Source organism: Odontesthes bonariensis, chromosome 7 (assembly GCF_027942865.1).
Source record: "Odontesthes bonariensis isolate fOdoBon6 chromosome 7, fOdoBon6.hap1, whole genome shotgun sequence".
Taxonomy (NCBI): Eukaryota; Metazoa; Chordata; class Actinopteri; order Atheriniformes; family Atherinopsidae; genus Odontesthes; species Odontesthes bonariensis.
The window spans coordinates 6,898,858-7,043,036 of NC_134512.1; the positions used below are offsets into that span (position 1 = coordinate 6,898,858).

The window sequence follows — 144,179 nt, forward strand, 5'->3', positions numbered from 1 at the left end:
AATTGGTATTTTTGTTATAAAATGAATTCCTTAAGTCAAAACAAGTTGAAACTCCTATGTCCTTCATATATATCCATTCTAAGAAGGTTCCATGCATAAACCTCTTTAAATGACCTTGTTTGAGAAAGAAAAACAGGAATAGCCTTACTTTTGCGAGTTAAAGCCAAATTGGCATTTTTGCTATAAAATGAATTCCTTCAGTCAAAACAAGTTCAAACTCATTTGTCCTTCATATATATAAATTCTAAGAAGGTTCCATGCATAAACCTCTTTAAATGACCTTGTTTGAGAAAGAAAAACAGGAATAGCCTTACTTTTGCGAGTTAAAGCCAAATTGGTATTTTTGCTATAAAATGAATTGCTTCAGTCAAAACAAGTTCAAACTCCTATGTCCTTCATATATATAAATTTTAAGTGGGTTCGATGCATAAAACTCTTTAAATGACCTTGTTTGAGAAAGAAAAACAGGAATAGCCTTACTTTTGCGAGTTAAAGCCAAATTGGTATTTTTGCTATAAAATGAATTCCTTCAGTCAAAACAAGTTCAAACTCATTTGTCCTTCATATATATCCATTCTAAGAAGGTTCCATGCATAAACCTCTTTAAATGACCTTGTTTGAGAAAGAAAAACAGGAATAGCCTTACTTTTGCGAGTTAAAGCCAATTTGGTATTTTTGTTATAAAATGAATTCCTTAAGTCAAAACAAGTTGAAACTCATTTGTCCTTCATATATATCAATTCTATAAAGGTTCCATGCATAAAACTCTTTAAATGACCTTGTTTGAGAAAGAAAAACAGGAATAGCCTTACTTTTGCGAGTTAAAGCCAAATTAGTACTTTTGCTATAAAATGAATTCCTTCAGTCAAAACAAGTTTAAACTCCTATGTCCTTCATATATATCCATTCTAAGAAGGTTCCATGCATAAAACTCTTTAAATGACCTTGTTTGAGAAAGAAAAACAGGAATAGCCTTCTTTTGCGGAATTAAGACGAAATTCGGATTTTTGCTTATAAACACCAATTCCTTCAGTCAAAACAAGTTCAAACTCCTACGTCCTTCATATATATCCATTCTAAGAAGGTTCCATGCATAAAACTCTTTAAATGACCTTGTTTGAGAAAGAAAAACAGAAATAGCCTTACTTTTGCGAGTTAAAGCCAAATTGGTATTTTTGCTATAAAATGAATTCCTTCAGTCAAAACAAGTTCAAACTCATTTGTCCTTCATATATATCAATTTTAAGTAGGTTCCATGCATAAAACTCTTTAAATGACCTTGTTTGAGAAAGAAAAACAGGAATAGCCTTACTTATGCGAGTTAAAGCCAAATTGGTATTTTTGCTATAAAATGAATTCCTTCAGTCAAAACAAGTTCAAACTCCTATGTCCTTCATATATATCCATTCTAAGAAGGTTCCATGCATAAAACTCTTTAAATTACCTTGTTTGAGAAAGAAAAACAGGAATAGCCTTACTTTTGCGAGTTAAAGCCAAATTGGTATTTTTGCTATAAAATGAATTCCTTCAGTCAAAACAAGTTTAAACTCCTATGTCCTTCATATATATCCATTCTAAGAAGGTTCCATGCATAAAACTCTTTAAATGACCTTGTTTGAGGAAGAAAAACAGGAATAGCCTTACTTTTGCGAGTTAAAGCCAAATTGGTAGTTTTGTTATAAAATGAATTCCTTCAGTCAAAACAAGTTCAAACTAATTTGGCCTTCATATATATCAATTCTAAGAAGGTTCCATGCATAAACCACTTTAAATGACCTTGTATGAGAAAGAAAAACAGGAATAGTCTTCTTTTGCGGAATTAAGACGAAATTCGGATTTTTGCTTATAAACACCAATTCCTTCAGTCAAAACAAGTTCAAACTCCTATGTCCTTCATATATATCCATTCTAAGAAGGTTCCATGCATAAACCTCTTTAAATGACCTTGTTTGAGAAAGAAAAACAGGAATAGCCTTACTTTTGCGAGTTAAAGCCAAATTGGTATTTTTGTTATAAAATGAATTCCTTAAGTCAAAACAAGTTGAAACTCCTATGTCCTTCATATATATCCATTCTAAGAAGGTTCCATGCATAAACCTCTTTAAATGACCTTGTTTGAGAAAGAAAAACAGGAATAGCCTTACTTTTGCGAGTTAAAGCCAAATTGGCATTTTTGCTATAAAATGAATTCCTTCAGTCAAAACAAGTTCAAACTCATTTGTCCTTCATATATATAAATTCTAAGAAGGTTCCATGCATAAACCTCTTTAAATGACCTTGTTTGAGAAAGAAAAACAGGAATAGCCTTACTTTTGCGAGTTAAAGCCAAATTGGTATTTTTGCTATAAAATGAATTGCTTCAGTCAAAACAAGTTCAAACTCCTATGTCCTTCATATATATAAATTTTAAGTGGGTTCGATGCATAAAACTCTTTAAATGACCTTGTTTGAGAAAGAAAAACAGGAATAGCCTTACTTTTGCGAGTTAAAGCCAAATTGGTATTTTTGCTATAAAATGAATTCCTTCAGTCAAAACAAGTTCAAACTCATTTGTCCTTCATATATATCCATTCTAAGAAGGTTCCATGCATAAACCTCTTTAAATGACCTTGTTTGAGAAAGAAAAACAGGAATAGCCTTACTTTTGCGAGTTAAAGCCAATTTGGTATTTTTGTTATAAAATGAATTCCTTAAGTCAAAACAAGTTGAAACTCATTTGTCCTTCATATATATCAATTCTATAAAGGTTCCATGCATAAAACTCTTTAAATGACCTTGTTTGAGAAAGAAAAACAGGAATAGCCTTACTTTTGCGAGTTAAAGCCAAATTAGTACTTTTGCTATAAAATGAATTCCTTCAGTCAAAACAAGTTTAAACTCCTATGTCCTTCATATATATCCATTCTAAGAAGGTTCCATGCATAAAACTCTTTAAATGACCTTGTTTGAGAAAGAAAAACAGGAATAGCCTTCTTTTGCGGAATTAAGACGAAATTCGGATTTTTCTTATAAACACCAATTCCTTCAGTCAAAACAAGTTCAAACTCCTATGTCCTTCATATATATCCATTCTAAGAAGGTTCCATGCATAAACCTCTTTAAATGACCTTGTTTGAGAAAGAAAAACAGGAATAGCCTTACTTTTGCGAGTTAAAGCCAAATTGGTATTTTTGCTATAAAATGAATTCCTTCAGTCAAAACAAGTTCAAACTCATTTGTCCTTCATATATTTCAATTCTAAGTAGGTTCCATGCATAAACCTCTTTAAATGACCTTGTATGAGAAAGAAAAACAGGAATAGCCTTCTTTTGCGGAATTAAGAGGAAATTCGGATTTTTGCTTATAAACACCAATTCCTTCAGTCAAAACAAGTTCAAACTCCTACGTCCTTCATATATATCCATTCTAAGAAGGTTCCATGCATAAAATTCTTTAAATGACCTTGTTTGAGAAAGAAAAACAGAAATAGCCTTACTTTTGCGAGTTAAAGCCAAATTGGTATTTTTGCTATAAAATGAATTCCTTCAGTCAAAACAAGTTCAAACTCATTTGTCCTTCATATATATCAATTTTAAGTAGGTTCCATGCATAAAACTCTTTAAATGACCTTGTTTGAGAAAGAAAAACAGGAATAGCCTTACTTTTGCGAGTTAAAGCCAAATTGGTATTTTTGCTATAAAATGAATTCCTTCAGTCAAAACAAGTTCAAACTCCTATGTCCTTCATATATATCCATTCTAAGAAGGTTCCATGCATAAAACTCTTTAAATTACCTTGTTTGAGAAAGAAAAACAGGAATAGCCTTACTTTTGCGAGTTAAAGCCAAATTGGTATTTTTGCTATAAAATGAATTCCTTCAGTCAAAACAAGTTTAAACTCCTATGTCCTTCATATATATCCATTCTAAGAAGGTTCCATGCATAAAACTCTTTAAATGACCTTGTTTGAGGAAGAAAAACAGGAATAGCCTTACTTTTGCGAGTTAAAGCCAAATTGGTAGTTTTGTTATAAAATGAATTCCTTCAGTCAAAACAAGTTCAAACTAATTTGGCCTTCATATATATCAATTCTAAGAAGGTTCCATGCATAAACCACTTTAAATGACCTTGTATGAGAAAGAAAAACAGGAATAGTCTTCTTTTGCGGAATTAAGACGAAATTCGGATTTTTGCTTATAAACACCAATTCCTTCAGTCAAAACAAGTTCAAACTCCTATGTCCTTCATATATATCCATTCTAAGAAGGTTCCATGCATAAACCTCTTTAAATGACCTTGTTTGAGAAAGAAAAACAGGAATAGCCTTACTTTTGCGAGTTAAAGCCAAATTGGTATTTTTGTTATAAAATGAATTCCTTAAGTCAAAACAAGTTGAAACTCCTATGTCCTTCATATATATCCATTCTAAGAAGGTTCCATGCATAAACCTCTTTAAATGACCTTGTTTGAGAAAGAAAAACAGGAATAGCCTTACTTTTGCGAGTTAAAGCCAAATTGGCATTTTTGCTATAAAATGAATTCCTTCAGTCAAAACAAGTTCAAACTCATTTGTCCTTCATATATATAAATTCTAAGAAGGTTCCATGCATAAACCTCTTTAAATGACCTTGTTTGAGAAAGAAAAACAGGAATAGCCTTACTTTTGCGAGTTAAAGCCAAATTGGTATTTTTGCTATAAAATGAATTGCTTCAGTCAAAACAAGTTCAAACTCCTATGTCCTTCATATATATAAATTTTAAGTGGGTTCGATGCATAAAACTCTTTAAATGACCTTGTTTGAGAAAGAAAAACAGGAATAGCCTTACTTTTGCGAGTTAAAGCCAAATTGGTATTTTTGCTATAAAATGAATTCCTTCAGTCAAAACAAGTTCAAACTCATTTGTCCTTCATATATATCCATTCTAAGAAGGTTCCATGCATAAACCTCTTTAAATGACCTTGTTTGAGAAAGAAAAACAGGAATAGCCTTACTTTTGCGAGTTAAAGCCAATTTGGTATTTTTGTTATAAAATGAATTCCTTAAGTCAAAACAAGTTGAAACTCATTTGTCCTTCATATATATCAATTCTATAAAGGTTCCATGCATAAAACTCTTTAAATGACCTTGTTTGAGAAAGAAAAACAGGAATAGCCTTACTTTTGCGAGTTAAAGCCAAATTAGTACTTTTGCTATAAAATGAATTCCTTCAGTCAAAACAAGTTTAAACTCCTATGTCCTTCATATATATCCATTCTAAGAAGGTTCCATGCATAAAACTCTTTAAATGACCTTGTTTGAGAAAGAAAAACAGGAATAGCCTTCTTTTGCGGAATTAAGACGAAATTCGGATTTTTCTTATAAACACCAATTCCTTCAGTCAAAACAAGTTCAAACTCCTATATCCTTCATATATATCCATTCTAAGAAGGTTCCATGCATAAACCTCTTTAAATGACCTTGTTTGAGAAAGAAAAACAGGAATAGCCTTACTTTTGCGAGTTAAAGCCAAATTGGTATTTTTGCTATAAAATGAATTCCTTCAGTCAAAACAAGTTGAAACTCATTTGTCCTTCATATATATCAATTCTATAAAGGTTCCATGCATAAAACTCTTTAAATGACCTTGTTTGAGAAAGAAAAACAGGAATAGCCTTACTTTTGCGAGTTAAAGCCAAATTAGTACTTTTGCTATAAAATGAATTCCTTCAGTCAAAACAAGTTTAAACTCCTATGTCCTTCATATATATCCATTCTAAGAAGGTTCCATGCATAAAACTCTTTAAATGACCTTGTTTGAGAAAGAAAAACAGGAATAGCCTTCTTTTGCGGAATTAAGACGAAATTCGGATTTTTCTTATAAACACCAATTCCTTCAGTCAAAACAAGTTCAAACTCCTATATCCTTCATATATATCCATTCTAAGAAGGTTCCATGCATAAACCTCTTTAAATGACCTTGTTTGAGAAAGAAAAACAGGAATAGCCTTACTTTTGCGAGTTTAAAGCCAAATTGGTATTTTTGTTATAAAATGAATTCCTTAAGTCAAAACAAGTTGAAACTCCTATGTCCTTCATATATATCCATTCTAAGAAGGTTCCATGCATAAACCTCTTTAAATGACCTTGTTTGAGAAAGAAAAACAGGAATAGCCTTACTTTTGCGAGTTAAAGCCAAATTGGTATTTTTGCTATAAAATGAATTCCTTCAGTCAAAACAAGTTGAAACTCATTTGTCCTTCATATATATCAATTCTAAGAAGGTTCCATGCATAAAACTCTTTAAATGACCTTGTTTGAGAAAGAAAAACAGGAATAGCCTTACTTTTGCGAGTTAAAGCCAAATTGGTATTTTTGCTATAAAATGAATTCCTTCAGTCAAAACAAGTTTAAACTCCTATGTCCTTCATATATATCCATTCTAAGAAGGTTCCATGCATAAAACTCTTTAAATGACCTTGTTTGAGGAAGAAAAACAGGAATAGCCTTACTTTTGCGAGTTAAAGCCAAATTGGTAGTTTTGTTATAAAATGAATTCCTTCAGTCAAAACAAGTTCAAACTAATTTGGCCTTCATATATATCAATTCTAAGAAGGTTCCATGCATAAACCACTTTAAATGACCTTGTATGAGAAAGAAAAACAGGAATAGCCTTCTTTTGCGGAATTAAGACGAAATTCGGATTTTTGCTTATAAACACCAATTCCTTCAGTCAAAACAAGTTCAAACTCCTATGTCCTTCATATATATCCATTCTAAGAAGGTTCCATGCATAAACCTCTTTAAATGACCTTGTTTGAGAAAGAAAAACAGGAATAGCCTTACTTTTGCGAGTTAAAGCCAAATTGGTATTTTTGCTATTAATGAATTCCTTCAGTCAAAACAAGTTCAAACTCATTTGTCCTTCATATATTTCAATTCTAAGTAGGTTCCATGCATAAACCTCTTTAAATGACCTTGCATGAGAAAGAAAAACAGGAATAGCCTTCTTTTGCGGAATTAAGAGGAAATTCGGATTTTTGCTTATAAACACCAATTCCTTCAGTCAAAACAAGTTCAAACTCCTACGTCCTTCATATATATCCATTCTAAGAAGGTTCCATGCATAAAACTCTTTAAATGACCTTGTTTGAGAAAGAAAAACAGAAATAGCCTTACTTTTGCGAGTTAAAGCCAAATTGGTATTTTTGCTATAAAATGAATTCCTTCAGTCAAAACAAGTTCAAACTCATTTGTCCTTCATATATATCAATTTTAAGTAGGTTCCATGCATAAAACTCTTTAAATGACCTTGTTTGAGAAAGAAAAACAGGAATAGCCTTACTTTTGCGAGTTAAAGCCAAATTGGTATTTTTGCTATAAAATGAATTCCTTCAGTCAAAACAAGTTCAAACTCCTATGTCCTTCATATATATCCATTCTAAGAAGGTTCCATGCATAAAACTCTTTAAATTACCTTGTTTGAGAAAGAAAAACAGGAATAGCCTTACTTTTGCGAGTTAAAGCCAAATTGGTATTTTTGCTATAAAATGAATTCCTTCAGTCAAAACAAGTTCAAACTCCTATGTCCTTCATATATATAAATTTTAAGTGGGTTCGATGCATAAAACTCTTTAAATGACCTTGTTTGAGAAAGAAAAACAGGAATAGCCTTACTTTTGCGAGTTAAAGCCAAATTGGTATTTTTGCTATAAAATGAATTCCTTCAGTCAAAACAAGTTCAAACTCATTTGTCCTTCATATATATCCATTCTAAGAAGGTTCCATGCATAAACCTCTTTAAATGACCTTGTTTGAGAAAGAAAAACAGGAATAGCCTTACTTTTGCGAGTTAAAGCCAATTTGGTATTTTTGTTATAAAATGAATTCCTTAAGTCAAAACAAGTTGAAACTCATTTGTCCTTCATATATATCAATTCTATAAAGGTTCCATGCATAAAACTCTTTAAATGACCTTGTTTGAGAAAGAAAAACAGGAATAGCCTTACTTTTGCGAGTTAAAGCCAAATTAGTACTTTTGCTATAAAATGAATTCCTTCAGTCAAAACAAGTTTAAACTCCTATGTCCTTCATATATATCCATTCTAAGAAGATTCCATGCATAAAACTCTTTAAATGACCTTGTTTGAGAAAGAAAAACAGGAATAGCCTTCTTTTGCGGAATTAAGACGAAATTCGGATTTTTCTTATAAACACCAATTCCTTCAGTCAAAACAAGTTCAAACTCCTTGTCCTTCATATATATCCATTTTAAGAAGGTTCCATGCATAAACCTCTTTAAATGACGTTGTTTGAGAAAGAAAAACAGGAATAGCCTTACTTTTGCGAGTTAAAGCCAAATTGGTATTTTTGCTATAAAATGAATTCCTTCAGTCAAAACAAGTTCAAACTCATTTGTCCTTCATATATATCAATTCTAAGTAGGTTCCATGCATAAACCTCTTTAAATGACCTTGTTTGACAAGGAAAAACAGGAATAGCCTTACTTTTGCGAGTTAAAGCCAAATTGGTATTTTTGCTATAAAATGAATTCCTACAGTCAAAACAAGTTCAAACTAATTTGTCCTTCATATATTTCAATTCTAAGTAGGTTCCATGCATAAACCTCTTTAAATGACCTTGTATGAGAAAGAAAAACAGGAATAGCCTTCTTTTGCGGAATTAAGAGGAAATTCGGATTTTTGCTTATAAACACCAATTCCTTCAGTCAAAACAAGTTCAAACTCCTACGTCCTTCATATATATCCATTCTAAGAAGGTTCCATGCATAAAACTCTTTAAATGACCTTGTTTGAGAAAGAAAAACAGAAATAGCCTTACTTTTGCGAGTTAAAGCCAAATTGGTATTTTTGCTATAAAATGAATTCCTTCAGTCAAAACAAGTTCAAACTCATTTGTCCTTCATATATATCAATTTTAAGTAGGTTCCATGCATAAAACTCTTTAAATGACCTTGTTTGAGAAAGAAAAACAGGAATAGCCTTACTTTTGCGAGTTAAAGCCAAATTGGTATTTTTGCTATAAAATGAATTCCTTCAGTCAAAACAAGTTCAAACTCCTATGTCCTTCATATATATCCATTCTAAGAAGGTTCCATGCATAAAACTCTTTAAATTACCTTGTTTGAGAAAGAAAAACAGGAATAGCCTTACTTTTGCGAGTTAAAGCCAAATTGGTATTTTTGCTATAAAATGAATTCCTTCAGTCAAAACAAGTTCAAACTCCTATGTCCTTCATATATATAAATTTTAAGTGGGTTCGATGCATAAAACTCTTTAAATGACCTTGTTTGAGAAAGAAAAACAGGAATAGCCTTACTTTTGCGAGTTAAAGCCAAATTGGTATTTTTGCTATAAAATGAATTCCTTCAGTCAAAACAAGTTCAAACTCATTTGTCCTTCATATATATCCATTCTAAGAAGGTTCCATGCATAAACCTCTTTAAATGACCTTGTTTGAGAAAGAAAAACAGGAATAGCCTTACTTTTGCGAGTTAAAGCCAATTTGGTATTTTTGTTATAAAATGAATTCCTTAAGTCAAAACAAGTTGAAACTCATTTGTCCTTCATATATATCAATTCTATAAAGGTTCCATGCATAAAACTCTTTAAATGACCTTGTTTGAGAAAGAAAAACAGGAATAGCCTTACTTTTGCGAGTTAAAGCCAAATTAGTACTTTTGCTATAAAATGAATTCCTTCAGTCAAAACAAGTTTAAACTCCTATGTCCTTCATATATATCCATTCTAAGAAGATTCCATGCATAAAACTCTTTAAATGACCTTGTTTGAGAAAGAAAAACAGGAATAGCCTTCTTTTGCGGAATTAAGACGAAATTCGGATTTTTCTTATAAACACCAATTCCTTCAGTCAAAACAAGTTCAAACTCCTTGTCCTTCATATATATCCATTTTAAGAAGGTTCCATGCATAAACCTCTTTAAATGACGTTGTTTGAGAAAGAAAAACAGGAATAGCCTTACTTTTGCGAGTTAAAGCCAAATTGGTATTTTTGCTATAAAATGAATTCCTTCAGTCAAAACAAGTTCAAACTCATTTGTCCTTCATATATATCAATTCTAAGTAGGTTCCATGCATAAACCTCTTTAAATGACCTTGTTTGACAAGGAAAAACAGGAATAGCCTTACTTTTGCGAGTTAAAGCCAAATTGGTATTTTTGCTATAAAATGAATTCCTTCAGTCAAAACAAGTTCAAACTAATTTGTCCTTCATATATTTCAATTCTAAGTAGGTTCCATGCATAAACCTCTTTAAATGACCTTGTATGAGAAAGAAAAACAGGAATAGCCTTCTTTTGCGGAATTAAGAGGAAATTCGGATTTTTGCTTATAAACACCAATTCCTTCAGTCAAAACAAGTTCAAACTCCTACGTCCTTCATATATATCCATTCTAAGAAGGTTCCATGCATAAAACTCTTTAAATGACCTTGTTTGAGAAAGAAAAACTGAAATAGCCTTACTTTTGCGAGTTAAAGCCAAATTGGTATTTTTGCTATAAAATGAATTCCTTCAGTCAAAACAAGTTCAAACTCATTTGTCCTTCATATATATCAATTTTAAGTAGGTTCCATGCATAAAACTCTTTAAATGACCTTGTTTGAGAAAGAAAAACAGGAATAGCCTTACTTTTGCGAGTTAAAGCCAAATTGGTATTTTTGCTATAAAATGAATTCCTTCAGTCAAAACAAGTTCAAACTCCTATGTCCTTCATATATATCCATTCTAAGAAGGTTCCATGCATAAAACTCTTTAAATTACCTTGTTTGAGAAAGAAAAACAGGAATAGCCTTACTTTTGCGAGTTAAAGCCAAATTGGTATTTTTGCTATAAAATGAATTCCTTCAGTCAAAACAAGTTCAAACTCCTATGTCCTTCATATATATAAATTTTAAGTGGGTTCGATGCATAAAACTCTTTAAATGACCTTGTTTGAGAAAGAAAAACAGGAATAGCCTTACTTTTGCGAGTTAAAGCCAAATTGGTATTTTTGCTATAAAATGAATTCCTTCAGTCAAAACAAGTTCAAACTCATTTGTCCTTCATATATATCCATTCTAAGAAGGTTCCATGCATAAACCTCTTTAAATGACCTTGTTTGAGAAAGAAAAACAGGAATAGCCTTACTTTTGCGAGTTAAAGCCAATTTGGTATTTTTGTTATAAAATGAATTCCTTAAGTCAAAACAAGTTGAAACTCATTTGTCCTTCATATATATCAATTCTATAAAGGTTCCATGCATAAAACTCTTTAAATGACCTTGTTTGAGAAAGAAAAACAGGAATAGCCTTACTTTTGCGAGTTAAAGCCAAATTAGTACTTTTGCTATAAAATGAATTCCTTCAGTCAAAACAAGTTTAAACTCCTATGTCCTTCATATATATCCATTCTAAGAAGATTCCATGCATAAAACTCTTTAAATGACCTTGTTTGAGAAAGAAAAACAGGAATAGCCTTCTTTTGCGGAATTAAGACGAAATTCGGATTTTTCTTATAAACACCAATTCCTTCAGTCAAAACAAGTTCAAACTCCTTGTCCTTCATATATATCCATTTTAAGAAGGTTCCATGCATAAACCTCTTTAAATGACGTTGTTTGAGAAAGAAAAACAGGAATAGCCTTACTTTTGCGAGTTAAAGCCAAATTGGTATTTTTGCTATAAAATGAATTCCTTCAGTCAAAACAAGTTCAAACTCATTTGTCCTTCATATATATCAATTCTAAGTAGGTTCCATGCATAAACCTCTTTAAATGACCTTGTTTGACAAGGAAAAACAGGAATAGCCTTACTTTTGCGAGTTAAAGCCAAATTGGTATTTTTGCTATAAAATGAATTCCTTCAGTCAAAACAAGTTCAAACTAATTTGTCCTTCATATATTTCAATTCTAAGTAGGTTCCATGCATAAACCTCTTTAAATGACCTTGTATGAGAAAGAAAAACAGGAATAGCCTTCTTTTGCGGAATTAAGAGGAAATTCGGATTTTTGCTTATAAACACCAATTCCTTCAGTCAAAACAAGTTCAAACTCCTACGTCCTTCATATATATCCATTCTAAGAAGGTTCCATGCATAAAACTCTTTAAATGACCTTGTTTGAGAAAGAAAAACTGAAATAGCCTTACTTTTGCGAGTTAAAGCCAAATTGGTATTTTTGCTATAAAATGAATTCCTTCAGTCAAAACAAGTTCAAACTCATTTGTCCTTCATATATATCAATTTTAAGTAGGTTCCATGCATAAAACTCTTTAAATGACCTTGTTTGAGAAAGAAAAACAGGAATAGCCTTACTTTTGCGAGTTAAAGCCAAATTGGTATTTTTGCTATAAAATGAATTCCTTCAGTCAAAACAAGTTCAAACTCCTATGTCCTTCATATATATCCATTCTAAGAAGGTTCCATGCATAAAACTCTTTAAATTACCTTGTTTGAGAAAGAAAAACAGGAATAGCCTTACTTTTGCGAGTTAAAGCCAAATTGGTATTTTTGCTATAAAATGAATTCCTTCAGTCAAAACAAGTTCAAACTCCTATGTCCTTCATATATATAAATTTTAAGTGGGTTCGATGCATAAAACTCTTTAAATGACCTTGTTTGAGAAAGAAAAACAGGAATAGCCTTACTTTTGCGAGTTAAAGCCAATTTGGTATTTTTGTTATAAAATGAATTCCTTAAGTCAAAACAAGTTGAAACTCATTTGTCCTTCATATATATCAATTCTATAAAGGTTCCATGCATAAAACTCTTTAAATGACCTTGTTTGAGAAAGAAAAACAGGAATAGCCTTACTTTTGCGAGTTAAAGCCAAATTAGTACTTTTGCTATAAAATGAATTCCTTCAGTCAAAACAAGTTTAAACTCCTATGTCCTTCATATATATCCATTCTAAGAAGGTTCCATGCATAAAACTCTTTAAATGACCTTGTTTGAGAAAGAAAAACAGGAATAGCCTTCTTTTGCGGAATTAAGACGAAATTCGGATTTTTCTTATAAACACCAATTCCTTCAGTCAAAACAAGTTCAAACTCCTATATCCTTCATATATATCCATTCTAAGAAGGTTCCATGCATAAACCTCTTTAAATGACCTTGTTTGAGAAAGAAAAACAGGAATAGCCTTACTTTTGCGAGTTAAAGCCAAATTGGTATTTTTGCTATAAAATGAATTCCTTCAGTCAAAACAAGTTGAAACTCATTTGTCCTTCATATATATCAATTCTAAGAAGGTTCCATGCATAAAACTCTTTAAATGACCTTGTTTGAGAAAGAAAAACAGGAATAGCCTTACTTTTGCGAGTTAAAGCCAAATTGGTATTTTTGCTATAAAATGAATTCCTTCAGTCAAAACAAGTTTAAACTCCTATGTCCTTCATATATATCCATTCTAAGAAGGTTCCATGCATAAAACTCTTTAAATGACCTTGTTTGAGGAAGAAAAACAGGAATAGCCTTACTTTTGCGAGTTAAAGCCAAATTGGTAGTTTTGTTATAAAATGAATTCCTTCAGTCAAAACAAGTTCAAACTAATTTGGCCTTCATATATATCAATTCTAAGAAGGTTCCATGCATAAACCACTTTAAATGACCTTGTATGAGAAAGAAAAACAGGAATAGCCTTCTTTTGCGGAATTAAGACGAAATTCGGATTTTTGCTTATAAACACCAATTCCTTCAGTCAAAACAAGTTCAAACTCCTATGTCCTTCATATATATCCATTCTAAGAAGGTTCCATGCATAAACCTCTTTAAATGACCTTGTTTGAGAAAGAAAAACAGGAATAGCCTTACTTTTGCGAGTTAAAGCCAAATTGGTATTTTTGCTATAAAATGAATTCCTTCAGTCAAAACAAGTTCAAACTCATTTGTCCTTCATATATATCCATTCTAAGAAGGTTCCATGCATAAACCTCTTTAAATGACCTTGTTTGAGAAAGAAAAACAGGAATAGCCTTACTTTTGCGAGTTAAAGCCAAATTGGTATTTTTGTTATAAAATGAATTCCTTAAGTCAAAACAAGTTGAAACTCCTATGTCCTTCATATATATCCATTCTAAGAAGGTTCCATGCATAAACCTCTTTAAATGACCTTGTTTGAGAAAGAAAAACAGGAATAGCCTTACTTTTGCGAGTTAAAGCCAAATTGGCATTTTTGCTATAAAATGAATTCCTTCAGTCAAAACAAGTTCAAACTCATTTGTCCTTCATATATATAAATTCTAAGAAGGTTCCATGCATAAACCTCTTTAAATGACCTTGTTTGAGAAAGAAAAACAGGAATAGCCTTACTTTTGCGAGTTAAAGCCAAATTGGTATTTTTGCTATAAAATGAATTCCTTCAGTCAAAACAAGTTCAAACTCCTATGTCCTTCATATATATAAATTTTAAGTGGGTTCGATGCATAAAACTCTTTAAATGACCTTGTTTGAGAAAGAAAAACAGGAATAGCCTTACTTTTGCGAGTTAAAGCCAAATTGGTATTTTTGCTATAAAATGAATTCCTTCAGTCAAAACAAGTTCAAACTCATTTGTCCTTCATATATATCCATTCTAAGAAGGTTCCATGCATAAACCTCTTTAAATGACCTTGTTTGAGAAAGAAAAACAGGAATAGCCTTACTTTTGCGAGTTAAAGCCAATTTGGTATTTTTGTTATAAAATGAATTCCTTAAGTCAAAACAAGTTGAAACTCATTTGTCCTTCATATATATCAATTCTATAAAGGTTCCATGCATAAAACTCTTTAAATGACCTTGTTTGAGAAAGAAAAACAGGAATAGCCTTACTTTTGCGAGTTAAAGCCAAATTAGTACTTTTGCTATAAAATGAATTCCTTCAGTCAAAACAAGTTTAAACTCCTATGTCCTTCATATATATCCATTCTAAGAAGGTTCCATGCATAAAACTCTTTAAATGACCTTGTTTGAGAAAGAAAAACAGGAATAGCCTTCTTTTGCGGAATTAAGACGAAATTCGGATTTTTCTTATAAACACCAATTCCTTCAGTCAAAACAAGTTCAAACTCCTATATCCTTCATATATATCCATTCTAAGAAGGTTCCATGCATAAACCTCTTTAAATGACCTTGTTTGAGAAAGAAAAACAGGAATAGCCTTACTTTTGCGAGTTAAAGCCAAATTGGTATTTTTGTTATAAAATGATTTCCTTCAGTCAAAACAAGTTCAAACTAATTTTGCCTTCATATATATCAATTTCAAGAAGGTTCCATGCATAAACCTCTTTAAATGACCTTGTATGAGAAAGAAAAACAGGAATAGCCTTACTTTTGCGAGTTAAAGCCAAATTGGTATTTTTGCTATAAAATGAATTCCTTCAGTCAAAACAAGTTGAAACTCATTTGTCCTTCATATATATCAATTCTAAGAAGGTTCCATGCATAAAACTCTTTAAATGACCTTGTTTGAGAAAGAAAAACAGGAATAGCCTTACTTTTGCGAGTTAAAGCCAAATTGGTATTTTTGCTATAAAATGAATTCCTTCAGTCAAAACAAGTTTAAACTCCTATGTCCTTCATATATATCCATTCTAAGAAGGTTCCATGCATAAAACTCTTTAAATGACCTTGTTTGAGGAAGAAAAACAGGAATAGCCTTACTTTTGCGAGTTAAAGCCAAATTGGTAGTTTTGTTATAAAATGAATTCCTTCAGTCAAAACAAGTTCAAACTAATTTGGCCTTCATATATATCAATTCTAAGAAGGTTCCATGCATAAACCACTTTAAATGACCTTGTATGAGAAAGAAAAACAGGAATAGCCTTCTTTTGCGGAATTAAGACGAAATTCGGATTTTTGCTTATAAACACCAATTCCTTCAGTCAAAACAAGTTCAAACTCCTATGTCCTTCATATATATCCATTCTAAGAAGGTTCCATGCATAAACCTCTTTAAATGACCTTGTTTGAGAAAGAAAAACAGGAATAGCCTTACTTTTGCGAGTTAAAGCCAAATTGGTATTTTTGCTATAAAATGAATTCCTTCAGTCAAAACAAGTTCAAACTCATTTGTCCTTCATATATATCCATTCTAAGAAGGTTCCATGCATAAACCTCTTTAAATGACCTTGTTTGAGAAAGAAAAACAGGAATAGCCTTACTTTTGCGAGTTAAAGCCAAATTGGTATTTTTGTTATAAAATGAATTCCTTAAGTCAAAACAAGTTGAAACTAATTTGTCCTTCATATATTTCAATTCTAAGTAGGTTCCATGCATAAACCTCTTTAAATGACCTTGTATGAGAAAGAAAAACAGGAATAGCCTTACTTTTGCGAGTTAAAGCCAAATTGGCATTTTTGCTATAAAATGAATTCCTTCAGTCAAAACAAGTTCAAACTCATTTGTCCTTCATATATATAAATTCTAAGAAGGTTCCATGCATAAACCTCTTTAAATGACCTTGTTTGAGAAAGAAAAACAGGAATAGCCTTACTTTTGCGAGTTAAAGCCAAATTGGTATTTTTGCTATAAAATGAATTCCTTCAGTCAAAACAAGTTCAAACTCCTATGTCCTTCATATATATCCATTCTAAGAAGGTTCCATGCATAAAACTCTTTAAATGACCTTGTTTGAGAAAGAAAAACAGGAATAGCCTTACTTTTGCGAGTTAAAGCCAAATTGGTATTTTTGCTATAAAATGAATTCCTTCAGTCAAAACAAGTTCAAACTCATTTGTCCTTCATATATATCCATTCTAAGAAGGTTCCATGCATAAACCTCTTTAAATGACCTTGTTTGAGAAAGAAAAACAGGAATAGCCTTACTTTTGCGAGTTAAAGCCAATTTGGTATTTTTGTTATAAAATGAATTCCTTAAGTCAAAACAAGTTGAAACTCATTTGTCCTTCATATATATCAATTCTATAAAGGTTCCATGCATAAAACTCTTTAAATGACCTTGTTTGAGAAAGAAAAACAGGAATAGCCTTACTTTTGCGAGTTAAAGCCAAATTAGTACTTTTGCTATAAAATGAATTCCTTCAGTCAAAACAAGTTTAAACTCCTATGTCCTTCATATATATCCATTCTAAGAAGGTTCCATGCATAAAACTCTTTAAATGACCTTGTTTGAGAAAGAAAAACAGGAATAGCCTTCTTTTGCGGAATTAAGACGAAATTCGGATTTTTCTTATAAACACCAATTCCTTCAGTCAAAACAAGTTCAAACTCCTATATCCTTCATATATATCCATTCTAAGAAGGTTCCATGCATAAACCTCTTTAAATGACCTTGTTTGAGAAAGAAAAACAGGAATAGCCTTACTTTTGCGAGTTAAAGCCAAATTGGTATTTTTGTTATAAAATGAATTCTTTCAGTCAAAACAAGTTCAAACTAATTTTGCCTTCATATATATCAATTCTAAGAAGGTTCCATGCATAAACCTCTTTAAATGACCTTGTATGAGAAAGAAAAACAGGAATAGCCTTACTTTTGCGAGTTAAAGCCAAATTGGTATTTTTGCTATAAAATGAATTCCTTCAGTCAAAACAAGTTGAAACTCATTTGTCCTTCATATATATCAATTCTAAGAAGGTTCCATGCATAAAACTCTTTAAATGACCTTGTTTGAGAAAGAAAAACAGGAATAGCCTTACTTTTGCGAGTTAAAGCCAAATTGGTATTTTTGCTATAAAATGAATTCCTTCAGTCAAAACAAGTTTAAACTCCTATGTCCTTCATATATATCCATTCTAAGAAGGTTCCATGCATAAAACTCTTTAAATGACCTTGTTTGAGGAAGAAAAACAGGAATAGCCTTACTTTTGCGAGTTAAAGCCAAATTGGTAGTTTTGTTATAAAATGAATTCCTTCAGTCAAAACAAGTTCAAACTAATTTGGCCTTCATATATATCAATTCTAAGAAGGTTCCATGCATAAACCACTTTAAATGACCTTGTATGAGAAAGAAAAACAGGAATAGCCTTCTTTTGCGGAATTAAGACGAAATTCGGATTTTTGCTTATAAACACCAATTCCTTCAGTCAAAACAAGTTCAAACTCCTATGTCCTTCATATATATCCATTCTAAGAAGGTTCCATGCATAAACCTCTTTAAATGACCTTGTTTGAGAAAGAAAAACAGGAATAGCCTTACTTTTGCGAGTTAAAGCCAAATTGGTATTTTTGCTATAAAATGAATTCCTTCAGTCAAAACAAGTTCAAACTCATTTGTCCTTCATATATATCCATTCTAAGAAGGTTCCATGCATAAACCTCTTTAAATGACCTTGTTTGAGAAAGAAAAACAGGAATAGCCTTACTTTTGCGAGTTAAAGCCAAATTGGTATTTTTGTTATAAAATGAATTCCTTAAGTCAAAACAAGTTGAAACTCCTATGTCCTTCATATATATCCATTCTAAGAAGGTTCCATGCATAAACCTCTTTAAATGACCTTGTTTGAGAAAGAAAAACAGGAATAGCCTTACTTTTGCAAGTTAAAGCCAAATTGGTATTTTTGCTATAAAATGAATTCCTTCAGTCAAAACAAGTTCAAACTCATTTGTCCTTCATATATATCCATTCTAAGAAGGTTCCATGCATAAACCTCTTTAAATGACCTTGTTTGAGAAAGAAAAACAGGAATAGCCTTACTTTTGCGAGTTAAAGCCAAATTGGTATTTTTGTTATAAAATGAATTCCTTAAGTCTAAACAAGTTGAAACTCATTTGTCCTTCATATATATCAATTCTATGAAGGTTCCATGCATAAAACTCTTTAAATGACCTTGTTTGAGAAAGAAAAACAGGAATAGCCTTACTTTTGCGAGTTAAAGCCAAATTGGTACTTTTGCTATAAAATGAATTCCTTCAGTCAAAACAAGTTCAAACTAATTTGTCCTTCATATATTTCAATTCTAAGTAGGTTCCATGCATAAACCTCTTTAAATGACCTTGTATGAGAAAGAAAAACAGGAATAGCCTTCTTTTGCGGAATTAAGACGAAATTCGGATTTTTGCTTATAAACACCAATTACTTCAGTCAAAACAAGTTCAAACTCCTATATCCTTCATATATATCCATTCTAAGAAGGTTCCATGCATAAACCTCTTTAAATGACCTTGTTTGAGAAAGAAAAACAGGAATAGCCTTACTTTTGCGAGTTAAAGCCAAATTGGTATTTTTGTTATAAAATGAATTCCTTCAGTCAAAACAAGTTCAAACTAATTTGGCCTTCATATATATCAATTCTAAGAAGGTTCCATGCATAAACCTCTTTAAATGACCTTGTATGAGAAAGAAAAACAGGAATAGCCTTACTTTTGCGAGTTAAAGCCAAATTGGTATTTTTGCTATAAAATGAATTCCTTCAGTCAAAACAAGTTCAAACTCCTATGTCCTTCATATATATCCATTCTAAGAAGGTTCCATGCATAAAACTCTTTAAATGACCTTGTTTGAGGAAGAAAAACAGGAATAGCCTTACTTTTGCGAGTTAAAGCCAAATTGGTAGTTTTGTTATAAAATGAATTCCTTCAGTCAAAACAAGTTCAAACTAATTTGGCCTTCATATATATCAATTCTAAGAAGGTTCCATGCATAAACCACTTTAAATGACCTTGTATGAGAAAGAAAAACAGGAATAGCCTTCTTTTGCGGAATTAAGACGAAATTCGGATTTTTGCTTATAAACACCAATTCCTTCAGTCAAAACAAGTTCAAACTCCTATGTCCTTCATATATATCCATTCTAAGAAGGTTCCATGCATAAACCTCTTTAAATGACCTTGTTTGAGAAAGAAAAACAGGAATAGCCTTACTTTTGCGAGTTAAAGCCAAATTGGTATTTTTGCTATAAAATGAATTCCTTCAGTCAAAACAAGTTCAAACTCATTTGTCCTTCATATATATCCATTCTAAGAAGGTTCCATGCATAAACCTCTTTAAATGACCTTGTTTGAGAAAGAAAAACAGGAATAGCCTTACTTTTGCGAGTTAAAGCCAAATTGGTATTTTTGTTATAAAATGAATTCCTTAAGTCAAAACAAGTTGAAACTCCTATGTCCTTCATATATATCCATTCTAAGAAGGTTCCATGCATAAACCTCTTTAAATGACCTTGTTTGAGAAAGAAAAACAGGAATAGCCTTACTTTTGCGAGTTAAAGCCAAATTGGTATTTTTGCTATAAAATGAATTCCTTCAGTCAAAACAAGTTCAAACTCATTTGTCCTTCATATATATCCATTCTAAGAAGGTTCCATGCATAAACCTCTTTAAATGACCTTATTTGAGAAAGAAAAACAGGAATAGCCTTACTTTTGCGAGTTAAAGCCAAATTGGTATTTTTGTTATAAAATGAATTCCTTAAGTCTAAACAAGTTGAAACTCATTTGTCCTTCATATATATCAATTCTATGAAGGTTCCATGAATAAAACTCTTTAAATGACCTTGTTTGAGAAAGAAAAACAGGAATAGCCTTACTTTTGCGAGTTTAAGCCAAATTGGTACTTTTGCTATAAAATGAATTCCTTCAGTCAAAACAAGTTCAAACTAATTTGTCCTTCATATATTTCAATTCTAAGTAGGTTCCATGCATAAACCTCTTTAAATGACCTTGTATGAGAAAGAAAAACAGGAATAGCCTTCTTTTGCGGAATTAAGACGAAATTCGGATTTTTGCTTATAAACACCAATTCCTTCAGTCAAAACAAGTTCAAACTCCTATATCCTTCATATATATCCATTCTAAGAAGGTTCCATGCATAAACCTCTTTAAATGACCTTGTTTGAGAAACAAAAACAGGAATAGCCTTACTTTTGCGAGTTAAAGCCAAATTGGTATTTTTGTTATAAAATGAATTCCTTCAGTCAAAACAAGTTCAAACTAATTTGGCCTTCATATATATCAATTCTAAGAAGGTTCCATGCATAAACCTCATTAAATGACCTTGTATGAGAAAGAAAAACAGGAATAGCCTTACTTTTGCGAGTTAAAGCCAAATTGGTATTTTTGCTATAAAATGAATTCCTTCAGTCAAAACAAGTTCAAACTCCTATGTCCTTCATATATATCCATTCTAAGAAGGTTCCATGCATAAACCTCTTTAAATGACCTTGTTTGAGAAAGAAAAACAGGAATAGCCTTACTTTTGCGAGTTAAAGCCAAATTGGTATTTTTGCTATAAAATGAATTCCTTCAGTCAAAACAAATTCAAACTCATTTGTCCTTCATATATATCCATTCTAAGAAGGTTCCATGCATAAATCTCTTTAAATGACCTTGATTGAGAAAGAAAAACAGGAATAGCCTTACTTTTGCGAGTTAAAGCCAAATTGGTATTTTTGTTATAAAATGAATTCCTTAAGTCAAAACAAGTTGAAACTCATTTGTCCTTCATATATATCAATTCTATTAAGGTTCCATGCATAAAACTCTTTAAATGACCTTGTTTGAGAAAGAAAAACAGGAATAGCGTTACTTTTGCGACTTAAAGCCAAATTGGTATTTTTGCTATAAAATGAATTCCTTCAGTCAAAACAAGTTCAAACTCCTATGTCCTTCATATATATCCATTCTAAGAAGGTTCCATGCATAAACCTCTTTAAATGACCTTATTTGAGAAAGAAAAACAGGAATAGCCTTACTTTTGCGAGTTAAAGCCAAATTAGTACTTTTGCTATAAAATGAATTCCTTCAGTCAAAACAAGTTTAAACTCCTATGTCCTTCATATATATCCATTCTAAGAAGGTTCCATGCATAAAACTCTTTAAATGACCTTGTTTGAGAAAGAAAAACAGGAATAGCCTTCTTTTGCGGAATTAAGACGAAATTCGGATTTTTCTTATAAACACCAATTCCTTCAGTCAAAACAAGTTCAAACTCCTTGTCCTTCATATATATCCATTTTAAGAAGGTTCCATGCATAAACCTCTTTAAATGACGTTGTTTGAGAAAGAAAAACAGGAATAGCCTTACTTTTGCGAGTTAAAGCCAAATTGGTATTTTTGCTATAAAATGAATTCCTTCAGTCAAAACAAGTTCAAACTCATTTGTCCTTCATATATATCAATTCTAAGTAGGTTCCATGCATAAACCTCTTTAAATGACCTTGTTTGACAAAGAAAAACAGGAATAGCCTTACTTTTGCGAGTTAAAGCCAAATTGGTATTTTTGCTATAAAATGAATTCCTTCAGTAAAAACAAGTTCAAACTCCTATGTCCTTCATATATATCCATTCTAAGAAGGTTCCATGCATAAACCTCTTTAAATGACCTTGTTTGAGAAAGAAAAACAGGAATAGCCTTACTTTTGCGAGTTAAAGCCAAATTGGTATTTTTGCTATAAAATGAATTCCTTCAGTCAAAACAAGTTCAAACTAATTTGTCCTTCATATATTTCAATTCTAAGTAGGTTCCATGCATAAACCTCTTTAAATGACCTTGTATGAGAAAGAAAAACAGGAATAGCCTTCTTTTGCGGAATTAAGAGGAAATTCGGATTTTTGCTTATAAACACCAATTCCTTCAGTCAAAACAAGTTCAAACTCCTACGTCCTTCATATATATCCATTCTAAGAAGGTTCCATGCATAAAACTCTTTAAATGACCTTGTTTGAGAAAGAAAAACAGAAATAGCCTTACTTTTGCGAGTTAAAGCCAAATTGGTATTTTTGCTATAAAATGAATTCCTTCAGTCAAAACAAGTTCAAACTCATTTGTCCTTCATATATATCAATTTTAAGTAGGTTCCATGCATAAAACTCTTTAAATGACCTTGTTTGAGAAAGAAAAACAGGAATAGCCTTACTTTTGCGAGTTAAAGCCAAATTGGTATTTTTGCTATAAAATGAATTCCTTCAGTCAAAACAAGTTCAAACTCCTATGTCCTTCATATATATCCATTCTAAGAAGGTTCCATGCATAAAACTCTTTAAATTACCTTGTTTGAGAAAGAAAAACAGGAATAGCCTTACTTTTGCGAGTTAAAGCCAAATTGGTATTTTTGCTATAAAATGAATTCCTTCAGTCAAAACAAGTTCAAACTCCTATGTCCTTCATATATATAAATTTTAAGTGGGTTCGATGCATAAAACTCTTTAAATGACCTTGTTTGAGAAAGAAAAACAGGAATAGCCTTACTTTTGCGAGTTAAAGCCAAATTGGTATTTTTGCTATAAAATGAATTCCTTCAGTCAAAACAAGTTCAAACTCATTTGTCCTTCATATATATCCATTCTAAGAAGGTTCCATGCATAAACCTCTTTAAATGACCTTGTTTGAGAAAGAAAAACAGGAATAGCCTTACTTTTGCGAGTTAAAGCCAATTTGGTATTTTTGTTATAAAATGAATTCCTTAAGTCAAAACAAGTTGAAACTCATTTGTCCTTCATATATATCAATTCTATAAAGGTTCCATGCATAAAACTCTTTAAATGACCTTGTTTGAGAAAGAAAAACAGGAATAGCCTTACTTTTGCGAGTTAAAGCCAAATTAGTACTTTTGCTATAAAATGAATTCCTTCAGTCAAAACAAGTTTAAACTCCTATGTCCTTCATATATATCCATTCTAAGAAGGTTCCATGCATAAAACTCTTTAAATGACCTTGTTTGAGAAAGAAAAACAGGAATAGCCTTCTTTTGCGGAATTAAGACGAAATTCGGATTTTTCTTATAAACACCAATTCCTTCAGTCAAAACAAGTTCAAACTCCTATATCCTTCATATATATCCATTCTAAGAAGGTTCCATGCATAAACCTCTTTAAATGACCTTGTTTGAGAAAGAAAAACAGGAATAGCCTTACTTTTGCGAGTTAAAGCCAAATTGGTATTTTTGTTATAAAATGATTTCCTTCAGTCAAAACAAGTTCAAACTAATTTTGCCTTCATATATATCAATTCTAAGAAGGTTCCATGCATAAACCTCTTTAAATGACCTTGTATGAGAAAGAAAAACAGGAATAGCCTTACTTTTGCGAGTTAAAGCCAAATTGGTATTTTTGCTATAAAATGAATTCCTTCAGTCAAAACAAGTTGAAACTCATTTGTCCTTCATATATATCAATTCTAAGAAGGTTCCATGCATAAAACTCTTTAAATGACCTTGTTTGAGAAAGAAAAACAGGAATAGCCTTACTTTTGCGAGTTAAAGCCAAATTGGTATTTTTGCTATAAAATGAATTCCTTCAGTCAAAACAAGTTTAAACTCCTATGTCCTTCATATATATCCATTCTAAGAAGGTTCCATGCATAAAACTCTTTAAATGACCTTGTTTGAGGAAGAAAAACAGGAATAGCCTTACTTTTGCGAGTTAAAGCCAAATTGGTAGTTTTGTTATAAAATGAATTCCTTCAGTCAAAACAAGTTCAAACTAATTTGGCCTTCATATATATCAATTCTAAGAAGGTTCCATGCATAAACCACTTTAAATGACCTTGTATGAGAAAGAAAAACAGGAATAGCCTTCTTTTGCGGAATTAAGACGAAATTCGGATTTTTGCTTATAAACACCAATTCCTTCAGTCAAAACAAGTTCAAACTCCTATGTCCTTCATATATATCCATTCTAAGAAGGTTCCATGCATAAACCTCTTTAAATGACCTTGTTTGAGAAAGAAAAACAGGAATAGCCTTACTTTTGCGAGTTAAAGCCAAATTGGTATTTTTGCTATAAAATGAATTCCTTCAGTCAAAACAAGTTCAAACTCATTTGTCCTTCATATATATCCATTCTAAGAAGGTTCCATGCATAAACCTCTTTAAATGACCTTGTTTGAGAAAGAAAAACAGGAATAGCCTTACTTTTGCGAGTTAAAGCCAAATTGGTATTTTTGTTATAAAATGAATTCCTTAAGTCAAAACAAGTTCAAACTCCTATGTCCTTCATATATATCCATTCTAAGAAGGTTCCATGCATAAACCTCTTTAAATGACCTTGTTTGAGAAAGAAAAACAGGAATAGCCTTACTTTTGCGAGTTAAAGCCAAATTGGCATTTTTGCTATAAAATGAATTCCTTCAGTCAAAACAAGTTCAAACTCATTTGTCCTTCATATATATAAATTCTAAGAAGGTTCCATGCATAAACCTCTTTAAATGACCTTGTTTGAGAAAGAAAAACAGGAATAGCCTTACTTTTGCGAGTTAAACCCAAATTGGTATTTTTGCTATAAAATGAATTCCTTCAGTCAAAACAAGTTCAAACTCCTATGTCCTTCATATATATAAATTTTAAGTGGGTTCGATGCATAAAACTCTTTAAATGACCTTGTTTGAGAAAGAAAAACAGGAATAGCCTTACTTTTGCGAGTTAAAGCCAAATTGGTATTTTTGCTATAAAATGAATTCCTTCAGTCAAAACAAGTTCAAACTCATTTGTCCTTCATATATATCCATTCTAAGAAGGTTCCATGCATAAACCTCTTTAAATGACCTTGTTTGAGAAAGAAAAACAGGAATAGCCTTACTTTTGCGAGTTAAAGCCAATTTGGTATTTTTGTTATAAAATGAATTCCTTAAGTCAAAACAAGTTGAAACTCATTTGTCCTTCATATATATCAATTCTATAAAGGTTCCATGCATAAAACTCTTTAAATGACCTTGTTTGAGAAAGAAAAACAGGAATAGCCTTACTTTTGCGAGTTAAAGCCAAATTAGTACTTTTGCTATAAAATGAATTCCTTCAGTCAAAACAAGTTTAAACTCCTATGTCCTTCATATATATCCATTCTAAGAAGGTTCCATGCATAAAACTCTTTAAATGACCTTGTTTGAGAAAGAAAAACAGGAATAGCCTTCTTTTGCGGAATTAAGACGAAATTCGGATTTTTCTTATAAACACCAATTCCTTCAGTCAAAACAAGTTCAAACTCCTATATCCTTCATATATATCCATTCTAAGAAGGTTCCATGCATAAACCTCTTTAAATGACCTTGTTTGAGAAAGAAAAACAGGAATAGCCTTACTTTTGCGAGTTAAAGCCAAATTGGTATTTTTGTTATAAAATGAATTCTTTCAGTCAAAACAAGTTCAAACTAATTTTGCCTTCATATATATCAATTCTAAGAAGGTTCCATGCATAAACCTCTTTAAATGACCTTGTATGAGAAAGAAAAACAGGAATAGCCTTACTTTTGCGAGTTAAAGCCAAATTGGTATTTTTGCTATAAAATGAATTCCTTCAGTCAAAACAAGTTGAAACTCATTTGTCCTTCATATATATCAATTCTAAGAAGGTTCCATGCATAAAACTCTTTAAATGACCTTGTTTGAGAAAGAAAAACAGGAATAGCCTTACTTTTGCGAGTTAAAGCCAAATTGGTATTTTTGCTATAAAATGAATTCCTTCAGTCAAAACAAGTTTAAACTCCTATGTCCTTCATATATATCCATTCTAAGAAGGTTCCATGCATAAAACTCTTTAAATGACCTTGTTTGAGGAAGAAAAACAGGAATAGCCTTACTTTTGCGAGTTAAAGCCAAATTGGTAGTTTTGTTATAAAATGAATTCCTTCAGTCAAAACAAGTTCAAACTAATTTGGCCTTCATATATATCAATTCTAAGAAGGTTCCATGCATAAACCACTTTAAATGACCTTGTATGAGAAAGAAAAACAGGAATAGCCTTCTTTTGCGGAATTAAGACGAAATTCGGATTTTTGCTTATAAACACCAATTCCTTCAGTCAAAACAAGTTCAAACTCCTATGTCCTTCATATATATCCATTCTAAGAAGGTTCCATGCATAAACCTCTTTAAATGACCTTGTTTGAGAAAGAAAAACAGGAATAGCCTTACTTTTGCGAGTTAAAGCCAAATTGGTATTTTTGCTATAAAATGAATTCCTTCAGTCAAAACAAGTTCAAACTCATTTGTCCTTCATATATATCCATTCTAAGAAGGTTCCATGCATAAACCTCTTTAAATGACCTTGTTTGAGAAAGAAAAACAGGAATAGCCTTACTTTTGCGAGTTAAAGCCAAATTGGTAGTTTTGTTATAAAATGAATTCCTTAAGTCAAAACAAGTTGAAACTCCTATGTCCTTCATATATATCCATTCTAAGAAGGTTCCATGCATAAACCTCTTTAAATGACCTTGTTTGAGAAAGAAAAACAGGAATAGCCTTACTTTTGCAAGTTAAAGCCAAATTGGTATTTTTGCTATAAAATGAATTCCTTCAGTCAAAACAAGTTCAAACTCATTTGTCCTTCATATATATCCATTCTAAGAAGGTTCCATGCATAAACCTCTTTAAATGACCTTGTTTGAGAAAGAAAAACAGGAATAGCCTTACTTTTGCGAGTTAAAGCCAAATTGGTATTTTTGTTATAAAATGAATTCCTTAAGTCTAAACAAGTTGAAACTCATTTGTCCTTCATATATATCAATTCTATGAAGGTTCCATGCATAAAACTCTTTAAATGACCTTGTTTGAGAAAGAAAAACAGGAATAGCCTTACTTTTGCGAGTTAAAGCCAAATTGGTACTTTTGCTATAAAATGAATTCCTTCAGTCAAAACAAGTTCAAACTAATTTGTCCTTCATATATTTCAATTCTAAGTAGGTTCCATGCATAAACCTCTTTAAATGACCTTGTATGAGAAAGAAAAACAGGAATAGCCTTCTTTTGCGGAATTAAGACGAAATTCGGATTTTTGCTTATAAACACCAATTCCTTCAGTCAAAACAAGTTCAAACTCCTATATCCTTCATATATATCCATTCTAAGAAGGTTCCATGCATAAACCTCTTTAAATGACCTTATTTGAGAAAGAAAAACAGGAATAGCCTTACTTTTGCGAGTTAAAGCCAAATTGGTACTTTTGCTATAAAATGAATTCCTTCAGTCAAAACAAGTTCAAACTAATTTGTCCTTCATATATTTCAATTCTAAGTAGGTTCCATGCATAAACCTCTTTAAATGACCTTGTTTGAGGAAGAAAAACAGGAATAGCCTTACTTTTGCGAGTTAAAGCCAAATTGGTAGTTTTGTTATAAAATGAATTCCTTCAGTCAAAACAAGTTCAAACTAATTTGGCCTTCATATATATCAATTCTAAGAAGGTTCCATGCATAAACCACTTTAAATGACCTTGTATGAGAAAGAAAAACAGGAATAGCCTTCTTTTGCGGAATTAAGACGAAATTCGGATTTTTGCTTATAAACACCAATTCCTTCAGTCAAAACAAGTTCAAACTCCTATGTCCTTCATATATATCCATTCTAAGAAGGTTCCATGCATAAACCTCTTTAAATGACCTTGTTTGAGAAAGAAAAACAGGAATAGCCTTACTTTTGCGAGTTAAAGCCAAATTGGTATTTTTGCTATAAAATGAATTCCTTCAGTCAAAACAAGTTCAAACTCATTTGTCCTTCATATATATCCATTCTAAGAAGGTTCCATGCATAAACCTCTTTAAATGACCTTGTTTGAGAAAGAAAAACAGGAATAGCCTTACTTTTGCGAGTTAAAGCCAAATTGGTAGTTTTGTTATAAAATGAATTCCTTAAGTCAAAACAAGTTGAAACTCCTATGTCCTTCATATATATCCATTCTAAGAAGGTTCCATGCATAAACCTCTTTAAATGACCTTGTTTGAGAAAGAAAAACAGGAATAGCCTTACTTTTGCAAGTTAAAGCCAAATTGGTATTTTTGCTATAAAATGAATTCCTTCAGTCAAAACAAGTTCAAACTCATTTGTCCTTCATATATATCCATTCTAAGAAGGTTCCATGCATAAACCTCTTTAAATGACCTTGTTTGAGAAAGAAAAACAGGAATAGCCTTACTTTTGCGAGTTAAAGCCAAATTGGTATTTTTGTTATAAAATGAATTCCTTAAGTCTAAACAAGTTGAAACTCATTTGTCCTTCATATATATCAATTCTATGAAGGTTCCATGCATAAACCTCTTTAAATGACCTTGTTTGAGAAAGAAAAACAGGAATAGCCTTACTTTTGCGAGTTAAAGCCAAATTGGTATTTTTGCTATAAAATGAATTCCTTCAGTCAAAACAAGTTCAAACTCATTTGTCCTTCATATATATCCATTCTAAGAAGGTTCCATGCATAAACCTCTTTAAATGACCTTATTTGAGAAAGAAAAACAGGAATAGCCTTACTTTTGCGAGTTAAAGCCAAATTGGTATTTTTGTTATAAAATGAATTCCTTAAGTCTAAACAAGTTGAAACTCATTTGTCCTTCATATATATCAATTCTATGAAGGTTCCATGCATAAAACTCTTTAAATGACCTTGTTTGAGAAAGAAAAACAGGAATAGCCTTACTTTTGCGAGTTAAAGCCAAATTGGTACTTTTGCTATAAAATGAATTCCTTCAGTCAAAACAAGTTCAAACTAATTTGTCCTTCATATATTTCAATTCTAAGTAGGTTCCATGCATAAACCTCTTTAAATGACCTTGTTTGAGGAAGAAAAACAGGAATAGCCTTACTTTTGCGAGTTAAAGCCAAATTGGTATTTTTGCTATAAAATGAATTCCTTCAGTCAAAACAAGTTCAAACTCCTATGTCCTTCATATATATAAATTTTAAGTGGGTTCGATGCATAAAACTCTTTAAATGACCTTGTTTGAGAAAGAAAAACAGGAATAGCCTTACTTTTGCGAGTTAAAGCCAAATTGGTATTTTTGCTATAAAATGAATTCCTTCAGTCAAAACAAGTTCAAACTCATTTGTCCTTCATATATATCCATTCTAAGAAGGTTCCATGCATAAACCTCTTTAAATGACCTTGTTTGAGAAAGAAAAACAGGAATAGCCTTACTTTTGCGAGTTAAAGCCAATTTGGTATTTTTGTTATAAAATGAATTCCTTAAGTCAAAACAAGTTGAAACTCATTTGTCCTTCATATATATCAATTCTATAAAGGTTCCATGCATAAAACTCTTTAAATGACCTTGTTTGAGAAAGAAAAACAGGAATAGCCTTACTTTTGCGAGTTAAAGCCAAATTAGTACTTTTGCTATAAAATGAATTCCTTCAGTCAAAACAAGTTTAAACTCCTATGTCCTTCATATATATCCATTCTAAGAAGGTTCCATGCATAAAACTCTTTAAATGACCTTGTTTGAGAAAGAAAAACAGGAATAGCCTTCTTTTGCGGAATTAAGACGAAATTCGGATTTTTCTTATAAACACCAATTCCTTCAGTCAAAACAAGTTCAAACTCCTATATCCTTCATATATATCCATTCTAAGAAGGTTCCATGCATAAACCTCTTTAAATGACCTTGTTTGAGAAAGAAAAACAGGAATAGCCTTACTTTTGCGAGTTAAAGCCAAATTGGTATTTTTGTTATAAAATGATTTCCTTCAGTCAAAACAAGTTCAAACTAATTTTGCCTTCATATATATCAATTCTAAGAAGGTTCCATGCATAAACCTCTTTAAATGACCTTGTATGAGAAAGAAAAACAGGAATAGCCTTACTTTTGCGAGTTAAAGCCAAATTGGTATTTTTGCTATAAAATGAATTCCTTCAGTCAAAACAAGTTGAAACTCATTTGTCCTTCATATATATCAATTCTAAGAAGGTTCCATGCATAAAACTCTTTAAATGACCTTGTTTGAGAAAGAAAAACAGGAATAGCCTTACTTTTGCGAGTTAAAGCCAAATTGGTATTTTTGCTATAAAATGAATTCCTTCAGTCAAAACAAGTTTAAACTCCTATGTCCTTCATATATATCCATTCTAAGAAGGTTCCATGCATAAAACTCTTTAAATGACCTTGTTTGAGAAAGAAAAACAGGAATAGCCTTACTTTTGCGAGTTAAAGCCAAATTGGTAGTTTTGTTATAAAATGAATTCCTTCAGTCAAAACAAGTTCAAACTAATTTGGCCTTCATATATATCAATTCTAAGAAGGTTCCATGCATAAACCACTTTAAATGACCTTGTATGAGAAAGAAAAACAGGAATAGCCTTCTTTTGCGGAATTAAGACGAAATTCGGATTTTTGCTTATAAACACCAATTCCTTCAGTCAAAACAAGTTCAAACTCCTATGTCCTTCATATATATCCATTCTAAGAAGGTTCCATGCATAAACCTCTTTAAATGACCTTGTTTGAGAAAGAAAAACAGGAATAGCCTTACTTTTGCGAGTTAAAGCCAAATTGGTATTTTTGCTATAAAATGAATTCCTTCAGTCAAAACAAGTTCAAACTCATTTGTCCTTCATATATATCCATTCTAAGAAGGTTCCATGCATAAACCTCTTTAAATGACCTTGTTTGAGAAAGAAAAACAGGAATAGCCTTACTTTTGCGAGTTAAAGCCAAATTGGTAGTTTTGTTATAAAATGAATTCCTTAAGTCAAAACAAGTTGAAACTCCTATGTCCTTCATATATATCCATTCTAAGAAGGTTCCATGCATAAACCTCTTTAAATGACCTTGTTTGAGAAAGAAAAACAGGAATAGCCTTACTTTTGCAAGTTAAAGCCAAATTGGTATTTTTGCTATAAAATGAATTCCTTCAGTCAAAACAAGTTCAAACTCATTTGTCCTTCATATATATCCATTCTAAGAAGGTTCCATGCATAAACCTCTTTAAATGACCTTGTTTGAGAAAGAAAAACAGGAATAGCCTTACTTTTGCGAGTTAAAGCCAAATTGGTATTTTTGTTATAAAATGAATTCCTTAAGTCTAAACAAGTTGAAACTCATTTGTCCTTCATATATATCAATTCTATGAAGGTTCCATGCATAAAACTCTTTAAATGACCTTGTTTGAGAAAGAAAAACAGGAATAGCCTTACTTTTGCGAGTTAAAGCCAAATTGGTACTTTTGCTATAAAATGAATTCCTTCAGTCAAAACAAGTTCAAACTAATTTGTCCTTCATATATTTCAATTCTAAGTAGGTTCCATGCATAAACCTCTTTAAATGACCTTGTATGAGAAAGAAAAACAGGAATAGCCTTCTTTTGCGGAATTAAGACGAAATTCGGATTTTTGCTTATAAACACCAATTCCTTCAGTCAAAACAAGTTCAAACTCCTATATCCTTCATATATATCCATTCTAAGAAGGTTCCATGCATAAACCTCTTTAAATGACCTTGTTTGAGAAAGAAAAACAGGAATAGCCTTACTTTTGCGAGTTAAAGCCAAATTGGTATTTTTGTTATAAAATGAATTCCTTCAGTCAAAACAAGTTCAAACTAATTTGGCCTTCATATATATCAATTCTAAGAAGGTTCCATGCATAAACCTCTTTAAATGACCTTGTATGAGAAAGAAAAACAGGAATAGCCTTACTTTTGCGAGTTAAAGCCAAATTGGTATTTTTGCTATAAAATGAATTCCTTCAGTCAAAACAAGTTCAAACTCCTATGTCCTTCATATATATCCATTCTAAGAAGGTTCCATGCATAAAACTCTTTAAATGACCTTGTTTGAGGAAGAAAAACAGGAATAGCCTTACTTTTGCGAGTTAAAGCCAAATTGGTAGTTTTGTTATAAAATGAATTCCTTCAGTCAAAACAAGTTCAAACTAATTTGGCCTTCATATATATCAATTCTAAGAAGGTTCCATGCATAAACCACTTTAAATGACCTTGTTTGAGAAAGAAAAACAGGAATAGCCTTCTTTTGCGGAATTAAGACGAAATTCGGATTTTTGCTTATAAACACCAATTCCTTCAGTCAAAACAAGTTCAAACTCCTATGTCCTTCATATATATCCATTCTAAGAAGGTTCCATGCATAAACCTCTTTAAATGACCTTGTTTGAGAAAGAAAAACAGGAATAGCCTTACTTTTGCGAGTTAAAGCCAAATTGGTATTTTTGCTATAAAATGAATTCCTTCAGTCAAAACAAGTTCAAACTCCTATGTCCTTCATATATATCCATTCTAAGAAGGTTCCATGCATAAACCTCTTTAAATGACCTTGTTTGAGAAAGAAAAACAGGAATAGCGTTACTTTTGCGACTTAAAGCCAAATTGGTATTTTTGCTATAAAATGAATTCCTTCAGTCAAAACAAGTTCAAACTCCTATGTCCTTCATATATATCCATTCTAAGAAGGTTCCATGCATAAACCTCTTTAAATGACCTTATTTGAGAAAGAAAAACAGGAATAGCCTTACTTTTGCGAGTTAAAGCCAAATTGGTACTTTTGCTATAAAATGAATTCCTTCAGTCAAAACAAGTTCAAACTAATTTGTCCTTCATATATTTCAATTCTAAGTAGGTTCCATGCATAAACCTCTTTAAATGACCTTGTATGAGAAAGAAAAACAGGAACAGCCTTCTTTTGCGGAATTAAGACGAAATTCGGATTTTTGCTTATAAACACCAATTCCTTCAGTCAAAACAAGTTCAAACTCCTATATCCTTCATATATATCCATTCTAAGAAGGTTCCATGCATAAACCTCTTTAAATGACCTTGTTTGAGAAAGAAAAACAGGAATAGCCTTACTTTTGCGAGTTAAAGCCAAATTGGTATTTTTGTTATAAAATGAATTCCTTCAGTCAAAACAAGTTCAAACTAATTTGGCCTTCATATATATCAATTCTAAGAAGGTTCCATGCATAAACCTCTTTAAATGACCTTGTATGAGAAAGAAAAACAGGAATAGCCTTACTTTTGCGAGTTAAAGCCAAATTGGTATTTTTGCTATAAAATGAATTCCTTCAGTCAAAACAAGTTCAAACTCCTATGTCCTTCATATATATCCATTCTAAGAAGGTTCCATGCATAAACCTCTTTAAATGACCTTGTTTGAGAAAGAAAAACAGGAATAGCCTTACTTTTGCGAGTTAAAGCCAAATTGGTATTTTTGCTATAAAATGAATTCCTTCAGTCAAAACAAATTCAAACTCATTTGTCCTTCATATATATCCATTCTAAGAAGGTTCCATGCATAAATCTCTTTAAATGACCTTGATTGAGAAAGAAAAACAGGAATAGCCTTACTTTTGCGAGTTAAAGCCAAATTGGTATTTTTGTTATAAAATGAATTCCTTAAGTCAAAACAAGTTGAAACTCATTTGTCCTTCATATATATCAATTCTATTAAGGTTCCATGCATAAAACTCTTTAAATGACCTTGTTTGAGAAAGAAAAACAGGAATAGCCTTACTTTTGCGAGTTAAAGCCAAATTGGTATTTTTGCTATAAAATTAATTCTTTCAGTCAAAACAAGTTCAAACTCTTTTGTCCGTCATATATATCAATTCTAAGTAGGTTCCATGCATAAACATCTTTAAATTACCTTGTTTGAGAAAGAAACACAGGAATAGCCATACTTTTGCGAGTTAAGGCCAAATTGGTATTTTTGCTATAAAAGGAATTCCTTCAGTCAAAACAAGCTCAAACTCTTTTGGCCTTCATATATAGCCATTCTAAGTAGTTTCCATGCATAAACCTCTTTAAATGACCTTGTTTGAGAAAGAAACACAGCAAAAGCTTTCCTTTGCGGAGATAAGGCCAAATTGGTATTTTTGCTATTAAAGGAATTCCTTCAGTCAAAACAAGTTCAATCTCTTTTGTCCTTCATATATAGCCATTCTAAGTAGGTTCCAACCAAAAACTTCTTTAAATGATCTTGTATGAGAAAGAAACACAGGACTAGCCTTCCTTTGCGGAGTTAAGACAAAATTTGGATTTTTGCTTATAAAAGGAATTCCTTCAGTCAAAACAAGTTCAATCTCTTTTGTCCTTCATATATAGCCATTCTAAGTAGGTTCCAACCAAAAACTTCTTTAAATGACCTTGTATGAGAAAGAAACACAGGACTAGCCTTCCTTTGCGGAGTTAAGACAAAATTTGGATTTTTGCTTATAAAAGGAATTCCTTCAGTCAAAACAAGTTCAAACTCTTTTGTACTTCATATATAGCCATTCTAAGTAGGTTCCAACCAAAAACCTCTTTAAATGACCTTGTATGAGAAAGAAACACAGCAAAAGCTTTCCTTTGCGGAGATAAGGCGAAATTGGTATTTTTGCTATAAAATTAATTCTTTCAATCAAAACAAGTTCAAACTCTTTTGTCCGTCATATATATCAATTCTAAGTAGGTTCCATGCATAAACATCTTTAAATTACCTTGTCTGAGAAAGAAACACAGGAATAGCCATACTTTTGCGAGTTAAGGCCAAATTGGTATTTTTGCTTTAAAAGGAATTCCTTCTGTCAAAACAAGTTCAAACTCTTATGTCCGTCATATATAACCATTCTAAGTAGGTTCCATGCATAAACATCTTTAAATTACCTTGTTTGAGAAAGAAACACAGCAATAGCCTTCCTTTGCGGAGTTAAGACGAAAAAGGTATTTTTGCTATAAAATGAATTCCTTCAGTCAAAACAAGTTCAAAACAGGTTCAGGGGGGAATATGAGGTGTCTGAGACTTAAGAGAACTTTTGAAAAGGAGCATCACTAAGGTCACAGAATGCATGTGTCCCAAGCAAGAGGTGCATAGAGGCAAATATGGACATTTCGAGGAAAACACATTCCAAAGGCGTGAAGCCGTACATACATAATTTTCTAGCTATTTGTCAGGAGACAGGGACACGGAGCATCTTAAGGGCTACCAGATAGGGGAAAGTTATCCCACATAAAAAGGAGCTGCAAACGCAGAGGCAGAGACTGCGTTAAAACATTTAAGGCATGGATAATCTCTCCAGACTTGATGCATTATTGTGTCATTCTGAGACAGAGCTGGTTGGCAATAAAGGTTTCTGTGTTCGACTAAGTCCGTGTCAGCAGAGTTTTTCATTACATTCATCTACACATTTGCTGATTGATAGCGACCATCCCCGATTCACCACGAGAGGACACTGGTGACCACAGACTGATAAAACAGCCCAGGAGCTTCCTGCAAATGTTAAAAGATTGCAGTCTCCTCTGGAAATACAGTCTGCTCTGGGCCTTCTTATACAGCTGTCTTGTGTTTCTTGCATGACATCATGTGAATTCCCTCTAAACCAGAGAGTGACATCATGGTGGCTGTAAATCTTCTAACATCCCAAATTTAAACAACTTGGTAAGCAGCACATGTTTAAGGAGCCTCAGTGACTGCATCTGAAATGGATGTGTGCAGATCTGAAGCTCTGCACTTTCTCCGCAGAATATTGAATCAATATTCTCAGTAACTGGGTTACCCAGTGTGATCATTACATAAAAACAAATTTTTCACATTACACAAAATATAACTAAATATAATAAATAAGCTTCCTTAGTTTTTGTTCATTAACAGCAGACAATTCATACCTCTTGTAAATTGTGTCTTTGTAGGATATGAAACTAAAATACTTGAAGAGCAATTATTCTTTGGATAGCTCTGAACACCTCTGACACAGAACTCAAGACAAACTTTTCAGTAAATATTAACATTTATTTAGGTATACAACTCAGTACTGATCTGTCTCGACCCTTTTCACAGATTCTATGTCAGTATTTCGGCCTCTTGATGCAGCATTAAACCTCACTACAAGATTGTAAAAACCTTTAAGAAAAGACAGCAAAAACAAGCATTAGTTATTTTCTTTACACCATTTACAGATGAAAGATCACAGGCATTGCTAAACCCAGAAGCTGCTTTAAAATGTCACATTTGGTTAGTTATTTTCTTTTCCTATTTTCCATAAGGAGGCTTTTATCTTTGCATTGCATAAAATCAGAAAATGGAGGGACAGAAAAAGATGAATGATATTTCTAGGTTGTTTTTCTTTTGCTGTAAGGAGACACTGGTGATGCTTCCTTCTGCAGGCAATGAATAATCAAATGGGAAAAAAAACAACCAGACATGAGAACGAAGGTCTTATCATACCACAAATACCCATTAAGTTTGAGTTCACATGTATAAAACTTAAAAAAAAGTCAGTAACAATTCACGAACAAGTCATTGAAAGTCATGTTTGAAATCACATCTAAAAGCTGTGAAACCATTAAAGACTTCATTGCCAATGCATCCTGCGTGATATAAAATAACAACAATCACTGACAAATGTACTCCCAACCAAAAAAGAAAAAAAAAGAAAAAAAAGACAACCCCCACAACCAAACTATTACAGAAACCATGTGCAAATAAACAACTTTAATTACACAAAAATAAAAGTTGCAGATCCATGTGAGGGGATCAAGCCACCACATTTTGGTCATTGAGCATGTTTATGTAAAAATAACATTACTAAACTAAGCTTTAATAAGAAATCCAGGGGTTAGAAAAGAAGTGTGGTAAGAAAATAGTGTAATTTTGCATTTAAACTAACAACTGCTAAACACAAAGAGGAACCTGCCCATTTGGTTGCACAAGTCTCCCTTTTAAAATTTCACAAACAAGCAATGAAGAAGTGAACACAAAAATATTCCCCAAGAAGCATAAAAGTTCCCTTACTGCTCTCAGTGGAGTGTTTAATACTCTTGATTAGGAATCGTGAAATACAGCTGGATGAGAGATTTAAGGGCTTTCTAAAGACACAAGGGAAGTGGAGGAACTGTTCCCACAAGGGAGTGTGATAAACAGAACACTTAACAGATGAGGTATTGCACAGATTAATTAGAATAGTCATAAAAAAAAAAAGCAAAAATAAATATAAAACAAATTCATACAACATTTACATAACAATTGTTATCAGATTCTGGAAGATTTTTTTAGGAGATTTTTTAGTCTAAACAGTAGATGCTGTGGTAGGGGGATTGGACGGGAGATGTTGAGAAGGGACATTTTCACTAGTCATCCCACTCGTCGTCATCCTCAAAGTCCTCATCTTCATCTTCATCCTGATCTTCATCTGGGAAAAAAACATGACAGTGAAGAGTGTGATGACTGGAGACTTTCATATTACTAAGACAGAAGCTACAAGCTGAACAAGGAACTATTCTGAAGGAAAGGTTGAGTTAGATGAGAAGACTGACACCTTTTTTATTAGGCAGTTTTCACACAGGACTTTCGAAACAGGACTAACATGCCTTCTTTGTGCATGAATGTCATGTGTAAATGTACAGAAGGTCTAAGTTAAACCAGCAAGGTAGGTACAGAGGACACACAGGCTATTGGCGGAACATACCACTCAATTCAGTTCAATTCAATTAATAAATACTATTAAGTTAAGTAACATGGACGCGATAGTGTTAATACTCAGCTGTTTGTGCGACCAAGGATTGAGGTGTATAGGCCCCCACCCATACGAGGCTGAGCTTCCTCTGGAACATGTTAATTATCGAAGATCAATAGCAGCACGTTAACAAGGACGACTTTTAATTTGCTGATAAGCGGCAACTAGTATGTGAAGAGGGCAATTGGATGGCTGTAATATACAGGTACTGAATAGAAGAAAAAATATGCTGTAATAATTTATGTCTAGAGAGAAATTTCAACAGTTTATAAATAGTAATTTGGGTTTGTTGTAATGCTTCACATTACAAATGGAGTAAGACTACTCAACTTATTAATCGTTTTGTGTTCAGCATTCTTTGGTAGGTCAGAAGTCCAAGGAGTCATAAAAACTAGAGGCAACAATGTCATATAGTAAATGTAAAATGTATTACATTTACTGGATTTTTACACCAGCCCACTTTGGCATCACATGGTTGTTTTTTTTTGGCATATTTGGCAGGTCAGTTTCCCAAAAATGTCAAGCTTTTGTTTGGTTATTTTTGTATTTTTTGACAAGGTCTAAGTTCAGCTGAAATCCTCGATTGTGGTCAGACAGCTTCTGTTTCCCAGGTAATACAAGAACTTTTCATGACTCACCTGAAGAATGGATGGCTTTGCTCCTCTTCTGCATTACTTCCATGAGAGCACCAACGATGCCTGCTGCTGGAGCTGGTGTTGGGGGGCCAGACTCTTGATCTGATACCTGCGAACCCACAAATACGGTTTGTTACAGTTATTATATATATATATATATACTGTATATATACGCTATATACGCTGAAAATTTAAAAAAACCCAGCTCTCTTATTTGTCAAATTAAATAATTTTCTATCACAATTTTTTACTTCCACATTGAGATAAAAGTCAGTCATAGAATGGTAATTTCTCTTGTTCCACTTCAATTGTTGAATAAAGAAAACATGAATTTAAGTTAAATGAGAAGTTTGTTTCTTTTAAACCTGGACCTTATTTCTGGCATAAAATACGTTCATCTGCTCACCGACAACAGTTTGGTGAAAGTCGGCGTCCTTCGGAAGAGATTTAGATCACTCGAGATCCGCGTGTATCCATAAAACGGGAGAGAACAGGGCATAGACAATACATCCTCTAAACAAGGCATTATCTGTCTTTATTTCACCAATACTTTAAGCCGTATGAATGAATGATCGTGTAACTATTGCACTGTTAGTTCAGAGCTGACCGTGTTGTTGTGATTGTGGGCTCTCGGGGGCTTTCTACACATGCATCTACTTGGATGATGTCATGGACGCGCCCAGCACAGCTTATTTACTCGGTGTTCTGTGACAGTCGGCTAACTTTACACAGAGTTTGCTACGGATAGTTTTGTGCAACATGGCAGGATATTTATCAGATTTTAATGACGTGGAAGAAAACTTTGAGTACGGTAGACGTCCTTACCGGAGTGAATGAGCTGTGCTGCAGCGGTGCACGCCGATGACGTTATTAGGGATCAGGTTCAGAGTCAGAGTCCGAGTCATTTGATTTTGAGTATCTACCAACACCAAGTCCCAATCAGATACTTCTACAGTTCATTAAAAAAATGAAGAACGACGAAGAAACAGATCCAGGATGTCCCTGAATTTTTTATTTTCTTCTCTTATTTTATCATTTAACACTCATAAACAGAGCACTACTGTGAGGTAGCTTCAACAACAAAACTAATCAAGTAATAAAGAAATTCTTCACATTGTAGTTTAGTGCAACAATGTCTAATATAAAAATGAGCAGCAGCTCAACTTGAAATGCCTGGCAGGCATGTAAAGAAGTAAGTGAATAAAAGTGCCACAGTGTTATAAAGTAAGGCCAGTAATATGCTTTTAGGAACTGCACTCCTAATTCTTACTGTCCTCCTCTGGCTTCACAGAAGGAAATGTACGTTTTTCTTGATGAAAACCAACATCTCTACCATGTCAGGTTTGAGCCTGTTCCTCATCAACGATGTTAGCGATGTCCTAGCCACCTCTTGAAATCCCAAGTTTGCATATCTCACAGTTTGCAATCGCAACTTTTTTGTCATCCACTTTAAAACACCTCCACACCGCAGACATTCGCGCCCAGCTTCCCAGCTTCAAGCTGCTGCTGTTCTGCTTCACTGTACGGCACACAGCAAAGTGACGTCATGCCGCATGCGTTGTTTCTATTGTGTAGTTGAGACCATACACATAAAAACTCGGGGAGTTATGATTATTGTCATTGGGGATATACACCTTCCTCAGTCCAAATAAATGCGTCAGCTCCAATAGGCAGCGTCAGTCTATAAGGCGTTTACGTATATTATGTCTATGGTTGAGTCGGTCTGACTCTGTACCACCAACAGTAAATACTAAGCTGTTATTTTTTCCCATTTGTTTTGAAATATTATAGTTCTGATAAAAAAAAAATAATGACAATAAATATACATATATAGCCATATATCCGATGCCTAATCGGGATGAAACATCCGATTCCGATCCTGTCTGAAACCACGTGATCGGAAATCGGGGAAATCGATCACGTGGTTTCAGACAGGATCGGATCAGGACATCCCTAGACGTTATCCCACTAAACGCGTGTGTAGAAAGACTCCATAAGCCCCCCGATACCCCCAATAACAACAACATAGGCAGCTCTGAACTAACAGCACAATTGTACGCGTTCATTCAATCATTCGGCTTAAAGTATTGGTGAAATAAAGACAGATAATGCCTTATTCATAGGCTCTATCGTCAGTGCCCTGTTCTCTCCCGTTATATCGATGTACGCGGAAGGGATCTAAATATTTTCCGAAGGACGCCGACTTTCACCAAACTTTTATCGTGAGTAGATGAACGTATTTTTTGCCAGAAATAAGGTCCAGGTTTAAAAAAAACGAACTTCTCCTTTAAGCATGTTGCTTCATTGTATTACTAGCTGAACCTAACTAACCTCTTTGAGGGAGGGTGTGTTGTTCCGTGAGAGTTAAGCATAAAATATATGAAGTGGGAATATCTTCAAAATGCTCACAATCTTTAGCTGGATTCCCTGACGGATCTGGTCCAGCAGTGCATCTCGTCCTGTGCCGGAGGGCAGCACTCTATGATTATGCTCCACTTTCTTCAGCTGAGTTCCTCCTCTGATCTGCTCCAGCAGTGCAGACTTCCCGCCCAGGCTTGGAGAATGAGGCAAGACCCCACATCCGCTGATCCCATCCAATTCTGGAGGAGGAGGTGGACCGGGTGGGGGAGGGGGAGGAGTCGGTCCGGGAGCACTGCTTGCAGGGGAAGGCTGAGCCAGTGGGGGAGGGGGAGGAGCTTGGGGGGCACCAGGGGATGATGGAGGAGGAGGAGGTGGCTGGTTGTGGTGGTGGGGAGGAGGAGGGGGCTGATGGCCTCCTCTGGTGGGTGGAGGAGGGGGAGGTGGAGCCCCCAGAGTTCCTGGTCTGGAGGGAGGTGGGGGAGGAGGAGCTGAAGCTGGTGCTCGGGATGGAGGAGGAGGGGGGGCTCCTCTACCCCCTCTGGATGGCGGAGGTGGGGGTGGAGCAGAGCAGTGGGGGGGTGGAGGAGGGGGGCCACCACGAGACGGAGGTGGAGGTGGTGCTGAGGGGGAGGGGGAGGAGGGGGGGAAGGGGGGGTGAGGCATGACATCAGGGTAAGTACCATCACTCGGACACACCTGTTAGTTTCATTGCACTGGTAAACAACATTCAAACACAGACGGTTACAAAGGATTGACCACAGTCATCCCCTGTCAGATATGAAACCAATGCAGATAGTCTGGTTAACAATACTGCACTAACTCTTTTTGATCACAAGGTTTAAAATGCGACATTGAGATTTAGCTCAATGTAGCATTGAATGCACTGCTGAATAAAAATCACAAGGCTATCCATGGCAACACACAAGCCACTGGGTGATGTCACTACAGCCAAGTCCATCTTTTATATACAGTGTATAGTATCGTAGCTCATTAGTTCTCTTTACTTGAACGCACATCTTCTGCTCATATTTTGTTCTGAGATAATTGCAACTTTAAAGCCCTTCTCCCTTGGGTTTTTCAGAAAAACACAGTGGGCCTCATTCACCAAGTTGTTTTTAAGAATTTCTTAAGAAAACTTTACATCAGATTCATGATCGTGCTCATAGACCACAAAATTGTTCATATCTTGCGATGCTTGGTGGTCGAGTGGTTAGAGCACATACCCTGTTGGAAATGCCAATAGCAGTGATGACCAGTTTGAATTTCAACCATGTTGATCTTTCCTGCACGTCATTACCCCGGTCTGGTACCCCGGTCTGGTTCTGGGAGTCACAAATGAGATATATATGGAATGATATTGCTTGCAGTTGAGGTATGGGAATGGATCTGGTGAGGGGCTTTAATGCGCATGTGTGTGCAATCTATTGCACAGCTGGTGTTAGGAAGACCAGCAATAGAATTAAATCTCCTCTTGACTGCGACTTGTTCTTCCGCTGTATGTGGAAACTTTGTGTATTGCGTGACCAGTTGATTCAATGATTATTGATTATTTACTTTTCCAGCTCCTGCTAAAATGTTCAAGTGGCCAAAAAGCATGGTTGAGAGAAGCTGCAAATGTGGTGGAACAGAGTTGAACCATTGTGTATTGCTCCACAGTGCTGGCTCCAAACGTTTGCAAAGGTCCAAGAGACAGCTCTTTGTACCCTAATGTGTCAAGATAGGTACTCATCACTCTGCAAATAAATCTGCAAGGTCAGGAAAGATTTGTTCCCTTTGCAATATCTTGCAGCAACAGTAAATATGCCATTTTGTGAGCAGGCCAGGGATGAAGAAAGGCAATTTTGGCATATAAAAAGGGTGGAACCACTAATTGATGGCAAGGTTTCTAACTAACAATGTTATTAAAGTGTTGGTGTACTTCGTTTATTTTAAACTAACAAAATGCTTTGTAAATTATTGAAAGTTATTAGGAAAATCTGACAAAAATATTTATACTGTAATTTTGTTAAAACATGTCAGCGCTCAAATGTGCGTAAGAGTATCCCTGAGTGTTTGTGGAAAACATACAGATGAGAAAACATTGGTGAATGTCACAATCGTCTCAAAAAATTTGCTTGACAAATTTGTTCTAAAGAACTGTTGGTGAATGAAGTCCAGTGTCTCTTTAACATGAACAGGATCAGTGGTTTACCACTGTAGTATGAACTGCAATGACTTAACTTCATCTTATTCTCCTTGCACACACTGAATTTCTCAGCTTTCTCAAACTCCTCCTACATATTTCATGCTAAAATCTTCAAACTTGGCCAGGTTACTCTTAAGCTAGGGGGGAAGAAAACTTTTGACAAACTTTTCCAAACTCTGAACGGTGTGGGCGTGGCCAGGCGGTGAAAATCGTGTGGTGGCGTTTGTGGTTTGAAAGCCTTATCATAATCGCAAAGTCATGAAACTTGGCACACACGTCCACCCTGACAACCTCGTACGTATATAAAGGGTATCGTGTGGGCGGAGCAAAATGGCTCAGTGACGCCCCCTACAAATGTTCAAAAACCCCTCCGTATTGGAGTTATTATGTGCTCATACATACGTAGAGGGTATCGTGCGTGTGTGTAGAGCTGCGGCTCCAACGTCCAGCGCATGCCCCAACGTACGCACATCCCAACGTACGCACACCTCGGTCCCGCTCACAGCTGCTTGCAGCTTTCTAGTTATTATTCCGTCCGTCCGATTATTTGCAAAAGGTATGCGAAAACTCAGGAAATTTTGCGAGCGCCACCTGCCAGTCGACGACATGAAAGAATCTAAACTATGTGTGCCAAGTTTCATGACCTTGAGATGATGATAAGGCTTTGAAATCACAAACGCCATCACAAGATTTTCACCGCCTGGCCACGCCCACACAGTTCAGAGTTTGGAAAAGTTTCTCCATGAATTTTTGCCCCCATGTCTTAAGAGTAACCTGGTCAAGTTTGAAGCTTGTAGCATTAAATCTGTATGAGGAGTTTGAGGTGTGGAAAAAAAAGACGTTTCCGACCACCAGCAGGTGGCGCTGTAGGTGGATGTCACTATTTTATATGTGCGCGTTCAGGCTGGGTCAAGCAATGACCGTATGAAGTTTGGGACAGATTGGATAATGTATGTGGGAGTTATAAGCGACTTAATGTTTCATGGCGAGTCATAAATTTGAGGCGTCGCCAAGGCCACGCCCTTTGAGGTTTGAAAAAGTTTCTCCATGAAATTTCCCCCCCATGTCTTAAGAGCAACCTGGCCAAGTTTGAAGGTTTTTGCATTAAATATGTAGGAGGAGTTTGATAAATTGCGAGGTGTGGATAAAAAAAGATGCGGGACCGAGGTGTGCGTACGTCGGAATGTACGTATGTTGGGGCTGGAGCTGGACTCCATAGTCGCGCAGCTCTGCCCACACGCACGATACCCTCTGAGTACGTACGAGCACATAATAACCCCAATGCAGAGGGGTTTTTGAAAATTTCTAGGGGGCGCCACTGAGCCATTTTGCTCCACCCATACATGTTACCCTTTACATAAGTACGAGGTTGAGAGACTAGACGTGTGTGCCAAGTTTCATGACTTTGCGATGATGATAAGGCTTTCAAATCACAAACGCCATCACACGATTTTAATCGCCTGGCCACGCCCACACCATTCAGAGTTCGGAAAAGTTTCTCAAGATTATTATTCCCCCATGTCTTAAGAGTAACCTGGCCAAGTTTGAAGCTTGTAGCATTAAATCTGTAGGAGGAGTTCAATCAAATGCGAGTTGTGGAAAAAAAAGATGTTTCCAACCACCAGCAGGTGGCGCTATAGGTGGATGTCACTATGATAATATGTACGCGTTCAGGCTGGGTCCAGCATTCACCGTATGGAGTTTGGGACAGATTGGATAATGTATGTGGGAGTTATAAGCAACTTAATTTGTTGTGGCGAGTGATGGCGAGTCATCAAACTTTGAGGCGTCGCCACGCCCACGCCCTTTGAGGTTTGAAAAAGTTTCTCCATGAATTTTTCCCCCCATGTCTTAAGAGTAACCTGGCCAAGTTTGAAGTCTATAGCATTAAATCTATAGGACAAGTTCGATCTTATACAAGGTGTGGAATGGCACAAAAACGCACTTTCCATCCAAAATGGCCGACTTCCTGTGGACGTGGGACCATGGCGGCATGAGACTTTTTTGTGCGTCTTGGCATGATGAATGAGTGTACCGAATTTCGTCGTCCCACGCGAAACTAATCCTATTGCGGGGGCAATTTTTAAGCATCGTAGGGGGCGCTACAGAGTCAATGAGCGACTCCCAAAAATATAAAGTTTAGATTCTTTCATGTCGTCGACTGGCAGGTGGCGCTCGCAAAATTTCCTGAGTTTTCGCATACCGTTTGCAAAGAATAAGAAAGAAAGAATAATAATAACTAGAAAGCTGCAAGCAGCTGTGAGCGGGACCGAGGTGTGCGTACGTTGGATGTGCGCACGTTGGGCATGCGCTGAACACCGTAGACGCGCAGCTCTGCCCACACGCACGATACCCTCTGCGTACGTATGAGCACATAACCCCAATGCGGAGGGTTTTTTGAAAATTTCTAGGGGGCGCCACTGAGCCATTTTTTTCCGCCCACACACAATACCCTTTACATACGTACGAGGTCGTCAGGGTGGACGTGAGTACCAAGTTTCATGACTTTGCGATGATGATAAGGCTTTCATATTGCAAACGCCATCACACGATTTTCACCTCTGGCCACGCCCACACCGTTCAGAGTTTGGAAAAGTTTCTCCATGAAGTTTTGCCCTCATATCTTAAGAGTAACCTGGCCAAGTTTGAAGGGTGTAGCATTAAATCTGTAGGAGAAGTTTGATAAAATGCGAGGTGTGGGGAAAAAAAGACGCTTCCAAAAACCAGCAGGTGGCGCTATAGGTGGATGTCACTATTTTATATGTGCGCGTTCAGGCTGGGTCCAGCATTCACCGTATGAAGTTTGGGACAGATTGGATAATGTATGTGGGAGTTATAAGCGACTTAATTTTTTATGGCGCGTCATAAATTTGAGGCGTCGCCACGGCCACGCCCTTTGAGGTTTGAAAAAGTTGGCCAATGATTTTTTCCCCCCATGTCTTAAGAGTAACCTGGCCAAGTTTGAAGCTTGTAGCATGAAATCTGTAGGAGGAGTTTGATCAAATAAGAGGTGTGGAAAAAAAAAGAAATTTCCAACCACCAGCAGGTGGCGCTGTAGGTGGATATCACTTTTTTGTATGTACACATTCAGGCTGGGTCCAGCAGTCACCGTATGAAGTTTGGGACAGATTGGATAATGTTTGTGGGAGTTATAAGCGACTTGATTTTTTATGGCGAGTCATAAATTTGAGGTGTCGCCACGGCCACGCCCTTTAAGTTTTGAAAAAGTTGGCCAATGATTTTTTCGGCCCATGTCTTAAGAGCAACCTGGCCAAGTTTGAAGGTTTTTGCATTAAATATGTAGGAGGAGTTCGATCAAATGCGAGGTGTGGAAAAAAAAAGACATTTCCATCCACCAGCAGGTGGCGCTATAGGTGGATGTCACTATTTTATATGTGAGCTTTCAGTCTGGTTCCAGCATTCACCGTATGAAGTTTGGGAGAGATTGGATAATGTATGTGGGAGTTATAAGCGACTTCATTTTTCGTGGCGAGTGATGGCGAGTCATCAAACTTTGAGGCGTCGCCACGGCCACGCCCTTTAAGTTTTGAAAAAGTTGGCCAATGAATTTTTCCCTCCATGTCTTAAGAGTAACCTGGCCAAGTTTGAAGTCTGTAGCATTAAATCTGTAGGACAAGTTCGATCTTATACAAGGTGTGGAATCGGTCAAAAATGGCACGAAAACGCACTTTCCATCCAAAATGGCCGACTTCCTGTGGACGTGGCACACTGGCGGCATGAGACTTTTTTGTGCGTCTGGGCATGATGAATGAGTGTACCGAATTTCATCGTCCCACTCAAAACTAATCCTATTAAGGGGACCATTTTAAAGCATTGTAGGGGGCGCTACAGAGTCAATGAGCGACTCCCAAAAATATAAAGTTTAGATTCTTTCATGTCGTCGACTGGCAGGTGGCGCTCGCAAAATTTCCTGAGTTTTCGCATACCTTTTGCAAAGAATAAGAATAACGGAGGAGAAAAATAATAACTAGAAAGCTGCAAGCAGCTGTGAGCGGGACCGAGGTGTGCGTACGTTGGGATGTGCGTACGTTGGGCATGCGCTGGACGCTGGAGCCGCAGCTCTTCCCACACGCACGATACCCGCTGTGTACTTACGAGCACAGCATAACCCCAATGCGGAGGGGTTTTTGAAAATTTCTAGGGGGCGCCACTGAGCCATTTTTCTCCGCCCACACACGATACCCTTTACATACGTACGAGGTCGTCAGGGTGGACGTGTGTACCAAGTTTCATTACCTTGAGATGATGATAAGGCTTTCAAATCACAAACGTCATCACACGATTTTCACCGCATGGCCACGCCCACACCGTTCAGAGTTTGGAAAAGTTTCTCCATGAATTGTTGCCTCCATGTCTTAAGAGTAACTTGGCTAAGTTAGAAGTTTGTAGCATTAAATCTGTGGGAGGAGTTTGATAAAATGTGAGGTATGGAAAAAAAAGACGTTTCTGACCACCAGCAGGTGGCGCTGTTGGTGGATGTCACTATTTTATCTATGCGCGTTCAGGCTGGGTCCAGATATCACCGTATGAAGTTTGGGACAGATTGGATAATGTATGTGGAAGTTATAAGCGACTTAATTTTTCATGGCGAGTCATAACTTTGAGGCGTCGCCACGGCCACGCCCTTTGAGGTTTGAAAAAGTTTCTCCATGACTCTTTCCCCCCATGTCTTAAGAGTAACTTGGCCAAGTTTGAAGTCTGTAGCATTAAATCTGTAGGACGAGTTCGATCAAATGCGAGATGTGGAAAAAAAGAGATGTTTCCGACCACCAGCAGGTGGCGCTATAGGTGGATGTCGTTATGATAATATGTACGCGTTCAGGCTGGGTCCAGCATTCACCGTATGAAGTTTGGGACAGATTGGATAATGTATGTGGGAGTTATAAGCGACTTCATTTGTTGTGGCGAGTGATGGCGAGTCATCGAACTTTGAGGAGTTGCCACGCCCACGCCCTTTAAGTTTTGAAAAAATTTCTCCATGAATTTCCCCCCCCATGTCTTAAGAGTAACCTGGCCAACTTTGAAGTCTGTAGGATGAAATCTGTAGGACAAGTTCGATCTTATGCAAGGCGTGGAATCGGCCAAAAATGGCACGAAAACGCACTTTCCATCCAAAATGGCCGCCTTCCTGTGTACGTGGCACCGTGATGGCATGAGACTTTTTGGTGCGTCTGGGCATGATGAATGAGTGTACCGAATTTCGTCGTCCCACGTGAAACTAATCCTATTAAGGGGACCATTTTTATGCACCGTAGGGGGCGCTACAGAGCCAATGAGCGACTCCTAAAAATATAAAGTTTAGATTCTTTCATGTCGTCGACTGGCAGGTGGCGCTCGCAAAATTTCGTGAGTTTTCGCATACCTTTTGCAAAGAATCGGAAATAATAATAACTAGAAAGCTGCAAGCAGCTGTGAGCGGGACCGAGTGTGCGTACGTTGGGATGTGCCCACGTTGGGCATGCGCTGGACGCCGTAGTCGCGCAGCTCTGCCCACACGCACGATTCCCATTGCGTACATACGAGCACACAATAACCCCAATGCATAGGGGTTTTTGAAAATTTCTAGGGGGCGCCACTGAGCCATTTTGCTCCGCCCACACACAATACCCTTTACATACGTACGAGGTCGTCAGGGTGGACGTGTGTACCAAGTTTCATGACTTTGCGATGATGATAAGGCTTTCATATTACAAACGGCATCACACGATTTTCACCTCTGGCCACGCCCACACCGTTCAGAGTTTGGAAAAGTTTCTCCATGAAGTTTTGCCCCCATGTCTTAAGAGTAACCTGGCCAAGTTTGAAGATTTTAGCATGAAATATGTAGGAGGAGTTTGATAAAATGCGAGGTGTGGAAAAAAAAAGAAATTTCCAACCACCAGCAGGTGGCGCTATAGGTGGATGTCACTATTTTATATGTGCACGTTCAGGCTGGGTCCAGCAATCACCGGTTGAACTTTGGGAAAGATTGGATTATGTATGTGGAAGTTATAAGCAACTTAATTTTTTGTGGCGAGTGATGGCGAGTCATCAAACTTTGAGGCGTCGCCACGGCCACGCCCTTTAAGTTTTGAAAAAGTTGGCCAATGAATTTTTCCCTCCATGTCTTAAGAGTAACCTGGCCAAGTTTGAAGTCTGTAGCATTAAATCTGTGGGACAAGTTCGATCTTATACAAGGTGTGGAATCGGTCAAAAATGGCACGAAAACGCACTTTCCATCCAAAATGGCCGACTTCCTGTGGACGTGGGACCATGGCGGCTTGAGACTTTTTTGTGCGTCTTGGCATGATGAATGAGTGTACCGAGTTTCGTCGTCCCACGCGAAACTAATCCTATTGCGGGGACAATTTTTAAGCATCGTAGGGGGCGCTACAGAGTCAATGAGCGACTCCCAAAAATATAAAGTTTAGATTCTTTCATGTCGTCGACCGGCACATGGCGCTCGCAAAATTTCCTGAGTTTTCGCATACCTTTTGTAAAGAATAAGAAAGAAAGAAAGAAAGAAAGAAAGAATAATAATAATAATAAACCTTACAGATACAATAGGGTCCTTGCAGTTTCACTGCTCGGTCCCTAATAAACCTTACAGATACAATAGGGTCCTTGCAGTTTCACTGCTCGGTCCCTAATAAACCTTACAGATACAATAGGGTCCTTGCAGTTTCACTGCTCGGTCCCTAATAAACCTTACAGATACAATAGGGTCCTTGCAGTTTCACTGCTCGGTCCCTAATAATCCTTACAGATACAATAGGGTCCTTGCAGTTTCACTGCTCGGTCCCTAATTAATATGTTTGTATTTTGTCGTTTCGTTGAGGCTCTCATCAAACATAAGAACGAACTGTGATTTTATTACCTTGGACACCAGTTCCTTTTTAATATACACAGCTAAACCAACTTGGCTATGTACGCCGTTTTGTCGGGACCACAAGTAATTGTGGCAGCGATGTCGGAATCGGGGAACATGCATTTAAACAACTCTAAAATACCCTCTTTTCCATTATATGAATGGTGTTTGGCAATTGTGTTAAGAGTCCACAACACCTCTGCTTTCATGGTTGGTGTGGACTCAAAAGCTGTTCGCAGATCTACTCTAGTTGCGGTGACGGTCGTAACTGGAGGGCCTGTCCTAGCAGTTGTCTGGTTAGCGTTATCTGCTAGCTCAGATACATTAATAGCTAACTGGCTATCGCTGGCCAGTTAAAACACCCCAGCGATGGAAGGAGTTTGATCCTTCGCTTTGATATTATTCATGTGCTTGGAGGACTTGGCGTGAGACTCTAAAGCCTTCAAGCCCATGGTACCAAGCTGAATCCTCTTTTTGCACACAGTCCAAAAAGCCTCGTATACATTATTGTCCACTGGTTTTAACCAGTGACAAAATGATTCTTTCTCGCGCCACGCTCCATTAAATTTACATTTCCCCATTATCCCAGCAAGAAATGGGAAGCAAGGAAACGCAAACAAATGTTAAAAAACAACATAACGGCGTAAGTTAAACTTTCTTGTTTTCTGCTGAGATTTGCCTTGATTTTTCACGCTTCTGCTTGGCTTGTTGCTGTGGTCTGTGTCAGTGCTGTAGCAATGTGACGTGCTCGGACCCGAGGCAGAGCGGTAGGGGCAGCATTGCGTTCTCAATGATTGGTTCCGCCACTCTTCATTTAGGCTACGTTATTTAGGCTTTTCAAAATAATAGTAGCCTAGTTGACAAATGAAACGTTTGAGGAGAATGCGATACGGAGAAGTTACTGCACAAATTTTAAGACCCAGATATCAAAATTCAAGACTTTTTCAAGTCTTTTTAAGGTATTATTCCAAATTCATAAATTCAATGCTTTTAAGACTTTTTAAGACCCCGTGGGAACCCTGAATTTGGAACGGCAACAACTCAGCCAGAAAGTGCTTGGCCACGTAAAATGACATGCTGAATGAGCGGGTTCAGCAGATGCTAAGGTGCATAGCACACAGAGGTTGCCGACTTTCTGCAGAGTCAATCACTACAGACCACCAAACTTCATGTGGCCTTCAGATTAGCTCAAGAACATTGCATAGCTTCATGGAATGGGTTTCCATGGCCGAGCAGCTGTATCAAAGCCATATATCACCAAGTGCAATGCAAAGCGTCGGATGCAGTGGTGTAAAGCACGCCGCCACTGGACTCTAGAGCAGTGGCGACGTGTTCTCTGGAGTGACGAATCACGCTTCTCCATCTGGCAATCTGATGGATGAGTCTGTTTGGCGACTGCCAGGAGAACAGTACTTGTCTGACTGTATTGCACTTTGAATTGCCTTGTGTATGAATTGTGCTCTATAAATAAAATTGCCTTGCCTTGCCTTGCCTTGTATTGTGCCAAGTGTAAAGTTTAGTGGAGGGGGGAATATGATGTGGGCTTGTTTTTCAATATCTGGCCTTGGCCCCATAGTTCCAGTGAAAGGAACTCTGAATGTTTCAGCATTCCAAGTGATTATGGACAATTTCATGCTCCCAACTTTGTGAAAACAGTTTGGGGATGGCCCCTTCTTGTTCCAACATGACTGTACACCAGTGCACAAAGCAAGGCCCATTAAGACATGCATGACTGAGTTTGGTGTGGAAGAACTTGACTGAGTCCTGACCTCAACCTGACAGAACACCTTTGGGATGAATTAGAGTGAAGATTGCGAGCCAGGGCTTCTTGTCTAACCTCGGTGTCTGACAAATGCGCTTCTGGAAGAATGGTCAAAAATTCCCATAAAAACACTCCTAAACCTTGTGGAAAGCTTGCCCAGAAGAGTTTAAGCTGTTATTGCTGAAAAGGGTGGGCCAACGTTAAACCCTATGGATTAACGCTATTAAACCCTATGGATTAAGAGTGGTTGCTTCTCAAAAAAATATGCGTTCAAAAGAGTAATACATTTGCATCACAAAATCGTTTTGCATGACAAAGTCAGACCTCACTTCGCTTGGCGCTATTTTTGCCTCCCTTGATATCAATGCGTCCAATGTAAACTGTGCAGACCGAAGAGCAGACCGAGCACTCCCCTGCTTCCGAGCAGCAAACACCGTAACAGGTGCAGCTATCGCTAGGTGGCTTGACACATTGATATCAAGGGAGGCAAAAATAGCGCCAAGCGAAGTGAGGTCTGACTTTTTCATGCAAAACGATTTTGTGATGCAAATGTATTACTCTTTTGAACGCATATTTTTTTGAGAAGCAAGACGCTTTATTTTTCTAGCCCCAGCCAACTAGCCGGACTACCTTCGTGGACGCCAAAACTCAGGTGGAACTCCGCTCACAGGACGCAGCGGGGGGTAAGTCAATGTTCATAAATGATGTTGCTAATATGGGATGTCATACAGCTTCATGTCAAAAGAGGCGAACTATCCCTTTAAGAGTTTTCCCCAGGAGCATCCACTAAATTTGACCTCAAAGATGGTTTTTTTGATAATTTTTTAAATAAAAAAAAGGGGGGAAATGTGAGACACGTCTGCAACATTATCGATCACAATATCAGTGATACTGGTCAGTATTGGTCAATAATACGGTCTCTCCACCATATTAAGATTTCTGATCATATGACATCAAAGGCATAATTGTGTGTGTGGCCTCACCCTGCCTCCTCAGCTCGTTCTTGACCGCCTCGACCCCTCCCTTCTTCTCAATGAAGTCATAAATGACTTTGGATGTCTCTTTGTCCTTCAGCTGAGCCTCTGAGATGCCACACATATCGAACAGGTTCTTTAGTTCAGGATCCAGGTTGTTCAGCTGATGAAAACAGAATCAACATTTTAAAATACACTACAATGCAGCTGGGATGATACCAAATAAATCATCTATGGGTTTTTCTCAGGGAATTGATCTCTTCCTGGATGAAAAGCCACCATCCACAGGACATGAGGGAACACTAAACACTGTAGTGCAGGGGTGGCCAACCCGCGGCTCCCAAGCCGCATGCGGCTCTTTGTCTGGTTTCATGCGGCTCTTACGTTCATATCAACATTTTTATTTTCATTTTTTCCGCTTCGTTTGAGTTCAATACGGCAGCGGTCTCCAACCTTTTTTGCTCCGTGGACCGGTTTAATGTCAGACAATGTTTTCACAGACCGGCTCTTCAGGTGTGGCGGATAAATACTACAAAATAAAATAATACAACTAACACAGACTCTGTGGTATTTAGTAAATATAATAATAAACTTGAATCCACTGTGTACTTGTATGTAACTTTATTAGCAGCGTCCTCCTGATGTAACATCCTCTCTGCCTCCTAACGCTCTCTGGTCGCTATGGTAACGCTTAAACATGCCTTCAAAATGCAGCTTTCTTTTTCTTAGTGGTCACAGCCTCTTCTTCTGTCTCCTCATTGGAAGAAGCTTTCCAAACACGCCTGTTTTTGATTAATTTTGCTCGGTTCGTGGGTTTAATATCAGCGTTGATGCGTCACGTGACTGAGACGAGAGCGAGTCAAGAAAAGACGGATGGAACGGAGAGAATTCGGTCATTTTTCAAAAATAATGTGGCTCTTTGTGGTAACACGGTAAAAAATGCGGCTCTTAGTCTCTGACCGGTTGGCCACCCCTGCTATAGTGTCAGAATGATGGAAATCACATGCAGATGTTAAATGAGACACCTTTGGGACATTTTGGATGGCACTACCATAACCTGGGCTTAACTTTCGTCAACAATTGCAAACACTGCTTTCTCACTTTTCTTCCCACTGTCACTTTTTCATGTCAATCAGATTAAACAAAGAGACCTCAAACTGTCTGAAAATATAAAATACATGTCAGGAAAATGTCTTTGACACCTCAGATTGTATTAAACAAATCCACAGTATACAAGTTGAGAGTGGGCTTCCCTGAGTATAAGTGTGGCACCTGGTGGCCAGCAAGTAGAAACACAAGCTGCCTAAAACCTGACTGCCAAACCACTCTGATACTTTCAACAAAAAACACAAACTTGTTCCCTGTGGATTCTGAAATTGATATATTTTCATGCTATGTGTCTGTGTTGAACTCGCAGAGACTAAGGATAGAGCGTGGAAAGCAGTGAAACTTCTGTTTATTAAGCCCAACAGCTACAATGAAAAGTTATTTAACAATAAGTTGATGTTAACAAATAAACTCAGATTACATATGTCAGTAGAAATACATCGCAAACAGCTACAAATGCAACCTTTTCTTTACAGGCGCTACAGCAGTGTTGCAGAGTGACTTTTCTTTTAACCCTGAAAACCTTTGACAGAGTATAGACTGCAGAGACAAAAGGAAAAAGAAATTAAATACAATGCAAATTTCTTTTGGTCTGTTATGAATTTAATCATGGAATAACTCTCTGAGCAGCATTTTTTTTAAGGTGAAAGTAACAAAAATAAGATGCTGCTACCTGAATATTTTGTACATCATCTTGAACATTTTATTTTATTGAATCTGTTTTAACCTTTTATATTGTTGCATGGTTTGGAAACCTGAACTTGTCTAATAAGAAAGGTCCTGAGGAAGGCTAATGTTAATCTGGCTTGTCCTAATCATCCACTTCTAAACAAGTTTGAGCTTTTGCCCTCAGGTCGTCGTTTTAGGGCTCCTATAAGGAGGACTAAAAGACTTCAGGTTTCATTCATTCCCACTGCAATTTATTTACTTAATGGCAAGTAGCCCCTGGATTGCTCATGTTCCTTTGCACTGCTATTGCTTATTTGCACATCTATACATTTGCACTTTTCGTAATTCTTTAAATATACTAAAGTTATGACAGAGCTCCTGTTAGCTGGGAGTAAAGATGTGGTAGTTAGTAAGGTGGTTCCAAACCCAACCAAGGGGAGGAAGTGGAATCCAAGAATGGCAGCTCAGGAGGCAGAAGCAATTCTTAGACATGCAGAGATTGTGGGTAATGTGCAAATAGGTCAGGGAGGCTTGGGGCTTGGCCCAGGCAAACCATTGTGGAGTAGAGCAGGTCCCAAGGAGAAGAGAAAGCTAGTTGTTGAGCAGGTTGGTAGAAAGGAGGAAATGTTAAGGGGTACAAAGGCAGTGGCTCAGACTAAGCAGGGACGGTGGTTGAATTGGGAAGGTGTCGTGAAGAAAAAGCTTAGTTGAAAAGAGCTGTGGAGTATGGAGGAAAGGGGTATTAGATTTTTGATAGGGGCAACATATGATGTATTGCCAACTCCCCAGAACCTAAAACTCTGGGTGGAGACCCGTTATGTTTGTTATGTTCAGGTACTGCAACTCTAAGGCATATTTTGTCAGGTTGTAAGGTTAGTCTGTCACAATGCCGGTATATATGGCGACATGACCAAGTATTAAGAAGCTTAGCTGCAGGCATTGAAGATTGATGAAGGCAGGTAAACTTAGGAGAAAAAAGATGGTTGTTGTGGTGTGAGGAGCAGTGATGGCTGGCATTAGGAGAGTGACTCAGTGATCATTGTCTAGCCTCCTGGAGATGTTGTGGGCCCAACTAGACGAAACATTGATGAAAGGAGGTTCCCACCTGATGACCCCAATGACATGTTGGTCAGAACTGCTTACTGGTCTATATAGGGATTATAGGGAATTATTCACTGAGTCTGGTCCATTTTTTCTTTAGCACAAGTTTCTTGCGTTTACCTTAAAAAAGGTTGTAGTTCCCATTTTTGGTAGGAGCTCTGGACTGAACATTTGCAAGTGATTTTGTATATTGTATAAGTTATATTGTGTTGCTTTTCTTATGACTTTTCTTATTGACTTTTAGACTTTTATTTGGGTTTTATTCATATTACCAATACTATCATTCCGTACCTTGTCTTTTGTGTGCCCCTGAACCTGGGAACAATGAGTCTGTGTTTTTGATTCAGAAAGACGGCTGATGCGGGGAAGCACTTCAGAGAGGAATAAATGTAAATCATCCTCCACTTGCAGCCTTCAGCGGTACCTACTTTTAATCATGGTCGGTGCGGAAAATCCACACTCAGACAGGTAAGTGGAGGTGAAGGGCATGAACACTTTGACAGCCTTTTTGGAGAGGTGTGGGAACCCTGATTCCACAGACAGCCAGAAGTGCGCAAGTGAGACTTCACTCGTCTTTTTTTTCAAGTCTATGTTGGAGTTCAGATCGATGGGAGCCTCTGCTTCTTGCAGGCTCAGTCCATCCTGGGATGTCACTGGGAAAGAGAATGGATTTCTCACCCACTGATTTGCCAAGTTCTTCTCTCCAAAATACTCTCTGCTCACCCAAGGCTCTCAAATGCGCAATGATCAACAGCTGTGTAGAGTCCAGCTGCAGCCCTGCTCTCCCCACAACATCTTCCAGTGTCGGGAAAATTTCCACCAAACCCCGTTCGACCCGAGCACACCACAGGTCTAGCTTTTTTCTAAATGCAGCGATTTGATCCTGAGCCATAAACACATTGCACCCTTTGCCCTGAATAGATGTGTTCAGAGTGTTTATGCGGTCAAAATGTCAGAGAAATAGGCCAACTTTGCAACCCAGTTCATGTCCTCCATGTGTTTCACCAGTGGGGAATTAATTTCGGTGAGGAAGAGGAGCACTTCCTCATCCCACAGGACGGGTGAGGATCTTGCCGCGGGACAGCCGCCTGACCTCGGAGTGCAGCAGCAACTGCTGGAAGTGAGCACCCATCTCAGTACAGAGGATGAAGAAGAGATGGTCATTCATGGAGCACGATTTGATTTGGTTTACAATTTTTAGTGCCTCATCCAGGATGTTGAGCAGGTCCTGTGGCATCTTTTTGGCTGCCAAGGCCTGACAAAGGATGATGCAGTGCTTCCAAACAGCGACGGGGGCAACCGCTTGCACCTGTTTCACCAGACCGCTGTGATGGCCTGTCATTACCCTCGCACCCTCTACATATTCCACAACAGAGGCCCCAATCAATGTGACTCTCCTGAACAAAATCATTCGAAGCCTTGAATATTTCTCCTACTGTAGTGCGAGCTAGCAGAGGATGACAAAACATAAACTCTGTTTATGTTTTCTGTTGCTATATTAAAATATAGCGTGCATACACCATTAACTGAGCGCAACTAGCCACGTTGGTGGACTCATCCAACTGAATAGAGAAAAAAGGGCTCTTACGCACATTATCCAGCACCTGCTCTTTCACATCAGATGCCATGTCTGAGATGCGGCACTGGATGGTATGGTCAGACATGGGAATGGCATTTAGCTTGGCAGCAGCAGCTTCTCCTATCATTGCCGCACATGTCTTTAGCTGCAGGGAGGAGTAAGGCCAATGTTGTGGGGTTTACTTGCCTTTGCTATACATAACGCCACCTGATATGATGCTTCGTATTCACAGTGCTTAATTAGGGACCGAGCAGTGAAACTGCAAGGACCCCATTTGTATCTGTAAGGATTCTTATTATTCCGTCTTTCCGTCTTCCGTCCGATTCTTTGCAAAAGGTACTCGAAAAACTCTTGAAATTTTGCAAGCGCCACCTGCCAGTCGACGACATGAAAGAATCTAAACTTCATATTTTTGGGAGTCGCTCATTGAGTCTGTAGCGCCCCCTACGATACTTAAAAATGGGGTTAGTGTCGCGTGGGAAGACGAAATTCGGTAGACTCATTCATCATGCCCAGACGCACAAAAAAGTCTCATGCCGCCATGGTCCCACGTCCACAGGAAGGCGGCCATTTTGGATGGAAAGTGCGTTTTTGTGCCATTTTTGACCGATTCCACGCCTTGCATATGATCGAACTTGTCCTACAGATTTAATGCTACAGACTTCAAACTTGGCCAGGTTACTCTTAAGACATGGGGGAAATAATCATTGGGCAACTTTTTCAAAACTTAAAGGGCGTGCCCGTGGCGATGCCTCAAAGTTCGATGACTCGCCATCACTCGACACAAAAAATTAAGTCGCTTATAACTCCCACATACATTATCCAATCTGTCCCAAACTTCATTTGCTGAATGCCAGCCTGAACGCGTACATATTATCATAGTGACATCCACCTTTAGCGCCATCTGCTGGTAGTTGTAAACGTCTGCAAACCTCAGATTTGATCCAACTCATCCTACAGATTTAATGGTAACAGCTCCAAACTTGGCCAGGTTACTCTTAAGACATGGGAAGAAAAAATCATGGAGAAAACTTTCCAAACTCTGAACGGTGTGGGTGTGGCAAGGCGGTGAAAATCTTGTGATGGCTTATATGATTTGAAAGCCTTATCATCATCGCAAAGCTATAAAATTTAGCACACACATACACCCTGTCAACCTCGTACGTATGTAAAGGTCTTGTGCGTGGGCGGAGCAAAATGGCTCAGTGGCGCCCCCTAGAAATTTTCAAAAACCCCTCCGCATTGGGGTTATTATGTGCTCGTACGTACGCAGAGGGTATCATGTGTGTGGGCAGAGCTGCGCGACTACGACGTCCAGCGCATGCCCCAACGTGCGCACATCTCGGTCCCGCATACAGATGCTTGCAGCTTTCTAGTGTTGCAATTACTTTCTTCTGTGACTGCAATTCACTTAGCTTCCTGTCAAAAAACTCCCGTGGTTTGGTAGCCAAAGTTGGGTGCTTTGTTTCAATGTGGCGCCGGAGTTTGTATGGTCTCATACTGTAATTAGCGAGTATCTCTTTCCAAATAACACACTGTGGCTGCGGAACATCTTCAGTTCCAATCCATGAAAATCCAAACTGTAAATAATCACTGTCATACTTCCTCCGTTTTCTTGTTCCAGATTCACCCTTTTCTCTCACCTTGCCATCTCACCATCGATCCATGCCCCTCAGATATATTAGCTAGCTAAGATGGTTTTCCGTTTCTTTCGCACCTCCCCTGAAGTGCTCTAACTTTGAAAATCACTGCCATAAAAATAAAAAAAAGTTTTCTTTTTTACAACTGATGAAAGCTCACATACTTTTATTTGGGCTGTAAGTCACTGCAATCACTGCAAAGGTGAGCTCCTTTACATCCAATATTTATATGATATAACAAAGTGTATAATAGCTCTTTGTGTCTGTGCAGACACAGACATTTGTGAAAATTGGCAGGAAGCAACAAGAGCCTATTATGCAATTTCATCATGTAGTCACCAGACAGGTCACTGTTGTGCTCCTGTGTGTATGTGTTCGTGTGTGAAGGCTAGTACTCACATCAAAACCAGTGTTTGGATCCCAACCCACGTGACCAATGTGCCTGAAGAAGACGGGACAGATATGTGGTGAGATCATAAACACGTGCCAACATGTAAATAAATATACATCTGCTGTTAAGCATGCACATGTCAGCAGCTATGTGCAGATGCTAACTAATGACAAAGATGTATTTTTGTAAAGCCTCTTCCAAGTCCTCCAACTTGAGCTGTAACAAATATATAACTAATGCATAAATTTTGACATATATTAACATGATGTTACTCTCATAAGAGATGAAATGTAAAATAAAATAAATTATTTCAGACTTTGGTCACTTGAATCTCAAATATCATTGTTTTGGATTGTGGTTCACAGCAAAGTCAATATCTTAAGTCCCTTACCCAAACAATCATAATTAATTTAAGTAGTTTTATAGACTATATCATATCTGATATAAAATGTGAAAAACAAAAAATTATAATAAAGCCTATGATTGAATGAAAATGACATGTTCAATTAGCACTACTGTGTGAGGTGCAACTCACTGGAAGTTGCTGGGCGTGCCGATGTCGGCCTTGGTTAGCTTCTTCTTCTTGCCTTTGGTCTTCTTGTCCTTCCAGATTAGGCCAGTTTGGCTCAGCATATTGTTGAGGTGATACGGCTGCTGATGGCTGTGGGAGTTGTGGAATCGTACATTGCTGATCTCTGGGTTTTTGATGTCCACTGTGGCCATGGGCAGAGCTGGACCTGCAAAATGTGAGTGGAATAGAGAAAGATTTAGGAGAAATATCCACAATATGTGGTGGATTTTTTACAACTTTCATTCAAGCTGTTTTAAACAAAATTTCAACTTTCAGCTCCATTACTCTGAGTTTTAAAATTAGAAAAAGTTATTTTTTTCTATGCAACATTTTACTCATCAGGGTTATGTTTTCCTGAGCTTACATTGAAGACATTTCATGATAACTTAATAACCATAAAAATTAAGAGTTATTTCAGTGTGACAAAAACCAAATAAGAAAAAGCTGTTAATTTGAGTATGGCTCGGCGTGTTAACCAGTAGGACATAACTATGTAAACTTTTTATCAGGATAAATGTGACTTTTATAATCATAATAGGCAAATTAATAAAAAAAAAAAAAAATCAGACAGGAATGCTATTATGCATTTTCTGTCTTTATTTCACCAATAGTTTCATCGACGCGCGCTGCTGTATCACAGATCTTTCACTCTGGTATGGATGTCCATCGTACTCAAAGTCGTCGTCTACGTCGTCAAAATCTGATAAACATCCTGCCATGTTGCACAAAACTAGCAGTAGCAAACTCTGTGTGAAGTTAGCCGACTGTCACAGAGCACGGAGTAAATAAACTGTGTTGCAGCGGCGCGCATTGATGAAGTTATCACACTAGACGCGTGTGTAGAAAGCTTCCTATAAGCCCCCCAATAGCCCAGGATAACAACAACATGGCAGCTATGAGCTAACAGTGCAATAGTACGCGTTCATTCATTCGTCTTAAAGTATTGGTGAAATAAAGACAGGTAATGCCTTCTTTAGAGGCTGTATTGTCTACGCCCTGTTTTCTCCCGTTATATGGATATACTTGGATCTCAAATAATCTAAATATCTTCCAAAGGACGCTGACTTTCACCAAGCTGTTATCGGTGAGTAGATGAACGTAATTTATGCCAGAAATAAGGTCCAAGTTAAAAAAAAAACGAACTTCTCCTTTAAGTCCCAGCACCTTTCTTAGATGCAGTATGACCTACATATAAAATTAGACAATCTCCTGAAAATCCACAATAACAAAAGCATACTATATACCAGAGGTATATAGTATGCTTTTGTGGGGTGAGCAAAGCCGTCCCATACGGACCCGGACCTAACCGGCCAAAAACAGAAGGTTATGATAAAACCTGATGGAGCGCTTCTATTTTAACCTTTAAGCTTTTGTAGTCTTTACGGTAGCAGTTTAGCTGGTGTGGAAACTCACAGACCAATCCCACGTGATACTACTCAGCCAATCAAGTCTGTGCATTACAGGCGGTAAACATTGCGAACCTACAGTGCAGACAGAAAAGAGTTTGAGTCAAGTTACACATGAAAAGACGATACATAGCATACAGTTACAGAAAACAAAGGGAGATATACAGACGACTGACTTGAAGAAAGTTGAGAAACAGGAGTGAGACGGAGAAAGGGAGAGAAACAGGAGTGAGACGGAGAAAGGGAGAGGAACAGGAGTGAGATGGTAGTGAGACGGAGAAAGGGAGAGAAAATTAAGTAACAAATGGCGCTCTCCAAAAAAGGAAAAGTGGACAGCGAAAATAGAGCATTTAATCCGGAATGGACAGACTTGTTTCTGTTCATACTTCCCACTGGGAGCATTAAACCAGTGTGTCTCATATGTTCAGAGACCGTGGCACTTATAAAAAGTGCCAATGTGAAACGCCATTATGAGACAAAACATAAAGGTTTTGAACAAACATACCCACTCAAATCTGAAGTGAGATCACAGAAAATAAGTATTCTCAGAGCCCAATATGACCAGTCCACCAGGATCCTGAGCCACACATTCACTGCCCAACAACGTGCTCACGAGTGTTCCCTCAGAGTTGCTTGGATTTTGGGTCAACACAAAAAGATGGAGGGGTTGTCAAAGAATGCATGAGTGCAGTAGCCGAAACACTACTTGAGGGAAAACAAAAACAAGAGCTTTGTGATAAAATAAAGCAAATACCCATGTCAGCATCATCTGCCACAACGAAAAGTGAAATATTAACTCGATGTGCTAACCCAGCTAGATGAAGCCATGCATAAGGCACCATGTGTAGGCTTAGCTGTGGATGAGTCCACTGACGTGTGTGACAATGCTCAGCTGTTAGTGTATGTCAGGTTTTTCAACACAGACCAGAAAGCGTTCTGTGAAGACCTGTTAGGTGTCACTCCCCTTCAGACCAGTACAAGAGGAGAAGACATCTACCTGGCCCTAAAGGAGATGTTAACAAAGAGAGGAATAGAGCTAAAACAAGTGGTTTCAATAACCACAGATGGAGCCCCTGCTATGGTCGGGAGAGAGAAAGGAGCTGTAGCAAGACTGAAAGAGGACAATCCTGAGCTCATAGCTTACAATTGCATCATCCTGTCCTCTGCGCCACCCTGTCAGATGAGTATGCTGAGGTGATGAATACAACGATGAAAATGATCAATTTTCTCATGGCATCCTCTTCCTACCAGCATCGCATGCTTAGGGAATTCCTCAGAGAAGTTGATGCCAATGCTGATGATCTTTTGCTGCACAACAATGTGAGATGGCTCAGCAAAGGCAGGGTGTTAGAGCGCTTTTGGTCCATCAGGAGGGAAGTAGCAGCTTTTTTGGCAGAGCTAAGAAGTCTGAAGGCAACACAGTTTTCTCTCTTTTTAGAAAATGAGAAACAAATGGATAATGTTGCCTTTTTGGTTGATATCACTTCACATCTGAATGAACTGAATTTGAGGCTACAGGGCAAGGACAATTCAATTTGTGAACTGATGACAGCTGTCTGCTCCTTTCAGAGGAAACTTGAGATGTTCAAGGAAGACCTGCATGGAGACTGTGCACACTTCCCAGCAGTGCAGGAACAAGTTCAGGGACAAAGAGATGTGTCTTCTTTTGTTGACTTTGTTGATAAGCTGATTGTAAACTTCAGCAACCGATTTGACAGCTTCAGCTTTGGACAGCAGCTCACCATGTTCATTCAGAACCCATTTCTAATCACAGATGTCAGGGGGTTCTCAAAGGAAGTCACACAGCACTTTAAATGGGTAAATGCTGGGCCTCTCCAGATGCAATTGGTTGATCTCCAAGCAGATGTGGCCCTTAAAGAGCAGTTTGTAAGAACTGACCCTTCCACTTTCTGGCTCCTAATGGTCTCTGAGACAGCTTCCCAGGTCTGAGGAAAGTAGCCCTGTACATCTTGACCATGTTTGGCTCCACATACAAGTGCGAGGCAGCTTTCTCAACAATGAACATAATCAAAACTAAATATCGTTCCAGGCTCACCAATGAGCACCTCCATATGTGCATTAGAATGGCCCTGACTCCATTCAAGCCCAGATTTAAAATCCTGGCAGGACAAGCGAGAGCTCAATTCTCTCACTTAGCAGAGACGTGGGGGAGTGGGCAATAAGAGGGGAAGAGAAGAAGTGATAAACTGTTCAATTGTTAAGATGTGTTGAGATTTATTATCTCTAAAATTACTGTTGAGTCAAGATGTGAAACAGAAAAAGGGAAAAAAAATGATTTAATATAACATTTATTTATTTTCTCTTATTTTGAAATGCAGCCCTACTTTTCCTTAGTTAATGAGAGAACATTAAACGTATCTGCAGTCATACATACATGTTCAGTTCTATGTTACGTGACAATAAATATTGTCAAAAAGTTTTTAAATTGTACTGAATTCATTTGATTTAACCGTCAGGTATTGATTACATGCAGATGTTGATACAACTACTTGGCTACTTAAATATATATCACACTAAACTTAAATATATATCACACTAAATAGTTAGACATTATGATCTTCCGGACCTTTGCTTCAAGAAATTTTCTCTAACTGGACCTCTTTAAATTTTAGTTGAATACCCCTGCTATATACATTACTTTAGACTTGCTATTGCAATGGTATTAAAGACAGCATCTCTAGTCTCTAGTTTTTAGTGTACTTATGGATCAAATTACTTTCCCTGACTCTTGCAGTTTTATCAACATGCCTTTAATAATCATGAGTACATACAGGAGAACTATGGCAAAAGGATGTTGTAAAATTTGTTTCCATGTTCTTCAACAGTGATTTAATCTGTCTACACTGAGCTGTAATGATCCAGTGCACGTTTACCAGTTCTTCCTTCTTTCAGTCCTCGAATTCTTTATAATCTGCACACACTGTCGCAACATCTGACATAACCATTAATCCCTTGCTAATCCCAGTCCAAATCCCTGGTCTCCAACATAAATGATGGATTTCTGCAACTAGACCAAGAAGCTTTCCTTGAATCAGCCATCTCGCAAGGTACAGGATAGGCATGGTACCTTTTTTCTCAATTATGGAGACACTGGAAGTCTGGATATCAAAATGTGTACTTTTATAGAATATATAGATTAAAAAGACCAAGATCTTTTCATTTGTGATGTCCAAAAAAACTGCTGAGTACTTTTTGGTCAAACAACTGATTCAAAACATTTGAAGCAAGGTAACAAGTAAAGATTTTCTTATATCTTTAGTTATGAGGTATCGGGTATTTGTAATTCCAAGCAAAAATACAATAAGAGTTAAGTTAAAGCTTTCTCTTAATGAACAAAAGTGTGTGAGTGTTTACGTTAACCTAGAAGGCTATAGCATTGTGTGGGTAGTTAGATGCTACTTACTCTCTGGGTGGTGAAATAACTTTTGATGTCTCTCTTCTTTTTCTGTGACATTTTCTATTTACAAAGCAGAAACAGGAGCAAAAATAGTGAGACCAAACGAAATATTAACGTGAGGATTTACTTTCATGATTTTGTGGCGTCAAGCCTGTCTGCAACAGCGAATCTCAGCGAATATCAGCGATATTTTACCATCAATCCAGATCTTACAGCAACTCTGCCACACAGCACGTCTCTTCGCCGGGAGCGGTGACGACAGGGGCTTTATACCTTCATGTGCTGACCCTTCTGCCAATCAAATAGCAGTCTAACTAACCTTGTTGCAATGCAGGTTACACTGAACATTGCGACGAGAGGGCACGTCGGAAAAATAGTTCTCTACAAATGCTTAATACTACAAATGAGTTTGTGAAAAATATTATATTTAATGCATTATGTAAAAAAATTTTTATATGAGAATATTTTCAAAAATATTGGTAAGAGACAACTCCGTCTTTTGCAAACTTTGGTTGTCGCTTGTACCTATGGTCCCTATGCAAACTTACGCCCTTGCATTTAACATTTAGTCATTAAGCCCAATAATCATCATTACAAGCTTTTTGAAGGCAGTTAATAAAGACGACTTAATTTCAGTTTTTGTAGCCAACCAAATGTGGCTGGTCATCTTACAAGCTAAAAGTGCTGCTTCTGAAAAATTCAATTTCTATTGTGCTCCAAATTTAGAATACAGATAAATGCTCTGTATTACAGAACTTTAACTGTGCTTTTCCTGTGATTCTTGGAATTTAGAACCTGCCATACAGCTTCCACTAAAGCCAACTATTGCGGCTGAAGGCTGATTTATGGTCGTCTACGCAGAGCCCTCTCCGTCAACGGAGACCCTCCCGGAGACGCTCTCCGTAGCTTGCGTGCGTCGGCCAAAATTTCTATCTATCCGTCGAGGAGAGACGGAGACTCGCGGAGACCGCAAGGGTTGTGATTGGTCGGCTAACAACATCATTTCCGGAATCACTTTTCCGGTTTAGCGCCATCCTCTCAGAACAACAACACCGCCATTTTTGAAAGAGTTTACTGTGTGGCCGTCAACATTTGGTCAAAATTATTTGCATTTCAAAATCAATAAGCTCCAATTCCAACAACAGTCTTTCTCTCTCGGTCGCCATCGTTGACTGTGAGGAGTGGAACGGAGCCGGAAGGTAAACAATCAATCAACGAGTTTCATGATAGACGTCGCAAGATTGGGAGGTCGGGAGATAATAACACGGGAGATAATTGATGACACGCACTAAGATGTAACTTCTTGGTCTCTTGTTTCTTTATTTTCCATATCATAACGTAGCATAATCCATCAAATATTATTCAGCGTATGCAAGGAACCAAAAAACATACATAGAAGGCTTGCTATAAGACTTACTTCATAGCTGCTTGCGGTCAACAAAACATTTCACTCCCGAGCTCACCCCACTCCTACATCCTCCAAGTCACATCATGCGCACAGGTAAGTGCGACTATTTGTAACCACAGAACATACACCCAAAGTGACACACCCATCACCCAAGCGCCAACCAAGCGTGCACAAAACAGCACACCCAAAGCACGCAACCATCCACACATGGCCCCTACATTCCAGCCCCTAATTAGTCTAAAGATTAATTACATCATCAATAACATGTAGGGCACAAACTCAGGTACACAATAATACTTCACAATCGAATGCGTTTTTACACCCATTCACATATAAAACAAATAATTGAACCTGTGAAAGTTTAAATCCATGCAGCCAAGCAAATGTCCACATCAACATAAAGTCTCAACATTTGCTTACAATCAGCGCATGCTCTTATGTTTCCTCTGCTTCTTGAAGAAGACATACCTTTGTGATAGGTTTATCCAAGTAGTTAGTCTTAGTCTTAATGCGGATCTCTTGCACAAGTCCTCTTTTATCATGGATTACCTGTACCACCTTTCAATTGTTAATTGTTTCAGGTGCAGTCATCCACAACGACAACGTCTCCAGGAACAAAGTTTCTTCTGGTAGTCTGCCACTTCTGACGCTCTTGCAGTTGTCGCAAGTACTCCTTTACCCAGCGCTTCCAGAACAAATTTGACATATACTGAACATGTTTCCATCGTCGTCGAGCATATAGGTCATGTCTTTGGCAGCAATGGCTTGGATTTCAGCAGCAGTAGATAGTTAGGAGTTAGTGCTTCCAAGTCATTAGGATCAGTGTCTTTAGTTACGGGGCATCTATTAATAATAGCCTCAGCCTCACATAAAACAGTATGTAAATCTTCTTCATCAAAAATCTGTATTTTTAAGATGGAATTCAGCACCTTGCGCACAAATTTTATCAACCTCTTCCACACTCCACCATGATGGGATCCTGTGGGGGGATTGAAAATTCACCCAATTCCCTTCACGCTCAGCTCCAACAAAGTTCGTACCATTGTCTGAGAGCAACTATCACCTGACCACGCCGTGCAATGAAGCATCTCAAAGCATTAACAAAATAATCTGTGTAATCTAAAGGAGACAACACTTCAAGATGTACAGCTCTTATAGCCAAACACGTAAAAATAACTATATTTTTTCACTGTGATCCTTCCTCTTCTAACGTCAAAAGGCCCAAAGCAATCCACCCCAACCCGAGAGAATGGAGGTTCATAAGGAAAAACTCTGTCTTGAGGAAGGTCTGCCATTTGTTGCTGTCCTGGAGCAGCATGCAATCTATGACAGACAACAAACTTCAATAATATCCTTCTTATGGCAACACTAGCACCTGGAATACAATATCTCTGACGTAACATGGAGAGCATATGATTATGTCTTCCATGTCCTGTAATCTGATGTATGTGATACAGAATAAGGTCAGAAATATGGAGATCTTTAGCCAATATAGCAGATAGCAGGATGTCTAACTTCATCTGGCATAGCTGCTCTTCCCAGTCTTCCTCCAACCCTCAGAACACAGCCTTCCATCTTAGGATCCAATTTGAAAAGATAACCGATCCTTTTTACAACCTCCCCCTTTTGCAAGCCTTTCAGGATTTCAGGATACCTCTTGCTCTGGCAATAAGAGATACTTGCTGTCTCAGCCTTGTCAAACTCATCAATCCTAAGAGGACATCTTGCAACCTGATCTTTGATAGTTCTTATCTCCTCTTGTTGTCTCTTTTCAAGCTGCTCCTCATCCAGGTCAGACTGAGAGAGGGTCATCTTTAGCGGTTTTCTTCTTAGAGAGATCCAATAGCAAGCTCCTAAACCTAAGAAGCCAGCCAACCATTCTTTTCAGACGAACTCATGAATAGAAGTGTTTGATGAAACTCATAACTGAATCCACATGTTCATCTAGCCTGAACCACATTCATAGCCACACCTGTTTTGATCTCAGAATCTTATAGAGAAACATTACAGACATATCAGGATTCACTGGCCAATCTTTTTCAGGCTGTCCAATAAACTCAGGACCTGACATCGAAGTGCCAGCTTTCAAGAGAGCTTCCACTTTGGCTCCACTAGAGGCCATGTCTGCAGGGTTATTTGATGTATTCACATATCTCCACTGAGACACATTGGATAGTGTGAGTATCTCTGAGACTCAATTTGTCACATGAATTTGTGACACACCCATCACCCAAGCGCCAACCAAGCGTGCACACAACAGCACACCCAAAGTACGAAACCACCCACACACTATATCAACTATGTTTAAATTGTCAAGGGTCAGTTTTTTGTAAAGAAGCTTGAGCTTGATTCAAGAGTTACCAACAAGAGCTGCTTCTCTCAACTCTAAAAATATTTTCATCTCTTACAGAGAAAGAGGAACAAGAGATCGAGGAGAAAGTTGTATCTTTAGAAATGTGCGATGCACTAAAGCTATTATGAGAAGTCCTGCATGCATCCAATTATGAAAACCTCCATGAACTGTCCAGCTGGCAGCCACAAACATAACACCTGACATCTCATTCCTGATCAAAGGAGTAGAAACCCAAGGTGGCCAGTCAGATTTTTTATGAATGAAAAATTGTGATTATTTTGGAAAGGCTTTCAAGGCCTAAGGCCAATTAAGTTTGAAAGATTATTATTTTATCTGTTTGGCTGATGACACAGAGGGAGTGAAACTTTTTTTGTAAACACATGTGGAGAGGCTTCTAGAGTAAAGGTAATGAACAACTGATAAAGGCTACTCAGTCACCAACTTTTAAGTGCTTTTTTTGTTTTCCATTTCTCTTTGATCCAGTCTGATACAAAACAAATGTCTAATTATGTTTAATATTGTTTAAATACACAAAAAGAGCAAGGCAGTTTTCTAAAATTCATTAGTGAGTCAAAAACAAAATAAAAAACTGAAACCTAAATAACTGAAGAGTTATCTAAATCACAAACTAGCAGCAGATAACACATCTAGACTTGGAGAATATCTGTTGTGATTAATGTCCTATAAATATTTACTTTGTTCCGTGACTTTACAAAATGTAGAGAGATGATTAACGTGCACTTTCATCTAGCTATACAAAATCATTGTGAAAAGACAAAATGAAGCCCATACAAAACATGCTGCTCAGCTACAGAGACTGAGGGGATTACAGATTAGGTCTAATGTGAACAACAGACCATGTGCTCTACATATGGTGACCAGATTAACCAGAGGAAGACTCAACTATATACCTGTATGTGTATGTGACACAGTCTGTGAAACAACTCTGTCAATGTCTCAGTAAACCATTCTTGCCATTCTGCAGTCTGCTGGTATTTGTAATTCTCACACAGATAGACGGAAACATTTGCTTTTACATCAGTGTCTCATCTCTGACCTACTCTGTCATAACAACTCTTTCACACAGTTTATTAATCCACATCAGAATATTCAAGGACACAGACCCTGAGTATCCATGACAGCACAAAGTTGTCTTAGATTTGTGTCACAAAATTTTTTTTGTGAGGATGTCCAAAAGACAATTTACCAGGCTATTTTTTGTGATGAGCTGACCTTATTCATGATATGCATGAGCAGAATATTCTTAATTTATTGTGCCATTATTATTAATAATATCAGGTGCTTGTGCGGAATCAACGGCTGTATAAGGAGAGCAGTTTGATCTGTCTGTCTGAGTCCTGGCTGAACGACAACACACCAGACTCGTGTGGGCATTCCCGGCTACACAGCCGTACGAGCGGATCGTGACCGGAGTACGAGCGGCGGTAAGCGGAAAGGCGGGGGTGTTATACTGTTCTTTAATCAGAGATGGATAAACCCCCGCAATGTGACCATTAAAGGGGAACTCCGGGGCATTTGAAGCGCGTTTCCATTGCTAGAGGATGTCAAATACTGATAGTAGGACACAGAGAGGTGCAAATCTGCGCTCCCTGTGTGGAGATCGCGCTGTTCGCACAGCGTGTCATGCGAGGCTAATACATGGTGGCTAAGGGGCAACTGCTAACCCTTCCACGTAAAACAACAACTTGCACACAGCAGAAACGTCACACCACTTTATAAACCATCCGACAATAAAGTCACAAGCCTTACCATCAAAACCATATGCATGGTTCTCACATTTCTGGCATGGGGACGTTACAAAACAACTTTATAAACAGCATGTAACTCACCGGCTGGTTGTAGGCTCGCGCATGTGAAAGCCCAAAAGAGTCGATGGACGATAATAAGTATTTAAAACATTACAACAATACATGCCCAGTTATATTGTTGTAATGTTTTAAATACTTGAACGCAGTTTTTCTAGAGAATATAATTGTTTTGTATATGGGATTATCGTCCATCGACTCTTTTGGGCTTTCACATGCGCGAGCCTACAACCAGCCGGTGAGTTACATGCTGTTTATAAAGTTGTTTTGTAACGTCCCCATGCCAGTAATGTGAGAACCATGCATATGGTTTTGATGGTAAGGCTTGTGACTTTATTGTCGGATGGTTTATAAAGTGGTGTGACGTTTCTGCTGTGTGCAAGTTGTTGTTTTACGTGGAAGGGTTAGCAGTTGCCCCTTAGCCACCACGTATTAGCCTCGCATGACACGCTGTGCGAACAGCGCGATCTCCACACAGGGAGCGCAGATTTGCACCTCTCTGTGTCCTACTATCAGTATTTGACAACCTCTAGCAATGGAAACGCGCTTCAAATGCCCCGGAGTTCCCCTTTAAGGAGAGGGTTTGTTGTCCAGACATCGAACTGCTGTCAGTTGGTTTCCGTGCGTTTTATGCACCCAGAAAGTTCCCATACACAGTCGTCATCGTTGTTTACATTCCTTTGAGGGCGGCACCTACAATGGCGTGTGACGTCATCCGTGACGCCGTTGCTAGGATACAGACCCAGCATCCTGAGGCATTCATTACAATCACAGAGGATTTCAACCACGACTCTCCCTATCCTCCTGCTTGACTGGCTTTGTACAGTATGTGGACTGTCTAACACATGGAGAAAGGACATTAGATCTATGCTAACGTGAAATTGGCTTACAGGGCAGTGTCTCTTCCACCACTGGGTAGATCTGATTACAGCATGGTCTATCTACAACCCACATACAGACCGTGTGTACAAAGACTTCCTGTTACAACCAGATCTTTCAGGAAGTGGTCACCAGAGGCGAGTGATGCATTGAGAAACTGCTTTGATGTCACAGACTGGGCTGTACTGCTGGAGGAAGAAGAAATGGACTGTAACATAGACAGGAGGGTCAGCACCATCACAGACTACATTAACTTCTGTAGGGACACTATGATTCCAGTGAGAACTGTAAAGCCTCGTTTCCACTATGCAGTCCGGTACGGGTCGGTTCCGAACGGTACGGTACGGGTCACTTTAGGGTCAGCTTGCCTTCCCACTGTACAAAGGGGACCCTCAGGGGTGGGCGGAGGGCGTGCCGAAGTGTAAATAGCAAATAACAGCATATAACAAATAACATCCATAATTTCGAACCACCTCCAAGCTTCTTCAGCTTAATGTGACACTGGCTCGCGGTCCGGTTGCAACCACTCTCTGCCATTTTTGCGGCAATCAGCTGGAAAACTTTTTCGTTTCGCACAGTGCCATCGAGCTCCCGCTGCACAGCCTCCTCACCAACAACGGAGAGCAGAGCCTGGAACCGGTCCTTTGTGCTTGGTACCCCAAGCAAAAGGGTTACAAAAATGGTAACGGGTTCCATGGGACCGGTACGCTTTCCTGGTATTGGAAAAACTGAAATAAGCAACCGTTCCGAACCGACCCGTACCGGACTACAAAGTGGAAACGCGGCTTACGGTGCTATCCAAATAATACACCATGGATCACCAGTAAGGCCCGACCGATTATCGGCCCCGCTGATATATCGGGCCGATATTTAGCATTTTGGGGATATCGGCATCGGCAATACCATAAATTTCCACCGATAAGTTTATATACTTTTCACAACCAATTTTGCAGCCGTTTCGTTCTGAACGCGTCTTCTGCTCTCCCCACTTTGAGTTCATGAGCATTGCCCCGCCCGTCACAGCATCTGATTTGTTTGGCACACGGAATACAACCAATCAACACGCAAGGCTGCGAACGGTTTCAAGGCGGCCGTGGCGCAAGTTAGGGGCAGGGTGGCTACTGAACGCTCTGAGCGGTTTCAAGGCAGCTGCGGTGCAAGTAGGGCCACGGTGGTGGCAGTACTATTTGAAGCAGAGAGAACAAACTCCCTTCAAGGTAAGCATATACGAAGCCTTATCCCCTGCAATAAGTCACAAACACACCAACGTTGCAAAATCATGGCACCACAACGTCTTTATTAGTGTGTACAACTAGTGAAAATGGTCCTTTTGATCTGTGTAACGACGCAAACCTTCAGCTCACGTAAGGATAACCAGAATGACAGCGAATACTCCTCACTGAAACGGTTGTCCATAAAGCAGTTATAGTGTACAATAATTTGTAAACCCCCACATGGAAACGTGAACGTGTCTTTAGTTCTACACGAAAGGTGGACTGAAAGCCATGGTCAATGAAGACCAAATAAAACGTGTTTGTGTTTGTTCCTGAGACTGACCATTTGTTAGTGCAAGCCTGCTAGCTACTTGGTAGCCTGTGCAAACTGTGCTTCCTCCACTACAACATTATCCTGCTAAATTGGCAATATTAGGCTTGAGAATGGGCATTAAAGCATCCTAATGTAGATGGTTCATTGTAAAGTTGTACAGGGATGTTTATGTTTATTTTACTGTTTAAAAATGCTATAAGCAGCTCCCTACACTTGATTTTTAGTTCTCAGTCAGTTCATTTTCTATTACTTCTTAATATAAAAATAGCATATATTCAAGTATTTTCATAGCAGGGAGTGATTTATTTTTTTATTGATAATTTTGTATTTATATTATTATTTTATTTTCCATTTTATTCTAAGTTATGTTTGGCTTTATTTTACAAATGCTGCCGGCAGCTCCCTGCACTTTTCATTTTTACAATTAAAAAGATTTAATGAATATGAAAGTTTGTGTCAGTGTGTGCTATTTTTAATTTATCGTGAATAATGTTTCTATTTATCGGTTGCACATATCGGTTATCGGCCTCCCATTTCCATAATTATCGGTATCGGTCCTGAAAAAAACATATCGGTCAGGCCCTAATCACCAGTGACATCAAAGACCTCATGAACCAGTAAAAGAGGGCGTTCCAGAATGGGGATGGAGAAAGGCGGAGGAGTGTACAACAGGAGCTTAAAAAGACTTTACGTCGAGCTAAGGTGGAGTACAAGAAAAAGGTAGAGCGACAGCTGGAGAACAATAACACCAAGGAGGTGTGGAGGGGCATGAGGACCATCACTGGATACAGACTGAAGAACTCTGTCTGTGGAAGGTGATGTGGAAAGAGCCAATACTTTCAACCAATATTACAACAGATGATAGTGTGGCTTTTTCCACCTCTGCTGCTGCTCCCTCCACCCCCACCACTACAGCTGCTTCCTCTATACTGCTTCCACTGCCCTGCTGTGCTTCCACCTCAACGGCAACCCGCATCACCAAGCCTCCTCCTCCGCCTGACTGCACCTCCACCTCTACAGCAGCTTCCACCACCAGATCTCCTAAGCAAAGCTACACCTCCACCTGTGCGGCAGCTTCCACCACCAGGCTTTCTGAACCCAGCCACACCTCCACCTCTGCGGAAGCTTCCACCACCAGGCATCCTGAGCACAGCTGCATCTCCACATCTGTGGCTGCTCCCACCGTTTGGCCTCCTCTGTCCAGCTGCACCCCCACCCCCATCTCTATGGTTGATAGCAACATTATTCCTGTCGCCATCCCTCCGCTACAACCTCTGTGTCTAACTAAATATATGCTATTCTTACTTTCATTAGCTAATCAAATGGCCATCTTTTTTAGAATCAATTTAATCATTGAAATAAATTATAAATCCTTAAAGTTAAAAATGTTGCAATTTTGCAATTACACAAATAAGGCAAACACAGACAAACTTATTTGTGTTTTAGTTTATATTTTTCTAATAATATATGCACCTTTCTCTGATACACCTTAACTTGAGTAAGGCATTCTGGTTTGGGACCTTGACCTAGATTAGGTTAAAAGAAGTAAGGAGTTCTCCAGGAGGACTTAAGGAGAACTCAAGTGTGCTCAAGTGTGTACCCACACTTGAGCTGAGAAGCTGAGAAGAAAATCTGGAACTGTGAATCTCACCCGTTTTCCGTTGCCGTCGGTTAAGCAGGTCAGTGACTGTTGCTCTGAATCGTTTTGCCTCCTCTTCACTAGCAAAGTTCAGACCGATCAAACAGCTCTGAGGGAAAGACGAACCACATGAGACTATGTAGTTATAACAACACCTTTCATTTAAAAAAAGAGAAAGACTTAAGAGCAAATGGTACAAGCCTGCACATGGTGTGTGAGTGACAATCCATTATTAATGAGATCAGCTGATTTGGAGGCAAAATAAGCTATCAAAAATTTGGACACTTACGTCCCCTGCAAATGAGATGAAGTAGGGTCTGGAGCAGCTGATGGAAAAGTTGTGGTAGAGCTCTTGTTCAAACATGATTTTCCCTTCCTGCAAAAGGTTGAGAGAAATTTTTCAAAAATTCATAGGTTTAAATCGCTCTTATTTGCCCGTTTCAAACAACCTACACTTTGAATTCTTGCTTTTTTTTTGTTTAGAGGAAAAACAATGTTTTTTATCCTTGTTTTTTTATTTTCCTTTTATCTCATATTGAGTCACTGCTTTCAGCTCACTTCAATAAAATCACTATTTTGATATTAGAAATTTCACACCCATGTTTACTTATGTCTAGCTGAATAGATTTTATAAAAGATTAAATTACTGGATGTCAAGTGTCCTTGAACACATCACCCAGACAAATGGTCACAAAAAAAACTAAAAAACTACTATATCAAGCGCCTTTTAACAACAACTAAGTGTGATTAATGGACAACCTGCTTTATCACCTGAGCTATAATATGAATTGCAGATAATGTGGCTTTATAAATTACAAATTAAGCCACTGAACATTGAAAGTTTAAGGTTTACATTTTGAGGTTGCAGATAAACAGCAGGAAACAAAACAGATGAAGACACTCATGCACAGAAACATGGACCCCCTGCCCACTTCCCACTGGATGAGATATAACTGCATCTAAATAAATTAGAATATCAGTGAAAAAGTAAATTTATTTCTGTAATGCAATTAAAAAAATGAAACTCATGTCATATAGATTCATTAGACACAGTGACATATTTCAAGCGTTTATTTATTTAAATTTTGAATATTATTGCTGAGGCAAAAACTTGGGCTTGGGAGGAGTTCAGTGAGGCCATGGAGAACGACTTCCGGACGGCCTCGAAGAGATTCTGGTCCACCATCCGGCGGATCGGGGCGGGGTGCACCGTCAACAACACTGTGTATGGTGAGAGCAGGGCTCTGTTGACCTCAACTGGGCATGCTGTGAGTTGGTGGGGGGGATACTTTGAGGGCCTCCTTAATCCTCCCGACACGCCTTCCGATGAGGAAGCAGATTCGGGGAGCTCGGATGTGGGGCCTCCCATCTCTGGGGCTGAGGTTGCCGAGGTGGTCAAAAGGCCCGGTGGATGAGGTCTGTCCCGAGTCCCTCAAGGCTCTGGATGCTGTAGGGCTTTCTTGGTTGACACGCCTCTGCAGCATCGCGTGGACATCGGGGAGAGTGCTTCTGGACTGTCAGATCGGGGTGGTGGTCCCCAGGGGCGGTCCTAGGGGCGGGCAGATCGGGCAGGCGCCCGGGGCGGCATCTCGGGGGAGTGAAAAAAAACAAAAAACGGGGGAGTGAAAAAAAACAAAAAACGGGGGGGGGGGGGGGTGTATTCGTGGTTACGTTTAGGCAGAGCGGGCGGCGCCCCCATCTTCCCCTCCTCCCCTTGGCCAGACTCAGACTCAGATCACACATCATCAATACACGTTTCGGCCACAGTTGTTTTTCGGCGCCCCCATCTTCCCCTCCTGAGACTCTCACCTCTCGTGTTAGGTAAGCAACGCAGCACAGTGCAGAGTTTGTGCAGGGGGGGGAGGGGGGATGATTCAATATTTTTTTTTTAAAAATATTAATGAATAGTTTTGAATGAGAGTGCATTATTATTATTATTACTATTATTACTGTTATTATTATTATGTTTTTTTTTCCTTTTGTTGATTGTATTTTTCCCCTTGGTCGGTCATTTGTGATTTCAAGCCTTTCATTCACTCACAGGGTGATAACAAAAAAAAGTGTCAAGTGTAATCATTATCATTATGACACAATAAAGTATTAAAAAATATATATATATGATTTGTTCTTGAATGTTTGTACTTTACCGTAGCACCTGATTGTATTTTAACTGCCTTAACCCCTTAGCATTCCTGGTGATTTGCCTGAAGGAACGCCTGCAAACTGCACTTTTTCTTAAACGATCACTGTAGATTATTCTACCTTTGCCTAGATTTAAAAAAAAAAAACAGCACCGGGTTTTGCCCGGGGTGTAAATCAGTGTCTGACCGCTAACTGGTGGTCCTCCTCTTTAAAAAGGGGGACCGGAGGGTGTGTTCCAACTACAGGGGGATCACACTCCTCAGCCTCCCTGGTAAGGTCTATTTGGGGGTACTTGAGAGAAGCATCCGCCGGATAGTCGAATCTCGGATTCAGGAGGTGCAGTGTGGTTTTCATCCTGGCCGTGGAACAGTAGACCAGCTCTACACCCTCAGCAGGGTCCTGGAGGGTGAATGGGAGTTTACATGTGTTTTGTGGACGTGGAGAAGGCGTTCGAGTCCTGTGGGGGGTGCTCCGGGAATATGGAGTGCCGGACCCCTTGGGGCTGTTCGGTCTCTGTGTGACCGGTGTCAGAGTTTGGTCCGTATTCCCGGCAGTAAGTCGGACATGTTTTCGGTGAGGGTTGGACTCCGTCAGGTCTACCCTATGTCACCGATTCTGTTCAGAATTTTGATGGACAGAATTTCTAGTCGCAATCAGGCTGTTCACGAGGTCCGTTTTGGCGACCTCAGAATCTGGTCTCTGTTTTTTGCACTTGATGTGGTTCTGTTAGCGTCGTCGGGCCGTGACCTTCAGCTCTCACTGGAGCAGTTCGCAGCCGAGTGTGAAGCGGCTGGGATGAGAATAAGCACCTCCAAATCTGAGACCATTATCCACAGTGATACGGGCTCTGCACCGGCCCGCCGTGGTGAAGAAGGAGCTCAGCCAGAAGGCGAAGCTCTTAATTTACCAGTCAATCTACGTTTCTACCCTCTCCTATGGTCACGAGCTGTGGGTAGTGACCGAAAGAACAAGATTGCGAATACAAGCGGCCGAAATGGGCTTCCTTCGCAGGGTGTCTGGGCTCTTCCTTAGAGACAGGGTGAGAAGCTCGGTCACCCTGAGTTACATGGAGGCGATCAACCTGTGGCACTGCTGTGTTATGGTTTGTTTTGGATTTGCAGGTGGGTGGGGTGGGCAGGTTGCGATAGCTGGGAGCCTCGGACCTGGCTAGTTTGAGCTCTCCTATCCTGTGGCGAGTCCCAGGGAAGGGGTGCCTAATGTGGCCATCAGGTAGCTTGCTTTTTCTCCTCTCGGCCCTACACATCCCCATACCTCTCTGTGTCTTCTTTACACAACAAAAACACATATGCAGGGTTTTGGGGGGGATACGAGCTCTGTCAGTTGTGGCCCACTTTGCTGCACACCAACTTCCTGGGCACTGCTTTGGGTGGGGGACCAGAAGGAGGAGTTCGCCGGTTGAAATTCAGCACAGAGAACTGTCAATGCAAGGAAGCTGCATTGTTCATGGTCCTAAACTACAAATTATTAATGCAACATTTCAGCAATCAGCATGGAAACATGTGCTATTGTAAATATTTTGTCTAATTACAAATTAGTGAGATACATCTGCCTGTCAGGGTGCGCAGATTTCTTTAATCCTCGGTGGTACTGAGCAGAGGGCCACTCGCAAGTCCTGTTCAACAACAGACCTCCTGTTGTTCTTCATGTGAACCAGAGCAGAGAACGCCAACTCACACAGGCAGGTAGTGGGGAAATAAGTTGCTCAATCGCGTGGTGGGAGATGCTTACGTACTACGATGTAGAAGCATTAGCTAACTAGCAGTTAAGTTAGCATTAGCTAACTTCTCCCGACAGGACGCACTCGGGCTGAGGATTGTTGACACCCCCGGTCCAACTGAAGCCATAAGACGGGTAACTTTCATGATACTGTGTGCTGACAGTTTTTTCTCTTTTCCTTCGGTGGTGGGTTGTCGGCAGTCCCTGCACTGGTTGGTGGTTTGCTCCGCACAAGAAAGCGCTCCATTTTCCCTCTTTCTCTGTTTTAATGTTGTCCTTCAGCCTTTGATGTGTCACAGTCTCATAATTCCCACCTGCGAAATATGGGTTCTCTGAGGATTTTTTTTTTTAAATAATTGTTAAAAGTATAGAGTTTGCCTCTGTATTATGAAATGAGTGCATACAAAGTACTGATATAGTAAATGAAAAAATAAATGTTTTTGTGTAGTTGTATATTGCAGTAATAATGTATGGTTATCACAAAATCCCACGGCACACCTGGACTTGCCTCACAGTTTGGGAACCACTACCTTAGGGAATGGGGGAATGCACGCATTGGTTGGCTGTCTGGGCAAACCGGTCTTCTCTGGTAGAGGCTTCTGTCGGGGGCACTGTGTGGTTCTCGAACTCACATGGCCCTGGGCCTGCACTCGACCCATGCTTGGGGGTCAGTGCCTGATGGGGCCGGTGGGTTGCTGCCGTCGGTTTCCATTTGTTCTGTGACCGTGTGAGCTCCGTCTTGGGCTTTTCGTCTATCTTCTGGATGGGCACGTGGTTGTCTCCGCGGTGGGCTCCTTGGGTTCCGTGCTCCGTGGGGGCTGCTGGTTGCCCAGGTCTTGGGGGCCTTTCTGCCTGCTTCTGGAGGATGTGGACCCACTATTGAGCTCAATTCATGTAAGACCCATGCCATATTTTTTGCATGCAGTCACTCACTCACATGCTGCATTTTAAACCATCCTGTGGTGTCAGGATCTGGGTTTTTTGTGATGTTTTTTGTACTTAGTTATTGGTTCTATTTTTATTCAGTATTCTCAGTGTTTTCTGTATTTAGATCAGTCTTTGTTTCACCTTCTGTTTCTCAGTATTCAGTTATGTTTTATTTCTCCATGTGCATTCTTTGTGTGTGTTAGATTCATTTTCAAAGTTAGTGTGCTGTCCCTCGCCCCCTGTGTCCAAATTCCTCATCTTATTCGTCTCACTCCCGTCCTATGTTCCATAGTTTTCCTCGTCAGTCCTTGTCCCGCAAGTATTCAGTCTGGTTTTGTTATTTTCTTAGTTTTATGTTTAGTTTAGTTTTTAAGTGTTCCAGCCTTGCTGTGCATTTTCTTTATATTTAAAATAAATCCCTTAACTTAATTTCTGGCTCTTGTCTGTGTCACCTGGGTCCTCCCTTAACGCACCATGACGTGGTTTTAATCATCTGTATCCACAGTTGTGTTTTCATATACTTAATGCTGGTGTTGTTGTTGCTGTTTTTACTGGTTTGTCTTTTTGCAGGTGCTTCTGATGGTCGTAGGAAGTCTTCTGTTAATTCTCTCCACAGATGTAGCAGCTGGTTGTCCGGTTTTGTCTTGTTTTTCTTATACTACTGTTTTCTTATATTATTCCTTTGTATCTCAGTTTCAATTATTTTTTCTTTGCAAGGAAAGCCTTGTTCCCCGTCAGGTTCAGCATTAATATTAAAGATGTCCCGATCAGTTTTTTTTGCCCCCGAGTCCGAGTCATGAGATTTTGAGTATGTGCCGATACCAAGCCCCGATCCAATACTTCTACAATGTACTTCTACAGTACATTAAAAAAAATTAAGAACAGCGAAGAAAAAGATCCAGGATGTCCTTGATTTTTTTTTAAATACCTCCACACCGCAGACATTCGCGCACCCAGTTCAAGCTGCTGCCATGTTCTGCTTTGCTTTATGGCAGACAGCAAAGTGGCGTCGCCGCATGCATTGTTTCTTTGTGGAGTTGAACCCAGAGGTTGCGTTAGACTTTTTCGTTGTCCGTCATTTTGACTGACAGGGTCGTAAAAATCCTGTCATAATCTATTTTACCCGTCGCTTTAATTTTAAAAAATATATAAACCATAAGTACTGAAGTTTACATGGTCTTGCTCCAAGTTGTATTTGTCTTAATAATAATGACATATTCAATAGCATTTAATTTTCATTCATTTTCAATTAATTTTCAGTCCGAACAAGCTGAACAGAGAATCCACACCGCGTCATCACACATCAAGCAGATGTATAGCAGACAAAAGACTGTAGCCCAAATAGCTACATATGAACAATGAAATTAAAAGATTGCACTTAAAATATGAACAGTTCACCTGCTGTGGCCTGAATGCACAGTCTCACAGCTTGCTCCTGGTCCACATGGACTTGAATTGCATGCTCACTTGTGCGTGATCAAATGTCTCAAGTGGGATTGCTGCAGAGGTTATTGTCATGAGGTTTTGGACTATTGCCTCAGACAGACGATTTCTCATGGCTGTTTTGATGTTGTTCTGAATCCGCGCTCTGCTGCCACACTGGAGACTGGAATTAAAAATGCCACTTCAGCCAAAGTTTTGAAATCGGGGAACATTTCTCCAAGTGAAGTGATCAGAAGTCGGCAAGACTCTCTGAACGAGGGAAGCCAACGAGGTCATGCATCAAGAGAGACTAATTAATATGCTCACTCGCCACCAAGTGGTCAGGGTGTGAATTGCAATCTGTCAAAATGACCAGTTTGTGAATGAGCACGCTGAAATGAAAACTCCAGCTTCATTCTTCAAAACCGCAGCACTGCACACATGAAAGTAGAAAGGTCACCAGTGAGACAAACACGTTTCAGAGCCCTCCCTCGTAGCAAACAAAACACAGGTCAGTGCATCAAACAATAAGCCACACGCTCAGTCTCTTGACCCCTAAAAACAGTGTCCAGTCCACAAGACGCCACACTCACTTGCCAAATGTAGAAGGTTCAAGAATGAAGACAGAATGAAGTGTCTCTCATCAACAGAACACAATGTAAAGGACTGTAAAAGCATTATTCATAGCTTAGAATGCAACAGCAAGGCACACATTTCTGCCATGCATGCTGGGCCTCCCCCAAGGACAACTAGACTCTGACACTCCACCAGGGGTGGATGGAGGGGAGCCTGACAGCACAAGCCCTGCAGTGACCACGTCCAACTGCACTGAGGTCTGTGGACAAGGACTGCAAGGAAAGTCTTGTTGTAAAATTTTAGAATTTGCAAATATGTACCCCAGCTCAGCCCCTCAAAAGAAAAGAAAAATGTATACAATTTTAGATGACCAAAGTAATGTTCAATCTGTGTGGTGAAGCCCTCTTGTACACACTGAAAACATGCTCCGGCACAATGGACAAAATGGAGCGTAGAGCCCCAGATGCCACAGCTGCTCATCCTCACCTCTCTTATTGTAACCACACAAATATCGCCACTAAATCCATCAGCAGATATTCTCCTCCTCCTAGATCCAGGCATGAAAACAGGTCAGGGGTGCAAAAGGTTAGAAGGATATAACCCCTCTAGGGGGTTCTGGGGGAATGCTTGTCTGGAAGAAAATATTGGACATTTTATATTTAAAAGCATCAATCTGGTGCACTATGAGAGAAAAATAAAGCAGAGTACAGGACAGTATGAATTAGGGCTGTAATCAACCAAAGAAATTCTTGGTAAACTGAAAACCTGAAATTTCGGCTAAAAATCGACTAATCGGAGGGGGGGCAACTCGTGACTGACAGCTCTGACAGTGTTTCGCATTACGTGCATCTGCACAATATAATAGCCAATGATTACCGAAAATATACAAGAAGGCAATTAAACACAAAAGGCAATTCAGGGAAAATTGTCTTTATTAAACATCCCAGATCAAGACAAGTGCAAACGAAATAAAGTTGTGCATTACTGAAAAATGGGTGTAACTGAAGGATGCTGCCGTTGTTGCGGGCGGGTGCTTCTGCAGTTATAAAACGAATAAATGATTAATAGCCTATAATATTGAAATACTACCGTTTTTAGATTTAGTTTGTAGTCGAGCTGTGATTTGCAAATTTTGTATTCGACTTTTTTCCCGCCATCTATTTTGGTAAAATTCTGCCACACTGCCGACGTCTTTGACATGGATGGTAGAGGAGGACTCACTGTAAATGAAACGCTCAAAATAAAATGAATATTCAGCAAACCACTGGACGTTGAATGACGTAGACGTTCTTCAATATATATGTCTCTAGTGGGTTGGGCTAATCCAAAATAGTGAAAATAACAGGGCTGTTCTCTGAAGACAGGCTGTTATCTGTGAAACAGGGGTGCTCTGAAAACACCCCCATTAGCACTTGATACTTTCCTGATGAAATTAAAGGGATAGTTCGCCTCTTTTGACATGAAGCTGTATGACATCCCATATTAGCAACATCATTTATGAACATTGACTTACCCCCTGCTGCGTCCTGTGAGCCGAGTCCCAGCCTCGTTTTGGAGTTGACGAAGGTAGTCCGGCTAGTTGGCTGGGGACACAAAAAGAAAGCGTCTTGCGCTATTTTTGCCTCCCTTGATATCAATGCGTCCAGCCACCTAGCGATAGCCGCACATGTTACGGTGTTTACTGCTCGGAAGCAGGGGACTGCTCGGTCTGCTCTTCGGTCTGCACAGTTTACATTGGACGCATTGATATCAAGGGAGGCAAAAATAGCGCCAAGCGATGTGAGGTCTGACTTTTTCCTGGACAACGATTTTGTGATGCAAATGTATCACTCTTTTGAACGCATATTGTTTTGAGAAGCAAGACGCTTTATTTTTGTGTCCCCAGCCAACTAGCCGGACTACCTTTGTCAACTCCAAAACGAGGCTGGAACTCGGCTCACAGGACGCAGCAGGGGGTAAGTCAATGTTCATAAATGATGTTGCTAATATGGGATGTCATACAGCTTCATGTCAAAAGAGGCGAACTATCCCTTTAACACGGCAAAATAAATCAACCAATCAGAATTTTGGTCGACCCAGAATGTATCGACCAATAAGTTGACCAATCGACAAGGACTTCACAGCCCTAGTATGAATGTATAATAAAGTATCTATACATATTCACATTATGTGTTATAAGAAATAAGACCGACAACTATGCTGTATAAGAAACGAGACTAGCAACTTCGCCAATGCTTTAATACAGGATTCAGTACTCCATAGTCTGTCATTTCTTCTTCTTTGCCTGGATCAGTGTCTCCATGGCCCGCTTTTGCTCTCTGACAAAATGCACCGTGCAAACCCCTGCTCACTTATCTTCCTGAACACATCTAACAGATGAAATGACAGCTCTTGTCCTTTCACTGTGACTTTGCCTTCTAATTTGAGCCAGGACCAGTTCCAGCTGCACTTGATACCTGCATTCAGTTGTTTGACCCCCACAGCATCTTTCTCTCCCAACACACTCATTCTGGAAATATACTGTTAGTATTAGGGTTAACTTATAGCTTAATTGGTAGAGCAGTGGTTGTTAACATCTGAACCAACAGTGCTGAGCACTGTTGGTTCAGATGTTATGTTATACAGATATCTGTTCACTTGAAAAATCTGATTTAAAAAAACACATTTACGCCAAGTGTGGAAAAGGAGTGTTTCACAAGTTCATAGAAATAACCTACAGTCCTACCCTAACCCACACAGTAAAACTGTAAATTGTTTTAGCCATAACATTAGTCCTACATAGATAGTTGGATTTCAGATTGAAAGAAAAGTGTATTTACAGTTACAATATTGTAACTTATTTTCCGGAGTATAAGTCGCATCAGTCAAAAAAATCATGAAGAAGAAAAAAAACATATATTAATCTACATTATATAACTGACTATAAGTCGCATTTATTTAGAAATTTATTTCACAAAGTCCAAGAACTGCTTTTCAATGATCCATCCATCCATCCATCCATCATCTTCCGCTTGTCCAGAGATCGGGTCGCGGGGGCAGCAGCTTGAGCAGAGAAACCCAGACATCCCTGTCCCCGGCCACTTCCTCCAGCTCTTCTGGGGGGACCCCGAGGCGTTCCCAGGCCAGCCGAGAATCATAGTCTCTCCAACGTGTTCTGGGTCTTGCCCTTTTCAATGAACTCATGGAAACTGTTGACCGTTGTCCTTGCTCTGATAGTTAGGCAGTTGCGTCGCATGAAGCGGTAACACCAAGAAGGTCCGCCTGCAAAGTAATTTATATTCATCTCATTGGCAAGTACCAAGGCGTGGAGACGTAACTGCTCTGTTGACAAGCCTCTCCCGGTAGTACGTTGTTCAAGCACCCACATGTGGCCTCCTTCCTTAAATGATTAATTGAATGACGCTTCGAGGCAGAGGAAATTCCTCGATTGTTTTTTGTAATCGAGTTACTCGAGGAATCGTCGCAGCCCTAAAACAAAGCCCACTTAGCAAGCTAAGTCCATTCATAGACACTAACGTAGTTCTTACAGTCGGGGTTGGCTAGCAAAAGCCCAATTCACAACAGAGAAAACACACCCCATGCTCATTCCAAGTAAACACCACATAACTCAGCTCATAATCAGACACCTTCATGCACAAGTACGTCACCAGGACAGACACTTTACTGAAGGCGCAATCAGGACTGCAGGTTTTTGGACAGTGGGCAGAAAGAGAGCCATCAGTAGTGTTATCTTCAAATGTGTCACATGCCGTAATTGAGAGGCAAGCAACATGAACAGATCGTCAGAACTCCCAGAAAATGGATCCTTTTACATGTGCAAGCCTAGATGTTTCCGGTCCATGGACCATGAGGCCAAGATGGGCAGTAGAGCCCTGCACTCCCGCGGGAGTCCCGCGGGACCCAACGCAAAGCAGTGCGGCGCGGGACACATTTTGAAAGCTCATTGCGGGCGGGAGGGGGAGTGCCCAGTGCGGGAGCGTGCGGGAGCGTGCGGGAGCGTGCGGGATCGTGCGGGAGCGTGCGGGAGCGTGCGGGAGCGTGCGGGAGCAGGCGGGAGCGGTGATAAGCTGCAGATTATGTCTATCACATAGGCTATACAGTAGGAATGCTTTACAAATGCTGGGTTAGCCAAATGTTTTGTATGGGTGAACAATAAATATACAAAATTTCCACTTGGAATTATGTGCTGTCTGTCTGTCTTCCCTTCCTCGTACTACTACTACTACTACTACTACTACTACTACTACTACTACTATTATTAGGCTTTTATTATTATTATTAGAGAAACTGGCGAATGCATAAGCCAAGACTTTGATCTCCTGCTGCTGAAAACAACAGAAGAAATAAAGCCTAACTAAAAGAAGTTCAAAGGCGCGATCCATCTCTCCATTTATTCAGGAGATGCGCATTGCACAACGACGAGGGACAGGGCATGGTTAACCTACTTAAATAATAAATGGATTACATGTTACATTTTCAACATTCTGGGTTTAGAAAAGGTAGGGTAATTAATAACACATATTGTTTTCATTCCACTTGTTTGCATTTAAATCAATGTAATGTGAGCTGTAGGCTTAGATATTTATGCTCAAATCCACTCAAAGTAGGGGGCGGGGCTCCATCACACTGTGTTTAAAATCATATTAACTAAAAATATATACTTTTACTTCCAAGAATGGAAATGTGAGGAGTGGCATATAACATATGTACAATGTATTATTCTTAATATTCACGGTAGATTTTGGTAGGTATGTTGCGTAGGCTTATTGCTGTAAAGCCTCAGCTGCTTGTGCCATCTAATGCGCTCCTGCACTATGTGCCCCACGTGAAGGATCAGACAGTGGTGTGCGCAGCTAAGATCATGTTTCTTTCCTCAAGCCAATGACAAGAACTTCTGTGAGAAGTAACGCCAACGTCTGAATCATGCGGGAATTGCGGGCGGGAGCGGGACAAAATATGACAGGTGCGGGCAGGAGAGGGACTAAAAATCCTATCTTTTTGCGGGAGCGGGAGTGCACAATGCGGGAGCGGGCGGGCGCGGGACTGTAAATTCTGTCCCGCGCAGGCCTCTAATGGGCAGTCCTTTTCTTTTTTTTGTCACTTAAATTTTTATTGACAAATCAGCAGAAGCAAATACAAACACAATCAACTTAAACAAAAAGCTGCCTTGGAATACATCAAATTATTACCATCTTGCGGATTAGTCTTTTCATCAATTACTGTCCAATATCATCTTGAGCCTTGTATAGTGTCCATTTCTCCCATTTCTTGTCCAGTTGAGCTTCCTGAAGCCTCAATATGTGTGTCAGTTTTTCCATTAGAAAGATTTCTTCTATAATTGAGAGCCACTGATCTTTTGTTGGTGGTGTTTCTTTTCCCCAGTTTCTAGTGATGGCTTTTTTGCCTGCCACCAACAATATTTTGATCAAGTAGCTGTCACCAGTGGCAACAGTCTCTTCTGAAAATTTACATAGATAAAGCACTGAACAGGTCTTTGACACTCCATATCCCAATATTTTCTTTAGCTCCGTACATACCATTTCCCAAAACACAGTTATTTTTTGACAATTCCAGAAAACATGGGAACGGTTCACATCAAAAGATCCACATCCCCGCCAACACTTCTGACGACTATTCAGTTGCCTACTTTTCATTTTTGGTGTAATAAAAAAGCGGATTAGGTTCTTCCATGCGAACTCTCTCCAGATTCGTGAGTAAGTAGTTGAGTGATGAACCTTCCACATTTCATGCCATTCCTCATCTGAAATTTCTAAATTAAGTTCTTCCTCCCATTTCAACTTAATATATGTAGTTGAATGCTTGTTGTTATTGTTCAATCCTAGATATAATGATGAAATTATTCTTATGTTGCCTTCCTGATATGCTTTCACTATAATTCGGATGACATCATTCACTTCCCTGGAGGAATCTGACTTGATCTCCTTCTTATAGCAGTCCCTCACTTGATAATATCTAAAGAGTTCACACGCATCCAAATTGTACTTTTCTCTGAGTCTTTCAAAACTCATCAGCTCCCCTTTGTTTTCTAACATACACCAAGCAGTTATTCCCTTTTCTGTCCATTGTGAGAATCTTGGGTCATATTTTGCTGGATTGAAATTGCTGTCATAAGCTATCCATTTTAATATTTTTGCATCATTCTGGATCTTGTACATTTTCAGTATTTTAAACCACAGATCTAATGTGTGCACTGTGATTGGATCCATATTCATTTTAAGTTCCTTATATAATTGGTTATCACCAACCATATTTTGAATTGGAGTTTGGTTTACTTCTTTTTCTATATCTTTCCATTTTGCACTATATTCTGACTTACACCAGCAATAGACAGGTCTCAGTTGAGCAGCAAAGAAGTATTCCCTTAAATTCGAAAGTCCCATTCCTCCTTTCTCCTTAGGGAGCTGAAGAGTTTGGTATCTGACCCTGGGCTTTTTTCCCCCCCAGACAAATCTAGAGATCATTCTATCCCATCCTATGAATTGGCCTTGGGGGATATCTATTGGCAGGGATTGAAACGCATATAAAAATCTGGGTAATATATTTAGTTTAACTATATCAATTCTTGAATTAAAGTCCAATGGTAGGGTGGACCATCTTATTATATCTTTCTGTATTTCTTGTTTTAAAGTTGTATAGTTTGCACTGTATAGCTCTGAAAGGTTTTTAGTGATCATGACACCTAAATATTTAATTGCCTTTAAGTTCCAATTAAATTTGTATGTTTCCTGGATCTCTCTGGATGGGCAGTAGTTGAGCGCTAAAATCTGTGTTTTGGATACATTGATTTTATATCCTGAGAAATGCCCATACCGTTCTAGTAGCTTCATCAGATTAGGGAGTGTTGTGTTCGGTTGTTCGAGGAAAGCAACTATGTCATCAGCAAAAAGCCCGATTTTATGTTCTACATCTTTAATTATGACACCTTTAATTTCATTACTTTGTCGAACTGCTTGGGCCAGAGGTTCTATAAATATCGCAAAGAGAGTTGGTGACAGACAACATCCTTGTCTGGTTGATCTTTCTAATAGTATTTTGTCTGTCAAATTTCCGTTAATTTTTATTCTAGCCGAAGGCTGTTGGTATAGTGATTTAATCAGTTGTACAGATTTATTGTTGAAACCAAATCGTTCAAGCACTAAATAGAGAAATTTCCAATTTACACAATCGAATGCTTTTTCCGCATCAATACTAACCAGCACAGTACTTTGTTTTCTTTTTTGTGCTTGGTTTATTATTTGTAAGGTTCTTCGAATATTGTCCTGTGTTTGACGGCCTGATATAAACCCTGTCTGGTCCTCATCTATTAATTCAGCTACAAATGTATTTATTCTTTTAGAGATAATGGATGTATATATTTTATAATCTATATTTAGTATTGAAATCGGTCTATAACTTTCACATCTGTCTTTATCTTTGCCTGGTTTCAAAATTACTGAAATAATTGCTTCTGTCCATGTTAAGGGTATTTTATTTTCTTTAAGAGTCCAGTTAAAGGAGGCCTGGAGTGCTGGTATCAATTCTGCTTTAAAAACCTTGTACCATTCTGCAGGATAACCGTCACTCCCTGGAGATTTGTTATTTTTCAATGAGTTTATTGCTTGAGTGATCTCTTCTCTTGTAATGTCTGCTGTTAATCTTTCATTTTGTCTTGAGCCAATCGATGGTAAATCTAATTGTTCTAAAAAAGGTCTCACCTCCTCCTCATTTGCTGCTGGTGTCTGTGTATACAATTTTTTATAGAACCTCTTAAATATGTTCTCTATGCCCTCTGGTTCGTGTATTAACTCATTGGTGCCAGGATCTCTGATTTTTTTGTATGGTATTCAGTGCTTGTTGTTTTCTGATACGTTTGGCTAAAAGTTTGGTCGCTCTGGGGCCAATCTCATAATAGTTTTGCTTCAAACATGTGTTCTTCTTACCATATTCATCTAATAGTAATTCAGTTATCTTCATTTTGGTGTCCTTGATTTGTTTCTTTATTTTTGGGTCATTTGTCTTTTGGTATTTTTGCTCTAGTTCTCTCAGTTTTAGAGAGTGATTTGAATAAGTCTCTTTTCTTAATTTTTTAAGTAATGTGGTTCTAGCTATTACCTTTCCCCGAACAACCGCTTTCAAAGCGTCCCATATGATGTGGGGGTTAATTTCTCCCGTGTTATTTTCCTCCATGTATTGGCTAATATCTTCCTTCAAATCTTTCACCAGTCCTTTATTGTTTAATGTTCCTACATTTAATCTCCAAATTGTTTGTCTTCTCCTGGCATTAAGATTTATTTTTAGGAATAGCCCATTATGATCTGATATATCTGCACCTCCAATCCTACACTCAGTCACTCTATATCCATCTTCCTTATTTATGAAATAATAGTCTATTCTTGAGTGCACATTGTGTGTTGCCGAATAATGCGTAAAATCCTTTTCAAAAGGATTGAGGTTCCTCCATATGTCTATCATTCCCATTTCCTCTAATGACACCTTAACAAATTTTGATATCTGTTTTGTATTCCCTTTTAAAATTGTCGTGTCTAAACTATGGTTCAAGATTATATTAAAATCCCCCCCACAGATTAAAGTACCTTCCTTTTCCGTTGCAACAAGATTAAACAGAGATTTAAAAAATTGTTTACTGCTTCCTGGCGGTGCGTAAACATTTATCAACGTAACAGGTTAATGAACGCTGTGACGCTTTGCGGTAAGACGTGTTGCATCACTTCCTGTTACCTTGCTTGTGCACTGTGGAATTTCTTGCTCCGCTTGGAGTACTGATAATCACTTTATTTCGATCTATAACTTACACAATTTTGCATAGTTAAACTCTATAGCTTACCGTTCTGTTCTAACACACTCCTACAGATCTTTATTCTCACTTTTTAACGGTGTGTCTGGTTCTCTAGCGTAGCATGGCTACCGGTTCTCTTCCTCCTTCTCCTGCTTTCACCTGCTCCGTGTGTCAGATGTTTAGTTACTCCTCTGCCTCCTTTAGCGATAATGGTACATGTAACAAATGTAGTCTTTTTGTAGTTTTGGAGGCGAGGTTATCTGAATTGGAAGCTCGGCTCTGCACTGTTGAAAATCAACCGATAGCGAGCCAGGTCCCTTTAGCCAGTGTGGAGCCACCTAGCGTAGCTAGCTCAATTAGCCTCCCCCTAGCAGAACCTGAGCAGCCAGGATTACAACGTGGCTGGGTGACTGTCAGGAAGAGGCATAGCTCTAAAGTCAAGCCCGTTGTTCACCATCAACCTGTCCACGCTTCAAACAGATTTTCCCCACTCAGCGACACACCCGCTGAGGACAAAACCCTGGTAATTGGCAGCTCCATAGTCAGAAACGTGGCATTAGAGACACCAGCGGCCATAGTCAAATGCATTCCAGGGGCCAGAGCGGGCGACATTGAATCCTATTTAAAACTGCTGGCTAAGGATAAACGTAAATATGGTAAAATAGTTATTCACGTCAGCGTTAATGACACCCGGTTACGCCAATCGGAGGTCACTAAAATTAATGTTGCATCGGTGTGTAATTTTGCCAAAACAATGTCGGACTCCGTAGTTTTCTCTGGACCCCTGCCAAATCTGACCAGTGATGACATGTTTAGCCACATGTCGTCCTACAATCGCTGGTTGTCTAGATGGTGTCCAGCAAACAACGTGGGCTACATAGATAATTGGCAATCTTTCTGGAGAAAACCTGGTCTGATGAGGAGAGACGGCATCCATCCCACTTTGGAAGGAGCAGCTCTCATTTCTAGAAATATGGATGAATTTATTTGCCACCCTAAAACATGACAACCCAGGGCTCAGACCAGGATGCAGAGTTGTAGTCTTACACACTTCTCTGCAGCTTCCCACCTGCTGCTACCCACCCAATCAATTAACACAAAAGGAGCTAATCCTCTTGTGCAAAAAGAAATTATTAAAACAAAAACTTTAACTGAACAAAAACATCAAACTATTAAATGTGGTCTGCTGAATATCAGATCTCTCCTTTCGAAGTCTCTGTTAGTGAATGAGTTGATTTGTGATCATCATATTGATATATTTTGTCTTACAGAAACCTGGCTGCAGCAGGAGGATCATGTTAGCATTAATGAAGCAACTCCCTCTGACTGTTTAAATGTTCACGTTCCTCGAACCACAGGCAGAGGAGGAGGAGTGGCAGCTATTTTCAGATCAGGGTTACTCATCAGTCCCAGACCCAAGATTAGTTTGAGCTCTTTTGAATCTCTGATTCTCAGTTTTTCCCACGCAAAGTGGAAATCCCAGAAACCTCTTGTGTTTGTTGTTGTGTATCGTCCACCTGGCCCTTATTCTGAGTTTCTGTCTGAATTCTCAGAGTTTTTATCCCAGTTAGTGCTGAGTACAGATAAAGTCATTGTAGTGGGTGACTTTAATATTCATGTAGATGTTGAAAATGACAGCCTGAATATGAACTTTAATTCTATATTGGACTCTATTGGATTGTCTCAGAGTGGTCACAGACCGACTCACTGCCTTAATCACACCCTTGATCTTGTGCTGACTTATGGCATTGAGAGTGAACAGTTAACAGTGTTCCCTCAGAACCCTGTCTTATCTGACCATTTTCTGATAACCTTTGAGTTTACATTACTTGACTATACAGTTTCTGAGAAGAAATTTACGTGTAGAAGGTGTCTATCAGAGGATGCTGTAACCAGATTTAAAGAATTAATTCCATCATCCTTTTCTTCACTGCCATGTGCAGATATGACAGAGGACGACTACCTAAACTTTACTCCAGCAGCACTTGACTCTCTTATTGACAGCACTATAGTTTCAATGCGTACAGCACTGGACAATGTTGCCCCTCTGAAAAGGAAGGTAATCAGTCAGAAGAGGTTGGCTCCTTGGTATAATTCACAGCTGCGTGCTTTAAAGCAGACTGCAAGAAAGCTGGAGAGACAGTGGCGTTCCTCTAATTTAGAAGAGTCTCAGTTAGTCTGGAAAGATAGTTTAACAATGTATAAGAAAGCCCTTCGTAAAGCTAGAACTGCTTATTATTCATCATTGATAGAAGAGAATAAGAATAATCCCAGGTTTCTTTTCAGCACTGTAGCCAGTCTGACTAAGAGTCCGAGCTCTGCTGAGCCAGTTATTCCTTTAACTCTGAGCAGTGATGATTTCATGAGCTTTTTTATTAATAAAATTGTTTCTATCAGAGAGAAGATTGATGGAGTCCTTCCCACTATTATCAGTGATGTATCATCAAGTACAGCAGCTTTAGAAGTATCTTTAGAACCTGATTTGTATTTAGACGGCTTCTGTCCAGTTGATCTCTCTGAACTAACGACAGCAATAGTCTCTTCTAAACCATCAACTTGTGTTTTAGACCCAATCCCAACCAGACTGTTCAAGGAGGTTTTCCCATTAATTGACACTTCCATATTGGATTTGATCAATCTGTCTTTGTTGACAGGATATGTACCTCAGACTTTTAAGGTTGCTGTAATTAAACCTTTACTTAAAAAACCTACTCTTGATTCAGAAGTGTTGGCTCATTATAGACCTATATCCAATCTTCCTTTTATGTCTAAAGTTCTTGAAAAAATAGTTGCAGCTCAGCTTTGTGATCACTTACACAGAAATAATCTGTTTGAAGAGTTTCAGTCAGGATTCAGAGTGCATCATAGCACAGAAACTGCACTGCTGAAAGTTACCAATGATCTCCTCTTAGCCTCTGATAGCGGACTTGTGTCTCTACTTGTCCTGTTGGATCTCAGTGCTGCATTTGATACGGTCGATCACAGTATCTTATTACACAGACTTGAACATGTTATTGGGATTAAAGGAACTGCATTAGGCTGGTTTAAGTCATATTTATCTGATAGATTTCAGTTTGTTCTTGTAAATGAAGAATCTTCCTCACACACCAGAGTAAGTCATGGAGTTCCCCAGGGTTCTGTGCTTGGACCGATTCTTTTCACTTTATACATGCTTCCATTAGGTAACATTATTAGACAGCATGGCATTAATTTCCATTGCTATGCTGATGATACTCAGCTGTACTTATCTATAAAACCAGATGAACCCAATAGGTTGGTCAGACTACAAGCATGTCTTAAAGACATAAAGACCTGGATGACTCAGAACTGTCTGCTTCTAAATTCAGACAAAACTGAAGTCGTTATCTTTGGACCTGAGCGTTTCAGGGAGAAATTGTCTAGCTATATAGTTACTCTAGATGGTATTTCCTTGGCTTCTAGTTCTACAGTGAGGAACCTTGGAATTATTTTTGACCAGAACTTATCATTTGACTCGCATATAAAACAGGTTTCTAGGACTGCCTTCTTTCACCTTCGTAATATTGTTAAAATCAGGAACATCTTGTCTCAGAGTGATGCAGAAAAACTAATTCATGCATTTGTTACTTCAAGATTGGACTACTGTAATTCTTTATTATTGGGCTGTCCCACATATTCTCTGAAAAGCCTTCAGTTGATCCAAAATGCTGCAGCCAGAGTTTTGATGAGAACTAACAGGAGAGATCATATTTCTCCAGTTTTAGCTTCTCTTCATTGGCTCCCTGTTAAATTCAGAATAGAATTTAAGATTCTTCTCCTTACATATAAAGCTCTTAATGACCGAGCTCCATCATATCTTAAAGATCTCATTGTAAGATATTTTCCTAACAGAGCACTTCGTTCCCAAACTGCAGGTTTACTTGAGGTTCCCAGAGTTTCTAAAAGTAGAATGGGAGGCAGAGCCTTCAGTTATCAGGCCCCTCTCTTGTGGAATAAGCTGCCAGTAAATGTCCGGGAAGCAGACACCCTTTCCACTTTTAAGACCAGGCTTAAAACTTTCCTTTTTTATAAAGCTTATAGTTAGGTCTGTTGAATCTGCTAGTGTATCTGCTAGTGTGTCTTGTTCTGCCTCCACCTCTGGCACCCTCTATACTTTCATTACCCCCTACCCGAACCAGGGTTTGAATCCCATTCCCGCTTATCTTACCTCTTTTATTTCTCCCCCTACCCGAACCAGGGTTTGCATCCCCACCCCGCTGTGACTGGTGTGCAGTTGGTGAGAGGCTGAGGTAGCTTGTGGCTGTATAAAGATGGTTGTTGTGGTGTGAGGAGCAGATCTATATAGGGAGTATAGGGAATTACTCACTGAGTCTGGTCCTTTATTTTATTATTTATTTTTTCGTTAGCGCAAGTTTCTTGTGTTTACCTTGAATAGGGATGGCTCAGGTAATACTGAAACATCCCATAGTTAAGCTGCTATAGGCCTAGACTGCTGGGGGGCCTCATCTGTCACACCTTTCCTCACTTTACTCTCTTTATGTATATGTGATATTATTGTGGTCATTAACTCGTGTTTCCCTGTTCCAACAGATATCCTTTGAATGGTGTTACAGTGCCGCCGCCGCTGCGGCCCTCCCCCCCTCCCCCCCTTTCTGTCTTCTCAAACCCCAGCTGGTCGAGGCGGATGGCCACCCTTCCTGAGTCTGGTTCTGCCAGAGGTTTCTTCCTGTTAAAAGGGAGTCGTTTCTCTCCACAGTCGCCTCAGGCACGCTCAGGCCGGGAGATTGGACCGAAAAACAAAAAGTTTTCAGTGCAATCTGTTGGTTTTCTTAGCTAGGAAATTGTTTTTGAATTGGCTCTATATGAACGAATTGGATTATTTTATGAATTATGATTATTATTAATTAATTGAATTCCAATTGGCTTGAATTGGACTTACTATCTAAGTGCCTTGAGATGACATTTGTTGTATTTGGCGCTATATAAATAAAAATGAATTGAATTGAAATGAATTTTCTAGTCTTCCCTTCACCAGTACGTATCTACCCTCTTTATCTTTGATTTCCTTTTCACAGACAAATATAGTTGAGTTTGGGATTAATATCATAACCCCCCTCCTACGTCCTTGTTTGTACGTACTATAGTACGAATTCCTGAATCCAAATTTTTTTAATTTTTCATGCTCCGTCTGTGAGAGATGAGTTTCTTGTAAAAATATGACATGTTGTTTTTCTTTTTTCAGTTTAGTTATAACTATTCCTCTCTTTTTAGGTGTGTTTAGACCATTTACATTTATGGACAGTATTTTCAGATCGTTACATACCATATTGCTTCACTTTTATGCATATATGTATTTTCCCAAGCAGCTCAAAAAAATATGAACATGAACATAAACAAAATTAAGAACATTAGAACTTCCACAGGGGGGTTCTTCTTCCTCTCCCCAAGTCCCTGTTGGAGGGTGGATGGGAAATCCTCTCCTTGAGGGCCCATCTCTAAACCTAAACAGTCTAGATAAGTCCAACATTGTCTCTGTCCAGTCGGTAGTCTATTACTGTTCATAAATCTATATTATTGAAGCCTTTTCATATTACTTAGTCTCAATCAAAGGACTATGCCTTGTTTTTACTGTGTTATTAACCCAGAACAATATTATCTGAAGCCCCGTTGCTTTTTTCCCCACAAACATGATGTTACTTATCAGGTCTCCTCTGGTATTCTTGCAACCTCTCCCTCGCGCGTTGTGCCGCCGTCTCCTGGCTTGATCTACCGGATCTCGCTCGCTGCCATCCCGGGTCACCTCGAGTCTTCCCCGCCGCTCGTCCCGCGTCCTCATCTGGCCCGTCCTCATCTGGCGCGTCGGCGTCCACAGTTAATCCCCTTGCTCTCATGTCCCGCGCCGCTTCCCCCGCGTTGTCATAGCTCTTCACACCGTTGCTCCAGTGAATTCTCATTTTCGTGAATGAAGTCTGGAAACGGATCCCATTTTCTTTCAATACTTTTTTGATGCTCAGGTATGTTTTGCGTTTTTTTACGATTTCCGTGGGGTAGTCGTGGTCAAATTGGATTTTCTTGTTGCCCACCTGTATCCCCTTCTTCTGCCAGACTTTCTGTAGGACCATCTCCTTCGTTTCAAACTTAAGGAAATTTACCACCACTGTTCTCGGAGCACCACCCGCGCCAGGTTTTGGGACGAGACCTCTGTGGGCACGTTGTATCTGTAGATTGGCTCCGTCAGGCAGCTGCAGCTCTTTTTTAAGAAGTTGGTCCAAGTAATCTGTCATGGAGCTTCCTTCAGTGTCTTCAGGCAATCCGAAAATCCGGACATTATTTCGGCGAGACCTCGCTTCAAGGTCTGTTAGTTTGTCCTGCATTTCGTCCGTCTGTTTTGTTAGCTCGAGTAACAGACTGCCTGCGTCTCTGTTGTACTCCTCCAGCTCCTCGATTCGAGCTTGCGCCTCGGTAAGGTCCGTCTTCTGCTCCTGAAGCTCTCTGCGACTTTCTGTAAGCTTCAGCTCAATGTCTTGTCTCAAGGAAGCGATTTCTTGTTTCATTTCACCTTTGAGCTCCTCTTTGATTGTTGTCAGCTCGTTGTGGAGTTCTTGCTTGAAGTCCCGTATATCACCGCGGATAGCAGCGAGTCCAGCTTTCAGTGTGTCGGCGTGGTCCATTTTCTCTGTCGCGCCACTTTCAGGTTCACTTTCGTCGGTGACTTCTCCTGTGATTTGTTCTGACGTTTTCTGTGGGGATTCGTTTTTCCTACGGCCTCGTCTGCCACTCATCTCAAAGTTTAAAGTAGTTATATGTCGAGTTTACTTGCGTTGAGTGGTTTAATTCTACCGACTTGGGCGAGCTAAAAAACTATGCTGCCAACCCGTCCGCCATCTTACCGGAAGTCTGGGCAGTCCTTTTCACATTGAAGTAATAGAGTCCACATGAATGCACTGTGCTGCTCTTTGCCTTCCGAGGGGCTGTCAAAATGCTCAGATCTGACTGCAGCACTAACTTTGTGAGCACTTGCAGAGAACTCTAAATTAACAAAAGGGGTTTGCATAATGACAAAATCAACACCTTCCTTAGAGACAGAGGCTGTGAATGTTTTTTAACCCGCCACATGCCTCGCACATGGATCCCGGATCTTGGGAACGCATGATTGGCATTAAACCGGCATATCCTAAACGCAATGCTGCAGCACGGAAACACAAAACTCACACACGAGGCATTGGTTACATTCATGACGTAAGTCACTGCAATAGTCAACGCAAGGCCACTTACAACCGTTTCCACTGATTCCAAGCATCCTGAGGTTCTCACTCCCACCATACTGCTCACACAAAAGGTGGGCAAGCCTCCAATAACACCAGGCCAGTTCAGCAACCATGATCTGTTTAGGGCGCAGTGGAGAAGAGTACAGTACCAGACCAATGTCTTCTGGGGACGATGGAAGAGAGAAAACCTCAGTGGATTACAGGGTCATCACGAGTGGAGGGCGCTAAACACAATATATGGATGAGTACTTAATCGTAGGAAGCTTGCTGTTATCTCGTTGTTGTATCGGTTAACATGGGACATATTAGCATGTAGTATTTGCCTTTTTACTTCATAGAATAGAAAAATACTTTATTCATCCCCCAATGGGGGAAATTCAAATTAGTCAAGAAGCTCAAAAAATTATTAATATTTACAATGATTGTATATTAACAACAACAATAATAATACAATAATAAACAATTCTAATAAAAAAAATACTACTACTAACTAATAATAATAATAATACTAAATAACTAAATAAATAAAAATAAAAAAATCAATCAATCAATTTGAGAAGAACTCAGCAGTCACTGTTAAAAAGCCTTATGGCTGTGGGAACAAAGGACCTTCTGAACCTCTCAGTCCTGCAGCGCAGAGAGATGAGCCTCTCACTGCAGCTGCTCCTCTGTCCTGTCAGGATGCTGTGGAGAGGATGTTTATTGTTCTCCAAAACAGAATCTAACTTCCTCCTCATCCGTTGCTCCACCACAGCACTGAGAGGGTCTAGCCTTCTGCCTACAACAGAACCAGCCTTTTTTACCAGTTTGTCCAGGCGCCTACAGTTTTTGTCTGTAGTGCAACTCCCCCAGCAAACAACAGCATAGAACAGTGCACTCTCAATGATAGTGTGATAAAACATGCACATCATATCACTGCAGACATTGAAGGACCTGAGCCATCTCAGGAAGAAGAGACAGCTCTGGCCCCTCCTGTACACTGCTTCTATGTTGGCAGACCACTCCAGTTTATCATCCAGCACCACCCCCAGGTATTTGCAGGTCTGAACAGTCTCTATCTCCCCTCCATCAATGCAGACTGACTGGTATGGAGTTTTAGATCTCCTGAAGTCCACCACCAGCTCTGTGGTCTTGGTGGTGTTCAGGTAGCCTGGGCGAAATCCGACTGTTGACTCTGTCAAACAGTCTGTGAAAACCCAAGAGGAATCCGTTTCCATGGAGGGCGGGACCTTACCCAGCAACTTAAATTCATTGGAGTAACGGAGTTCCCTTAACCAATCATAATGTTTAGAAATGACGTTGGTTATGCGCCGAGGTTCATGCTTACTCTCGCGAGTCTCTAGCTCGCGAATCACGCTTCCCACATCCGCTTTCATTATACCGGTACCATTTGATAAATCAAACTTTTCCCAAAGCCAGTTGGAAGGAGAGCTACGACATCCTTGCCACTAACAAAATTGACGAGGCATTCCTCTTGCTCTCGTTTTAATTGTGTAATGATCTCCAGAGTTGAGACAACTTCATGGATAGCTTCTAGCGTTCTTCCGTCGCCATGTTTATTTCCGCTGCGGTTGAACTACAATTATATGGACTACAACGGACTCCGCGCGTGAGTTCTGCGTCACCACTCGCAACTGTTTGCTGATTGGCAAAACACTGAGCGAACCGAGGTAGGGGGATTTGGCCAGACTATGTGCGGAGCCAAAATCTTTGGGCGGAAGTACGTAGGATGGCGTCGCCAGGCTAGTGTTCAGGAGCAAACAGTTCTTTTTGGTCCAGTCAGTAAAGTAAAGATACATATTATGTCCACCTGCGGCTAATATTATTACTTTGGATTAATCATTTAAGTGATGTTTCCTTTATGCATTTGTATAGAGACTGAATGCTCTTTATTCTTTTACTGTATAACAGTTTTACAAAATAAGGAATGTGGTACATCAGTAAAAGCTCTGAAAAAAGCAGCACGTCTCCTGAGTGTTTACTGAAGCCATATGTGTTTAGGTTCAGAAATAAAGTTGGTCGGGTTTGGTCCTTCCGAGGGGATGGACTCTGGAGAAGCCATTAGCTCTGCCCTCCCCCGGCTTAATTTTCAACTCATCGACAAGGAATGTCTTTAAAAGTTCTCCAGATTTTAGGTGAGTTCATTGACTTCTGGAAGTCCATGTATAACATTATCCTTAAAGGTGATAGAGAATGGTTGAATGGGGCATTAATCCTTGTTCTGTGATGTGATATGTAGCCCAAAACAAATTGGTTGGGTCTGTAATGGCTCAGAACCTCCCTAAAAGGCTCTCTGAAACAGCTATGTTACTATGCTGGGTTTAGCATGCGTCGTTTGCCCTTATGGGCGTTGTTTCAGTACTTATCTGGCAACCTCATTATGAAATGCAGGTAGGTGTTGGCGCTATTCGGTTTCCGTTGCTTGATTGGCTGCCCTTGCTCTCACTGAAAACAGAGCTATAGAGTAATACACTGACTGAAAAGAAAGCTCATCAGAATCAGAATTCGTTTTATTGCCATTGTTCACGAACTAGGAATTTGCTGCGGCGTAAGGTGCAAACATGTAACATAGGATATAATAATAAAAAATAAAGAATAAAAATATATGAATATAAAATGTAAAAGGTGTGTACAACAATACACAGTATCCAATATACAGAGCAAAAACAGTGCAGCTTCATTAGTGCAATTTTAATGATGGTAAAGTGACTGGGGCAGGTTATGAGGTGATTATGAAGTGTTCATAAGTCCAACTGCAAGGGGGAAAAACTGTTTTTGTGACGGGAGGTTCTGGTCCGAATGGAACGAAGCCTCCTGCCCGAGGGGAGTGGTGCAAATAGAGAAGGGTCAGCTGTGATCCGACCTGCTCGCCCCATAGTCCTGGAGACGTGCAGGTCAGCCGATCACCTTCTCAGCGGAGCGCACACCTCGCTGCAGTCTGTCTGTCCCTGTCGGAACTGACCATCTAATGAGCAACATTCCGACTGAAGCCTGCTCGGAATCGTGCAATGTTTGTGAAACTGTACTCCGTGAAATGCGCAGCGCAAAGGAAAAGTCGGCGGTTGTATGTACTGGGGATGCTGTTAAAAATAAATAAAAGCCATTGATCGCGAACATTGCTTTCCGGGGGAAGAATATGTAACGATCGTAGTCCGCTTTCACAGCCTTGGAAGGCACACCAGTTCCTGTTTCTCCCCGAAGGGGGCGTGTCTGAAACGGGGTGGCTGTGGATTTGGGTGTTGGGGGGGGGCGATTGCTGAAAAAGTGACATCACTTTTTCACAAAAACAGATTGGCACTTTTTCTGGGGGATATTCAAAAAAGGGGAGTACTTGAAACAGAGGTTCTGACACTTGCTGGCACTTCGTGTGTACTCCCCACAGCGGGGAGACTCAGAACTAACACCAAAAACGTGAAAAAGACGATTTTGATTCTCTATCCCCTTTAAAGGTGGGGTATGAGATCTTGGAAAAATGGTTCCTGCAAGCTATATTTTTGAAAATACACAACCTTGCCTCTCCCTTCAGCCCACCCCTCGAAACCACGTCTTCAAAACACATGAACGAGTCACGAGTCTGTGAATGCGCGGGGGGGGGGGGCTGACGGTTGATTGGCATGTAAGAATCCAATAGAAGTAACTCTCATCATTACTTCTATTGGTCAGACATTTCCTCTTGCTACACCCTCTACAATGGACTAAAATATAAAAATTTTTCCCCAAACATTCTATTTTGGTGGGTGCAATGGGGTCGTGAGGAGGTTTTCAGACAATATGATTAAAAATGCTCCAGAAAACATCTCATACCCCACCTTTAATGTTAATTATCATTAACTTTATCCTTGGAGGGAAGATCAAGAATGTCTTTAGCCATGTTCATATTATCATCTTGGAGATCCTCTGTCAGGCGTTTGAAGTTGTTTACTTCAGTCAAAGTAACACATTGTCAGTCTTTAGCCCTCGATCAGTGAGTTGTTGAATTCCACAAAATGCTTCAATTCTTTAACATCTGTTGTCAACTTTTGGAGTAAATCAAGCCTCTTGAAGTGGCCTTTTATGGATGTCATGGACTCACTAATGTCACACAATGAAATATCCTCCAATTCGCTGGGCTTCTTTGGTTGTATGTTTGTGGTCAGGCATGATGTTGTTTTTGTGGTAGAATGTGTCATTGTAGACTTCCAAATCCTCCGTTGATTCATCAACAGGTAAATTCAGTTTTTTTCAATCGATCACTGTTCCAACTAGATTAATCCGTATACTTGGGAAGTTTGGCACGGCGTACGTTCAGCACTTAACTCATTCATGTCACGGAATTTTGAAAGACGGAAACTTTCCATGGGAATTTAAGGGAATTAAGGGAATTTATGGGAATAAACTGGGAATTTTCAAAATTGAAGGTTGGCTCTTCTAGGGAACTTAAATACAGATGAGGAAAGTATATTTTAGCATAATCTTTACGAAAACAAACAGATGCCATTCAAATACACTTGAATATCCATGCCATTCCTCAATCACATGCACAGAGCACACTGCTTACTGCATGGCTATTGAGACCACACCCCCTACTGGCACTGTGCATGCCTCCATCACATGTACAGAAGATTTCTAGAAGACTGGACCACACTTTTGAGCCTGAGGCACAAAGACTATTGAAGGCACACATTTGAGCCTGTGGACTTAACAAAGTGAAGTAAGTTTTGATGATATTCTGGGGAAATATATTTATTAAATGTTTAAATTGCAAATATCGCATAAAATGTATTCATCTAGTAGATAGCAATCTGATAAATTAGATGCTAAATAAGTCATAGCTAGTATAACATATAACATAACATATAACATACAGAGAATAAGGCGCCGGCGCGATCAGTTTCGCAGCGACCCCTCGAGAGGAAAAAACAGTGTAAAACAGTGTAATTTTAGTGTATTATTGTATTTATATCGTTAAGTTATGTGCCTGAAATCTACAAACTGCACTCAAGAGGCCGCTAAACTGCAACACTCAGATGCAGTATCACAAGTCTACCAACAGAGTCTACTTATGGGACTTAAACACTGCCCAACGGCGTTACCACCGGAGACAAAGGACGCGCTACAGTCTCTCAGCCTGCTTCACAAATTCCCGAGCTCGCCTGAAGACAAGGGCCGGGTGAGGAGGCGCCGAAAGCGGTGTGAGAGAAGACGGAAGAGGGGAATGAGAGCCGGTGTCCGTGCTAGGCTGATGGCTAATGCTAGCCGACCGGCTCTCCCGTCCATCCTGCTCTCTAACGTCCGCTCACTTGAAAATAAACTGGACACATCAAACTACAACGGACTACTCAACGGGACACTAGGGACTGCTGTGTGTATGTTTTCACAGAAACATGGCTCAGCGACCGAGTCCCGGAGGCGGCCATTCAGCTAGACGGACTAGCCTCGCATCGAGCCGACAGAGACCCACTGTGCGGTAAGACACGAGGCGGGGGACTGTGTGTTTACATCAACACGGAATGGTGCAACAACTCTGTCCTAGTCTCCAAGTCCAGTTCATCGCTGGTGGAATACGCGGTCGTGAGACGTAGACCATTCTACTTACCGAGAGAGATCTCCTCCCTGCACATTGTAGCTGTGTACATTCCTCCCAGCGCTAACGCTAAGGAAGCGCTAACCGCACTCTACGGGGCCTTCAGTGATCTCCAAAACAAACATCCAGAAGGACTGCTTATTGTCGCCGGAGACTTCAATCATGCAAATCTAAAAACAGTACTTCCAAAATTCTACCAACATGTGGATTTTGCAACAAGAGGAGCGAACACGCTGGATCTTGTTTACACCACCATACCCAGTCCGGTCCATATCGTGCCGAGCCCCGCCCCCACCTGGGATATTCTGACCACATCTCCGTCAAGCTGATCCCAGCATACAGACCGCTGGTCAGACGCTCCAGACCAGTCAACAAGCAGGTAAAGACCTGGCCGGAAGGAGCCATCTCTACCCTCCAGGACTGTTTTGAGTGCACTGACTGGCAAATGTTTAGAGAAGCAGCAACCACCAACGGCTCCACTGACCTAGAGGAGTACACGGCTTCAGTCACTGGTTTCATCAGTAAGTGCACTGATGACGTCACGGTCATCAAATCCATCACCATGCGCTCTAACCAGAAGCCATGGATGACTGCTGAGGTGCGTGCACTTCTAAGAGAACAGGAGAAAAGGAGACCCTGAGCAGAGCGCGGGCAACACTGCCCCAGGCTATTAGGGATGCAAAGCGAGCGCATGCCCAGAAAATCCACGGCCACTTCAGAGACAATGGAGACACACGGCAGCTGTGGCAGGGAATCCAAGCCATCACTAACTTCAGGGCTTGTGACAGTGATGCCTCCCTGCCCGATGCGCTGAATGTGTTCTACAGTCGTTTTGATGCAGAGAATGATGTGGTGGCAAGGAAGAACACCCCCCCTCCTGGCGAACAAGTGCTATGCCTGACCACAGCTGAAGTGAGAAAGACTCTGCAAAGAGTCAGCCCACGTAGGGCTGCTGGCCCAGACAACATTCCCGGGAGTGTGCTCAGGGGATGTGCAGACCAACTGGCAGATGTCTTCACGGACATCTTCAACATCTCCCTGAGCAGTGCCATCGTCCCAGCGTGCTTCAAAACCACCACCATCGTCCCTGTGCCCAAGAAGTCACCTGTCTCATGCCTCAATGACCACCGCCCCATCGCACTCACCCCTACCATCATGAAGTGCTTTGAGAGGCTGATCCTGAAGCACATCAAGAACCATCTGCCTCCCACCCTAGACCCCCTGCAGTTCGCGTACCGAGCCAACCGCTCCACCGACGACGCCATCAACACCACCCTCCACCTAGCACTCACCCACCTGGACAAAAAAGACACTTACGTCAGAATGCTGTTCATAGACTTCAGTTCAGCATTCAACACTATCATCCCACAGCACCTGACTAGGAAGCTGAGCTTGCTTGGCCTGAACACTACCCTCTGCAACTGGATCCTGGACTTTCTTACGGGGAGACCCCAGTCAGTCCAGATCGGAAACAACACCTCCAGCACCACCACACTGAGCACAGGGGCACCTCAAGGCTGCGTGCTCAGTCCACTGCTGTTCACACTCCTAACCCACGACTGCACAGCACTACACGACTCGAACCACATAATCAAGTTCGCTGACGATACGACCGTGGTTGGTCTCATCGAAAAGAACGACGAGTCATCATACAGGGAGGAGGTGGAAAAGCTGATCACCTGGTGCAAAACCAACAACCTGTCTCTGAATGTGGACAAAATTAAAGAGATGGTTGTTGACTTCCACAAAGCACAGAGGGACCACGAGCCTCTGGACAACGAAGGCTCCCCGGTGGAGATTGTGGAGAACACCAAATTCCTTGGTGTCCATCTGGCGGAGAACTTCACCTGGTCCCTCAACACCGGCTCCACCGTGAAGAAGGCTCAGCAGCGTCTCCACTTCCTGAGAAGGCTGAAGAGAGCCCACCTCCCTCCCACCATTCTCACCACCTTCTACAGAGGGACCATAGAGAGCCTCCTGGGTAGCTGGATCCCCGCCTGATTCGGTAACTGCACCCAACTGGACCGCAAAAACCTTCAGCGTGTGGTGAGGACGGCTCAAAAAAAATCATTGGAGCCACTCTCACTTCCGTCTCAGACATCTACACCACACGCTGCATCCGCAAGGCAACCAGGATTGTTAAAGACCCCACCCACCCCTCACATAGACTTTTCTCACCCCTCCCATCTGGCAGAAGGTACCGCAGCATACGGTCTGTCACCACCAGACTATAAAACAGCTTCTTCCCCCGGCCATACGACTCCTCAACGCTCAGGGACTGATCTGATCACCTCTGTTGTATACTGTCCTGAGCCACTTTTTGGTACTTGTCTGATGCACTACTGCACCTCATGTAAATAATTATACAGTCACTTTACACTTTTACACTTTACAAACATTTTTTTTTTGCACCACACTTGCAGTTACTTGTAGCAGTTTAGTATTTTAGTATTGTCTTTGTTGTCCCAGCTGTTCTTTGTTGTTGCTGTTTGTTTGCACTGAAAACTTCTCGAGAAAGGTTATTTCATTGCACTGTGTACTGTGTATATGGCTGGAATGACAATAAACCCTCTTGAATCTTAAATCTTGAATCTTGAACATAAGGCAGATGCTAGCTACCTCATGTAGCCTAGCTGTGTTTTTGTCCAGCAATATGTTCTGAAGATCATTCCAGTTGTTTAGCTAGCCTTACTATTTATATCTGTTCATCATATTGCATTTGTATTCTTACAATCTCTTGCATCTCTTACAAATAAATCTGTTGTATGGATGTTTTCTTATGACTTCTGTTTATATTTATGCTTGGATATAATATATTCCCAGTTAGTTCTCCTAAGGCTACCTTTACACGGAAACGATCTGAAACCAAAACGCAAAAGTGGCGTTTCGTTTTCACTTTTAAATCTGCATTTAGACGAGCGTTTTCGGGTGAAAATCTGCGTGCATACGGAAACGCAAAAGTGGGTGACGTTTCATATTTATCGATGCAGTGATAGTTATCCCACCACTGAGAAGTCCTCCCAGGTCTCACCCACAGCTGTCTAGGTCGCCTGCTCTCTCTATGAACTTCAAGAATTTCGAGAATGTAGTTCATATTTTTGGTCTGTTCTTTACTACTCTCGCTCATCATTGCTGTTATCTGATGAAATGACTCTTGAACGTCAATTACCGCGCCTAAGGCGAGTTGAAAGTCCGCAGGGACGGACATGTTGATAGCCTACTGATGTGTTTCCCACGGTTTTCTGGCGCTTTATTATGCTTGTCACGTCATTTCTATGTGACGAGAAACGCAGTTTTGCGTTTTCATCCTTTACACGGTGGCGCGACAGGGGAGCGTTTTCAAGAATTCCACTCTGGAGGGCGGTTTCACTTTTTTGCGTTTTCATGCCCCCAAAACGCCGTTACCATCTAAACGATATAGTGCATCCGCAAAAAGGTTTTGCGTTTTCAACCCGTTTTTGTTTCCGTGTAAAGTGCCCCTAAATTCCCATTAGTTCCCATAATTCCCATTATTCCCATGGAAAGTTTCCAATATGGAATATATCCACTTCCCATGGAAATTTACCGGAAATTTTCCACCCCTTTGCAACCCTACTCATGATAAAGACAATGAACGTTAAGTAAGCACTGATCATCTAATATTCAAAATTGAATGTATACATTCTAATGATAGTTAGTGCTGGGTGGTATGACCAAAAATACATATCACGGTATTTTTTCACGGTATCACGGTTTCACGGTATATCACGGTATTTTTTTTTCATGCATAATTAGGTGTTCACAGCATTTTCTACAGATTGAGAACAGAATTACTGCAGTAGATTAACTTAGGATGGTCTATTATACCGTCATAGAATAACGCCCCACAAAATGATGCTGTTTACAAAGAAGTGCTACTCATGATTCTAATGAAGTGAGGAATCGGAATGCAAACACAATTGCAGTCAAAATACAGAACTTTTACTGTGCGTCTTGAAGTGACATTTGGCTCGACTTTTCTTTTGCTTTCCCCGTGTTACCTGCTGATGTGGCGGGTGCTGACCTTAAAGTGATAGTTCTATCACTTTAACTTCATGCATTCTTGATATTCTAAGACATGCTTACGGCTAAGGTGATAGAGCAAATTGCTCGTGTTGCCACCTCCAGCGACAACTGTAGCCCGACAACACTTGCATAAAATGGTTGTTTGGTCTACGTCGGATTTTTTTAAACCAAAAAACTTCCAAACTACAGACACGGTGTTCTGTCGATTTGTGCTACTTCGTCGAGAAATGCTACCGCCGCAAAAACCGATAGGCTTGTCTATCGATTCAAGCTACCCTATCAAAAAATGCTACTTTATGGTTTTCTACCTCTGTATATCAAATAAAGTCATAAAGTAAGTTTTTTTTGTCTCTCATGTGTGTAATTATAAAAAGTGTCATGAAATTGATTAATTTATGAGGGTAGCATATTTTGATAGTCCAATAACACGTTAAATAATGCTCCCCCTTCTCAATGCATTCTTGTAAAACGACTTATCACCTCACTGCCACTGTAGGATGAATGGCAGCATGTTCATAACATTTTCTAATCAACATTTAAGAGGGTAGCACATTTTGATAGTCCAATAACACCCTGTCAAATAATGCTCCCCCTGTTCTCAATGCATTCATGACAATGATGGAGCAGAGTCACCTAAATAAAGACAGAAGTGTCCCTCAGAAAGGTACTTGTGAACTGTAGTCCAGTTGTCTTCCATTCCTAAAAACAGCATCACTGTTATTAATTCATGTTTTTATATAGAAGAGAAAAATTGTGTATTTATTGTGAGAGAGAAAAGCCGCTGCCTCATGGATAACGTAACTTTCATAGGCGCCTTCCACGTATTCAGCATGCTCAAATATGCGTCATATTTCAGACACCCCATTTGTGCATGTTAAAGCAATACTATGTAACATTTCTACCTTAAAATAACAGCTTGAAAAAAAATGTGCGGCTAGAATGAATTTTAATATTACGATTGGCCTGTCTCCTATGCCCTTCGGGGGTCTGAGTTGGAAAAACTGCGCTATGTATCTTTGCTGGAGCGGCCCGGGAGCGGCCCGGGAGCGGCCCGGGAGCTGAGCGGAAGTACTTCGACTTGCTTTCTGGCACACCTACCGCAAAAACAAATAGACCCCTCTCATGCTCCCAGGTACATTTGATTAGTGTTACCTTCTCGGTCGACATAGCTTGCACCTTCTGACTCCTCGCCGGTTCGTCAACAAACGTGAAACGTGAAAGTGAAAGGATGTTGTATTTACGACAGAGTAACCGTACATTACCTCCAAGCCTGTAGGGGGAGCTCCATAGTGGGCTTTTTGAGAAGTTACATTGTATCGCTTTAAGCTAACTGCTTGTTAATACGATAAGTGTTTTATTACTTTGCATGTCTTCCAAAAGAGAAAATGATCAGGATTTTGAGGATGTTACAGTTACACACCAAGACGCAGGGTAGCAAAACATTATGGGCGTGAAAACGAAACTTAGAAAATCGGCTCGGCGCATGCGCAAAACCACAAAGTAGCAATTTCTCGACAAGTAGGAGAAATCAACAGAACACCGGCTCCTTTTTTTGGCACAAGTTCTTCTGTGTCAGCATGTTCTACTAGTTCTGCAGCTTCGATTTCGGAACTTTCCATGTCTATCCTATCCACCTTCACCTTCGCGTAACGCAAGTGCTTATTACCACTCATAGACAGTAAACATGCGTATTTAGAAGCGCAACACTGAAAAGGGTCCCGTCTCAAACAATGTCGCGCGACGCAGCGTCCCCCCCGTTGTGTAATCAAATACACCGGTATGGCGGTATATTAAAAATTCATATCATAACGAAATTATAAACCGGTATTCGGTGTGAACCGGTATACCGCCCAGCACTAATGATAGTAGTTACAAACATTAGCTAGAGGTAAACTAAAAAATATAGATAAGATATAGAACTACATTTATCCCTTAAACGGCATGGGCATTACAGTACTCACAAGAAAGAGCCTTAAACTCTCGACCAACACATAACCTGCTCTAGACATAGATACATAAAGTTTCATATTGAGATTAGCTATAAAGGTGCCACACTTTAACTGGTGGCATCCGGGATATTGGATGATGAACACTCAATAAAAATGTTAAGAAAAAGAATCAATTAAATTAATCATCCCTGTGAACTCTGAGTTGAATTAACAATTCAAAGTACAGCATTAATCCTTAAATGGGGAAGTTGTTTATGCAGACCTAATGACTGAAAATTAGTAATGCCCTAGAAAAAAGCCTTGCAGTTATGTTGCAGTGAGAATCTTTATACATTCAGCTTGAAAAATTTTACATAAATGTTTTTAAGATCTGACAAGTATCTAACAGAATATAAAGAAAAAGATCCATGAGACTTTTTGTTTCCATATCAAGGGAGATTTAAGCTGGAAAGCTAATTTCACTTTGTTGGCCAAAATCTTGGTTATCCACAATATGGGACTGGTTCAGAGCTGACTGAACATTTTTAGAATCATGTTTAAATAGGTTAGGGTCGTGTTTAAAGCTATAAGCGCTCTAATATGCAACTGTGACATCAGAAATAAAGGCAGATATATCAACATACAACTTTACAATTTGTCAACTAAGATTACAAATAAGATTAAATACTGGCTGTGCTGAACTTTCTTTTCAGCAAGTGTGGTCTCACTCACTTTGATATCATAGACTCGGATGAAGTAGGATCTCTGGGGGTTGTCTTTGACCAGACAGGCCACTCCACAGCACCTTTTGACCCAGCTACAGCTCCGCTCAGCGGCATACACCTGGACCACCGCTGAACACAGGGTCTGAATACACAGATAGAGACGATGGTGAATATTAGAAGGTGCACGATTCCTTTCATGATTAAAAGGACAAATACTTTAAAATCTATGAAAGCAGGAGTGAAGATGTTAAAAGCAGCCATCAGAGAAGTGGAAAGATATATGATAGGTACTCTGAGAAATTATTGAACATAATTTCACCATAGGGACATGGTGGACATGATAAGGTGTAATTAACATCACAAGTGTCTTCTAACTTGTAATTAGTCAGTCTGCCTATTTAAAGGGAGAACAAATGAGTCACTGTGCTGTTTGGTATCATGCGGTCCATGGGTCTGTTTCACAAAGCAGGTTCAACAAACTCTGAGTCTAATCCTGAACTCTGAGTAGTTTTACCTTGAGTTTAGCGCGTGCACCACAACTTTAAAAAGCTAGCATCAATGGAGCCCAGATTTGACGAGTCACCATGGCAACGGGAAAGAAGAGGGCGATGTTTTTCACCAACCAATTGGAAATCTTAATGTGCTCATACAGCGAGTTTGAGGTGAGACCTCGGCATGGAGGTACCTCATTTTGATCATGTTTTACACTGTAAAGTAAATATTAGGTGGCTATTTGACTGTGCAGTTGTTTTATCCCCAACATAATGCTATTTTCACACACATAAATGTTTCCTCATCTATATCATGTTTTGTTAAATAATTAAGCCTATTTAAACTAACACAGACTTCTACTGAGCCAACAGAAAGAAGGCAGATGCCCCTAAAACGGGTGGTGGGCCAGCACTGCCACCTCTAACAGTAGGGCAGTGGCTGAGGGAATCCCTGGAGGGAGTCCACCCCCAAGACACAAGTGCCTTTATAAAATGTAATAGGCCTATAAATATCTTTTTTAAGCCTATTCATACAAATATTTATTTGTCTTTTATGTCTTCTTTTCTTTTGTCCCAGCAAAATTCTGATAGTGCCGCTCAAAAAGATAATTGTCTGGAAATGCTAAAACATCTATGTGCGGTCTGATAAGCATCTCCCTACGAATATTTAATTCTCTGTGCAGTAATGCTGAACCTTCATCCACGGGATCATTGTCAAAAGGACATGTTCATGAAAAATGTCACCTCCTACTGTGCCTAATGGACTTCTAAAAGTAGAACTAAGCTACACCAAAACTCGCTCTGCTGACTAAATGAATTAGGAAATCAAATGGCGTGTGTGGCTGAAAGAGGGCGGAGACAGAGAGAAACTCGAGGTTTCTTCCGACCAGGTTAGGTTCAAAGAGTCTGTTAATACGGTAACTGACCGAGAGGTTAAGTTACCTCTCTTTGTGAAACAGGCTAGAGTTACCCCTCTTTCTCGGGTTTGAGTTACCTCCCTTTGTGAAACGGAAAACTCAGAGTTTCCCTCATTTCAGGGTTAGTAAACTTTTCACCATAGCATTCTAGTTGCTGCCAAAGACTTCAATTGTAGCAAAACGGATCAACAATAACAATAATAATAATAGTAATAATAGGAAAAGCTACTTAAACCATGACATAAACAAAAAAAAAGACATATCGAATTCATCTAAAGATAAATTTTGTGTGCTACCATGGCCTCTTCGGGATAGGTGCAGCTCCAGTGTCATATTGTTAAATTACAAATTTGGTGATAAATGTAAATTTTAGTCAGTTTATGTTTCCACAAATGATAAAATATTAAATATTTAGGCTACACTAGAGAAACTGCAAACTGAACATATCTGACATAATTTGGCAGTTTGATAAAAGTCAGTGACAATATAAATGTAAGAGCCAAATTAACATTGGCTAATGTTTAGTAGTTTCCCTTTAAAAATGACAGTTTTTTGACAAGAAAATACAATACAATAGAATACTAGTGAATATTGTAACTTTTTTTTTTTTTTCGCTTTTTCTTTTGCCTTGGAAGATTATTTTAGTGTCAAGCTTATTACCAAGAAGACTGCTTAGCAGTAGCGGTAAAGTGGAGTATTGGGACGAAAGATCGCAGCTACAATAAATAAAACAAAAGGCACTGTCATGTCTGTTGACCAATTCATACGCTAAAGTGAGTTTACACGATAAGATGACATATGTTATGGTAAAAGAATAGTAAAAATGTATCTTTTTTATTATTGTTCAACAGTCAGTAGTATTATGAATATTACTATTAGAATAGATTAACTTGATAAAGTTAATTTGGCCATTTTAACCCTGAATATACTTAAGCTTCAAAAAGTTACTTAAATTTAAAAAATGGAGTAAATGCATGAATTAGTATTTTACGTTAACTTTTACTGCAATTATATAGTTCTAATAAATAGAAGTTAATCACATCCACATTTCTTGACTTTACTGTAGTGTCAAAAGCTGACTGCTCACCTTGCTGTCACTAGGCCTTTAACCAAAGCCATAGAACTGAAATACTTTCAATGACCGAACAAAGTAAATTATAGCAGTATCTCAACGAGAACTAAAGGTAATAGATTTAATTGTTACACATTAATGCTCCGAGTTAGAGCACATCAGTGGTGTCCCAACACATTTTTGCTGCTTCATTACAGCTGCCGGACGGACGCTAAAAGGAAAAGCAACGATTTCTAAACTGAGAAACAAAGATGCAGCAAGGACTTCTAAAATCATTTGTGATGCACACACATGCACCTGCACCTGCACCTACTTTTGACCGGCAGAGGGTAAATACGAGGAGAAACTTACGGCGCATTTCCTGCCCAGGTAGCCAAACAGGCACTCGTTCTCCTGCGGGGTCAGGAGCAGTGAGCCGACGTTAACAACCCTGCGGGGAGTAGGGTGGCTGGTCATGGTTTCAGAATCTTCTAGTTAACCCAATGTGATCCAGTTATCCCAAGACTGAGCTCAGTATACAATACTAATTACAAAAAAAAATCCATGCGAGCTCCGGTTACTGTGGCCTGCCATCGGATCATCTCCGCTTAGTTCGACTCCGGGCAGGGCGGCACAGGGGAAGGACGTGAGGGTTGTTCCACGCTTGCCCCTGCTACAAAAAAACTGCTTATAATTTATGTTTGGTGAAAACGTAAAATGAAGCACTGTCTAAATGTTTGTATGTGGACAAACGCTCAACTTTCATAGGAAACTCCAGCAGCTGCAAAGGTTCTAGGTACATCCAACATGGCAGAAGAAGGGAGCGGACCACTTTAAATGCGGAGCAGGGGGATGTCGGTTTAAACAAACTCTGGGTGTGAAGCTGGAAAATAAAGATGCAGAAAGATATCACTTAAAATTTGTTTAAATATAAATCCCTGTTATATGGAAACTCTTTTGAGCCGTAGAGGGGCTTAGTTGTGACCGCTTCACGAAATGGTATAGCCCTTTATGGAAGCAGGAATGCAGCTCTGCTGATGGATAAGTGAGGAAAGACAGGGGGAGTGTGACTTTGCGCGGGGAGGAACTATGTGGACATAAAATTATGGATAAATTGCACAAAGTACATCTTTATGGGGTAAAGTTATAGCCTGACTACGTCATACTCACGATTCTAGTCAGAATGTGACTCTGATACCGCTCAATAGAGTTTTGAGTATGGGGCGTGTTTCAACCGAACCAGGAGAAAAAATGCCTCTTCGCTCAATTGGATAGACCTACAACCAATCAGAGCAACGTAGTATGTGACGTAGATTAAGCGACACACACTTGTTGTAGGAAGGACGGTAAATGTAAAGCTTTTGATACAGTAAGACATAACACGTTATTTGATGTTTTAGATTTGTCAGGGTTTGGTCATTTCTTTAAGAAGGCTATCAAAACTTCATATAGTAATTGTAATAGCTCGGTGAAACTCCCAGGTGGTACCACTCAGATTCAGCATATCTAGAGGTATAAAGCAAGGTGACCCTGCTCTGCACCATTTTTATTTATTTTAGTAATGGAAATGTTGACCATGCATTTATTTAACAACCCTTTTCAGGGCATTAATATCTCTGGTAAAGAAATAAAATGTTGCCAATTAGCTGATGACACAGCTATTTTCCTCAAGGATGAAATGCAGATAAAAAAGGTCATTAATTGTATCAAGGAATTTTCAAATATATCTGGACTACACCTAAATATTAAAAAATGTGCTCTCTTCCCACTAAAAGACAATTATTCTGTTACTGAACTTGAAGGCATTCCCGTATCAGATAAGGTCACCTATCTGGGTATTGACATCTGTAAAGATCAGACAGAAAGAGTTAACTGCAATTTTCATCCTCTCATCCCTAAAATTAAAAACCGGTTTAATTTATGGTTAATGAGAGACCTTTCTATTAAAGGACGCATATTACTTTCTAAAACGGAAGGTCTGTCTCGATTAGTTTATCCTGCTAGGGTTCTCGATACCCCAAAATCTTTTGTCAAAGAATTAGACTCATCCTTATTTAACTTTATCTGGAAAAATAAACCACATTATTCAATTTCAATTCAATTCAATTCATTTTTATTTATATAGCGCAAAATACAACAAATGTCATCTCAAGGCACTTAGATAGTAAGTCCAATTCAAGCCAATTGGAATTCCATTAATTAATAATAATCATAATTCATAAAATAATCCAATTCGTTCATATAGAGCCAATTCAAAAACAATTTCCCAGCTAAGAAAACCAACAGATTGCACTGAAAACTTTTTGTTTTTCGGTCCAATCTCCCGGCCTGAGCGTGCCTGAGGCGACTGTGGAGAGAAACGACTCCCTTTTAACAGGAAGAAACTTCTGGCAGAACCAGACTCAGGAAGGGTGGCCATCCGCCTCGACCAGCTGGGGTTTGAGAAGACAGAAAGGGGGGGAGGGGGCCGCGGCGGCGGCACTGTAACACCATTCAAAGGATATCTGTTGGAACAGGGAAACACGAGTTAATGACCACAATAATATCACATATGCATAAAGAGAGTAAAGTGAGGAAAGGTGTGACAGATGAGGCCCCCCAGCAGTCTAGGCCTATAGCAGCTTAACTATGGGATGTTTCAGGATTACCTGAGCCATCCCTATTCAAGGTAAACACAAGAAACTTGTGCTAACGAAAAAAAAAATAAAAAAAAAAATAAAAGACCAGACTCAGTGAGTAATTCCCTATACTCCCTATATAGATCTGCTCCTCACACCACAACAACCATCTTTTTACAGCCACAAGCTACCTCAGCCTCTCACCAACTGCACACCAGTCACAGCGGGGTGGGGATGCAAACCCTGGTTCGGGTAGGGGGAGAAATAAAAGAGGTAAGATAAGCAGGAATGGGATTCAAACCCTGGTTCGGGTAGGGGGTAATGAAAATATAGAGGGTGCCAGAGGTGGAGGCAGGACAAGACACACTAGCAGATTCAGCAGACAAATTCACCTAAACAGTCCTATATTCACTAAAAATACCAGCAAAAACAAAGCCATACAACTCACTCTCACCAACTGCACACCAGTCACAGCGGGGTGGGGATGCAAACCCTGGTTCGGGTAGGGGGAGAAATAAAAGAGGTAAGATAGGCGGGAATGGGATTCAAACCCTGGTTCGGGTAGGGGGTAATGAAAGTATAGAGGGTGCCAGAGGTGGAGGCAGAACAAGACACACTAGCAGACACACTAGCAGATTCAACAGACCTAACTATAAGCTTTATAAAAAAGGAAAGTTTTAAGCCTGGTCTTAAAAGTGGAAAGGGTGTCTGCTTCCCGGACATTTACTGGCAGCTTATTCCACAATAGAGGGGCCTGATAACTGAAGGCTCTGCCTCCCATTCTACTTTTAGAAACTCTGGGAACCTCAAGTAAACCTGCAGTTTGGGAACGAAGTGCTCTGTTAGGAAAATATCTTACAATGAGATCTTTAAGATATGATGGAGCTCGGTCATTAAGAGCTTTATATGTAAGGAGAAGAATCTTAAATTCTATTCTGAATTTAACAGGGAGCCAATGAAGAGAAGCTAAAACTGGAGAAATATGATCTCTCCTGTTAGTTCTCATCAGAACTCTGGCTGCAGCATTTTGGATCAACTGAGGGCTTTTCAGAGAATATGTGGGACAGTAGTCCAATCTTGAAGTAACAAATGCATGGACTAGTTTTTCTGCATCACTCTGAGACAAGATGTTCCTGATTTTAACAATATTACGAAGATGAAAGAAGGCAGTCCTAGAAACTTGTTTTATATGCGAGTCAAATGATAAGTTCTGGTCAAAAATAACTCCAAGGTTCCTCACTGTAGAACTAGAAGCCAATGAAATACCATCTAGAGTAACTATATAGCTAGACAATTTCTTCCTGAAACGCTCAGGTCCAAAGATAACGACTTCAGTTTTGTCTGAATTTAGAAGCAGACAGTTCTGAGTCATCCAGGTCTTTATGTCTTTAAGACATGCTTGTAGTCTGACTTGGGTTCATCTGGTTTTATAGATAAGTACAGCTGAGTATCATCAGCATAGCAATGGAAATTTATGCCATGCTGTCTAATAATGTTACCTAATGGAAGCATGTATAAAGTGAAAAGAATCGGTCCAAGCACAGAACCCTGGGGAACTCTATGACTTACTCTGGTGTGTGAGGAAGATTCTTCATTTACAAGAACAAACTGAAATCTATCAGATAAATATGACTTAAACCAGCCTAATGCAGTTCCTTTAATCCCAATAACATGTTCAAGTCTGTGTAATAAGATACTGTGATCGACCGTATCAAATGCAGCACTGAGATCCAACAGGACAAGCACAGACACAAGTCCGCTATCAGAGGCTAAGAGGAGATCATTGGTAACTTTCAGCAGTGCTGTTTCTGTGCTATGATGCACTCTGAATCCTGACTGAAACTCTTCAAACAGATTATTTCTGTGTAAATGATCACAAAGCTGAGCTGCAACTATTTTTTCAAGAACTTTAGACATAAAAGGGAGATTGGATATAGGTCTATAATGAGCCAACACTTCTGAATCAAGAGTAGGTTTTTTAAGTAAAGGTTTAATTACAGCAACCTTAAAAGTCTGAGGTACATATCCTGTCAACAAAGACAGATTGATCAAATCCAATATGGAAGTGTCAATTAATGGGAAAACCTCCTTGAACAGTCTGGTTGGGATTGGGTCTAAAACACAAGTTGATGGTTTAGAAGAGACTATTGCTGTCGTTAGTTCAGAGAGATCAACTGGGCAGAAGCCGTCTAAATATAAATCAGGTTCTAAAGATACTTCTAAAGCTGCTGTACTTGATGATACATCACTGATAATAGTGGGAAGGACTCCATCAATCTTCTCTCTGATAGAAACAGTTTTATTAATAAAGAAGCTCATGAAATCATCACTGCTGAGAGTTAAAGGAATAACTGGCTCAGCAGAGCTCGGACTCTTAGTCAGACTGGCTACAGTGCTGAAAAGAAACCTGGGATTATTCTTATTCTCTTCTATCAATGATGAATAATAAGCAGTTCTAGCTTTACGAAGGGCTTTCTTATACATTGTTAAACTATCTTTCCAGACTAGCTGAGACTCTTCTAAATTAGAGGAACGCCACTGTCTCTCCAGCTTTCTTGCCGTCTGCTTTAAAGCACGCAGCTGTGAATTATACCAAGGAGCCAACCTCTTCTGACTGATCACCTTCCTTTTCAGAGGGGCAACATTGTCCAGTGCTGTACGCATTGAAACTATAGTGCTGTCAACAAGAGAGTCAAGTTCTGCTGGTGTAAAGTTTAGGTAGTCGTCCTCTGTCATATCTGCACATGGCAGTGAAGAAAAGGATGATGGAATTAATTCTTTAAATCTGGTTACAGCATCCTCTGATAGACACCTTCTATATGTAAATTTCTTCTCAGAAACTGTATAGTCAAGTAATGTAAACTCAAAGGTTATCAGAAAATGGTCAGATAAGACAGGGTTATGAGGGAACACTGTTAACTGTTCACTCTAAATGCCATAAGTCAGAACAAGATCAAGGGTGTGATTAAGGCAGTGAGTCGGTCCGTGAACACTCTGAGAAAATCCAATAGAGTCCAATATAGAATTAAAGTTCATATTCAGGCTGTCATTTTCAACATCTACATGAATATTAAAGTCACCCACTACAATGACTTTATCTGTACTCAGCACTAACTGGGATAAAAACTCTGAGAATTCAGACAGAAACTCAGAATAAGGGCCAGGTGGACGATACACAACAACAAACACAAGAGGTTTCTGGGATTTCCACTTTGCGTGGGAAAAACTGAGAATCAGAGATTCAAAAGAGCTAAAACTAATCTTGGGTCTGGGACTGATTAGTAACCCTGATCTGAAAATAGCTGCCACTCCTCCTCCTCTGCCTGTGGTTTGAGGAACGTGAACATTTAAACAGTCACAGGGAGTTGATTCATTAATGCTAACATGATCCTCCTGCTGCAGCCAGGTTTCTGTAAGACAAAATATATCAATATGATGATCACAAATCAACTCATTCACTAACAGAGACTTCGAAAGGAGAGATCTGATATTCAGCAGACCACATTTAATAGTTTGATGTTTTTGTTCAGTTAAAGTTTTTGTTTTAATAATTTCTTTTTGCACAAGAGGATTTGCTCCTTTTGTGTTAATCGATTGGGTGGGTAGCAGCAGGTGGGAAGCTGCAGAGAAGTGTGTAAGACTACAACTCTGCATCCTGGTCTGAGCCCTGGGTTGTCATGTTTTAGGGTGGCAAATAAATTCGTCCATATTTCTAGAAATGAGAGCTGCTCCTTCCAAAGTGGGATGGATGCCGTCTAGACAACCAGCGATTGTAGGACGACATGCGGCTATACATGTCATCACTGGTCAGATTTGGCAGGGGTCCAGAGAAAACTACGGAGTCCGACATTGTTTTGGCAAAATTACACACCGATGCAACATTAATTTTAGTGACCTCCGATTGGCGTAACCGGGTGTCATTAACGCCGACGTGAATAACTATTTTACCATATTTACGTTTATCCTTAGCCAGCAGTTTTAAATAGGATTCTATGTCGCCCGCTCTGGCCCCTGGAATGCATTTAACTATGGCCGCTGGTGTCTCTAATGCCACGTTTCTGACTATAGAGCTGCCAATTACCAGGGTTTTTTCCTCAGCGGGTGTGTCGCTGAGTGGGGAAAATCTGTTTGAAGCGTGGACAGGTCGATGGTGAACAACGGGCTTGACTTTAGAGCTATGCCTCTTCCTGACAGTCACCCAGCCACCCTGTAATCCTGGCTGCTCAGGTTCAGCTAGGGGGAGGCTAATTGAGCTAGCTATGCTAGGTGGCTCCACACTGGCAAAAGGGACCTGGCTCGCTATCGGTTGATTTTCAACAGTGCAGAGCCGAGCTTTCAATTCAGATAACCTCGCCTCCAAAACTACAAAAAGACTACATTTGTTACATGTACCATTATCGCTAAAGGAGGCAGAGGAGTAACTAAACATCTGACACACGGAGCAGGTGAAAGCAGGAGAAGGAGGAAGAGAACCGGTAGCCATGCTACGCTAGAGAACCAGACACACCGTTAAAAAGTGAGAATAAAAATCTGTAGGAGTGTGTTAGAACAGAACGGTAAGCTATAGAGTTTAACTATGCAAAATTGTGTAAGTTATAGATCAAAATAAAGTGATTATCAGTACTCCAAGCGGAGCAAGAAATTCCACAGTGCACAAGCAAGGTAACAGGAAGTTATCTAAACAGACAAATACCAGGGCTCTCAAGTCTCACGCAATGAGCGTGAGACACACGCATTTCAACAAGTTCACACACTGACACGCCACACATGCCATTTCTCACGCTGAGAAATGGTCAACTTCGTCACACAGAAATTCTAATGGCCTATACTATAAACGAGTCACTGGCATGTTACTGTACGCTCGTACAGCTCAGAACTATAGCTCTGGTACAGCTGTCTTGATTTAGCAACCCATCGGAAAATCACAAAATAGAATTTCTCAGCCAATCAGAAAACAGAATTTCTTGTTGCCGGGTGTGAACACTGCATGAAAAGAGGGATTTGTGGATGTATGTGGCCCCTTACATGTCCGCATACGTTGAGCCCCTGCATTTGCGGTGGTAAAAGTGAAAACTTGGCCCAAATTGTCGCAAATTGACCTGGCAACTGCTCCCCCATGCCCCCCTCCCCTCCCCTACTTAGGAGAGCCTTTAATATGTAAATGCCAGTGATCAGGTCAGGAGCTGCCACAGTCATTTTCAAGTGGGGTGGGGTGAGGTGAGGTGGGGGGTGGGCAGGCCTGTTTCTACACGTTCACTATCACCTCCAACTCCAGCCAAGTTTGTTGCTGTGTTGTCTTGAAAAAGAAGAGGTGCACGCTGTCTGCTGGTGACAGGTGATGCATATCTGGTTTTTTTTCTCCCAAACACCTCTTTTGTAACCGCTTTTTGTGGGCAAAATTCAAGGATTCAAGGTTTCAAAGGTTTATTGTCATGTGTGCAGTTAGAAAGGTGTTTCCCTGAACAATGAAATTATTTTCTTTGTTGCCCGCACTGGATGTCCAAATGTATAATAATAAAGATAAGATAAAGATAAAATAAGCATGCAACAGCAATATTCTAAAAGGTTTCTTAAATAAAATAGAAATATAGAAATAAAAATATAGAAATCTGGCCTGTATACATAATGTGCAGTAGTGCGCTCAGTGTTTTATTGTGTATGGCTTAATTCGGTGTCACAATGGTCACAATATCGCCGAGGTCTTTTCTTTGTCCTTGCAGAGTCCATTTTTGTGTCAAAACAGTGCAAATTGCCAGCTGTGCTCAGACAACATTAAATAGCAAAAGGACGGGAGGTTGTCTCGCGAGTATTCCGTGTAATGACGTATACGCATATGATTGGTGGAGCTTAACGGCTCGCATAAGCTCTCGTTCAATCACGTATGAGAAACATTGTGTCGTGCAGTGTAAACAAAAAGTTTAAGGAGCAGATCTGGCGGCAGAAAGACAGACAGAAAGGCAGACAGAGTCCCGTACTGTGAAAACTGCCCTGGTTTGTGCAATACAATGGCTGGAAGACGACTAGCTTTCAACTCCCCAGCAACTCTCTGCGGGTCTACAGGTTTGTGTGTTTTTTTCTACTTGCACATGACCATTTGATTGTTTAATTTTAGTCTTGTTGACACTGTACAGCACTTGGGACAGTTCTCGCTGATTTTAAATGTGCTGTATATTAAACTTACTTACTCACTTGCTTACAGGCAGATAAAATGAAAGTCTTGTTGAATGCTATGACCGGGATGTCTCGTATGGTGGCCAGCACTGTGGATACGGTCGTGGAGAGGGTTCTGGAGGGAATCGACCAGAGATTCGCTAGGTTGGAGGTAAGATGGCCGTCGAGAACGGAATGAAGTTACATTCCAGAGAAGTTGAAGAGCGCACCCCCAAGAGAAGGCGGATACAGAATCCGAAAATCGCGGTAAGAGTAGGTTATTGACTGTGGCTTTAGGCTAAACTCAACTTAATTGTGTCCATCACGTGAAAACCAGTGTGAGTTGCTTTATTTAAAAAAATGAATTTCGTGTTTTCAATTTATAGGAAGCAGTTCGCCGCCTGCATAACTCACCGTGGCATTATAATCCAGGTCAAGGGTAAGAATAAGTGAATGTTCTCCCAATATCTAGTTGAGTTGGACCCGATGTTACGTTAATGCAGTTTTTTTTTATTAACCATAGGCCTTTTGTTTTTACAGGCTACTGTCACCTCACAATATGGATGTAACGAGTCGCTTGAAGGAGGCGGTGTCAAACAGTCCGAACTTCAGAGAGGCAGACGGGGACACTATCGAGGGTGAGCGGCGCTGGCTTTTACCACGGCTGGCACTGATACTTTTAAGCACTGGTCATTTTATTCATTCCTCTTGTTGTTTTTTTTTAGCTGCGTGACGGACCTGTGTGCTGTGCTACAGGCGCGTCTTGAAGCCAACCCGAAATACTCACAGTCTCACCACAGAAGAGTGAAAGAGAGTAAGAACATATACGCTGTCAATATGACTTTTGTTACTTTATAGACAAGTTGTCAATATGCTGTGCATGGATTATTTATTGGTTATTCCAACAGCTCCCAGAAGCCAGCTTCTGATCCAGGATGAGGACGTCTGACAACTCCGCAGACCCTGCAGGGACCGGAGTGATGCGAAGAATGCGGATTCCAAACGGCGGCGTTTAGGCTTATTGTGTATATTGTAGGCTACAGCAGTGTGTGTATATAGTTTTCAATTCTTTATTATCAACATGGTTCTTATTACAATGTAAGCTATGTACATTGTGTGGTGTGGCAATAAAAGCGCTTTAAAAAAAAAAAAGTTTCCTTTTTCATTCTCAATAGAATCACGTCATTCATGCCTGCATTAGCCTAGTCATAGTGCAGCTTATAAGAATGACGTGAATATATGAAGTACACAAACATCCCAGGAATATTAGTAATCATAATCACAATTATTAATCATAATTACTGAATGATATGCCCATATAAAGTATGCATATATTAACCTTATTGGCCAATGGGCGGACAGCTTTACAGGAGCTTTTTTATGTAATCACGTGCCTTTTTTGTCCAATACCAGCGAGGCCAGTGAGAGGTCCAGGCACTCTCACAGCGGGGTGCTAATGGCTCAGCGATTAGCACCCCGCTGTGAGAGCCCGCCGCGTGTCGGGTTCGTTTCCGACGATTTTCTCGCTCAACAAACTTAAAGTTTGTCTGCCTGCAAGCGCCCAGGTGCGTCCGAAAATTAGGCAAATTCGCGGAAGTTCACTGCCGTCCACAGTGACACAAATCCCTCTTTTCGTGCAGTGGAAATAGCTTTCAGCTGCAAGCACGCGTACCATGAATGCACAGCGGACATAGCCTATTATGCTCTGAATGCGTGCAGAAGTTGTAGACGAGCTGGAGGTGGAAGAGAACCGTCAGGATCATCAGCAGGTCATATCTTCATTTATTTGAATATTTTATTAGTTACTATAGTTTTCCTACTCTTTGTAAAAGACCAATACCTGCCGATTAAAGTGTTCGTTGGAGTAGTAGGTCTAAATATTCAGCACACACCCTTTGACATGAGCAACTTAATGAAAAATATGTAGGAGTGTAATTAGGCTTCCGTGGTTAATTTTTTTCAAAGGTGACTGGTATGAACAGATTCCCAATAAGACTATCTACAATTGCCAAACTGGTATTAGTTCTGCATACACTGAAATGCTGATGCAGAGAGGGTTTTTTCCATGGTGGGGCTCAATAAAACCAAGACCAGGAACACTTTGTTTCTGAATGGAACTCTGTCATCCATCATGACTGTGAAAATGGCTGACATTGAGCCACAGTGCTTTAAATGGGAGCCCCCAATATCAGTCATCAAGCATCAAAATCTGCCACAAACACTTACAACAACACTCAGAGAGGGACTGCTCAAGGGGCCCATTTGGGGTTATGTTTGTTTTTCTTAATTTAATTTGTCTGATTTTTTGTTTGTTAAGACTTTGCATACCTAAAACAATTTATTTTAAAAAATAGCAGAATTTAGTGTAAAAGTGAAGTTTTCTGATTTTGGTATAAATAAAACAATTTCTTTGTTCTTTAAGTAGCTAGTTTATGGCGATGGGATGCTGCAAGGGACCCCCCCCCCAAAAAAACCCCGAAAGAAACCCCCCCACGCACATGGCCCGGCCCCTGCCCCGCCCGAATCTCACCCCAAGCAAACTTGAAAACTTGAGAGCCCTGCAAATACTAAGTAACCCTTATGATCGCGGTGGACTAAATTCACTAGATTTTCACTCCTCTAATATAATGTTCAAAGTAAATTGGATCAAAGACTATATCAAAAACAAGAACAAGAAATGGTACCTCATTCCAAACCTGATCTTCCAAAAAGTTGGTGGTTTAGAATTCCTTCTTCACTGTAATTTCCAGGTCAATAGGCTCCCCATAAAGTTGTCTAATTTTCATAAACAAGTCCTCCTCTGTTGGCTTTTGACCTACACACACAACTTCTCACCTCACAAACAGATTATTTGGAACAATCATCTCCTTACTTTTAAAAAGAAATCTATATTTTTTGAAAATTGGATTAGGAATGACATCTTGTTTATTTCTCAGTTAATTAACAATCAAGGTTTGTTCCTTACATATTCAGAATTTTTAAATAAATTTAGGGTCCCAATTCAGCCTAGAGAGTACAGTATTGTATTTGATGCTATTCCTAATGGTTTTATAAGAATACTATCTCAAGCTCCCTGCGAGCAGTCTAATCCACACATTTATAGTAATATATTTCTTAATGGTGTAAACATTCGAGATAGAAAATGTAATAATAAATGGTTAAGACAGATGATACAAATACCTTTTACTCCAAGGTGTAAAAGTTATTGGAATGGCTTGTTTGCCTATGTTGATTGGGATAAGATTTGGCCTGGCCTTAATAAATATGTACTAAATAATAAAGTCAAGGAAGTTTCATTTAAAATATTACATTTAATTTACCCCACAAACACACTTTTACAAAGATTCAAAATTGATCTGCCAGATTTATGTGTTTTCTGTGGTATTACGCCTGAGTCTATTTGTCATTTATTTTACGAATGTTTTTATTCAAGATTTTTTTGGATTGAGATTGAGCGTCTGTGTTGTGAGATATGGTCTTGTCATGTTTCTTTAAGTATGAAAGATATTTTACTTTTCTTTGAAAGAGATGATTTTTGTGTACCGTATATCTTTATTTTAAATCTTTTATAATCTTGGGAAAATACCATATTCATAAATGTAAATGGGGAGGGAGGAAACCATCTTTTGTTGCTTTCAAAAACTAACTCAAATTTTATTTGAACTCTTTAGAAGGACTGAACAGCCGAAATGCCGAAAGGACTATTGATTTAATGGCAACTTATAATTTTTTTTCCTCTTTTGGTTAGTTGTTGCACTGTACCCCGCCTTTTCAATGTTTGTCTTTGATGTGTTGTTACAATAAAAAAAAAAAAAAAAGCCAAAAAAAAAGGAAGGACGGCAAAAACATCTTTTCTATCGATAAAAGCCTTTATCGCGTTCCTCTGTTCATCTTTCAAAATGAATGCAATGTGGAGATCCTGTAGAACAGACTCGATGGCAGAATCTACACACCCTAGCTCTCCAGCGGCAGCCATGTTTGTTTCAAACGAATTCAAACCAAGCGCTTGTAGCGTTATGCACTTATAAATGAATATATGTATTAAAAAAGCGGGGCACCACCTCCAATGTCGTTTTAACTTGCTTTAAGTTACAGTCCAGGGAGGAAGACTGTTAAGATTATGAAATAAAGTCTAACTGAAATGAGTTCTGTATTTGAAGGGACAACCGGTGCTTAATAACTGTCCGTGACGCTCTGATGAATTATCACAAGCATTTATTTAACATTCCACAAGCATATATATATAAACAGTTGATAACGGGACAGAATATGGGTAATTTGCAGTAGTTATAAGGAGGTTAGTTATAAGGTAGTTATAAGGTTGGGAGAGAGAGATAGCTAACTAAGAGGTATGAATAATGGCTTGTTACGTAATACTAAGTCTGGGTCTTCACACGGAGCTACTATGGCTAATCACTTCGGCCGGTTACTTCCTACGGATTCCTGCACAACCATCACTTTCAGAGGAAGGGTTCAGCATTCAGCGTTCAGCAGGGTTCCACAGCTTCAAAGATCTCAGAATTCAGCACCTTACTTTGTGGTAGAGTAGGAGATCGCGTGGTTCTTTTCTGATGAGCGTCGATGTCGGAGGCTGTGTTTCCGTGGTAACCAGCGGGATGGCGTCGAATCGACTTCTTCTTCTTCTTCTTCCTTGTCGTAGAGTAACTTAGTTCGGGCCGTTGTTGTCCAAGCTTAACCAAACACTCGCGGGTATCAGAACCAGACTTAGATACAAAAAGGGAGTCTAAAATTGGGAATTGACGGTTAAGGATTAAAACAAAAGGAGAGCTGAGGGTCAAGGGGTCTGAAGAGCAGGTAGGTCCAAGGGTCACGGATTTGAAAGGCAAGAGAGAGCGATGCAATGGCGGGTCAGGGTTTTAAGCCTGATGTCACGTGTCAGCTTTCGTCCAATCAGCGTTTAGCTGACCCTTAACCCAAAAAGCTAAAAAGGGGGGCGGAACTGTAAAACTCAGAAAAGGGGGAATTCTCTCTTCCAAACGCATTTACCTACGTTACACTGATTTAGACAATATAAGGTTCATAACAGACAATAATGTTGCATAAGAGCAGGCATAAACACAAATATGAGCATGAAACGGTCATCAACACAGAATACTTCACATTATCATAATGAAAATGGTATGACAACTTTTGGGAATTCTTGTTAATGTAGGCAAATGCAACTTTTGGTTAATACCTGTAGAATTTAAACCAATGGATTAGGCATTGCAAAAATGAAAACATTAAAACATTCATGGTAAATTTAGTTCCTAATTACTGGTTGATATAGTGAAGAGTGTCTGTTATTCATGTCCTCTGGGTGGCGCTGTGGCTCCACGGGAGAATTTCTATAAAATCATATATTCCATAATTCGGTAAATATTTCATGTAGAAGAATGGCAAATGTTTCAAAATGACCTGTGGATTTATCCAGTCCCCATTTTCACAGTTTTAGTCCAAGAAAACCGTGGCTTCTGGTTGATTTTCACTCTTCTGGGAAATAGAGAGGTGAAACATTCCTTTGGTGGGGGCCAGGCAGGAGGAGAGCTTACCTCGGTTTTCTTTATCATGAGGTGTCGGTTGCATAATTTATCATGCATAGATGGTATGGGGGAGCAAAACTCGGAACAAAGGACCCCATTTGGTCAGACTCACATCTGGCCTCCTTATCTCTCTTACTTAATCCGTTAAAAGGGTCGTAAACAGTGAGATGTCTTTTGGTTTCAAAAAGGGGGTTTTCATGTAAACACTCTTCCCCCTTCCTCTCTTTGAGCACGCTACACGCTCTTTAGTGACGTAGTCGATAATGTCCCTGTTGATCATCTGTCCATCATCATATAAAGCCCGCCGTAGCAATCTGACCAAAAATTTTATGGGCTGGGCTAAGTTCGGCTGGCACCCAGGCTAGTAAAGTTACGGTAAAGCATGTAATTTGATTCAAACAACATAGCTTTGAGTAAAAATGCTATATTGTCTACCCAATATGTTGTAACATGATTCTAATTAAATAAATACATAAAATATAGCAAATAGAATATACAGTGTCAGTCAAAATACAACCTCATTAAATTTATATTGTATTTGGGACCTTATGCATATTTTTCTTAAAAGCAAACAGCTATATAATTCTACATTGTAAGAAAGGGGAAATTACTTCCACTGTACTGAGAATCCAACTTTAAAAGAGCTGATGCAGTGGCATTTGTCATCCAACAAACCTATTTTAAACTAAAATATGTTGAGGTCAGAAAAGTTTATTCAGCCTATTGTATTAATATTATCGAGGTAACACTTAGATTTTGCAAGCAGATGCCATTTTATGTCATTACTGCATTATCACTGAAAGGAGTATGCAGAGCTGAAAGGTGGATAGATTTGCACAAACATAAGTCATCTGTAAGACATGCGCCCTTGGAAAACAAAATCAAGCTCGGCCAAGGACTGTCATTTTTCCAAAACATTGTGTACACTCGGTCAATGTTAATCAAGGGACTTAACACTGATTATTTTGTAAAAATGGCACTTTTTAAGGACAGGGATATCTTATGACATTATGATGGCTTCTTTGTTCATGACCATTACACAATCAAAGCAGCAGACTTACAGGTGAAAAAAAGTGGACAGGTATGAATTCCAGAGGGACAAGAGCCAAATCTTCTACACAGCAAGGCTTCCAGGTTGGCAGTGGCAATGAACTGGCAACTGGATGTAGTTGCAACAAGTCTTGTCCTGGGAGTAAAACACCATTGGTCTGTTCTTAAAGTCAAATTAACCAAACTTTTTAATTAAAAGTTCAAGTTATTACTCATAATATTACTCATTGTATTAGATTCAAGCGAATGAATGAATGAATGAATGAATGAATGAATGAATGGTTGTGAAAGCAGATGAAGTAGATGGATACATAGCAGCACCAGTAGGCAATATTCAGGACCTGCCACCTGCAGCAAAGTCCATAAGCAACATTGACACTAATCTGTAGACCAGCTGCTTCTATACGTACAGTGTAAAACACTGACCAGAAGCCAGTTAGAGTTACATGTAAATGATCATTCATAATCAGAGAGCCTGCGCAGGTACAAGAGCAAAATCATTGGCATTTGTATGTGAAAATGAAATGTTACTAATTTAGTCACACTTCTGTGGTTTTTGCTTTTTCTCATTCTCTTCCTTTACTACTTGGGCGCAGAGCTGCATGTTTCTGATATGCAATTACTAACCCGACCAACCTGCACATTGTTAACTGGTTGTTGTTGTCTCTCGCTTTCTCTTTCTGTCATCTTATCTTATTCTATCTCAGCTAATCTTTCGAGTAAGGTGCCCCACCTCCCTGGGAAAGAATGTCCAGCGAGAATACACTTTGTGGTGTTAGTATCTTATTTAATCAATAGCCGCATTCAGACTGTAGTAACCTTTGGCAGTTCCTATAACCTTTTAAGGAATGGGGTTGTTTTCTCCCGCATTCGCACATACAGGAACTCGGGACCATCGCCCTCAGTTCCTACAACCATTTTAGCTCCTTCTCCGAGGCTGGGTCTTTTCTGGGTTCTATAGGAACATATCTGACGTATGTGTTTGGTGGTCGGTAGCTACGCCCCATGTCATGTTGTCACGGCTGAAATGTTTACTCATACCACACAGACACAACCTGCGCATGTTTAATAAGTTAAACTTCCACATCATCTCCTTTGTCTGCGGCGCTCTGCTCTCCTTCCTTCTTTCATGAAACCAAGAAGTATCGCCTGCGCTCGATCCTGACTCTCTCTGTATGCTCTTCCAGCCTCGATGTTAGATGCCCGATGTGATCGTCCATGATTAATATTATCATGCAGACCATGAACACGGTGGCCTCTCCGCTCTCCATATTAGCTTCTTTGTGGTGTTTTTTTCTTCTCTCCTTACATTTTGCAGTTTTTGTTTTGTTGTTGAATGTGGCGCTAAAGTAACACGTCACTGTCGCAGACGGCTGCGCCGCATCAGTCCTGACCTGGTCCCGACTCATGTGCGAATGCAGACTGAAACAGTTTCGCTGGGGAAGGACAGTTATCAGAACGAAATTCGAGGAGGACCGTTCTTAGAACTGCTCTGTCCGAATGCGGCTTATTAGACAGTATCGCACCACGTAGTATATTTTACTACAGAAGTACCAATTTTGTTATATTTTGTCTATATTTTTCCTAATACCATTTCCATACTTGTACATGGCAGCCAAAGCTCTCCACCATTCAGAAATTGGTGGTGCAATCCTTGACTTCCCATCCCCTCAATGAAGTGTGCTTTGACAAAACACTGAACTCCAAATCTCCCCTCGAAGTGTTCTTAAAATGTGAGTGTGTACAAGGTAGGGAAATAATCTCAATGCACAGAATCTAAATGTGCTGTATGAATATGTTTGTGATTGTGTCAATGCAGTTTCGTCTTTAAAGTGATTTCGACACTATTGCTTGTATCATTTGTCAGCAAGGGTGGGTGTGAGGAGAAGGATGTGGATGCAGATTCTTTGAACACAAAACATGATTTATTTTCTCAAAAAGGTTTTAACAGAAAACGCGGTCGAGCCGGATATAAAAAAACTGGATGAGACTGTAAGAACAAAACAAGACTGTGAAAAAACAAAAGACTTGACTTGACATGAATAAATACGTGGCTTACTGTGACCTGGACCATAGATGACGGGGAAGAATCTGACAATGAACATGAAAAGACCTGGGGACTAAATACTGTGGTGATTAATGATAGAGTGCAGCTGATGCCGAAAACACAGGTGAGGGACGTGAGGCTGATGGCAGGAGAAGGTGGCATGACATGGAACAAAACTAAAAGACCTGAACCTAAAACATGAGAAAACTAAGAACTTAAGCAGAAACTAAAACATGGCAAAACCCCACAGACATGACATCATTAAGATTCAAGTAATTATTCGGAATAGTTATTCCTAAGAGGCATGCTAGGAGCACCTCAATATAAACATAATTGTTTTCCACATGATTTTGCTAAATTATATAAGCACCACCAGATGGCAATAGACAATTTGCTGTCTAACCGTCCTTTTTTTAAAATCAATTGCAAAAGAAAAATAAGCAGTCCCATACTATGGAAACAATTCAATACATTTTAAAATCCATCCATTTTATATACCCACTTATTCCAACTCAAGGTCGCGGGAGGGGGGTTGGGGACATCCAAACTCCATACAGAAAGGCCCTAGCCGGGATTAGAATCAGGAACCTTTGCTGTGAGGTGACGGTGCCAATTATATTTGAGTACAAATGATATTGCGTAATGGCCTATGTTAGTGTTTTATTGTTTTCCTGATTCAAAATGGCTCAAACAGTATCTAAGCAGTGCTTGAACAAATTTGAACCAGATTTCATAATTGTTATTCTGCAATAAATCATGATAGATGAATGTATCATGTGGGTAAATATTTGTATCTAAAGGAGTATTATACAGAAAAATCCTGTCTGAAAAGTATGACTCTTTGCAAAACCTTAAGTATTTGGGCAGTAAATCCTAACATGGTGCACATAGACAACATTATGAATGGTAGTCATTTTTTTTGCAGGGTGGCCAAAAGAGAGTGCCAGCATGGCAAAATGTCCCACAATCCAAGTGACACCTGTGATTCCAGAAATCCAGCAGACTTCATGGAAGCATACACAGGGTTGGTGCTGCACTAGATATGCAAACAAAGATGAGCAAAAATAGCATTTTGGGGAACAATGTGTGGCAGAATCACCATGCAGGGACTACAGATGAAAATTAGCCTTGTGGCTATAATCTGGCTCAATTGTATGTTGTGCACTGTCCCTGTTAAATAAACATTAAATTAAATAAATGCGGTTACGGGGAGGGAGATCAACCGACAACGCCACCTTGGGGAGTTTCACCTCTAGGAAATGAATGTGGAAAGTAACACACAATATCAGACACACAGGTTCCAAATAAATCCCGCAGGGCAAGAGACAGTAGGTGTATAAAAATTACAATTTATTAAAGGAAAACAAAGAAAAGGGAAAATAACCTAATGATGTACCAAAACCTATGAGAAAACTCAGTTAAAAATATAGGTAACCAACAGATTGCACTGAAACTTTGTTTTCGGTCCAATCTCCCGTCCTGAGCGTGCCTGAGGCGACTGTGGAGTGAAACGACTCCCTTTTAATAGGAAGAAACCTCTGGCAGAACCAGACTCAGGAAGGGTGGTAATCCGCCTCGACCAGCTGGGGTTTGAGAAGACAGAAAGGGGGGGGCTGGCGGCACTGTAACACCATTCAAAGGATATCTGTTGGAACAGGGAAACACGTGTTAATGACCACAATAATGTCACATATACATAATGTCATTTGAGAAATTTAACAGGGGAAAAAGAGAGTAAAGTGAGGAAAGCAGCGGCGGTTCCTTCATAGGGGCGATTTGTGCGACGCACTACCAAACACAGAGGTTTTTTTAGTTTTTTTTTTAATCTAGTTGCTAAGGTGGGACTGATCTACTGTAGGCAAACTGGTTGTATATGTCATTGTCCAATCAGATTAAGGTTGCGCCTGGTGTTGCCACGCCCCTTTGGGGCGATTTCTGTCAGGGTCGAATTTGCACCAGGAAGCTCCCATTGACATGAATGGTACGTCAGTTTTTTTCAAAAATCATGCTCCCAATACATTTTCTATGAGGGTTTATGTGCTCGCACAAACTACGCACAACGTGCTTTCGTCATATGTCTGTTGCGCGGGACCATGAACATTCTACGTTGTTGTTGTAACATTGTGGTTTTCAATTAAAAAAAAAAAACATTCTATGAAGAAGATGGCGAGTGTCGAGTGCAACAATACGGTAGTGTTTCTGTAAGAAGTACCCTTTAGTCGTCGTACTAATGCGGAGAAGGAAGTTTGGAAGAATTTTGCGGGATTTTCAAGCTAGCCTTGCGAGGCAAAGATGAAACCCAGGGCTCCACCAACCCTGGTATTTTTCGAGGTAGTATTTGATGTAGCTAAATAACTTAACCTTTTGTGCTCAGTCATTGACTTGTAATGATTTAAATCTTTTATATAATGTTGACAATAATAGCAGAATGTATAATGACACATTCATTGTTAATGGTTCAGTATTATATTTAAAAAAGAGCACTTAACCATGTTTGACAATTGGTTATGCTTTTCTAAGTCATATTTTCCAAAACTTCAATAAACACTTGACTTGGATTTATATGCTGTCATTTTAATTACATTCTTTAGAATGAAAATTGAATGAATCTTATCATTAAGAGCTTATGTGTTTACTTATTTCATAGAATCCTGGAACAATATGAGGAAAATAAATAAATAATGGTTATGGTGTAATATTAACTGATTGGCAAATTATGCAAAAAATAACAAAAAATAATTTAAAATTATTACAATAAATTATGCTACCTAGACAAATATACCTCAGTCCTATGGACTTTTATGGTACTTATGGACATAACGGGGGGAAATTGCAGAGTCACTTTGGTTATTTGGCAGACCAAATAACCCCTTGACTATGTGTTGTGTTTATTGCCAATCGTCCATAAACTCCTTGTTTATGGACGATTGGACATTTTATTTCCTGCGTGGGAACATAACAGGTTTGCATCAGTGCAATCGGTTCAGCTTCGCACAGTACACTCTGATGCAGCTTTCACAGACTGGAAATTGCACTACCTAAAAAAAATGTCAGGAGCCGCCACTGGAGGAAAGGTGTGACAGATGACCTCCCCCAGCAGTCTAGGCCTATAGCAGCTTAACTATGGGATGTTTCAGGATCACCTGAGCCATCCCTAACTATAAGCTTTATCAAAAAGGAAAGTTTTAAGCCTGGTCTTAAAAGTGGACATTTACTGGCAGCTTATTCCACAAGAGAGGGGCCTGATAACTGAAGGCTCTGCCTCCCATTCTACTTTTAGAAACTCTGGGAACCTCAAGTAAACCTGCAGTTTGGGAACAAAGTGCTCTGTTAGGAAAATATCTTACAATGAGATCTTTAAGATATGATGGAGCTCGGTCATTAAGAGCTCCATCATAGCTCTTAATGATGTAAGGAGAAGAATCTTAAATTCTATTCTGAATTTAACAGGGAGCCAATGAAGAGAAGCTAAAACTGGAGAAATATGATCTCTCCTGTTAGTTCTCATCAGAACTCTGGCTGCAGCATTTTGGATCAGCTGAAGGCTTTTCAGAGAATATGTGGGACAGCCCAATAATAAAGAATTACAGTAGTCCAATCTTGAAGTAACAAATGCATGGACTACTTTTTCTGTATCACTCTGAGACAAGATGTTCCTGATTTTAACAATATTACGAAGATGAAAGAAGGCAGTCCTAGAAACCTGTTTTATATGCGTGTCAAATGATAAATTCTGGTCAAAAATAACTCCAAGGTTCCTCACTGTAGAACTAGAAGCCAAGGAAATACCATCTAGAGCAGAGGTCTTCAACAGGGGGTCCGCGACCCCCAGGGGGTCCGTGGAGGTACTGCAGGGGGGTAGCGAAATCTTTGGTTGAAAAAAAAAAAAACAGTTTTTTCTCACAAATTGTGTGCAAACGTGTGCCATCCACAGATGGTTTGAGGATTCATTGTCCCATCTACATGCATGTTTAAAGTTAAAATCTGTGGATTATTTGAATAGCTCAGTGTTGTATGCAAGACGTTTGTTTATAAATGGCAGTGGCACGGCCACCCTGTACCTTGCACATGTTTAAAATAAAAACATGAATATATTAACCTGTGTATTATTTGAATAGCTTAATATTGAATGTACAATAACAGAGTAGCTATGTTTATACACGGCACTAGGCCCCGTTAAATATAAAACACAATTGTATGCCATATAAATAGTAGGGGGTCCCTGCTCCAACTCTCCATAAGTTTGGGGGTCCCTGGCCTGAAAAACGTTGAAGACCCCTGATCTAGAGTAACTATATAGCTAGACAATTTCTCCCTGAAGCGCTCAGGTCCAAAGATAACGACTTCAGTTTTGTCTGAATTTAGAAGCAGACAGTTCTGAGTCATCCAGGTCTTTATGTCTTTAAGACATGCTTGTAGTCTGACCAACCTATTGGGTTCATCTGGTTTTATAGATAAGCACAACTGGGTATCATCAGCATATCAATGGAAATTTATCCCATGCTGTCTAATAATGTTACCTAATGGAAGCATGTATAAAGTGAAAAGAATCGGTCCAAGCGCAGAACCCTGAGGAACTCCATGACTTACTCTGGTGTGTGAGGAAGATTCTTCATTTACAAGAACAAACTGAAATCTATCAGATAAATATGACTTAAACCAGCCTAATGCAGTTCCTTTAATCCCAATAACATGTTCAAGTCTCTTTAATAAGATACTGTGATCGACCGTATCAAATGCAGCACTGAGATCCAACAGGACAAGCACAGACACAAGTCCGCTATCAGAGGCTAAGAGGAGATCATTGGTAACTTTCACCAGTGCAGTTTCTGTGCTGTGATGCACTCTGAATCCTGACTGAAACTCTTCAAACTGATTATTTCTGTGTAAATGATCACAAAGCTGAGCTGCAACTATTTTTTCAAGACCTTTAGACATAAAAGGGAGATTGGATATAAGTCTATAATGAGCCAACACTTCTGAATCAAGAGTAGGTTTTTTAAGTAAAGGTTTAATTACAGCAACCTTAAATGGCTGAGGTACATATCCTGTCAACAAAGACAGATTGATCAAATCCAATATGGAAGTGTCAATTAATGGGAAAACCTCCTTGAACAGTCTGGTTGGGATTGGGTCTAAAACACAAGTTGATGATTTAGAAGAGACTATTGCTGTTGTTAGTTCAGAGAGATCAACTGGGCAGAAGCTGTCTAAATACAAATCAGGTTCTAAAGATTCTTCTAAAGTTGCTGTATTTGATGATACATCACTGATAATAGTGGGAAGGACTCCATCAATCTTCTCTCTAATAGAAACAATTTTATTGATAAAGAAGCTCATGAAATCATCACTGCTGAGAGTTAAAGGAATACCTGGCTCAACAGAGCTCGGACTCTTTGTCAGACTGGCTACAGTGCTGAGAAGAAACCTGCGATTGTTATTATTCTCTTCTATCAATGATGAACAATAAGCAGTTCTAGCTTTACGAAGGGCTTTCTTATACGTTATTAAACTATCTTTCCAGACTAGTTGAGACTCTTCTAAATTAGAGGAACGCCATTGTCTCTCCAGCTTTCTTGCAGTCTGCTTTAAAGCTCGCAGCTGTGAATTATACCAAGGAGCCAACCTCTTCTGACTGATTACCTTCCTTTTCAGAGGGGCAACGTTTTCCAGTGCTGTACGCATTGAAACTATAGTGCTGTCAACAAGAGAGTCAAGTGTTGCTGGAGTAAAATTTAGGAAGTCGTCTTCTGTCATATCTGCACATGGCAGTGAAGAAAAGGATGTGATGGAATTAATTCTTTAAATCTGGTTACAGCATCCTCTGATAGACACCTTCTATATGTAAATTACTTCTCAGAAACTGTATAGTCAAGTAATGTAAACTCAAAGGTTATCAAAAAATGGTCAGATAAGACAGGGTTATGAGGGAACACTGTTAACTGTTCACTCTCAATGTCATAAGTCAGCACAAGATCAAGGGTGTGATTAAGGCACATACACTCTGATTTTCTCAGTGTGAACACTCTGAGAAAATCCAATAGAGTCTAATATAGAATTAAAGTTCATATTCAGGCCGTTGTGGACATTCAGTTGGTCCAGGTGAGTTGTTGAAATTGACTCTGTAAAGGGGTTATTGGTTGTAATTTAAAAATCAAGGTCCATAATACATTGGGCCTCATGCAAGAACATTTTCGTATTTTTATTCTAAATTTCTCTTACTTTTTTCGTACGAAGGTCTCGTACGAACACGCCACGTCAGATTCAACAAGCGCTCTTAACTTTGGGAAAAGTGTGTAAACGACCTGCGTAAATGATGAATCCCACTGTGGATAGTAGATTTGCATACTCCACGCCCTAGATTATACCATATAAGGCTGTGCTTCCTCTCTCCTGTGCCAGGAAGTGTTGAGTGTTGAGTCATGAGAATGGCATCAAGGCACTAAAATAACAACTTTAGGGGCTCTGTAACTGAAGTTCAGCTTTCAGAGATCCAAAAAGGAAAATCTGTCATTTTTAGCAGTGTCAGCAGTGGAATTACGGGACCTGCTAAAGCGAAGAAATGGGACGCAATTACGAGTGTTGTTAATACCATGTCACCTGTAGTTCGTAATGTCACCGAAAAAAAAAAAAAAAAAAAATGGTTTGATATGAAAATGGCTTAAAAAAAATGTCTCGCCATGGCAAGGCGCAACTAAAGCCGTGCAATCAGTTGTGGCCTCATCATGATGGCACTTAGATGGGGTGGTCCATGAGGGGAGTCTTCTGCCACCACACCTTCTGGTCTGCCTGGGCTGGTTCAGGTAGTAGGAGACCCTCGTTCATGGCAATATTGTGCAAATCTGGCATGCCTTCTCTGGGCTATAGAGCAGTTTGCCCCCAGCTGTATGGAGACACACCCACCTGGCCTTCAGCTCAGTGCGCTCCACAACAGCACGGGTGCTTTGATGCGTATATGTGTCTCGTGCTCCAATTATGATTGGCAGTCCAGCCACGGCATGAAAGTCCTTCTTAATCTGTACTTGTTGGACAGCGGTGTATGGGAATCTGATGTACCGTGGGTGATAAACTGATGAGAGTTTTGATGACCAAGGGGAGCGCACGACTCACAGAGGACTGGGACAACCCCGATCTGTCTCCAATCTCCCTCTGAAAGGTTCCAGTGGCCAAAAATCCAAGGGTGGTGAGGACCTGGACGTGTGGTGGAATTGGGTTTGATCGGCGTGTTTTTCTCTGGAGTTGTGGCTCCAGCAAGCTGCATATTTGCAGCAGCACAGTCCTTGGGAATCTTAATCGCGATGTCAGCCATTCGTCTGTCTAAGCAAAGAAATATCTGCACAGGCTCTTCCAAGAGCCTGACGCACTAAGGCATCCAAAAGTAGCAAGACAGCCGCTGGTTACGCTTCCCATTGACCTTGTTACATACAGATTCAAATCAACCTTCAATTAGTGCATAATTTAACTCAAACAGAATAATGTCAGCATAATTATGGGGTATAATGTATATTTATTTATGTTTCTTCAAAGTAATTAAATATACACTCCATTAGTCAAATTCTCTTAAATCACTCGTACGGACGATTTAAGAACAAATCTGTGCGTACGAACAGTTCTTGCATGAGGCCCATTGTCTACTAATGTGTTTTTTTTCCTGTGGTGACAGAGCAACGAGGTTGGTGGTAGCTGCCATATGGAGAAAGAGGGCCTGATGAGGAGTCTGGCCTTGCTCGAGTCGCTTGACGTCAACCTGGATTGCATTGTCACCGATCGTCATCCTCAAGTGCAAAAGTTCCTCAGGGAGAGAAACATCACCCAGTACTACGATGTGGCACTTCGCAAAAGATAACTTTTCAGATAACCTAAAGTACTTATGGCATCTGAGGTGGAAAAGACGCTGGCGTTCACCAGTGAATCAACATGTTTGGTCAAAGTCAGATGTTCAGAAATATCAACACCAAGATCTACTCTTTCCACCTCAGAGTCGTTAATCTGGACTGGTTGGTAGACTTTCTGCTGATATTGCCTGAAATCTATATATATCTCCTTAGTCTTGGTAACAATAGGAGTAGGTTGTTGTCTTGGCACCAGTTTGAAAGTCTATCTACCTCATTCAAGTAAGCCTGCTCATTGGCTCAGAGGCCTATGGTCCTTAATCACCTTGGCCCCATCCCCATTTCTACCCCCTCCCCTCTTCTTTCCTCTATTCCCTAGCCCCATCTCCTTTTTGTAAAGCGACCTTGGGTTACTTGAAAGGCGCTATATAAAACCAAGTCATTATTATTATTATTATTATTATTATTGTTCTTAGAAATTAGGTCAACTACTGCAGTGTCATCAGAAAAATTGACAGCAATGATGTTGGACAGTCAAATAGACTGTTGGACAGTCACCAGAGGTTTCTTCCTGTTAAAAGGGAGTCGTTTCTCTCCACAGTCACCTCAGGCACGCTCAGGACGGGAGATTGGACCGAAAAAAAAAAAAAAAAAAGTTTCCAGTGCAATCAGTTGGTTTCCTTAGCTAGGAAATTGTTTTTGAATTGGCTCTATATGAACGAATTGGATTATTTTATGAATAATTATGATTACAATTAATTGAATTCCAATTGGCTTGAATTGGACTTTATTATCTAAGTGCCTTGAGATGACATTTGTTGTATTTGGCGCTATATAAATAAAAATGAATTGAATTGAACTGAATTGAAATGCTGACATTATGAGTCAATATTATCAAATGCTTTGAAATTGTTTTTGAATTGCTACAGCATAGTTGTCACTCTTACTCTTTACTAAGTGGAATGTTGTTTGCTTTCATTTTAGGAATTTCAAAGAAACTGGAAGTCCTATGTAAGATGAAAGACTGTGAGAAACTGAAGAAGTGGATGAAAAGCATCAACAACCACATATACTGGACTGCAGCTAATTCAACCTCAGGGCCAGAGAGAATTGCCAAGTGGAACGCGATCCTCAACCATGTGCAAGATATCCACACGCATGAGAATCCTCTTTACCCCAATGAGCATACAATCTGCACAACAACGGACAAAAAGAAATGGCTCCAAGCAGGTGTCTCACCAATATGCAGGTGGGTAACAGATATGACAATGCTGGTTATTCTGTTGATAGTCCCACATTTCCACCTCCATATAGACCTAGTGATGCTTCACCCTCTTGTCCTTATGCTCCATTACAGATGGATTTGCAGGCCCTCCAGATGGCTGACCCGGATCTAGACTCCCGTCCCCCTCCACAGCCCGTGCGTCAGCCTGGAAATCGGCCTGAAAGTCAGCCCGCGGATCAATTCGCACATCAGCCTGTGGTGAAGATGGCGATTTAAATCATCGAAATGGCCCATGGTATGCTGCCATGGAACATCTGTATGCTGATTTGATCACAATATTTCCCCAGAGGAGTGATTGTGCCGTTTTACAACAAGTGAAACAACGTCCTGATAACACTGTCTCTGATTTTCTTCGTCGTATGGAAGAAGCGTTCAATAAACACTCGGGTTTAGAACGTTGTTGATTCAGGAGCAATTCACTCTGTTTTATCAGCTAAATGTATCAATGAGAAGCCAAAACTTAGTGGTTGATATGTTCATGCTGTCTCTGCTTCAGGTGAAACAGTTAGAGAAGGCTTCTCGGTACCCTTAAAATGTTCCACTCATTAGGGAGTGGAATTGAAACATTCTTTTTTGGTATCTCCTTTGTGTCCTTTAAATTTGATGGGTAGAGATTTGATGTGCAGATTGAATATAGCTATTACTTTGACTTCGGATGGACTGACAGTTCAGACCCAGGATGACTTTGACTACACCGCAGCATATTGGACTCAATTCAATTCAATTCAATTCATTTTTATTTATATAGCACCAAATACAACAAATGTCATCTCAAGGCACTTAGATAGTAAGTCCAATTCAAGCCAATTGGAATTCAATTAATTAATAATAATCATAATCTCAAAATAAACTCAAAATCAATCTTTGTATGCATATGAGTGGAAGCTTTCAGCTGGGCCTGCATCCCAGCATTTTGTCACATTGGCAGTAAATGCTGTGACACCTGACAGTGAGATAATGGCTGCAGATGATTTGCATTGTACTTCATATGTGTCTGATGGACCTGATTTTGAATATGAGGACAGTTGGTGTAAAATTACAGATGAGAGAGTGCATCTCTCTGACATGTACTGGAATGATCATACAGCAGCTTTATCTGTGACTTTGACTTTTGAACAGCTAAATTTATTTCAAGCTTTTGGCTCGGTGCCATACCGAGCTGTATGTGTTTTCTGTCCCTGTGTTGGCTAAGGCTAACAATATGGAATGGAAGGATGTGGGGATATTTGTTAAGAGCTGTCTCCTCGCCACAGATTGGAGGGAGACAGATGCTCCATATGTGTTTGTGTCTCCTTCTCAAAATGCTTTTAAAAGGTATTGTCCCACTGTTGTTGCCTGTAATCGTACAGTGCAGCTGATTTCACATTCACATCTATTGTTGGCTGCTTCTTCTGCGGATGCAGATCTCGCAAAGCTGCCTATTTCATTGTGGGCAGCTCATAAATACGATGTTGGCCTTATTAAAGATTGTGAACCAGTTGGTATTACTCCTACATCAAACTACAGGCCATGTCAGAAACATTGAAAAAGGAGGCTTTGGAGGGCATCCGCCCTGTTTTTGACTCCCTCCTTAAAGATGGGGTAAATAGACCCTGTCCAAATTCACCTGTGAGAACACCGTTGTTCCCTGTAAAAAAAAAAAAAAATCAGGCCCCCTGGAGTACCTGATGAATGGAGATCTGTCATGGACCTCCAGGCTGTCAACCGGTCCGTTGTGACCCGCGCACCATCAGTTCCAAACCCCTCTATGATTTTTTTTAGCGGAATTGTATGAAATTCCACCAGAATCTAAATATTTCTCAGTGATAGACCAGGCAAATGCATTTTTTTTTCTGTCCCTGTGCACGAAGAGAGTCAATACTGGTTTGCTTTAGAGTTCGACGGCAATCCTTATTGTTTTACCCGTCTTTGTTAGGGATACACTGAAAGTCTAACTATTTTTTAACACAGCATTGAAAGAATCTCTGGCTGATTTGACTCTGACTCCTGGAACTGTTGATGATTTATTATTTTCAGCAGAATCTGGGGATCAATGTAGGACAGACATGTTGAAACTGCTTCAACATCTTCATGGAAAAGGTCACAAAGTTTCAAAATCTAAAGTGCAGTTTGTGCAGGAAGAAGTGACGTTTCTTGGTCATGTTCTCTCACATGAAAGCAGAAAACTGTCCTCTCAGCGCATTGACGCAGTTCTGAACATCCCAAAACCTCTCACAAAGAAACAAATGATGTCATTCTTGGGTATGACAGGTTATTGCAGAGCTCACATTGCAAATTACTTTGAGCTGGAAGCGCCATTGGCCAGTTTAATATATGGGAGGGGCTTGGCAGTGTTATAAATTGGCTTTATTCTTAGACTTTATGTATTCATATTCTGTAGTTATCTAGATAATCTATTTTCCTAGTTTGTACGTTACATTTGCGTTGTATGAGCAGAGTGTATGTCCAACACTTTAAGATGACGTAGCGGGATAAAATAACTGGGTCAGATAAAGCGTCTCTTAGGACAGATAGGTCTGGTGCAGTAGATGCACGCCTGAAACAACACTCACACACACACATCGCTTATCACATCCAAAGAACATGACGAAGACGGTGGATGGCCTGCTCACATCATGAGTAAATATTCAATGATGCGTTGTCAAGTGTAGGTACAACCTCTGAGATAAGGGTGAACATAAATATGAAATGTTTCCGGATCTCGGGACTTGGTCAGACGGATTTCATGCGAGAACTCTGTCTCTCCAAGTCCAGCGCTGATACTTGACCTGTGACCTCCAATAAATACTTTGTTTAACTTAAGACTGCTCCAACTGGTTCTTGGGCTTCCAATATAAAGAATCGGGCTAACAGCTGGTGCCGTGACCCCGTGAATTGGACTGACTCCGAGGAAGGACTGCCGGAGCTGATTGAGGGGGTCACTTTGTTCAGACAATTCGAGGGGGCCGAGAAATAAGGTGAGCAGAAAAACCTCTTATATATGAATATATGTGAAATTTCTGCACATTGGACAAGCTAAATTAAGTTGTCTGAATTAAGATGTCCCCTGATCAGTAAAAATCAAAGCATAAATTTACTGTTTGTTTGGTTTATTGAGTGGTCACACGTAAAAGTATAAAAACACATAGTCTCACATAGGGAAAGAAAATAAGTGTCCTGCAAAAAGTTTAATTCGAACAAATAAAAGAAACCGTGTGAGAGGTTTTCTTCTAAATTGGTATCCTCATGGGCAGAGTCCGTAAAAACGTCCGCAGCTCAGTGGTTAGACTAGAAAAATAAAGTGTTATCCTCATGGGAAGGGTCGGTAAACTTATCCACGGCGGTGGTCAGACTATCAATTGTGATTTGGGGTATCCTCATGGGAAGAGTCCGTAAAAACGTCCGCAGCTCAGTGGTTAGACTAGAAAAATAAAGTGTTATCCTTATGGGAAGGGTCGGTAAACTAATCCACGGTGGTGGTCAGACTGATAAATCATAAAGGACACAGGGCAAGAGTTTGTTATTTTTAATGAAACTGTGGGGGTGGTTCGCCATTTGAAGAGATTTTTGCTGTGACAGAATACAGCTCTCAAGTGGTTTGTGCATATTGGGATTGGAATAGAAAAAGGGGGAAGTAAGATAGGGTGTTTCAGAAATTGGTGAAGTAAAACGAGTGTGTGGACTGGGAAATGACCCCAAGCAAATCAAGCGCACAGGAGTTTTAGGCTTGTGTAGAAGCTTCTTGATACGGGTCCTACCACTCGGGCACTGAGCCCTTCACCCATTCTGACTAACACGTGTAATAATATCTAAATATGTCACAAACAATGATCAATGAGTGGAAAACATGTGAACCCGGCTCTTTGGGGTCGGTACTATTTGACACCTTGACGAGATGGAAAAAAAAGGTCCCAAAAGAAGAAGAAAAAAGGGGACTGATAGGTTTGTAGATTGGACTAGAGAGATGCAAAAAAGAGGAATGTTTGGAGGATGCTGGGAAGGGGCTTCGCCGAAGCTGAGTGAGTTCAGTATCTTCTTAAAACAAGCAACCGGAAGTAAAGAACATGCAGTAACACAGCTAAAAGAGGCAGGCATACTGCAAAGAGCGAGAGCAGATAGAGAAGAAAAAAGGCATCAATATTTCTCGCGGACTGTCAGTGTTTTTTAGGTGAAGTTAAATTCTCCTGTCACACACAGTCCTCTGCACAAATACAGCACCTCATGCCAGCAGGGCCGCAATCTTCTCCAGGGACACATCCTGACACACAAAAAGATAAGACACCCCTTCCCAACATAACTGCAACAGAGGAGAGACAGACAACTCTGCCTCCTCCTTCTCCTCCTCCCCCTTATGCTGAAGCTTGCATGCTATTGGACGCGGTCCAGACACAGTTGCCCCACGCTATACGTGCTACGTCAGGAGCACTGCCCAACTCTACACCACTTTCCTACCCCCACCAACCTGCTGCTCAGCAGAACAGATCTCCAGTCAGAAGAAATGATAAAAACAAACACCGTCACCCAAAGAGAAATGATAAGTGTTATCAATGTGGAAGATATGGCCATTGGGCCAATGAATGTCGCCACAGACAGCACTTAGAACAATCAGAAGGAGAGACTCCACGATATGAGTATGATAGTTAACCTCCTCCACAACGGGGTCCCCAGCAAGCCCCTCCCCACCCCTACCCAAACCAGAATTCTTGGCATCAGGCCTCTGGCTCCCATCGAATGCTACAATAGGGCGTCCCAGGACTTAATAAAATCTTGTGCTTAGAGGTGTGTTAATACTTCATTGGTTAGAATTTACAGAGCTGTGATGTGCATTGTTGTCTATGAATAGATTCGATTGGGAGCATCTGGTTAGGGCAAAAGTTGGGGCAACACCTTTAGCTTGAGTCACATCAAAACAGGTTGAGCATTAACCTAGCTCTAAATTAACAATAAAATAGCATTTATGGTATTAGCAATAAAACTAATATCAATCTAACTCCAAACTAACAATCACAAGAGCAACAAGCCAAATTAACCTAGGATCAAAGTAACATTTTTTTTTCCCCAAAGGTTCATTGACAGAAATTAATTTTTTTCCAGCATCAACTTTGAAGTCACTAATAAGAGACCTAAATAAGAGAAAAAGAAAAAGAAAATCAACAGGGTCGGAGGCTTGGCCTGAGAGTTCTAACTAAAGATCAGCTGTGCAGCAGCATCACAGTAAATAATGAATCACACAGATTAAAAGCTCCAAACACTTTTTCAGATAACTGATAACCTCCAAGCTGCTCCATAATGTTATTAGTTGTTCTCTTTATCATAAAATACTATCACCCTAAGAGTGCCTCATCTCAATCCTGCTTCTTCTTCTCTCATTCAGCCTGAGAGCGAGGACAGTCCAAACAATACGTTTATCTACAGACTCTAAGTGATCATTGGCCGGTACTTTAAGAGTACAAGAACTACATAGGAGAGATACCAAAGTACTTAGATAAACTAAAAACAGCTTTTCAATGCAAGAATCACAGTGAAGAGATAAGAAGCAATAAAATGTCCAAAATAAATCCAGGAAAACAAGACATTCATACAAGTTGTTGCTGAAATAAGATTTACACAAGCAGAGCGTTCAGAATATTTCCTCCTTTGATTGAAAAGCTGTTGGAACAAAAACAAATATTCTACAAAGTGAGACTTTATGATTTCCACCTGAAGCAGGACTGAGATCAGACAGTCAGACCATGTGACATAG

The 144,179-nt window shown here is 39.4% G+C and overlaps 1 protein-coding gene across 2 annotated transcripts; it reads right to left on the reverse strand.

Annotated features, from left to right (window-relative positions):
- Positions 1 to 36,301: 36,301 nt before the first annotated feature.
- wasla (WASP like actin nucleation promoting factor a) lies at positions 36,302 to 112,749 on the reverse strand. Of its 2 annotated transcripts, XM_075469313.1 has the most exons (11): positions 112,305 to 112,389; positions 109,481 to 109,615; positions 82,683 to 82,752; positions 74,655 to 74,741; positions 74,378 to 74,474; positions 59,853 to 60,054; positions 59,326 to 59,368; positions 52,840 to 52,993; positions 41,090 to 41,661; positions 38,684 to 38,789; positions 36,302 to 37,721 (listed from the first exon to the last, which is right to left on the reverse strand). In XM_075469313.1, the coding sequence occupies exons 2-11, from the start codon at positions 109,585 to 109,587 to the stop codon at positions 37,660 to 37,662; spliced, it is 1,500 nt and encodes a 499-aa protein (XP_075325428.1). In that variant the 5' UTR covers positions 109,588 to 109,615; positions 112,305 to 112,389; the 3' UTR covers positions 36,302 to 37,659. The 2 variants fall into 2 exon arrangements, with proteins under 2 accessions (XP_075325428.1, XP_075325427.1); XM_075469312.1 differs by lacking the exon at positions 82,683 to 82,752 and having other exon boundaries at positions 112,305 to 112,749.
- Positions 112,750 to 144,179: the final 31,430 nt, after the last annotated feature.

What these genes read in the sequence shown, in the direction of transcription:
- wasla (XM_075469312.1), bottom strand. Translation starts at nt 112,409, where the DNA reads ATGACCAGCCACCCTACTCCCCGCAGGGTTGTTAACGTCGGCTCACTG. An exon ending in TCCGAGTCTATGATATCAAA is followed by an intron (nt 74,742 to 109,480) that starts GTGAGTGAGACC and finishes AACCTTTTGCAG; the next exon opens with GAAGGGAAAATCATGTTTGA. An exon ending in TCATCTCATTTGCAGGGGAC is followed by an intron (nt 74,475 to 74,654) that starts GTAAGTGTCCAA and finishes TCTTTCCCTCAG; the next exon opens with AGCTGTTTGATCGGTCTGAA.